Below are 120,843 nucleotides of genomic sequence, written 5' to 3' on the forward strand. Positions count from 1 at the left end.
ACACTGTGTTCGCCACTGACACATGAAAGTAACCATAACCCGATTAGCGATGATGACTCAAGTTTGTTTCTCTCTCCTCGCCTCTGTTCCCTTTCTTCTCCATCATCGTAATCAGCACCCTTTCTCCCCTCTTTTTTTCCCCCTCCTTGCGTCTTTGTCTCTTTCGTTTTGTGGCGCACATCAGTCCCTTTCATAGTCGTCTTTCGAGGAGGAGTTGGGGGGGAGACAACGTAACCTCTGCTTTACATCGACCTTTATTTAAATCGCCCCGATAAATGTACTGTATCTATCTCGTGTATCTGTTGGATCGTTCACCCTCTTCCCAGTCCACCTCTTTGAATTCAGGTCGTATGCGCCCGTAACGCACTCGCCGATGACAGGCGAGTGCAAAACATGCGGGGGGGGGCAAACTTGCCTAAATTCCACAGACAAACAGAAGATGCAGTTAAACTGCGAGGAACATCTTCTTAGTCTCGTGGTGGTGCTGCTGAGTACATGAAAACAACTGCGGTGACAGGCCCCTACTGTGATCTATTATTTAGCCCCTCACCCTGTTTGATCGCTAGTGTGATGATGATCATGCAGATTAGACTCTCGAGTTAGCGTTAGCATCGCTGTTGCTAACCCCATTTTTCTATTGTTTCGGTGATAGTTCATAGGTTTTTGCCACTCAGGCACAGATCACACTCGCCCCCCCCCCGGTCAGATAATCCTCTGTAGTCTGTAGTGTCGATATTGTCCACTGTTCAATATCACAGTGCTGGCCTTTGAGCACTAGTCTTTGTGGTCGGATCAATAATTGAGGTGTGTTTAAACAATGCAAACATGAGTCAACCGAACAGCGTGTCCCAGACAGGCATCCTCTGAACTGTGCATGTGCCACCTGGTATGTTGTGGTGACAGAGACATCTAGGTCGTCGGGTTTTGGGCAGCAGAGATTTTCAGATCCGCATTGACTCTCGTGGCTGTGGTGTGGGACTGGCTCTTTGCGGTAAGGCAGTATGAGTCAGACTGACAAGCAGCAGGGGCTGGAACTTGAGGATCAGGGGGAGTGGGGGCCGATGGTATGGGGGCTTGGGTGGAAGGGGGGGTCGCGAGAGGGTGTTGAAAGGAGGCCTTGGGGCTCTCTACCTTCCTCCCTCCCTTTCTCTGATGAAAGAGAGCCACTGACAGTGGCACCTGCCACAGGCGGGGCAATAGAGTGGAAGAGTTACGTGCCACCCTGGAAAGGCTGATGACATGCAGACACTTTTTGATACTCGATGCCTACTACTGCTCATTCCCACTCCTTACACAACCACTAAGTAGTAATAGCAGCTTAGTAGTGTCTTAGTATACAACACTCTGACCAATGTTTTTAGGTACGTTAGATAATTGTGACGCATTTTAACGTGCCACTGTGAGTATGGCGACGGGTTTGGGGATTTCACCAGGTGACAAAGTTTATTCCATTTGTCTGGATTCTGTTTTTGCAGGGCTCCAGTTACTTCCCTGAGTCCAGCCGCTCTCCATCAAAAAGAACAAAAACATTATTCCAGGTACTTCATGAGAGGAATTATCCCGGAGAGGGTTGAGGGACACAAGCATACAGGCTTAATCCCATTTGATTCCCAACTCCAACCCCGTTCCTTTTCACCTTAACCACTCGGCCGTGCAATTGTTCACTTGGGGAGGGAGAGACAGAGGGAGAACGAGAGAGGCTCCGTTGATAATTAGTCGAGAACCTCTATGATGAATAGAATTAGCATTATCTTTGTCCTCTCACAAGAAATATAGGCCTAATTATCTACATGTCCAAGGGAGGTCCTGTACACAAGGCAAGAGGAGGTAGCTAGCCAGCTCTGTATTCTGAGACCTTCTGCTTCCCCCGAACAAACGCCGCCACCGGTAAAGATGAAAAAGAGAGGTACTTGTGGACGAAACGGGGCCAAAGTCTGAAGTGCTAATTGAAGTTCTGACTGCAGATGGGTCTTGTTAATGTTCCACCAACAGGTCACGACGTAACCCCCGACACAGCCCTTTGTGCTGTTTTAGGGCGAGGGTGGGGAGTGTAAGAGGGGGCGCCCCCAGATGAAAGTGAGTACCCCTCCACCGGGTGCCCGTGCGCCAGCCTCTGCCTAACCCTCTGATTAAAATGCTAATATGCCTCCATTGTGCTTTGATGTCTGGCTAACAATGGCGCTGGGTAGTGGTAGTGGTGGTGGGGTTTGGGTTAGCGCAAGACGATGTAATTATTTATTTGTCACCGTGCGCTGATGCCCAGCTGAGCACTGTGACAGTCCGAATCAATCATGTCACATGGAGGGAGCCGCCATGGGTTTGCCAGCCAGCAGACCCTCCGCCCCATACCAAGCCTGCGCAACCTTAATTAGCTTCCCATGGCGGGCTCCCTCCATAGCACCATAGCCGGTGAGAAAGAGGGACCAGATGAAAGAGAGGCAGACTATTTTTTTATGAAGAGTTGTCATGACAAATAACGAGGTGCAAACATATACCAAATACACACATTCAACCAATGTCCTGCAATGGGCCAACAAGTAATTACACAAAATTGTTGACCACACATGGACAGGCACACACACACACACATTCTCAAATCTTGATTGAGATTTGATTTCGACAGTGACAACCTCTCATTTTTTAAGTCATATCGTGACATGTATGGAAGGAGGGGAAACACTCCATCACTGTCACTAATATAGCTTAGCGATAGCAGCACCGTATAAGAATGGACTTGTTTTGAGTCCTTCGTGTTGAGGCTTCATCAGTCTAGTGTTTGCCACAAAGCATCTACCAGCATTACCTGACATGAAGCAAGAGAGTGAGTGGTGTGCATACAGGGTATTTACTTATTTGATATCTATTTCACAGCACTGCTTCTGATATTCCTTGAGTAGTTATGCCTAGACACTGATCTCAGCTCAGTTCTGCATCTTTTCCCCCTCATGGTTAAGGGCTGGGCTGTGACTAGTGTAAGCTAATATCCTACCCTACTTCTACCTTGGGTGTATCAGCGATTGACATTAAGGCCTGCACGATTGCCAGGGGTAAGTAAACTGAACAAGTAGGGTGTGCTCTGTGGTTTGCCCGATTTGCACTGTGTTATTATACATATCAAGTCCATGTTCAGGTAAACCTAATTTCAATCACATGGCAGATGTCAATAGACCTAATGCATGCAGTAGCAGAGAAGAGAGAGAGAGCGGACAACAGAGGAACAGTGTCACAGAGTTTTTTTTGTTGCTACCACAGTCCTACGCTGTCCTTTTGTCATAATAGCACATCAATGCAACAACCCACAATCCGTCTCTCTCCTATCAACACAACAGTGGTGGCCATTTCTTATGCCTATATGTGTCACGACTTCCGCCGAAGTCGGCTCCTCTCCTTGTTCGGGCGGCGTTCGGCGGTCGACGTCACCGGCTTTCTAGCCATCGCCGCTCCATTTTTCATGTATCCATTTGTTTTGTCTTGTTCCCCGCACACCTGGTTTTCATTCCCCAATCAATCTACATGTATTTATTCCTCTGTTCCCCATCATGTCTTTGTGTAAGATTGTTTGTGTTAGGTGTGTATGGTTGAGGTGCCAGACTGGCTTAGTTTTTTCCGTGTTATTTTTCACGAAGATGTTTATTGTTAAACATAATTCTTGTGACTGTTTTGCGCGTTTTGCAATTTTTGCCTAAATAAAGTGTGCGCCTATTCACAAATCTCTGCTCTCCTGCACGTGACTTCGCTACCAGTACGCACACATCTGACAAAATTATAGTATTGTGTGTTGTTTTTGTGTGTCTTTACATTGAGTTGGTGTGACCAGGGTTTGTCCATGTTGTTGTTTACTCAACTTTCATCGAGGTGTGACTGGCGTCAACAGCGACGCAACTCTGTTTCCGAGACATGTTCTTAGCTTGAAACTGTCACCATCGTCATATACCCCCGGTAGAACGGATGTTTAAGTTTGTTGTGTGTGTGCGGCGAAGCTTGAAGATATTCTCTACAGAGGTGTGTGTGTGTAGGGGGTTATATGAAGTAGGAGAGGAGCTTTTATCAGTCTGAGTTGGAAGTCTTTGAGGGCCTCTTCAGAAGCATTGCATTTTTTTCCATTGTTCTATTTCCATCCCTCGCTTCTCTCCTGTCACATGTGAAATGACAAAAGGCCTCCTCCTCCTTTCTCTTCCCCCTTTCTCTTCCCCCTTTCTCTTCCCCCTCCTGCCATGTTCCACCGGTGGTGTGGCACATAACCCACTTAGATTTTTTTATATTTTTAAACACTTCTTCTCTGCACCAACTTTTACAGTGGCCCCCTGAAGGGTAGAGTTTATGATATCGGGGGAGGTGGGTATGGGGAAATTATGTGTTCAGACGATCAAGAATTTCTCTGTCTATTCTTTGTTTCACCGTATCTGAATTTTGGTAACAGGGACAAAGTCATCCACTTCCTGAGTTTGTCCGGCCATAGTTAAAAGTATCCCCCAAACCACACCGCCGCTCTCCTCCAAGATTATTGTTAGAACTCCTTGCATACTCACATACTCCCTGGAACATCCCAACTTGGAACTGCTACTTGTCTAGGGTTGCAAAATAATGAAAACTTTCACAAAATTCCTATAGGTTTAAAAAAAAAGAAGAAAATCCTGGTTGAAAGATTCCCAGAATCAGGAGGAAATAAGCAGGAAATATCTCTGTATAATCACACTACTCAGCTTGCCAGGGTAACGTAAGCCTTTGCCCGAGGGAAGGGAGGAGGGTGTGTGGGTGTGTGGGTGTGCGTGCATGTGCGCGTGCGTTTGTGCACTTGTGTGTGTGTGCATACGCGAATGCATGCGCGGGATCATGCATTTGTGTGTTGCTGCAGCTTCTCCATTCTCTGTGACCTAGTCGGCTCCCATTGAGATGAGCCCTCCCTGTTGATGTTGTTGTGTTAAGGTTTCACCCCCTGGTGTGCAGTAAACATAGCATCCTGCCAGAGGACGCCACATTCCCCAACACCTGACACCTTAATGATACACTGCAGCCGTCTCCAGAACCTGGACCTCCACCCGGCCCCGGCTACAGGTGATGCCAGTGTCACATCTCAGAAATCTCTGCAAACAGAGATCTTTGAGAGCTTCCCCGACTTTTGTCGTCTGCATTGAGGCTCCAGTGCTCCAAGGCAAGAGAGAATGGGTTTCAACAGCCACACATTTAACAGGGAAGTGGATCTTTTGGGCCTTTTCCTAAACATGTACTGCAGCAGAGCCACCCCATGCTCTTTTGCTTTTAGGTGGGGAATAATGGTAGTAATCAGTGATGTTTGTTTTAGAGAGTGTGAGCCACATCCATGTAAGTCATCCCTGATGGAAAGGAGAGGAAGAACAGTACTCACACCTGCACTCATTTCTGCAATGCTTCTGTACAGAAACCCACCAAACCCACACACTTCCAGACATCCTGGTTTTGCCAAGCGACTGTTCTCGGCTGTGCCCGTCTCCGCCTCTCCCTCTCTCTGTTGCTTCTTTCCCTCCCGCAGCAACCCCCCTGATGTGCTGTCCAACATAATCAAATATGACACCAGCTTGTGCAAACAACAACTCGGGCGTGTTGTCTCCAACATTTCGCTCTCTCTCGCTCTCTCGCTCTCGAGATACAGAGGTGATTCAGTGAGCTCTTTAGCTATTTGGAGTGTGTTAGTATCCTGGTAAAGCCCTAGTTAGGTAGGAGAATAAGGGTTCCTTTGTTGGGTGCAGGTGCGTGCTTGTGCCAGTCGGCCTCAGTGAAGGATGAGGGGAACAATGGCCCTCTGTTGGGAGACACCTGAGTCAGCACAGGGAGGTGAGAGGGCCCGATCATGGTGAGATTACACAATAGCACAGACTTCATTAACTAGAGCTGGGGCAGAGAGGAGGGCAACCAGAGATAGAGGGCCAGGAAATGGAGGGAGGGAGGAAGGTGGACAGATGGAAGGGCAATGGAGGTATTTTGGGGATTAAGGTGAGGGGGAGAGAGAATAGATATGGTCCTGTTTTCTTTGTGTGGTTGTATTTTACTGTGTATTTCCGTTACTGCGCTGGTACAAAAACACTGCATAGTACTCTACCTCTTCCTTTGAAAAGTTGTGCAGGAGAAATCTCTCCATGGCGTACATCCCAACTCCAAGCGGGCATTCCACAACGAGATCTAAAGAACTATTCCTAGGTAAAAGCTCTGCTAGATCTCCACTCTGTTTTTTAAATCTAATCCGTATCAACAGGTTTACCTTACTAGGTGTTGGGAGAATCCAACCACCCCATCTCTGAGTGAGAGTCTGTTCTGAGACAGTATTTACACAAGATCCATTCAGACACTCAGAACCAAAGGAAACTGCTATGTGACTCTGTGATGTTGACTGTTGAATGTCCATCCCTGTGCAGGAGAGGACATAAACAGAGCTGGGGTCCGTATGGAAAATGTAGAGCGTCAGCTCGTAAACGACAGAGTTTTAGAATAACACCAAGGCCAATGTGAGTGACAAGGTACAGATCGTGCTTTTCTCCCCAGGCAAGAAGAGAGAATCCATAGTCATATATACCTAGCATAGATGCTTAGACACAGCTAGACGCTTAAACACACAGCTAGACACACAGCTGGACGGTTAGGCACACAGCTGGACGGTTAGGCACAGCTGGACAGTTAGACACAGCTGGACGGTTACACACAGCTGGACGCTTAGACACACAGCTGGATGCTTAGACACACAGCTGGACGGTTAGACACAACGCTGGACGGTTATGCTCACAGCTGGACGGTTAGGCACACAGCTGGATGGTTAGGCACACAGCTGGACGCTTAGACACACAGTTAGATGCTTAGACACACAGCTGGACGGTTAGACACACAGCTAGATGGTTAGACACACAGCTGGACGGTTAGACACACAGCTGGACGGTTAGACACACAGCTGGACGGTTAGACACACAACTGGACGCTTAGACACACAGCTAGATGGTTAGACACACAGCTAGACGGTTAGACACATAACTGGACGGTTAAACACACAGCTGGAAGGTTAGACACACAGCTGGACTGTTAGGCACACAGCTGGACGGTTAGGCACACAGCTCGATGGTTAGGCACACAGCTGGACACTTAGACACACAGCTGGACGGTTAGACACACAGCTAGATGCTTAGACACACAGCTAGACACACAGCTGGATGCTTAGACACACAGCTGGATGCTTAGACACACAACTGGATGCTTAGACACACAACTGGACACACAGCTAGACAGTAAAATACACAGCTAGACAGTTAGACACACAGCTGGACGGTTAGACACACAGCTGGACAGTTAGACACACCGCTAGATGGTTAGACACACAGCTGGACGGTTAGACACACAGCTGGACGGTTAGACACACAGCTAGACGGTTAGACACACAGCTAGACGGTTAGACACACAGCTAGACGGTTAGACACATAGCTGGACGGTTAGACACACAACACATATACAGAAGGGCATCTGTGAGCTCTGATCTATGGCGAGCTGGATTAAATGTCCACATATGGTACCTAGATGAAATGTGTCTGTGTGGACTACAGTATTTAGGCAACACCAACAGTAGATAACTGTATTTAGAATTTACATTATACTGCACTGGAAGAATCTTAATATAACCATGCAAATCTTACAGTGACATCAATGGGAGATTTGCACGAATGTCCAGGCATGTTTCCCAAGTTAGGTTCAGCCTCATGTAGACCCTTATTCATGATAAGAGTGCCTCAATACAAGTCTGAAATGAGTGACACTGAGACTAGACCAAGACAGACGAAACGCACAGATGAATTTCACTGAGTGTTATTTGCTACAAGCAGTGGGAGACATCTTACCAGGAGGAGGTCCCACTCATTTTGAGCTTGTCTCTCTCATTACAGAGGAACGGATAGTTCTGCTGCCTTGCAGCATTGTGAGATTGGTGAAACACACAGGGATATGACAGGAACCATTACACTTACTGTAGATTACAGACGCTGATTAGCGTGGCAGGGAAGTAGAGGAGGCGAAGGCGTCCTGGGCTTTCGCGATCTTTCGTCGCCAAATTATGACAGGTGCGTTACACGAAGACAAGGACTTGGAAAAGGAGGAGTTGTGTTGACAATATGACAAAAGGAAATTGCATCAGACACTGAGGAGTCAGCGGGAACCTCCTATCTCTTTCCTGAGTCTCTTCCCTGTGTCTCTTTCTCTCTGTCGCTCGATTCTCTTGCTCTCTCCCTCCCTCTCTCTGCTCAGTTCAGAAAGGTGAAGCCCCCCTCCTTTATTCGGAGAGAAAGCTGTTCCTGTCTCAAACTCCTCACACATGAAACGCTAACTGTATGTAAATGTCGGCTTTGATTCTGTTTAATATATCCGGAGTACAAGGTATCAGAGTAAAATATCATTTTTCTCTTTACTCATAAAGTGTTGAAGCGCACGAGACAGTGGCTCCCCTGCTGCGAGGATAATGGGGAGAAATTGTTTTTGCCATGAGATGAAACGATAAAGTAGAAGTGTGCTTTTCAAAGACTCTTCCCCCCCTGTGTTCGTTTTTGGAGAGCAAATGAGAGGGAAAATTGTTGCACTCTAATTGAATGATTGCTGATTGTTGGAGGCTAACCTTTGATGATGATTATTTTTTTTTTGCATATGTAAATGAGAGCACGGGTAGAAGACAGGTATTTCTGGTTGAGTATTCAAAGTATGTTGGAAGTTAAACTACGTTAGAAGTGAAGTTTACAGAGACTAAGGAATGGATTGGAAGATCATGAGAGAAGTGTATGTGCGTGAGTGTGTCTGCAAACACCAGTGTGTGTGTGTGTGTGTGTGTGTGTGTGTGTGTGTGTGTCTGCATGTATATTCCTCTACATAGTCAAAGTCAATGTGTGTGTCTGGGAGGACAAGGAGCTGTGGGATGACAGGGTGAGAGGGGTTGTTAAAGCCGTCTGTTTAAAAGCGAGCAGCAGCCGTGTGACCTTTTCAGCTTGGCCGGGGCTTGGTTTACATACAGATCAAGGGGCTGGGCCTCCCATCTGTGGCTGTATGAGGAGAGGCTGTCATGAGCTTAGGGGTGCAGGGTGAGGAGGGTAAGGGGTGGAGGGTGAGGGGGTGTGGGGTGAGAGGGGTGGAGGATTAGGCTGAAGTCAATGAGCCCAGGCAATATATCTGCCACCACCAAAGCGAAGTGCCATCTTTGGAAAGCACACACTCAGGAAAAGCTATACAGCGGACTCTGTGTTTGTGTGTGTGTGCTCACATGTGTGGCTCCATGGGATTTTCGATGAGAAACATTGCATTCAGGAACCTCAAAATAAACTATGGATACATATTTTATATACAAACCTCACCAAACAAGGCCTTTGCCTGTTTTGTAGTGAAAAACAATGTAATCTTTCTTTGGGACGCCAGGGCTCTGTTAGTAATTCTCCCACTGTGGGGGATTCTGTTAATAGCTCTCTGACCATTTCAACACTGTCAGCTAATCACAATATCGCTCTTTATTTCTCTTTCTTTCTCCTTTTCCTCTCTCTGTTCTCACACACACACTTTCCACCACCAGCGTTGGCTTTGCTGGTGTTTGATACCACAGTGTCATTGACAGAGCCATGGACCACAGGAGTGGGAGAGGACCACACATGGTTCAGATGTTGCCTTGACACATCTTCCTCAAATGACCAAATGTGAAGAGAAGGGGTCGGTCAGTCTGCATTTTGATGAGGCCCGATCACAATAGTCTCAATTCCTATTAAGTCGAACTCACCTCATCTAGAATTGGACGCTGATCTGGGAAATTACAGTAGAATAGAGCAGTCACGACGTATCCTACAGGTACCATTTCTGTTATTGTTTGCTTTCAACAATTCCAACAACAGAGTCTGGTTAATATACAGTATGTGTCATTTAGAAAAGGTTACCACCCCATAGGAATCATATATACTATGATACCACACCAACAGATACACTATGATACCACGCACAGTATCAGATGTACTATGAAACCAACCCATAGTATAAGATGTACTATGATACCAACCCACAGTATCAAATATATTATGACACCACCCCACACTAACAGATATACTATGGTACCACCCCACACTAACAGATATACTATGATACCACCCCACACTAACAGATACTCTATTGTACCACCCCACACTAACAGATATACTATGATACCACCCCACACTAACAGATACTCTATGGTACCACCCCACACTAACAGATATACTATGGTACCACCCCACACTAACAGATATGCTATGGTACCATCCCACACTAACAGATATACTGTAGTACCACCCCACAGTATCAGATATACTATGGTACCACCCCACACTAACAGATATACTATGGTACCACCCCACACTAACAGATATACTATGGTACCACCCCACACTAACAGATATACTGTAGTACCACCCCATAGTATCAGATATACTATGGTACCACCCCACACTATCAGATATACTGTAGTACCACCCCATAGTATCAGATATACTGTAATACCACCCCACACTAACAGATATACTATGGTAACACCCCACAGTATCAGATATACTATGGCACCACCGCACAGAAACATATATACTATGATACCACCCCACACTAACAGATATGCTATGATACCACCCCACACTGTTAGATATACTATGAATCCACCCACATTATATGATACACTATGATACCACCCCAAATAAACAGATATACTATGATACCACCCTAAAGTATCAGATATACTATGATACCACCCAACAGTAACAGAAATACTTTGATACCACCCCACAATATCATGTATAGTATGATACAACCCACATTAGATGACACACTATGATACCACCCCACAGCATCAGATATATTATGATACCACCCCAAACAAACAGATATACTATGGTATCACCCCACAATACAAGATATACTATGGTACCACCCCACAGTATCAGATATACTATGGTACCACCCCACAGTTACAGATGTCCGAAAATTCCAAAAAGTCCGAAAAGTCAGATAATTCAAAAAGTCTGAAAAGTCCGAAAATTCAAAAAGTCCGAAATGTCCGAAAAGTCCGACAAGTCCGAAAAGTCAGAAAATTCCGAAAAGTCAGAAAATTCCGAAAAGTCAGAAAATTCAGAAAAGTCAGAAAAGTCAAAAAATTCTAAACTCCCCATGGTATCAGATATACTATGGTACCACCCCACAGTAACAGATATACTATGGAAACACCCCACAGTAACAGATATACTATGGTACCACCCCACAGTAACATATATACTGTGGTAACACCCCACAGTATTGAAACAGGGCTGCCACATCGACAAAGACCGTGTGACTACACTGGCAACCATGATCCAGCTGGGCTTGACAGCAGAGCACACATGAAAGGAACAGAGGGATGGATGGAGTGTGGGAGAGGAGGTAGGGAAGCGAGGGATGAGCAGAAATACAGAAGGATCATGCTGTTCACAGCAGCAGGTGCAAGAGATAGCGAGGGAGGGTGAGAGGGAATGGGGGGTGAAGAGAGGAGGGGATGCGAGTGGTTTCGTGGAAGAGAGAGAGAGAGAGAGAGAGGTAACATGTAACGCTCATTGGCTGCAACTACTACACCATCAAGTCCCAGAGAGAGAACCCCTGCATGGGTCGAAATGAAACGAACACTGTTTGATGTGGAACCACTGAGGTTTTAGTTATAAAACCTTGAACTTGTATGCAGTGATGACGTTCAATGTCACAAGGGGTGGTGGTGGTGCAGAGTATCAAATATAGAATTTCATTTTTTTTTTTAGCCTTGAAGTGTTTTTTTGTTGTACACACCATGGTTTATGTGATGTTGAATGTAAATGGAGAAGGCAGCAGATGCCACCAATGTGGATGCCACCAATGTTATCATAAGTTGCAAATTAATAACCGTTTAGTTCCCACAATGTAAAATGGCTGCCGTTTGTCAGATTTGGGTGTTAAAGGATTCTTTATCCATTTCATCTACAATTAGTTTTGCCTTCATACTGTAGTCCGCACAGTCATTTCATCAACATGAAGTCATTTTCATTAGCTTCTACTTTTCAAAAAGTGCTAATATTTTAACCTATTCCACTGGGGGAACTGGTGCCCTGATAAACATATTGAAAACATACCCAGTGACATGAAGCTAGAGAGGGAAGCAGAAATCAAATTACGGTAGATATCAGTCTGGAGGAGACAATTCTCTCTCGGAGACATGGCGTTGACAGACACCCGGAGAACAGGCAGGGAGGATAGCTAAAGATCTTTCCCTTTGATGAGACATAACAATATCCAAATCCCCAACCGCCTCTTATTTAAGTTACTGAGGACTCTAAAAAGGGAAGTTCTCAAGTCGCTCAGAAGCTTGCGCTTTAGGTGAGGGGAGGGAAGGAGAGAAGAAGAAAAAAACAAAGATAATGTTTATGCATTAGATTTTCAAAGCGCTTTTTCTGCAAGGAAATTCTGATTCAAAGGTGTACTTCTTGCAGAAAGATCTGAGGGTTTTTCTCCCTCCCTGTTATTGCTTGAGTGACAAAGTCTCTCTGTAGCTTAGCAGAGGCTTTGTATGCATATAGTTTCTGTGTGTGAGTATTATATATAGCTATATCAACCATGCGGACTGAGTGATGCATAGCTGTATACATTATGGATGATGTTTTCAATAGGCAAACTACAATATGCATGTGACACTAGAAGGAGCAGTAACACTAGTACCTGTGCTTGTTAGGTTATTAGGCAAGGAGGTTCTACTCCCGTACCTAATAAATATCAGTACTGTGATCTTACTCATCTCAATATAACCTCGCACTTCACAATCTCATCGCCAAGCCCCCACCAACGCAACATATCCCTTTCCAAGACATCACAAACTATGCCACGATCATCACAATCACAAAACTATCACCACCATCGCAATGTAGCCCTTCCATCAGAACTCTATGTCCATACCGTCACAAATGATACCTGATATCACAATGCAATGTTACCACCATAACAACTTATCACTTTCATTGCATTACCATCACAATACTATGTCATTACAGCCACCATGTAAGTCTAATATTCCAAGTCATTTCCATCCATACTCCGTGATGTGTGGCTTCTGCTAAGTAAAAGTCTTAACTTTAAGACTTCAAGAGGTTAAGCGGACTTTGAAGCGGCTTCCCGAGAACAAGCGACGCGAGTGCTATCGAGAGTACGCATAGTGCTGAGCACAGCTACAATACATACAGTATGTGTGATTAAAAATTCAAATGAGCGCTTTTTAGAATCAATGGAAGGCTTTGAGGGCCCCTAATGAGGACGATGTGTGAAGTTAAACATTCGGAGCCGCTTGAAGTGCCACCATGGAAGAAAGAAAGACAGAGAAAGGAGAGGAGGAAAAGGGAAAGATTTGCGGCTTTGATGCTGGGATTTCACCGTGGGGCAATGGCTGGTTGGCTCCACTCGGGATCCGGAGATCCTTCGGAGCCGGGATGTTAGAGTCGTTCCCCAAGATACCATTTCTAGCAATCCCTAGCCAACACTCTGGGAGCACTGAGGAAAGAAGAAGGGAACAAGGCGGAAGGAGAGGGAAAAGGGAGAAAAAAGAGGATGAGAAATACGAAAAGTAAAAGTAGTGGTTCGTGAGGAAGAGAGAAAGAACAGGGATGTGAAAAATGAAGGGATGGAAAAGGGGGAACAGAAAGGAAGACAGGAATGTGCACCATTTCCCTCTCATCCCCATACCCCTCCCATACTCACTAGAAGGACGTTGGCAGGGGTGGGCTTGATTAACTGGGACAGGGAGAGAAGTAGTGCGCACACACATGCACACACGCAGAGAGACTGGGGCTGTGCTATACTTCCATCTCTCCAAAGCAGTGGGAGTCTAGTGGCACTTTGAACTTGCCCACCATTAAAAGCCAGAGAGTTCTGAAGAGGCCTGTTGAAAAGAAACCTGTGCATTTATGATGTAAATCAATTTTGTTCCACTCCTTTATTCATCCCTTTTCCATTTTGACGGCCTTTGAAATGTCATATGCACATCCAATTTAACAGACACAGAGGCTTTCTTTTGCCCCCTTTTAAAGTATGTACTTAAAAAGATTTGGCTTCATATTTGCCCTTGTTTTTCCAATCCGATCGTCACCGTTGAAATATTTGAAACGCATGTGCATCGATATACAGTACCAGTCAAAAGTTTTTTTTCACACCTACTCATTCAAGGGTTTTTCTTTATTTTTACTATTTTCTACATTATAGAATAATAGTGAAGACATCGAAATGATTAAATAACACACATGGAATCATGGAGTAACCCAAAAGTGTTAATCAACAAATCAAAATATATTTGAGTTTTTAAATCAAATCAAATGTTATTTGTCACGTGCTGAATACAACAGGTGTAGACCTCACAGTGAAATCGTTACTTACAAGCCTTAACCAACAATGCAGTTTTAAGAAAATACCCCCCCAAAAAAGGTAAGACATAAGAATAACAAATAATTAAAGAACAGCGGTAAATAACAATAGCGGCGTTATATACAGGGTATTACGGTACAGAGTCAATGTGGAGGCTATATACAGGGTATTACGGTACAGAGTCAATGTGGAGGCTATATACAGGGTATTACGGTACAGAGTCAATGTGGAGGCCATATACAGGGTATTACGGTACAGAGTCAATGTGGAGGCTATATACAGGGTATTACGGTACAGAGTCAATGTGGAGGCTATATACAGGGTATTACGGTACAGAGTCAATGTGGAGGCTATATACAGGGTATTACTGGTACAGAGTCAATGTGGAGGCTATATACAGGGGTACTGGTGCAGAGTCAATGTGGAGGCTATATACAGGGTATTACGGTACAGAGTCAGTGTGGAGGCTATATACAGGGGGTACTGGTGCAGAGTCAATGTGGAGGCTATATACAGGGGGTACTGGTACAGAGTCAATGTGGAGGCTATATACAGGGGTACTGGTAGAGAGTCAATGTGGAGGCTATATACAGGGTATTACGGTACAAAGTCAGTGTGGAGGCTATATACAGGGGGTACTGGTGCAGAGTCAATGTGGAGGCTATATACAGGGTATTACAGTTCAGAGTCAGCGTGGAGGCTATATACAGGGGGTACTGGTACAGAGTCAATGTGGAGGCTATATACAGGGGTACTGGTACAGAGTCAATGTGGAGGCTATATACAGGGGTACTAGTACAGAATCAATGTGGAGGCTATATACAGGGGTACTGGTGCAGAGTCAATGTGGAGGCTATATACAGGGGGTACTGGTGCAGAGTCAATGTGGAGGCTATATACAGGGGGTACTGGTGCAGAGTCAATGTGGAGGCTATATACAGGGGTACTGGTGCAGAGTCAATGTGGAGGCTATATACAGGGGTACTGGTGCAGAGTCAATGTGGAGGCTATATACAGGGTGTACTGGTGCAGAGTCAATGTGCGGGGGCACCGGTGTCGAGGTAATTGAGGTAATATGTACAATATGTAGGTAGAGTTATTAAAGTGACTATGCATAGAAAATAACAGAGTGTAGCAGCAGCGTCAAAGAGGGGGGGTGGGGGGGGCAATGCAAATAGTCCGGGTAGCCATTTGATTAGCTGTTCAGGAGTCTTATGGCTTGGGAGTAGAAGCTGTTTAGAAGCCTCTTGGACCTAGACTTGACGGTCTGGTACTGCTTGCCGTGCGGTTGCAGAGAGAACAGTCTACGACAAGGGTGGCTGGAGTCTGACAATTTTTAGGGTTCTTCCTCTGACACCGCCTGGTATAGAGGTCCTGGATGGCAGGAAACTTGGCCCCAGTGATGTACTGGGCCGTACACACTACCCTCTGTAGTGCATTGCGGACGGAGGCTGAGCAGTTGCCGTACCAGGCAGTGATGCAACCTGTCAGATATGTGAGGTTATCTTTAAGGTCTTCCCTCTATATCAGTTTAAATGTTTGATGTGACCTCTTTTTATATTGCGGGTCCATATCCCCTTTAACATCCCTGGACTGTATTTGACACCAATTAAAGTACCCAATATCACAGTATAGAGTAAATGTTCAACTGAATAGTCCCATGATGTCACACGTACACTTTTGACATCTGTTTATACACCAGGCAGTATTGATGGCCTGTCTGACTGTCGGCCGAGACAAACACGTCACTCTAACCCGCCTAACGCACTCTGACCCCTGATCCCCGTTGCCGCGATGAAAGACGAGGGCCGCCGTGACGAGGGCCGCCGTCTATTTATTCTTCCTCCCCAATCTCTGGACTTATGTGGAAGAAGAGAGGGAGGAGGTGTGGAAGGGAGGGGTGGAGGGGGTTCAAAGCTTCCAGCTGGAGGCAGCAGTGGCTGAAGGAGGAGGGAGGGTGGAGGGCTGGAAGGGTAGAGAGATAGAGGGGGGTACATAGAGGGGTAGGGGAGATTGGGGGTGTGGCGGAGACAGCTGGATCGCGGCCGTGGTTCACACGCTTCTGGACCTGATACCCACTTGTCAGGGCCCCCTCCCTCCTCTCCAACCCCTCTACAATGCCTGGATAAAGCTACTGTGACAACCACAAGGGCCACCGGCTGTGAACTTGGCCCAACACACACACACATACAGTGAACAGATGCTTACATGAGTGGACATTGCTGATTTCTGGTGAGCTCATTCGCACACCATGGGGTGGTGTTGTAAGGAAACTTATAGCCTTATGTTTCATGCTGTTGACTGGGTGTAGGATACAGACGCTTACTGATGCTTACTGGGTGGACATTGAGTGGAGATTTGTGGTCTTGTGAAAAAAAGGCATCATGGCAGGAATGTGTGTGTCTGTCTACAAATATGATGCTTCAAAGTGAAACAAATGTCACAAAACTTCAAAGGATTTTTGAAAGTGATGGCATCTGGAGAATGTGGATTTCATATGCTTCACTACTTGACAACAAAGGGCTAGTGCGTCATTTTAGAGCTTCAGAGAATTAAGGATTACAAAATTGAATTTTTTGATTAATTCAGTGGAATAAAGTATTTCAACTCTGACATTAGTATTAGCAGTTAAACCATCACATACACAGTTCAGGAGATGAAAGAAAAGGCATCAAGTTAGGTTAATGGAGGTGTCTGTTTGATAATGTCATTATGAGATCTTAACGCGGACTCACTCAAAAGGCAGCCATTTTGTTTCTGGGTTCAGGCCAGATGGGGACAAAGAAACACAATAGCCAGCCACTTAGAACAAGTTCAGGGCCTAGAGCTCGTCCCAAGACTCATACATTTTCTATGGCCATCTTTGAACAGAATTAGGTCTACCAATTGTTATGTTTACCTTTATTATTGCATTTGTGCGCGCCAACAAAACCCTTGTGCACAATGCACTCCCCATCTCCTAAACTGTCAGTCATATGAGAGAGTGTGAGGATGGTCAATGCTTACTCGCTCCAATCCCTCCATTTCAATAACATCGCACTAGCCCCCTAGGGCTAGATATCATCATGTGCATATCGTGAGGTGATACTCTCCATACAGTGCTGCACTGTAAACACTTTGGGATTGAGATACTTATTACAGCTTCCCCCATACACCCCCTCAACCCTTCACTCTCTGGCCTGGCAGGACACACACATTGTGTGTAGCAGTGTGTTGTTGTGTGTTTTTTGGACTGTTGTCGTGCCCACCCTTCATGACTGAGACTTAATAAAGCCTAATCCCTGCCGCGTTGTCCTCTCTCTGTTCGCTCGCTCCCGCTGGTCGTGTGTCTTGAGTGGCGCTGTAATTTGCCGAGAGAAACATCTCAAACCGCCGTGGCTCACTAGGGGACGGCACACAATGGGGACGCAGCTCCACCGATTCACCGTCACACTCACAAGATCTCTCCCTCCCTTCTTCCTTCCGAAAGAGAGAAGAGAAGGCCTTCAGAAATAATGGGAATACAAGTATTTCTCTCTCCCTCAGACACAACAGCAGTTCGCCCAAGCATTGTTTTTTTTCTCTCTCTCTTTCAGTGAAGAAAAAAACTCAAAAATGAGGCTGTGTCTTTGCTGGCGGTTGAAGCTGCCACAGCCGCACCTGGCGACGCACGACTGCTCTTTGATCACTTGTCGAGCAAAATTCCGCCTCTGGATTAACGCGAGCTCGAGAGGAGGGGATGGAGGGACGTGGCAGGAGGGCGAGAAAGAAGGGGAAAGAAAGAGAACTTGTGTCTGAACGGGAGCCCCTATGTGTTTGAGTGTTTTTAATAACACAACGCCTACCTCCCTTTGCCTATAATTAGAATCAACATGAATCGTTGAATTTGCTTATGGCTAACCCCCAGCGACCCTCTGCACAAACGTTGCTTTTGGAGACACGTAGAAATCATATTGAGATGTTCCCTTTCACACATGCCACACAAACGGCCGTCTTGCGGTGAAGTTGACTGCTGCAAACCACAAAGCATAGTTGTGTGTGTGTGGCCGTCTCTCTGACTATCTCTGACTTGCTTTGTCTCGAACTCACACAGATATATGTACACCTATACACACAAATGGTTTAAAGGCCTGCCAAACTGGCAGTTCCTTAGGCCTATACACTAATACATTACATTACACCATGAAGATGCAATTCATATAAAAAAAAGGGGATGCATTGTACTGTTGACTAGTCTTCTTGATACACTAGTTACATTTCAGCCTGGAGGTCCAGAGTACTGCTGGTTTTATTTTCGCCTTGGTAGGTAATTGGCTGATTCATGATTGGACTCCCAGGTCTGAATCAGTCGCTGATTAGAGGAGAAGAATGAAAATCAGCTGCATTTCTGACCTTGATGTCCAAATTTGAGCAAAGTGTCACTAGCTCATTTTGTAATTAAGAAGTGGAAGATGTGAGAGGATCAGAAGTAAAGGTGAGTTTGAAGGAGAGAAAGAAAGAGAGAGAGGTAGAAATGCAGAGATCGGGGCCCTGTTCCTAGTAACCAGTGGTGGAAAAAGTACCCAATTGTCATACTTGAGTAAAAGTAAAGATACCTTAATAGAAAATATAAAGTGAAAGTCACCCAGTAAAATACTACTTGAGTGAAAGTCTAAAAGTATTTGGTTTTACATTTACTTAAGTATCAAAAGTATACAGAATTGCTCAAATATATTTCACTATCAGAGGTAAAAGAAAAAATATAAATCATTTCAAATTCCTTATATTAAGCAAACCAGGTGGGACAATTTCATTTTCATTTTTTTTTTTACAGATATCGAGGGGCACACCAACACTCAGACACAATTTACAAATAAAGCATTTGTGTTTAATGAGTTTGCCAGATCAGCGGCAGTAGGGATGACTCGGGATGTTCTCTTGATAAGTCAATCGGACCATTTTATTGTCAAAATGTAACGAGTACTTCTGGGTGTCAGGGCGTAAAATGGCGTAATGAAGTACTTTCTTTTCTTTAGGAGAGTAGGGAAGTAAAAATATATAAATAGTAATGTAAAGTACAGCTACCAAAAAAAACGACTTAAGGAGTACTTTTAATGTATTTTTACTTAAGTACTTTACACCACTGCTAGTAACGGGAGATATGGAGGTTGATACCCTGTACTGAAACAACCTAATCTTCTCCAGGTGTCAGTGAGTGTGTGTCCAGCAAAATGTAAACGTGTTCGTCTGCTCCGGACTGTGTGCGTGTGTGGCACGCGTGTGTATGTGCTTGAGTGCATGTTCATAAGAGAATGTTCTCTGCTCCGAGAGGTTGCTGGTTCCAAGCCCCGAGCTGATTAGGTGAAACATCTACCCATGTGCACTTGAGCAAGGCACTTAACCTTAATTGCTTCTGTAAATCTGCTAAATTACTCAACTCTAAAGGTAAAATGAGGAACTTTGAGGATCCCCTAGTCCATCAGTCACCTTGTCTTCTCTTGGTGAGTTGTCTCATGACAGGTGACAACTGCAGGCTACACCCCATGCTGAGGTTAGCTCAACTGGGCCACACAAAGTATCCCTTTAAGTGGTCTTCAAATTCAAAGAGACAAACTAAGCTAAACAGTTAGCTCAACGGAGTTAGCGCCTAGCGTGGGAGCGACCTTGGACCTAGCATTGGAATCTAGTTCATTTGACAGCTGCCTCTGATGCCTCCTGACTTTAGCAGTGCTAACGATGCTAACAGAGATGTTGACGATGGATGCATATGCTATGTAGGCTAGGCTAACTCTGCTGTCTGTTGAGTGGACAGTGAGGTGAGGACAAGGGGCTAACAGTTGTTCTAGTTGTTCAATCTGCCACCAGGGTGGCATAGGGAGATCAAAGGGAAACGAGGATGGGCCGGATCGGCATGGCAACTGGGGGGGATCGTCACGGCAGCTGTTCCCACAGCGATGTCACCAGAGGGGACTACCACCACCACAAGACGGCACGCAAGCAGAAAGGGGCCAAGCCTGTGCACTGAACAGCCTGTCCACAATTCCAAGCAACTTCCCTCACTCACGCAATATATTGGGCATGTTAAATATTTGAGGTGTCTACGTGCCTTCCTCCCTTTAAACCAGCACCAGGCTTCTACAGTACATTATGTCCCTCCTTCCTAACATTCTGGGAAACTGTTTCCCCTCAGAGTGAATGTGGTGAGAGAACGGGGTCCGCAAAGGTGTTCTCCTTTCTTCATTACAAGTGGTCAGAAAGTGTTGAGGTTTGTGTGTACATGTACAGTACGTGCGTGTGCATGTGTGTACGTGGACACAGTGCCTTCGGAAAGTAGATTCCATTGATCATCCTTGAGATGTTTCTACAACTTGATTGAAGTCCACCTGTGGTAAATTGATGATTTGAAAAGGCACACACCTGTCTATATAAGGTCCCACAGTTGACAGTGCATGTCAGAACAAAAACCAAGCCAAAGGTCGAAGGAATTGTCGTTAGAGCGCCGAGACAGAATTAGCACAGATCAGGGGAAGAGTACTAAAAAAATTCTGACGCATTGAAGGTCCACAAGAACACAATGCCCTTCATCATTCTTAAATGGAAAAAGTTTGGAACCACCAAGACTCTTCCTAGAGCTGGCCGCCCGGCCAAATTGAGCAATCAGAGGAGAAGGGCCTTGGTCAGGGAGGTGACCAAGAACCCGATGGTCACTCTGACAGAGCTCTAGAGTTCATCTTTGGAGATGGGAGAACCCTCCAAAAGTACAACCATCTCTGCAGCACTCCACCAATCAGGCATATATGGTAGAGTGGCCAGACACAAGCCACTCCTCAGTAAGAGGCACGACAGCCTGCTTGGAGCCAAAAGGCACCTAAAGACTCTCAGACCATGAGAAACAAGATTCTCTAGTCTGATGAAACCAAGATTAAACTATTTGGCTTGAATGCCAAGCATCACATCTGGGGGAAACCTGGCACCATCCCTACGGTGGAGCATGGTGGCGGCAGCATCATGTTGTGGGGATGTTTTTCAGCGGTAGGGACTAGGAGACTAGTTAGGATCGAGGCAAAGATGAACGGAGCAAAGTACAGAGATCCTTAATGAAAACCTGCTCCAGAGTGCTCAGGACCTCAGACTGGGGCGAAGGTTCACCTTTCAACAGGACAATGACCTTAAGCACACAGCCAAGACAATGCAGGAGTGGCTTCGGGACAAGTCTCTGAATGTCCTTGAATGGCCCAGCCAGAGCCCGGACTGGAACCCGATATAACATATAACAAGTCACCCAAATACAGGTGTGCCAAGCTTGTATCGTCATACTCAAGAAGACTCGAGGCTGTAATCGCTGCCAAAGGTACTTCAACAAAGCACTTAGTAAAGGGTCTGAATACTTATTTAAATGTGTTATTTCAGTTTTAATAAATTATCACATTATCACAACATTTTTAAACACCTGGTTTTGCTTTATCATTATGGGGTATTGTGTGCAGATTCATGAGAAAAAAAAATCAATATTAGAATAAGGCTGTAACGTAACAAAATGTGTAAATAGTCGATGGATCTGAGTACTTTCCGAAGGCACTGTATGTGCATGCGTGTGTGTGGGTGTGTGTGCATGCATGCGTGTGTTTGCTTGCACATTTGCGTGTGTGTGTGTGCGTGCATGTGTGTAACCCAGAAACCCCTTTATGACTGAGGCGGTGGTGTTTCATGGGAACCTGCGTTTGGGTAATCCCGCATTTGGCTGGAGAGGGCTTCTCCAAACAAACCCATCCACTCTAAGACACACTACTTCTCAAGTGGCTCCTGGCTCTACATACCAACCCTCACCAAGACCCAAGTCTCCCTTTCTTTCATTCTCTCCCCCTTCTCTCCTTTCTTCCCTCACGTTTCATATGAAACAGCAACCTACCATGAGGCAAATCCCCCCCATCTCTGTGTCTTTCTTTCAGGAGAAGAGGGGGAACGAGAAAGGAATGGGGTGTGGATAAGCCGAGGCAGCGGGGGATTGTCAAGCTCAAAAACTAGCTTGTCTTTTTTTGTGGGCGTTTTCTGTGGGCCCCTGAATAATAGAGGCTGGCTGGCAGAGAGGTCTGGCCCCTGGTCAAACAAGAGAGCGGGTGTTGGAGAGAGATCCTATTGGACTTTATAGTGCTGCCAGCATGGCTATGGATACCATGGGACATTCCCTGGACTGGCCTGGTGGTAATGCTTAAGGGTGATGTTTACCTTAGAAACAGATCTTGGGTCAGCTCTGTAACTGTGCTGTTTGTCTTGTTACAGCCGACCAGTACATTCTATGGCCACAGAAATTCGACAGTCTCAGCAAGCTAAATAGGCTATATTGTTGTTATTACTGTGCTGTAGCTACAGTAGAAGTCAATAGATTCTTGACATTACGTGTAGCTAGATGCAACTTAGAATTTGAATCACAATTCAGAGAAGAACACATAAATGTGAATATGTAGGAGCTTCATTTGGTCACTCTTTTGTTGCTGAGGATTTTCCTGCACCGCATGAAATGCTAATGAAATTTGTGATTTACATGAATTCACTGAACCCACACTAACACGGTGATTTTAACAGTATTCCACTTTTCATGTAGCCTACTTTTGGCCAGCTAATAGCCCAACCACTTATCAAGCATCATTCTGGACTCAAAGTTCGAAGCCTGACAATATAGCTCAAATTAAGATCCTTCATCTGTAGCTAACTTGCCTGAAATCCAGACCTGTTATCTGCTAACATTTCAGTCCTTGTACTCTGTGTCATATGCCAAACATGTATGCTAAGTTTGGAATTACAAGAAGTGGAATGTTAGCACACGCAGGCTGGTACCCAGGCTAGAAATGCACTATATGTCCCTACCATAATGTGGCTGTAACTGAGATGAATGCGTCTCTGTACGCTAGTAGTCTGTGTGAAGATGGCACACTACTGTGTCCCTCCTTCTCCGACGGTGTAACACTCTAAACTAAAGAGCCATTGCTTCTTATCCTCTTGTTCTCATTTGACATTTTAGTCATTTAGCAGACACTCTTATCCAGAGCGACTTACAGTGCATTCATCTTACGATGGCTATGTGGGACAACCGCATGTCACATATCATATTGGAAGTGCACTTTTCCTCAATAAAGTAGATATCAGCAAAGTCCGAGCTAGGAAGGCAGGGGGGGGTGCTTGGGGTGTAGGGAGGGGGTAGTTCCTCTTGCTGCTCTGTAGGCAAGCACCATGGTCTAGTAGTTGATGCAAACCCAGTGGAGTGTGCGGAGAAGCAGGGTGCCATGGGTAAACCTGGGAAGGTTGAAAACCCGGCGGGCTGTAGCATTCTTTATAAGTTGCTTGGGTTTAATTGCACAAACAGGGAGCCCAGCCAACAGTGAGTTGCTGTAGGCCAGACGGCAAATGACAAGTGCCTGGATTAGGAGCATGAATCTGCAGGAGCGAGTCACTGCTTTGATGTTTGCAGAGAATGACAGAGTGTTGTCCAGGGTGACATCAATGATCTTTGCACTTTGGGAGGGCGACACTGGAGTTGTCAACCGTGATGGAGAGGTGTATGAGCGGGTAGGCCTTCCCCGGTAGGAGCACCAGCGCTGTCTTGTCGAGGTTGAGCTTGAGGTGGTGGGCCGACATCCAAGCTGAGATAACTGCCAGGCACGCAGAGATGGGTGTTGCCACCTGGGGATCAGAAAGGGGGGGGGAGTAGTTAATTGTCTTCCACATAGCAATGATAGGAGAGACCAGAGCTGAGTGACTTGGTGTATAATGAGAAGAGGAGAAGGCCTAGAACCGAGCCCTGCGGGACGCCGGTAGTGAGAGTACGTGGTGCAGACACAGATCCTCTCCACGTCACCTGGTAGGAGCGGAGTGTGAAGTTTGTAATCCAAGAGTGTGCAGCCTGAGACTCCAAGCCCTGAAAGGAGGAGGATCTGATGGTTCACAGTGTCGAAGGCAGCCGATAGATCTTGGAGGATGAGAACAGAGGAGAGAGAGTCAGCTTTGGCAGTGAGGAGAGCCTCCGTGACACAGAGAAGAGCAGTCTCGGCTGAGTGACCCGTCTTGAAGCCTGACTGGTCAAGAAGATTTTTCTGAGTGAGATAACGAGGGAGTTGGTCAGAGACAGTGTTTTGGAGAGACAAAAAAGGGATACAGGTCTATAGTTTGACATCAGATGAGTCAAGTGTTTGTTTCCTCAGGGTATTTTGAAGTCAGAAGGAACACAACTAGTGGTCAGGGATGAGTTGATAAGGGAAGTGAGGAATGGGAGAAGGTCTCCTGAGATAGTCTGGAGAAGGGGACCGGGCCGAGGTTGTCATGCGGCCAGACGTCACTAGTCACAGGATTTCATCTGGAGAGAGAGGGGAGAAGGCATAGGGTAGTTCTGTGGCTGTGGAACCAGGGAGGAAGAGGCAGAATCAGGAAGGAAGATGGGTTTAGCAGAAGGGAGAGGTGATAGGATAGAAGAGGAGAAAGTAGTGGGAGAGAGAGAACAAAGATTGCGACAGCGCATGACTATCTGGGTAGGGGCTGAGTGGCTAGGGTTGTAGGAAAGGGAGACAGAAAAGGAAACTACATAGTGATCAGAGACCTGGAGGGGGTTGCAGTGAGATTAGTAGGCGAGCAGACTCTAGTAAAGATGAGGTCAAGCGTATTGCCTGTCTTGAGAGTTGGAGGGGACTGGGAAAGTGTGAGGTGAAAAGAGGCAAGAAGAGTTAAGATAGAGTTGGAAATAAATGAATCGAAGGCAGACGTCATGATGAGCTCTCCAAGGGCGCCTGGTGGGTGATAGATGACAACAATGTTAAGCTTGAGTGGATAAGTGACAGTGACAGCACGGAATTGAAATGAGGAGATGGACAAGGTGAGAGAAGGAGAAAAGAGAAGAAGATCAAATCTCCAGTTAGGAGAAATGAGTAGCCCGCTGCCACCATCACAACGACCAGATGCTCTTGGACTATGAGAGAAAACGTAGTCCGATGAGGAGAGCAGCTGGAGTAGCAGTGTTCTCTGTAGTGATCCATGTTTCCTTCAGGGCTAAAAAGTCCAGGGACTGAAGGGCAGCATAGGCTGATCGCTGATTGGCAGTTGAAAACGCTGCCAGACACCCAAAATTCCACATGGGTTGTGCGTGCAGGTACACTAAATTAGAAGGGTTACAGCCAAGGGGTGGGGAGCATCTGTCAAGCCTACTGGAGAGGAAACACTGAGTTGCCAAAGCTACAAAAGAGTAAATGATATCATCAGAAAATAACGAGGTAAGATACTTCAGTGAAAGAGCCGTGTGGAGCTTTGTTTTGGCAACGGTCTTAGTTTTGCCAACAGGACTGACACGACCGCCGCTTGCAGCTGCTGCTGCGGAGAAACCAGGGGAGATTGAAGTACTAACACTAATTACCTAGCAGAGGTGAATGTCACGCCGCCTTCTACTAATTGCTGATTGCCTAGGAGAGGAGAAACCACTCCCCCTCCAAAACTGTCACTGGTTATCAAAACAAGTTACAAAATGCCCTGCCCCTTAATTATGGTTGATATGTCAACAACCATCTGCAAATGACGAGCAGTCAACAGTTCACACACCAAGTAGGCTGAAGGGAAGACAGGCAACACTTAAAGCAGATGGCCCTATCGAGCAAAAAGACAGTACCAGACAACAGATAAAGACAAAAAATGATACTGGAGATACCAGGAGTCCTCTAGCTATAGAATGAAGCACACGTTCTCCATCTCCTCGTCCATGTGGAGCTCAATACATCACTGGTGATGACTTCACTAGTCAATGTGTCGGTCCCAAATGGCATCCTATTCCCTACATAGTTTTGACCAGTTCCCTGTGGCCCCTAGTTTGCCCTATAGTGATTAAATATCTAGTTTGTACAATAGTCACTCACGTCCCCTTACTTTTTCTCCTGTCTGATATGACAGTTTCCTGTCTTTAGATGGGTTTAAAAAAACACACACACACACAGAGCTGTACATCAGTGTAGAGAAACACACTGTAACACACATGGCAGTGTGTGTCAGTGCAGGAGATTCTGAAACCCATGAGATTGAAACGAATCTTTCTGGGGAATGCATGTCAATATGATGTCCAACACGACAAAAAAACAAACTACATTGTGGTCTAAAAATCTGGTAAGAGAGAAGATTATACTGTCAACATTTCTGTATGTTAAGATTAAATATCCAATACACTGGTGTTGTGTTTTTTGTTGTTGTGAAGCACTCAGGTTAATCTGTATCCGGGAAACCAGGCAGTTTTTGTCATTAAGTCATTAAGTCATTAACTGCAATCCAGCCATGTTCAGTGGTGCTGGGGCTGTGCCGCAAATGCCACACTATTCCTTATGTACTGCACTTCTTTTGACCAGAGCCCCAGGGAATCGGGTGCCATTTGAGGCACAGGAGAGTAATGTGTAATGTGTGTGTGGTTCCTCAGGTCCTAGAGGTAGAAGACTCTACAGACTGGTGGCTCTCAGCGTTGGACTGCTGTGTGTTCTACAAGTCACTCTCGACACCTCCCTGCGAGTCTAAGGACTTCTATGTGCAGTGTGGTTTTTGAATTACACATACTGTATCGCTAGGCAGCAAAATGAAGACAAATCTCTGGCACAATGAAGAAAAATGGTTAGTTAAAAGTGAAATAAACAAAGCAGAACGTTTGAACCTTGCCCTTTTGGAGGTTGCTAAATGATAAGCATGTTCTTCTTTCTAGTGGTGAGATAACCGGCAAGGCTTTAGCCCCATTGGATAGCAGCACCAGGCCTATTGCAGTCGACAGGACAGTTTGTGAGTTTTTAAAATAGGTTTTCATCACCTTTCAGTCTTGCCACATTTCACCCAACGTAGGCAGCATTTGATCGTCATCGTTTAGGTATCGTCATGAGAAATCAGGTCATCGATGACAACTTTCTTCACAGTTGTTGTTGACGAACTTTCTCAACTGATCCACAGCTTCCTATCTTCTTCTGGGCTACATTTTTGACGTTCTCAACTGTTGCTTTTCTGTCGATCACTCCTCCGATATCAATGCAGTCAACGTCAGCTATTGCTGAATAATCAGTGGCGTCAGCTTGTGCAAGTACCATTACTTTAGAAGCTTTGATACTTTGTGGTGCCCGGACTGAATTAAAATCAAATCAAATTGTATTTGTCACGTGCTCCGAGAACAACAGGTGTAGACCTTAGAGCTTACAAGCTCTTTCCCAACGATGCAGAGTTAAACAAGAAGATAAAATACAAGACAAATAAAACACACAAGAATGAAGCTGTATACAGGGAGTACCAATACCATGTCAAATGAATTGAATATCTCAACCCAGGTAGTCTGGTCTCTTATAAGGCACTGACGAGAAGTGAGGTGAGCGAAGCCTCATAACCAGGTTTGAGTGGGTGACTCTATTGATGTCATAACCCAGGGTTGAGTGGGTAACTCTAGTGATGTCATAACCCAGGGTTGAGTGTGATGTTTGGGCCGTCTGATACAGCTACAGTGTCCTGTGTGTGTTGACCCCTGGAGCTCCTTCCATCTGGTCAGACAACCTAACAGCTGCTGACCCCTACAGTACCTGTGTGTGTGTGTGTGTGTGTGTGTGTGTGTGTGTGTGTGTGTGTGTGTGCTTGCCCCGTCCCAGAACAAGGTGCTGATCTGGTGTGTCATCTGATCCCTGTAACACTGTAACAGAACTCTACTGCGGAGCTTCACCATCCACCTTCACTGATCTCAGTCCAGTTGTTCTATGGAGTTGATCCATCCTGTTTTAAAATGCAGGGGAGATACAGATCTGTTCTGGTGTCAGTCAATCCTGTAAACTTACTCATTTGGCCCTACCTATTATTCACCTTGGGCTACCTTGAGAACAGTGCCATTCAACCATTCCATAACCGCAACATGACGCCACATCACTGATACAGAACCAGAGACTTAACTTTTACAGTATGTTTCTATTACAGAGAAACAGTTTTCCCGCAACACGGCTATAGGAGCCTGCGGCCTAACTGACGATTGCTCAAATATCCCCTTTCAATCTAAAGCGAAAAAGGGGATGTCCCCTTTAAAGTCACAAAGGGTTATTTTAAGAACATTTAAGTAACGTCTCAAGCAGATCAACTGCCATTATATCATCCTGAGGTGGTGACATGAAGCACACCTAGTATTGATTGTGGTTATTGTGCTGCATTATTGTGTGAATATAACTATTTTTATATTCCAACTGGCTAAACATATTATATCTAATGAGAGACAGAATAGTTGTATGTGTTTTTGGAATCATTACATAGTACCAGCAGCAAGAGCTGAATTACTTTATTCAATGAACAATTTTCTGATTTAAAAGACCATGTTAGTTGCTCTCTTCAGTTAGAGAGCGCCCTCTATAGACTGGAAGACTGTATGTGGAAGAATGCCCAATCCCACATCAACCCATCCCCTACCCCTCAGCATGTGTAGGTAATTTACCATATTCCTTATCCAATCCTCTCAGGTCTCCACAAGTGGATGAGAGTAGGGGTAAGGGATAGAAGCTAGTGGCTGTTTTGGGATGAGCACCACATGAATGTTCAGTTACAAGGACATCCCCCTATTATATTGCACTCCCAGCTATCCCTGTGTCTTAAAGCCCTGTTTGTGTTGCAGTCCTTTCAGTCAGAAAGAGTATGACTATGAAATGCAAATGGGAACAGTGGAGGTTTTCATTAAGATACGCTACTGGAAGCAAGGTGACATCAGACAGAACGAGGGCTTTACTGCTTACTCAATTACTCCATTACTCCATTACTCCATTACGCCATTACTATACCATGAACACATGCAAACACACACATACATTCACACACAACAAACACACACACCTACTGAAGACTTTGATTTGATGAAATTAAAGGTTCCTAACAAGACTAAAGGGGACGGCGTGTTTGTGTGTGTGTGTGTCACAGGAGGCTGCTGAGGGAGGACGGCTCATAATAATGGCCCCGAACGGAGTAAATGGAAAAGCATCAAATCATGTGTTTTATGTATTTGATACCATTCCACCTATTCCACTCCATCTATTACCATGAGCCCGTCCTCCCCAATTAAGGTGCCACTGACCTCCTGTGGTGTGTGTGTGTATGCTTATGTGTGTCGTGTGTGCATGCGTGTGTGTGTGTGTATGTGCGCACCTGTGTGTGTGTGTGTGTGTGTGTGTGTGTGTGTGCGGGTGTGGGCCTGCCTGCACTCGTGTGTGTGTGTGTATGTGTATGTGTGTGTGTACGTGTGCATGTGTGTGTGTGTACGTGTGTGGGTGTTTGGGTTCATGTGTGCGTATGCATATGTGTGTCGGGTGTTTGGGTGTGTGCATGCGTGTGTGTGTGTGTGTGTGTGTGTGTATGTGCGCACCTGTGTGTGTGTGTGTGTGTGTGTGTGTGTGTGTGTGTGTGTGTGTGTGTGTGTGTGTGTGTGTGTGTGTGTGTGTGTGTGTGTGTGTGTGTGTGTGCGTTTACGTGTGTGCTTGCGTGCGAATGTGTGTGTGTGTGTGTGTGGGAGGTTCTGACCAAACCTGATGCTACCCTGTGGTCTTATAAGGCAACTTCAATAGTGTTCTTCATGTCCGTATCAATCGAGGTAGACAGTGTGTTTGCGAGCCTGCCTGACACGCTCACTGTACACTGTGACAAAGCTTTGATGTCCCCTTCCAAAAACACATACACACACACGTGCCTTCTCCCAAGCCCAGCATGCAATACAATGTTGTTTGGTTTAAAGTGGAGAACAGAGGCGATTCTCTGCTTTTGAATGATTAGCTTCCTAAGTCGGACGTAATGATATAGTTCGACTGAAGTGTGCTGTTTATTAACTGCATAAATACGATGATATTAGTGCTGGGGAGAAGGCAATCGGCGGGCTTCGCCTTTCAGCTTAGCAGCGGGAGTCTGTGGCTCTTTGATCTGAATCATTGCTAAATGTCTTTGTACGATAGTATGAGCTGCTGGAACCAGCACCGGGACCGGGGCCACATCAATTATTCACTCTCCTCTGCTTTTCCTTCCCTTTCTTTCCCTCTCCCTCCCTTCTTTCCTTCCTTATTCTCTCTTTCCCCCTCTCTCTCTCCAAAATGAAAAAGTTGCTCATCTCTTTTTTTGTGTGTTAGTTAGGCTAGTGGGCGACAACTCCTCCTCTTTCTGTGAGGCGGCTGTGTCCTTGTGGGTAGTCAGTGGTGCCCTTGGTCGTTTCTGTGTTATATCATCCACGGCCAAAGATATAAACACTCAATAATAAGGGCCCCAAGTTTTTTTCCTGGTCAGATCACATAGTCCTGGCAATAGCAGATAGTTCATGATATAGATCAGTCAGTGTCTGTGACTCCTTATAATGCACAGCGGTAAAGGACACAGTGCACTGGAAACTGCAGTGCAGGGACTTGCACAGCATGAGAAAATAATTCTACCTGACTCATGTGAAAGCCACATAAAGGATACGGTCTACTCTCAGTCCTCTGGTTGCGTCTTACATTCGGTTGCAGAAAGCCGCAGTTCATCTTCACACATTTGTAAACCCAGTTTCTTCACTGTTGTCTAATGCCTATAGTCACTGTCTGCATTCATTGGTTACCTATTCCAATCGGTATTTTTTCATCGTAATTTTAAAACAGTTACGTGATGTTATTAATATGATGTGTAAATATTGATTCAAATAGACTGAATAACAATGTTAAGTTGTACACAGAAACTATGGTTGGTTGTAATGAGTAAACTTGTATAGAGATTGTAAGGAGTGTGAGAGTTCACCTCATAGTGATTACATTGGGGGTCCCCTCCAGGTTTGCATTAGTACGAGGTCTGGCTGCTCTCGAGAGTCCATGTAATTCATATATCTACCACATAGTGGCACTGTTACCCAAATTATCACCTTATACACAGATTGCAGGTAATATAGACCACTTTTAGCATTGTAGATATTGAAGACCAGTCATACAACAGATGCACCTTCTTTACAAAGCTGCATCGACTGGCAGCTTTGGAATAATGAATCCAAACAGCCACCCAATTAATAGAAGGGGGATTTGACTAAAGTTCCTTAAAACCAACTCACTCTGAGATATTTGACATCCTTTATTTAACTAGGCAAGTCAGTTAAGAACAAATTCTTATTTTCAGTGACATATCAATTATAAATTGAACTCATTGAAATCAATGGACAATTTCTACTTTAAAATTAAATTCCAGTTGATCAAATGTAATAAATTCATCCCCAACCTTGAAGTTCTAAAGTCTCATACATTACTTCCATACAGCGAACTACAATGCCAATCTACCTTGCATTGGCATTGGTTGGTGGTTCTGTTGTTTATCTGCTATTGTGTGGCTTTGTGGAATGTGTCTTCTCTTCTCACAAGGCCGTTTTTGAACTTGAGCAGTGTGACACATGGGAATTGAAGTATCCCGCGTCTATATATAACACAGAAAGCAGGTTCACAACTGAAGTGACTGTGTGGGATCATGACAAGACAAAGACACACACACACACACACGCACATGAAAAAACAGACACACACGCGCACACACACACACACACACACATCATAAACAGAACACACCAGAGGTGGGACCAATTCACTATTATTCGAGTCACAAGAAAATCTCAAGTCACAAGGTCTCGACTCAAGTCCAAGTCACGCATTCTAAGAGCAAGTCAAGTCAAGTCAAGTCAAGTCACAAGTTTTTCCAAGTCAAGTCAAGTTAAATTTTTTTATCTATACATGCAACGACTTGTTCAACTACAAATCGAGAGCTTGGGACTATACGGTTCCGTCTGATATGTCTGTCTGAAATGAGTTAGTCACATTTCATAGATCTTTAGATGGTTCTTCATGTGTCAGTGAAGTTAGATTTTAAGTGGGGGAAAAAATGAAAAACTACAAAGATCTACATATAGCTACTTAAACTTGGCACTATAAGGTTCTATCTGCAGTCCAATCACAAGCCTGAACAATTAGAGATCGCCCAATCCGGACACGTCTTTACCATCTCCCTCAAAGTATGGTTTAGGCTAGTCTAGACAGCAATAATGGCACCCAAGCAAAAAAAAGTCAATGATGTCACGTCTTTGTTCAGTGATGACAGTAATTTGTCTGATGATCATAATACATTTCTTAATGTATTTGATGATGTGTTCTGTCTCTATTTTGGTAAAATGGTGTTGTTCTATCATTTATGTCGTCAAATAGCTACTCTTCTTAAAAACTGAACGTGTCTAATATGCACGCATACATCATGAACAGAATTCACGGACGCATACACGCACACACAGACAGACAAATAAACCCATGTACACACACACTAACAAACGCATACACATAAACTTACAAACACACTCAGACCCACTTACTCACAAACACCCAAATAAACACATGCATATGCAGAAAAACACATTGTATACCGTTTGTACACACACACACACACCAACACACACACATTTATCTGCACACCTCAAGCACACATACAAGTGTTGTCAAATGAAAGAGCAACTGAGAAATTCTTCTCCACCTCCGGTACTACTCCCCCGAGGACTGTGTAGAATCAAATGTTCCACATATAGCTCCTCTGAAAAGCACTTCAGTCAAATGATCTACGACACCCTCCAATTGTCAATGGGCCTTGGCTTGCATTAGGAGTACCCAGCTGTAAATCCAGACCTGATATGTAATACATAGACTCAAACACCATGTCAACAACATTCAGTTCACACTGACCACATTTATGCCTCCATAAACGGGACCAAAGGGATTGTGTGTGTGTGTGTATTTGCGTGCATGTGTGCATATGTGTGTATTAGTAACACATTATTTACAGTAACCAGAAATGAATTGTTCGGAATAATACTAGAAAAGGGAACAGCATGTCATGCGAACTGTGTCAGGGAAAACGATAGTGATGTTTGCGACTGTGTTAGTGCGGTCACCTGCAGCCACCTACACCATGAGACTGAGAGTGCTGCAACCATAACAGGAAGTGGAGCCAGTGGAGTGAAGAAGTGGGCGGATTTAGCAGGGTAGGGTGGAGGAGAGAGGTGTGGGTATTCAGCCTGGTCTCAGAGAATTTCGTATTATTCTCTATGTAAATCCAAGAACCTCCATTTAAAATCAAATTTTATTTGTCACATTTGCCCGAATACAACAAGTGTAGACCTTACAGTGAAATGCTCACATTTAAGCCCTAACCAACAATGCAGTTTTGAGAAAAATACGTGTTAAGTAAAAAATAGGTAAATAAATACATTGCGGAGAACAAGTATTTGATACACTGCCGATTTTGCAGGTTTTCCTACTTACAAAGCATGTAGAGGTCTTTAATTTTTATCATAGGTACACTTCAACTGTGAGAGACGGAATCTAAAACAAAAATCCAGAAAATCACATTGTATGATTTTTAAGTAATTAATTTGCATTTTATTGCAGGACATAAGTATTTTATACATCAGAAAAGCAGAACTTAATATTTGGTACAGAAACCTTTGTTTGCAATTACAGAGATCATACGTTTCCTGTAGTTCTTGACCAGGTTTGCACACACTGCAGCAGGGATTTTGGCCCACTCCTCCATACAGACCTTCTCCAGATCCTTCAGGTTTCAGGGCTGTCGCTGGGCAATACGAACTTTCAGCTCCCACCAAAGATTTTCTATTGGGTTCAGGTCTGGAGACTGGCTAGGCCACTCCAGGACCTTGAGATGCTTCTTACGGAGCCACTCCTTAGTTGCCCTGGCTGTGAGTTTTGGGTCGTTGTTATGCTGGAAGACCCAGCCACAACCCATCTTCAATGCTCTTCCTGAGGGAAGGAGGTTGTTGGCCAAGATCTCGCGATACATGGCCCCATCCATCCTCCCCTCAATACGGTGCAGTCATCCTGTCCCCTTTGCAGAAAAGCATCCCCAAATAATTATGTTTTCACCTCCATGCTTCACGGTTGGGATGATGTTCTTGGGGTTGTACTCATCCTTCTTCTTCCTCCAAACAGAGTGAGTGGAGTTTAGACCAAAAAGCTCTATTTCTGTCTCATCAGACCACATGACCTTCTCCCATTCCTCCTCTGGATCATCCAGATGGTCATTGGCAAACTTCAGGCGGGCCTGGACATGTGCTGGCTTGAGCAGGGGGACCTTGCGTGCGCTGCAGGATTTTAATCCATGACGGCGTAGTGTGTTCCTAATGGTTTTCTTTGAGACTGTGGTCCCAGCTCTCTTCAGGTCATTGACCAGGTCCTGCCGTGTAGTTCTGGGCTGATCCCTCACCTTCCTCATGATCATTGATGCCCCACGAGGTGAGATCTTGTATGGAGCCCCAGACCGAGGGTGATTGACCGTCATCTTGAACTTCTTCCATTTTCTAATAATTGTGACAACAGTTGTTACCTTCTCACCAAGCTGCTTTCCTATTGTCCTGTAGCCCATCCCAGACTTGTGCAGGTCTCCAATTTTATCCCTGATGTCCTTACACAGCTCTCTGGTCTTGGCCATTGTGGAGAGGTTGGAGTCTGTTTGATTGAGTGTGTGGACAGGTGTCTTTTATACAGGTAACAAGTTCAAACAGGTGCAGTTAATACAGGTAATGAGTGGAGAACAGGGGGGCTTCTTAAAGAAAAACTAACAGGTCTGTGAGAGCCGGAATTCTTACTGGTTGGTAGGTGATGAAATACTTATGTCATGCAATAAAATGCAAATTAATTACTTAAAAATCATACAATGTGATTTTCTGGATTTTTGTTTTAGATTCCGTCTCTCACAGTTGAAGTGTACCTATGATAAAAATTACAGACCTCGACATGCTTTGTAAGTAGGAAAACCTGCAAAATCGGCAGTGTATATATTTTTTACATTTAAGAGCAGCAGCAAAATAACAATAGTGAGGCTATATACAGGTGGTACCGGTACAGAGACAATGTGCGGGGGCATCGGTTAGTCGGGGTAATTGAGGTAATATGTAGGTAGAGTTAAAGTGACTATGCATAGACAATAAACAGAGAGTAGCAGCAGCGTAAAAGGGGGAGGGGGCCGACAATGCAAATAGTCTGGGTAGCCATTTGATTAGCTGTTCAGGAGTCTTATATGGCTTGGGGGTAGAAGCTGTTAAGAAGCCTTTTGGGCTGAGACTTGGCATTCTGGTACCGCTTGTCGTGCGGTAGCAGAGAGAACAGTCTATGACAAGGGTGGCTGGAGTCTTTGACAATTTCTTTGGGCCTTCCTCTGACACCGCCTGGTATAGAGGTCCTGGATGGCAGGAAGCTTGGCCCCAGTGATGTACTGGGCCGTACACACTACCCTGTGTAGTGCCTTGTGGTCAGAGGCCGAGCAGTTGCCATACCAGACAGTGATGCAGCCAGTCAGGATGCTCTCGATAGTGCAGCTGTAGAACTTTTTGAGGATCTGAGAATCCATGCCACATTTTTTCAGTCTCCTGAGGGGGAATAGGTTTTGTCGTTCCCTCTCCACAACTGTCTTGTTGTGCTTGGACCATGATAGTTTGTTGATGATGTGGACACCAAGGATCTTGAAGCTCTCAACCTGCTCCACTAGAGCCCTGTCGATGAGAATGGGGGCGTGCTCGGTCCTCCTTTTCCTGTAGTTCATAATCATCTCCTTTGTCATGGCATGATGACTCCTTGCTGTGCCCAGTCCACCTGGCCGTGCTGCTGCTCCATTTTCAACTGTTCTGCCTGAGGCTATGGAATCCTGACCTGTTCACCGGACGTGTTACCTGTCCCAGACCTGCTGTTTTCAACTCTCTAGAGACAGCAGGAGTGGTAGAGATACTCTTAATGATCGGCTATGAAAAGCCAACTGACATTTACTCCTGAGGTGCTGACTTGCTGCACCCTCGACAACTACTGTGATTATTATTATTTGACCATGCGGGTCATTTATGAACATTTGAACATCTTGGCCATGTTCTGTTATAATCTCCACCCGGCAAAGCCAGAAGAGGACTGGCCACCCCTCATAGCCTGGTTCCTCTCTAGGTTTCTTCCTAGGTTTTGGCCTTTCTAGGGAGTTTTTCCTAGCCACCGTGCTTCTACACCTGCATTGCTTGCTTTTTGGGGTTTTATGCTGGGTTTCTGTACAGCACTTTGAGATATCAGCTGATGAACAAAGGGCTATATAAATACATTTTATTTTATTTGTCTTGATCACATTGAGGGAGAGGTTGTTGTCCTGGCACCACACGGCCAGGTCTCTGACCTCCTCCCTATAGGCTGTCTCATCGTTGTCAGTGATCAGGTCTACCCTTATTGTGTCATCGGCAAACTTAATGATGATGTTGGAGTCGTACCCGGCCATGCAGTCATGAGTGAACAGGGAGTACAGGAGGGGACTGAGCACGCACCCCTGAGGGGCCCCCTTGTTGAGGATCAGTGTGGCGTATGTGGCGTTACCTACCCTTACCACCTTGTGGCGGCCCATCAGGAAGTCCAGGGTTTAGTATGATATGTTACGTTTCGTATGGTATGTATTAATTTGTGGATGTCCTTCAACCATTTCGTATGATATGTTACGAATTTCAATTTGTATTATAAGTTACTCATTTGCAAAACGTACAATATGTTACGAATTTGCAAAACTTATGATATGTTACGAATTCTAGTTATGTGGCTAGTTGCTCGGCTAGGGGTTAGGGTTAGGGATTAGGGTTAAGTATAGGAGTTAGGTTAAAGGGTTAGGGAAAGGGTTAGCTAAAAGGGTTAAGGTTAGGGTTAGGCTTAGGGGAAGGGTTAGCTAACACGATAAGTAGTTGCAAAGTAGCTATAAAAGTAATATGTAGTTGAAAAGTTGCTAATTAGCTGACATGCTAAAACAGTCCATGATGAGATTTGAACTCAATAACCTTTTGGTTGCTTGACGTTCGCATTATATGCCCACCCACCCTACTTTTGTTTTTTGCCTTATGTAACCTTACAAAACGTAATATATTATAATAATTTGAGAGTCCCTGCTTTATGTTTACTATGTTACGTCTAGTCTATGAGACCAGGCTGGGGTATAGGAAGCAAGGGATAGAAAAGTGGGGGTTTTAATCAGGTTTGCATTGTCAAAGTAATTGGTGGTATGGAACAGAGTGGAGATGACCGCTGGCTCATGCGCTAAACTGTCGGTTTATTAGATTTTTGGGGCCTTTCATTTTGGGCTTACCATATTCTAGTTCTGGAGGGTTCTTTCCTGGATTTGGAGTTAGCAGAAATGAGAAATGTACAAAGGGGTTTGTCATCTGACTAAAAGAGCTCAACACGACAGCGTTCTTAGATTTTTTTCTCAGTTGGTGCGAAATCTTTTTGTGAGTTGACTCTATCCTGGTGTAGTACATTGTCCTGGTTAAGGTTGTTGACACCCTTTTCGGAAGGTGGAAGCAAATTTCTGTTTGAACCTAAATAGACGTTACAACTTGAATTTGAGCTTGTCCAAACTGAGGTTTGGATATTTATTAAAGGGAGCAAGACACCTCTTTGTTGCTCTACAGACAAGCCCGTTACAACATTATAAACCTCTGTCTACAGCCTTTTTGGACTTTCTGGTTTTGGACTTTGTTTGGGAACCACCACAATGCCTGTAATTGTACTGGAGGCCAGTGATCTGACCAGCCCTCTGTCTCTGGTGCGCATGTGGGCTCTCCTGTCCGGTTGCCTTACCTTCAGCCTGGTAGCCTCCCTGGTTCCCTCAGAGCTGACCTCTGACACCCACCAGCCCTCCTTCAGGATCCTCTGCATGTTCACCTGGTGCCTCTTCTTCATCCTCACCCTCCTAATCCACGTGGTCAACATCATCCAGTTCCACAGCCTGGTCCCCATCTCCTGGAAGAACCTGACCGTGACTGTGGCGGCTCTCGCCACCCTCATGACCCTCAGCGCCACAGTCACCTTCCCCTGGGCAGTCATGTGTCATGAAGGTGCCTGGCCCCGTCCTATTGCCGCCTCCTTGGCGTCGTGTCTCACCTTCCTGGCCTATGCAATCGAGGCCTATCTCATCCGCAACCAGACCAAGGACCAGAAGGGCTACATGGCCAGCGTGCCCGGCCTGCTCAAGGTGCTCCAGCTCTGGGGAGGATGTGAGATGATCGTCCTGGTGGTGGAGCAGGTCCGTGGAGCTTTGGTAAAAGTAGGGTTGGCAGCTGTGGGTTGGCAGCTATGGGTGTCTGGGGCGGGGTATGCCCTCTGTCTCCTAATGTCCCTGGGTACAGTGATGGTGGTTCTAGGGGACTGTGCTGGGCGATGCCCCCTGCCCTTTGACCGCCTGCTGGCTGGCTTCAGTCTGACAGGGGTGCTTCTCTATGTGGTCGCCACCTTACTGTGTTTTACCAGAGTCCTGGAGCTACGGAAACGCGACCAAGACCTCACAGACAGGAAAACTGGGCCCACCCTTGTTGTCATGGAAGCGGTGATGGCCAGCATTACTCTGCTAGCTTACACAGTGGACCTGGCCTTCTCTATCAAACTGCTGCGGGATAGGAGTCATGCCTGAAGAAGACACACCTGGATAGTTGACCTCCAGAACACATAGCATGTACATTATGGATATTAACTTAGTCATAGGGTATTATAGGAGAAGGGGACACATTGCCAAAGTCCATGAAATATTAACTTCTGTTGATGTCAATTTTATATTGATTCTAATCAGGGGTACTGGAGCCCTGAAAAATGAAAAACAAATGTCATAGATATTTTCATGTACATTATCATGTGCACAGTGTTGGGAAGTAGTTTCAGGACATGTAATTCCACTAGCAATCCAACTACATTTTCAGTAGCATGGTGGTAGTTGAACTAAATTCAAGTCTTTGTCATGTTTTCAGTAGTCAGTGACCTGTTTGCCATGTAGTGGTGTAGCTATTAGTACAACTTGGTGGTTCCACCTATTCGGTGCCTTTTGAGATGGTTTAACTTGGTGGGAAAAAAACATGTTTGATTTCAACTAATTTGAACATTCTGTCATAAAGGGCACATGTTCAATTAATTAAAAAAACAAGTTTTCCTATGTGAAAAGGTTAAATAAATAAGAATGATTATAGTAAGTGCCTATTAAGTACCAAATTAAGTAACAGGGTTGACAGTAACGATTTCATCTTAAATCAGCCATGAATCCCCTTGTGACAGGTGGAATAGAAGCTTGTTGTGTGCAACAAGTAGGGGCAATTGAACGCAAGCGTCACTCAAACTATGTAAGTGTTTAAACATTTCTAGCCTATCTATGAGTAACTGGGTTGACGTGTTATGCTCGACCCACTCAGTTTTCCTCCACAAAAAAACAGAAATAGCTAAAAAAAAAAGAGTAGAACCAGCCCACCTACGTTCACAGAGGATTGAATAGGTTACTTTCTAAATGTAATCCGTTAGTTACTAGTTACCTGTCCAAAACTCTAATCAGTAACGTAACTTTTGGATTACTTTAACTCAGTAACATAATTTGATTACTTTCCGTTACTTTTGGATTACTTTCCCCTTAAGAGGCATTAGAAGAAGACAAAATGAATCCATCAAATGTAGTTTGTGTGTCATCATAGTGGTCTCAGACTTGTGGTCAGACTCAGGTGGAACGAAGTTATGCTGCATTTGCAAACAAGTGGGAAGTGCGAATTTACCACATACGACTGGGAAAAACCCCACCTTAACGACCCCCAAACTGGTCGTTACTAGTGGGAAACTCGCCCATCATCCTGAGCTGCAACTTCTTTCACATGCTGACTTCTGACGACACCTACTAAAGACATTACCTTGATAGCAGCATTTTCTGCAGTTAAATGCAACAAAACATTATTCATAAAAAGCAATCTATTGATATGATTTTGATCACTATAATTACTTTACAAGCATGATAGCTGTACTTTTAATGTATTAGTATACGCAGCTTGTTGGCCTTTGGCCAATCAGCAATTCTCAACGAGTTCAAAGTACATGAATGCATCCAACTGGTAGTTATGACTTCACAACTAGTAAATTCCTACCTCCCACTTGGTTAGAAAACAAGCATGAAACTTGCACCTTTTATCAATGCTGAATTGAATATAATTGAAAAAACAATAAAGGTGTCATAATGTATTATTTTTCTGTAAACACCCTTTCTGAATTTAAAAGTCATCCAAAAAAGTATAATCTAGTCTTCCAAAAGTATCTGTAATCCGATTGCAATGATTTTACTGGCAGCATAACCAATTACAGTTAAAAACATGTTTTAAATCAGATTACTACCCAACCCTGCTTTAACACTATTAGATGTTCAATATTTCCTTATTAAAAAAAAAATTCAGCAGGAATAGTTTCACCATATTAAAACAAGAGTTTATTTCATGTAACAGGGTTGACCTTAAAATGAGGCACAGATTTCTTAAAACGAATCACTACTAACATGAAACAAATAATCATCTTTAGAAATGACAAAATAACTAAGGCTTTACAATGATGGTGAATAAATACTTGGATATATTTTGGGGTTAAGTGGGTTACAATCTTCCTGGAAGTCACAGTGGGTGCATGGAGTGTTATTTGAAAATGCTGGATTTTGGCACTTTAGCAAATCTTTATTCAAATAAAAAAATCGGAATTATTGAATTCTCCATGTGGCCTATATTAAAGGGCACTTTATTGAAAATAAGTTTAAAAAAAATGTAATATTGGTGCACAATTTCTTCTTAAAATATCAAAAGGGATTCATTTCGTGGAACAACCTAACTACCAACTGCATTTCCTACATTAAAAAAAGATATAACAAAAAAATATAACAATTTTTATGTTCTTAGATTTGTAAAATGAAGTTGAAATAATCAATCATTTTCATATATTGAAATGGACATAATACAAATACATTTGACTGATCCTGAGACATACACATATACATAAGAAGACTTCAGTCGAAGAGTAAAGTCATATTTCACTAACAGTGAGTGGGGCTTGACGGACTTGAGAGGCAGCGAGGACTTATTAAGGGAATAAATAAAAACAAGACAAACATTACATTTATTCTGTGTCACAACTCATTACCATAACCCCACCGGGGGAGTTGGTAGGCAGACGAACGTCATCACACTGCAGATTTCAGATACTGTGCCAACTGCCATGTTTCTTTCTGGGCAGAATGCTCTTTCAACTTGTCTGCATGCAAGGGGCTTGGTGATTTAATTTAGAATACTTTGAGTTTGTAAACGTATCTTGCTTGTGGTTCTGTATTTGTGAGATGAAAGATACAGAGTTAGGAAGGGAGTGATTGAATTGATTAAAGACATTAAGTACAAGCAAGGTATGGTGCGGAGTTCTTTCTCAATTCTCTTTGCTTATTTTTGGTATTGCCTAGGATTCTATAAGAGTTCGACTAGAGTCTGTGACTAATCTAAACATAGTCTAAATGTAATTTGTATAGAGTCAAAATGTGCATTAAATGTAATGTAGTAGTAATGTAATGTAGCTGTAATGTAGATTCCTGAGATGATTTTCTGTAGTGGATACAAAACATGTCCCAAATGTATTGGGAGAGTAGCAACAGTTATAAGTTATTAACACTAGATGGCAATGCTTGATTACCATACAAGCCTTTATTCCAATCAGTGAAGTCCATTTAAATTGCACTTTTCTCAACCAAGGACAATTTCAAGCTGTGTGAAAGTCATAAAATGGGCACAGCTTTCAGGAGGTGGTGAAAAAAAATCCAAATGTGATTTAAATTACGTCATGATCTTAATTGTATTCAATACCGCATCAATGTCATGGTCATCAACAAGTTAAATAAAATTTTAAAAATCAAGATAGAATCCCATTATATTATATGAGAACAAGCAATTCCCACAAAAGTTATGTTTATTTTTCCAATGGATTCAATGACACAAATAATAATCTACTCTTTGAAATCAAGAGATGGACTGATGCATAATTTCAAGTGAATGCTGTGCATTTAGTGTGCGTGTTAGTGTATTTGATGGCTAGATAGTCAAGTACAATTATTTCTTATTTTTGGTAGTATTATGAGACAATCCACAGTGGAAAGATCTAGAGACCAAAGTTGCAAAGTGTATCTGTGTGCTCTAACTGTGCTCCATTTATAACCTAACAAAGGTCAATATCATTTTCATTTAACATTTTTCATAAACTTTTTATCTATGACATGTATTTCAAGTCCATTTTATAGTCCTAAAATAAAAAATATTGGGAAACAATCCCAAAACTTCTGTATAATCAATCCCCGAACGGGTTCGGGTTGATGATCCTTCTTATCGACTTTGATTACTCTAGCCTTGGGAGACGTTAATGGGTTTTTTCACTCAGGAACTCTGTGCTTCCAGCAGTTAGCTGTCAACAGGCTGAGCATGAAATGAGGCTCAGACAACGACGCAGTACTTGGAAGTGATAACAATACAACGTTTTGTTACTGTCCGGTAAACTGTTCATATTCATTCAGTGGATTTTGTAATCCTGCTCGCTCGAGAGATGATGAACTCGGGACACGGTAAGCTCGCGCTTGATTAGGCAAAACACACCTCTTTATCGCAGTTTCAGTTTTGACACCTTTGGCTTTGTTGTCGTGAAATGTCACGTAGCCAGCGGTTTACATAGATTGTTTTTCACAAACGACTTCGTTGTTATTTCGTAAAACAAACTATTTCAATCAGTGGTTTCACAAGAGTGAATGTTGTAATGTAAAAGCGAGAGTTGTTTTGAGATTGACGTTTGCTAGCTACTAGTAACTAGCTAAGTTAGCTTGTCATTAGGTTTAGCTGCATCCAAAACTAAACTAGGGAGTTTACTAGGGCTTTGTTTCACCCATGGCTAAACGCTAGCGAGCTGCTGTTAGCTGTCAAAGCTAGCAGTGTATGCATAGTTTATTGAACATAAGCTTACTAACCGATTAAACATTGCCCGTGTTTCCTTATAGTTAATAACATAAGCAGGAAGTTGCTTTCATATGTTTTAAATTGTTCTTTGAAGCAACTAAAAAGCCAGATAGGTGACGTTAGTCATTGCATACGTACAGTAGCTAGTTATACTGTTGTGGCCAACATTTTATCTCAAATCTAGACTATGGGCAAATTGGATTACATCTTTGGAAACATTTCTCACCTGAGCAAATGTTTGAGTGATGCCATGATGAAAACCACATAGTTACACAACTTTTGACGAAAGTATTTGTGTGGCAAGTCCAACGTGAAATTAAGTGAGTGTGTGTGTTGTGCAATTTTACACGTTTTGATGTACAAATATCTATATGACCATTGTTGAATTGTTCTCTTTAGCAGGTCATTGAACACTATGGACATGTGAGAGTCGACTCTACATGAATGCAGACGCCGAGACAATGCTGGATTGAATGGCACTGAGGATACGAGGTAAGCACTTTGCCAGTAAATTTCAACTGATCATTGATCCATTCTCTGTGACACAACTGACCTTTGAGAGAGAGAGGGGAAAGAAAATAAAACAGAAGGAGAAAGAGAAACACTGATTTATGTAACACACAGCCTTTATTCTATTGTAAACGATGGAGATTGCAGCAGCAGTCAAGGACAGGTTCTAGGCGAACCATAGTAAGACACACAGGGCGTGTGGTAATGGCTGGAGCAGAATGAGTGCAATGGTATCAAATATGTGTTTGATGCCATTCCATTCGCTCCTTTCCAGCCATTACTATGAGCCGTTCTCCCCCCACCAGCCTCCGCAGATCAGCATGTCTCTTTTCAGCCCAAACAAATACAAGGAAATAAACGCCATCACTGACATTCTCTGCTGCTGAGGCCAGGGCCAAATGCCCTCTGCTGTTTATTCTTTTTGAGCAGACCTGAGGTATTTGTCAGGTACCTTGAAATGGATTTGACCAATTGGCCAAGTGAAAAGTAAATGGCTGTCTGTGGCTGCCATTCAGCACTGTGATAAAATAAACACGTCGAATAAACAAGTCCTGTGAAATGATTCTTCAACCGTTATCCTTAAACAAATGTATCCCAAAAAAGACTCAACAGTTTGGGTTTCGCAACCTTTTGCACTTGTTGTTGGCCTAGGCTTGTTTATTTCATATTCAACAAGTATTTTTTCCCCCAGGGTGTTTCCCATTGGCCTATATATAAGGGTTTATCTGTTTGTGCTATTGACAATTATGCGATGTCCTGATAGTGTGTGCGAAACCTGCTTAATGATCCACTGTTGGTTGTACCCTTTTTACACTGCCCTCTAGCATGAGTCATTTCAAGGGGCCTCCTCATGTGTACTCAATACGATATTGTATGTGCTGGGCAAGCTACCGTTAGGCAAATTCTGAAATCAAATTCTACTAATTCCGACTCTACATCCTTTACTTCACTCTCGCAACACATCACCTAGCTTTACACTTGGCTATTAATAGAATTGCTGTGTGTTTTAGTCAAAAGCACTTTTCCCACATCCGAAAACGTCATCCACACAAGAGACATGGCCTTGAGCAGTGTGAAATCCTCTGGATTTGTGTGTCGGGTTAGAGTTAGAACGTGTGAAAGCGAGAGAATGGATAGGGTGCCATTAGCACCTGTTTTAAGACTCACTAAGCTTAGCCTAATTTGTGTAGCAGGTGCATCAGAAAGAAGTCACACCTGTCCATCAACAGCAAAACCGGAGGCATCGTGAAATAGATGTCTGTTATACAGTAGAAAGGGAAATCAAAGCAAGCCTTCAGTTCCTGTCAAGCAAAAGCTGCCGTGAAACAAATCTGTTTGATTTTCCTCTGGTAGTCATGGCGACTGTTCATTTTGACCACATTGGCACATATGGTCATGAGGTCGAAGTCTTAGAAGGTCTCATGTTAATTTTAGGCCAGATAGTGAGCCCCTACATAACAAGTTAGCAGAACGCTAACTGATTTGAGTACAGGCTGAAATGTGTGTTTTTTTTTTCCCAAGCCGAACACCCCATGCTTGTTATTTAACTTTGGCGACTGATGACGGATCTCCATCTATCCTGTTTTGCAATGTCATAGAACAGGTGTGTGTAGGCTGTTCTCTTCACAGTGTAAAGGCCTCCCTGTAGATTGCTGGTAATACCACACTGCGTTATTGTGCGCGAGAGTGTCGTTAGACTGGGAAAATGTGCTGCTTATCACAGTTTTATGCTGGGCCTACGGATTACACTGTTGACTCGGCACCTGTTCATGGCTTTGCCCCTGACTCACTACTTGGCCATCTGGCCACCTAAATATTTCCAAGATGTTGGTCTATTTTTATACTCAGGCTCATTTCTCCTCCATCAGTCATCAAATTAGCATTCATACCATTTTGTAATGGCTCTTTATAGAGCAGAGCACTGAGTTGTTGACTCAACTGTACTGTTGTGTCTTGTTGCGTCATGGTCCATATCACACATTAGCCGCTCAGAGGCTGTAACAGGTGTGGCAGAAAGCTGAGCAATTGTGGAGGAACTTTCCCTTTACGCTAAGGCACAGAGGAGAAACTCAACACATTGCCCTGCCACAGCTGATCAAGTCCAACAGGCTCTTCCTATCAACCCGAGCATGTCTATGCAAATACAGGTCAACGCTGGTGACGTTTAACTCCATGGAATGGCATTGTTGTTGGTTCTGATCTCAACAGGTTTGACTGGGATTAAGGCAGGAGGGCACAATGGTTCAATAAACAGGCATTTCTTTTGGCCTTGTTACCCATTTCCCTAGTAGTCATGAAATGCACTCTCTTATCAGATCAGACAGACATTTGTAGCGTTAGGTGCTTAGGCTAACCGAACCTTCATCTGAAGTGCAACCCAAAACAAATTATCCAAATCGATCCCCCGTATCAGTTTGTCTCTTATGAGGAAAAATACTTATCGATGTTTCTCAATGACTCATCGTTGTTGTGATTTGTTCTCTATGGAATGTGCTCATATGGAATGTGCTCTATGCAGAGCCTCATGTGAGAAATAGAGGAAGAAGTGCCAGTGCTTGAGTAATCTGTTTTGAAATATGCTTGATGCTAGTTGTCGGCCGTTTATATCACCATTATTCTCTTCTTGGCAACACCGACATTCTTTCCGGAAGGTGTTGAGAGCAATGCGGCGGAGGCAGCAGCAAAGTTAGGAGACGAGCAAACAGCCCTTGCCTTATTTGTCTAAGAAAAGTGAGGAGAGAGGAAAATGTTCTCCCATCTAGTGGAGCGCCTTCCCAGAAGAGTGGAGGCTGTTATAGCAGCAAAGGGGGATCAACTCCATATTAATGCCCATGATTTTGTTTGATGAGCAGGTATCACATACTTTTATCATGTAGTGCATGTCTAGCTACAGAAATAGAACTGATCTTGCTTGTGTTGCCTGTTTTGAGTTTTTGTTTAATAGCCTACTGATTCTGTGAGCACCAAGCCTCACGCAACCAGATAAACAATGTCAGATAAACAATTTCACAAATTTGGCTGTTTTTAATATTTGCTGTAATAAAAAGGCTTTACACTTGTTTTCCGTTAGAACAGCCTTTGTGGTGTTTACACTGTCCGAAATTGTCAGAGAAATTATATTTATTATTATAATAATAGCCTAATAACCCTCCTTTTTCTTGATCTCCTTTGTATTGTTATTATTGCTATTATGATCATTATAGTAAGTAGGCTAATGTCATTATCATTAGTATAGCAGCCTTGTATAGCCACCAACCATTGAACATTAGTTCTTTATTTCAATACTTACAGTGTATTTGGAAAGTATTCAGAGCCCTTTGCATTTCCCACGGTTTGTTACGTTACAGCCTTATTCTAAAATGGATTCATTTGTTTTTTCCCCCCTCATCAATCTACACAATAATCCATAATGACAAATTAAGAACTGTTTTTTTTTCAGACATTTAAAAAAAAAAAACACACACAATCTTTCGTCTATGTAAGGTCCCACAGTTTGTTATAATGAATTTATTCATGTGATTGTGATACACTATATGTCAGACCCTATTGGTCACGTGCATGCGATGCATTCATGTGTCATATAAAGAGAGCAAGGGTTGAGTGAATAGGGAATGTTTTTAATAAACAAATGACGGATTTCAGTAACAGTCAAAAATGTTTGTAATTATGTTGCAGCTTTAGCATCATGGACAGCGAGATTAACACAGATTTTCTGTGGTGGTCGCTGCAGCAGGGAGGAGAGAGAGAGACAATGGGTGTTAGTCACTTGCTTTCATTTTTATTTTTATTACACAACGCAGCAAGTCTGAGCCTGACCTAGCACAATCAAATCAATTGCGGTCGTACTCCCTTTAGCCTTTCTGTGTGTCTTCATTTTTAAAAATCAAACCGTGTGCTTAAAGCATCAGACAATCTCAGTGGATATAGTTGATTTGATTAAAACACGTCTATATACATCAACTGAAGACACCTGGCTGAGACTTCCAATCACAGCGGATCACATTGTCCATTCTGTTAACAGGCCCCTCCAACACCAATGAAGATCATTTCAATATGGCAGCTATTCATTTTGTCTTCATAGCTCAGTGATTCCTTGTACTCCTGAGAGCGCTCTTGTCTTTTCCCCAGGTCTCTGAAGACAGTTGTTTGTGCAGATGGGGTCAATGCCCTCTGAGTTCCCTCAGAAATAATGACCATTACAGAAACATGTCAACCTGTTAGCTATGAGCGATAACAGAGGTGGGTCAGGCATAGTCTCTGTACCGAGCAACAGGCCGTCCATCATCTCCTACCCCTAGGATACAATTACTTGTTTACCAGGAGAAACAGCGCTGATACAAGGAGGGTGGGAGGGAAATAAATATAGACAGAGTATAAATGCTACTTCCCAAGCCAATGTCTGTCGCTTTTAAAAATGGAGATGGCGAGGCAAGCCGTGATTAGTTGCTTTCGTTCCGAGACGAAAGCAGACAGAAATAGAGATGTCTCATCCCAGAAAGCCGAAGCACAGACATATGAACTGTCATTTTGGACCCGAGCTGTGTCATTCCAGATCCTTCAGTACACGAGGCCACTACCTAAGTGATTAGTCATGGATATTTCTTGGCAGCTCAGTCCATTTCAGAACACATTAGTCACTTTCACTATTGATCAAAGTACCAGAGTTCATCATTAACAGTCAGCTTAGAAATGCCTAGCCCCTTTGGTTTCTGCTATATATGGTGTTATTAGCAGTGCAGTATCACAAACTATTGATTGTTCTTCCATGTTGGTTTGTTCCTCATTTCCTAGTCTGTCTAGCTAGGTATCAGTTCTTCAGCACTGTTGTGTGCTGTAGCGTACGGTTGCCTTGGAAGTTGGCTGTTGTGGAACTGTGTCGAAGTGGCAGGAAAACCAAATTACTCCAGACAGATAGGCTTTCACTCTCTTAGGTGTGTGTCCGTGTTTGCACACTTTCACTTGTATGCGACTGTGCGTTCATGTGCTTGTGTATCTGGATGACTGAGTGTGTCGATTAGCCAAGGGGGAGACAAAGTTGGAAGGATTAGAGTCAGTGTTGGTGAACACTGCAGCAGTAGACGGCTGGACAGAAAGGCCAAGAAGATCATCAAGGACCGCAGCCTCCCGAGCCACGGCCTGTTCACTCCGCTACCATCTAGAAGGCGGAGACGGTACAGGTGCATCAAAGCTGGGACCGAGAGACTGATAGAAGCTGTTTATCTCCAGGCCATAAGACTGTTAAACAGTCAACTCTAGCCCGGCATCCGCCCAGTACCCTAACCTGAACCTTTTTCTGTCACTAGTCGGCTACTACAAGGTACTTTACCCTGTACCTTAGAGACAGCTGCCCTAATACATAATCATTGAACACTGGTCACTTTAATTGTGTTTACATACTGTTTTACCCTCTTCATATGTGTATATACTGTATTCTAGTCAAGGCTCATTATATATAACTACTGCTGTATACATATTTTCTATACAGATAATGTCCATACTCGGAGGATCCATGCTGACTTAAAAAATGTAAAAAAAATCACAGATCACGTATGCCTCTAAGTTTAATAACTTAGGAGCACAATTCAAAATATTTGCTCTAACAAGTCGTTTTCTTTGTAGTAATGGTGCAAGCATGACAGTCATGAATCTGCTCTGTGTATTCGCCATGGTACTCGGGCTGGGGTACAGTTAAGTAATCATTGTAACAATTATCATCTGGTGTTTTTTTGGGCACACTGATGCTCCTAAATTAAAATTCCAATTTGCACAGCAAAATATTTTTACGTGCAAATGTGAGTAAAATTGTTGCACTTTAGAGCCCTGATACTGTGTATACACAATTTGGTAAAAGACCAAGTCCATGTTGTGGCAAGAACAGCTCAAATAAGCAAAAAGAAACAACAGTCCTTCATTACTTTCAAACATGAAGGTCAGTCAATGCGGACAATTTCAAGAACTTTGAAAGTTTCTTCAAGTGCAGTCGCAAAAACCATCAAGCGCTATGATGAAACTGTCTCTCATGAGGACCGCCACAGGAAAGGAAGACCCAGAGTTAGCTCTGCTGCAGAGGATAAGTTCATTAGAGTTAACTGCACCTCAGATTGCAACCCAAATAAATCCTACACAGAGTTAAAGTAACAAACATCTTAACATCAACTGTTCAGAGGAGACTGCGTGAATCAGACCTTCATGCTTGAATTGCTGCAAAGAAACACCTACTGAAGGACAACAATAAGAAGAGACTTGCTTGAGCCAAGAAGCACACGCAATGGACACTAGACCAGTGGACATCTGTCCTTTGGTCTGATGAGTCCAAATTTGAGATTTTTGGTTTCAACTGCTGTGTTTGTGAGACGCAGAGTAGGTGAATGGATGATATCTGCATGTGTGGTTCCCACCGTGAAGCATGGAGGTGTGATGGTGTGGGGGTGCTTTGCTGGTGACACGGTCTGGGATTGATTTAGAATTCAAGGCACACTTAACCAGCATGGCTACCACAGCATTCTGCAGCAATACACCATCCCATCTGGTTTGGGCTTAGTGGGACTATCATTTGTTTTTGAACAGGACAAGTACCCAAAACACACATCCAGGCTTTGTAAGGGCTATTTGACCAAGGAGAGTGATGGAGTGCTGCATCAAATGACCTTGCCTCCACAATCACCCAACTTCAACCCAGTTGAGATGGTTTGGGTTGAGTTAGACCGCAGAGTGAAGGAAGAGTAGCCAACAAGTGCTCAGCATATGTGGGAACTCTTTCAAGACTGTTGGAAAGTTATACCTCATGAAGCTGGTTGAGAGAATGCCAAGAGTGTGCAAAGCTGTCATCAAGGCAAGGGGTGGCTACTTTGAGGAATCTAAAATATATTTTGATTTGTTTAACACTTGTTTGGTTACTACATGATTCCATATGTGTTATTTAATAGTTTTGATGTCTTCACTATTATTCTACAATGTAGAAAATACAAAAACCCTTGAATTGAGAGAGTTTGGGTGTGTCCACATTTTTGACTGGTACGGTATATATATTTATATTTCGGACTCTGGTCCGGAAGCTAATTTCCTGCAATTCTATCCATTTTGCAATGGGCTTTTGAACTGTGCAATTAAATACTGTAATGATATTTATATGACTGTTAATTGCATTTTAGTTACACTGTTTATACGCACTGAGTTTGTATTTATATACTGGATTCTTGACATAGCTCACTCTAATATATCTACAACTGTACATATCATTCTTAGCACATCTTGTATGTTTGCGTACAGTTGAAGTCAAAGTTTACATACACCTTAGCCAATTACATTTAAACTTAGTTGTTCACTATTCCTGACATTTAATCCTAGTAAAAATTCCCTGTCTTAGGTCAGTTATTATCACCACTTTATTTTAAGAATGTGAAATGTCAGAATAATAGTGGAGAATTATTTATTTCAGCTTTAATTTCTTTCATCACATTCCCAGTGGGTCAGAAGTTTATACACACCCAATTAGTATTTAGTAGCATTGCCTTTAACTTATTTAACTTGGGTCAAATGTTTTGGATAGCCTTCTGCAAGCTTCCCACAATAAGCTGGGTGAATTTTGGCCCCTTCCTCCTGACAGAGCTGGTGTAACTGAGTCAGGTTTGTAGGCCTCCTTGCTCGCACACGCTTTTTCAGTTCTGCCCACACATTTTCTATAGGATTGAGGTCAGGGCTTTGTGATGGCCACTCCAATACCTTGACTTTGTTGCCCTTAAGCCATTTTGCCAGAACTTTGGAAGTGTGCTTGGGGTCATTGGTCGCAAATGGGTCTTCCAAATGGACAATCTTTAACTTCCTGACTGATGTCTTGAGATGTTGCTTCATATATATTCACGTATTTTTCCTGCCTCATGATGCCATTTTATTTTGTGAAGTGCACCAGCCCCTCCTGCAGCAAAGCACCCCCACAACATGATGCTGCCACCTCCGTGCTTCACGGTTGGGATGGTGTTCTTCATCTTGCAAGCATCCCCTTTTTCCTCTGAACATAATGATGGTCATTATGACCAAACGGTTCTATTTTTGTTTCATCAGACCAGAGGACATTTCTCCATAAAGTACAATCTTTGTCCCCATGTGCAGTTGCAAACTGCTGCACCCGCTATAGCATCTGCTAAACTGTTTACATGACCAATCAACTTTGGTTTGATTTGAGATGGATACCCACAAATCTTAGACAGGAGGACTACTGCTGGAGCTGCTCATTTAACTCCCCTAAACATAACAAGGCTTCTTATCACAGCCAGAAAGCTAGAAAACTCCTAGGTTTGCTTGAAGTAGACTAGTTGATAATGATCAACTTGAGTAGTTTTTTTCTATGTAATACCTGGTGTGACATCTGGTGTCTGCATCCACAGCCAATTAGACACCTCATCAGAATCGAGTTGTTTTGGAATCAGTTTCAGTTAGTATCTGAATAACAGACGTATCAATATGTGTTTTATAACACCCGGAGTGAGTCATCCAAGAGTTGTAAAATACATTGTTTTAGCGTGCCAAAACTAGTAAATCCAGTCAGTTTTATAAGAATGTCTGATGAAGTTCATATTGTTCCACTTGGTTTTTATATAGTTGGATATGAAACATGTCCAACTTAATTTATTACCTTTGTCAACAGTGTCAGAAAAACGTTGTACCCCATAAACTGTTGTACAGTACCACTTTTCAGTGCGTAGTTTCCACCCTGGTACAGCAATTAAAACTAGAGGCCGACCGATTGTGATTTTTCGACGCCGATACCGGTTATTGGAGGACCAAAAAAAACGATACAGATTAATCGGCAGATTTAAAAAAATATATATATACAGTGCCATGCGAAAGTATTCGGCCCCCTTGAACTTTGCGACCTTTTGCCACATTTCAGGCTTCAAACATAAAGATATAAAACTGTATTTTTTTGAAGAATCAACAACAAGTGGGACACAATCATGAAGTGGAACGACATTTATTGGATATTTCAAACTTTTTTAACAAATCAAAAACTGAAAAATAAAACTGAAAAATTGGGCGTGCAAAATTATTCAGCCCCCTTAAGTTAATACTTTGTAGCGCCACCTTTTGCTGCGATTTACAGCTGTAAGTCGCTTGGGGTATGTCTCTCTCAGTTTTGCACATCGAGAGACCGAATTTTTTTCCCATTCCTCCTTGCAAAACAGCTCGAGCTCAGTGAGGTTGGATGGAGAGCATTTGTGAACAGCAGTTTTCAGTTCTTTCCACAGATTCTCGATTGGATTCAGGTCTGGACTTTGACTTGGCCATTCTAACACCTGGATATGTTTATTTTTGAACCATTCAATTGTAGATTTTGCTTTATGTTTTGGATCATTGTCTTGTTGGAAGACAAATCTCCGTCCCAGTCTCAGGTCTTTTGCAGCCTCCATCAGGTTTTCTTCCAGAATGGTCCTGTATTTGGCTCCATCCATCTTCCCATCAATTTTAACCATCTTCCCTGTCCCTGCTGAAGAAAAGCAGGCCCAAACCATGATGCTGCCACCACCATGTTTGACAGTGGGGATGGTTGTTCAGGGTGATGAGCTGTGTTGCTTTTACGCCAAACGTAACGTTTTGCATTGTTGCCAAAAAGTTCAATTTTGGTTTCATCTGACCAGAGCACCTTCTTCCACATGTTTGGTGTCTCCCAGGTGGCTTGTGGCAAACTTTAAACAACACTTTTTATGGATATCTTTAAGAAATGGCTTTCTTCTTGCCACTCTTCCATAAAGGCCAGATTTGTGCAATATACGACTGATTGTTGTCCTATGGACAGAGTCTCCCACCTCAGCTGTAGATCTCTACAGTTCATCCAGAGTGATCATGGGCCTCTTGGCTGCATCTCTGATCAGTCTTCTCCTTGTATGAGCTGAAAGTTTAGAGGGACGGCCAGGTCTTGGTAGATTTGCAGTGGTCTGATACTCCTTCCATTTCAATAATATCGCTTGCACAGTGTTCCTTGGGATGTTTAAAGCTTGGGAAATCTTTTTGTATCCAAATCCGGCTTTAAACTTCTTCACAACAGTATCTCGGACCTGCCTGGTGTGTTCCTTGTTCTTCATGATGCTCTCTGCGCTTTTAACGGACCTCTGAGACTATCACAGTGCAGGTGCATTTATACGGAGACTTGATTACACACAGGTGGATTGTATTTATCATCATTAGTCATTTAGGTCAACATTGGATCATTCAGAGATCCTCACTGAACTTCTGGAGAGACTTTGCTGCACTGAAAGTAAAGGGGCTGAATAATTTTGCACGCCCAACTTTTCAGTTTTTGATTTGTTAAAAAAGTTTGAAATATCCAATAAATGTCGTTCCACTTCATGATTGTGTCCCACTTGTTGTTGATTCTTCACAAAAAAATACAGTTTTATATCTTTATGTTTGAAGCCTGAAATGTGGCAAAAGGTCGCAAAGTTCAAGGGGGCCGAATACTTTCACAAGGCACTGTATATATTGCAACCTTCCGGTTACTAGTCCAACGCTCTAACCATTAGGCTACCCTGCCGCCCAATATATATATATATATATATATGTGGCGGCAGGGTAGCCTAATGGTTAGAGCGTTGGACTAGTAACCGGAAGGTTGCAAGTTCAAACCCCCGAGCTGACAAGGTACAAATCTGTTGTTCTGCCCCTGAACAGGCAGTTAACCCACTGTTCCTAGGCCGTCATTGAAAATAAGAATTTGTTCTTAACTAACTTGCCTAGTTTAATAAAGGTTTAAAAAAATGAGAACATATGAAAGCTGGTGGTTCCTTTTAACATGAGTCTTCAATATTCCCAGGTAAGAAGTTTTAGGTTGTAGTTATTATAGGAATTATAGGACTATTTCCCGCTATACCATTTGTATTTCATTAACCTTTGACTATTGGATGTTCTTATAGGCACTTTAGTATTGCCAGTGTAACAGTATAGCTTCCGTCCCTCTCCTCGCTCCTCCCTGGGCTCGAACCAGCAACACTAAGACAACAGCCACCATCGAAGCAGCGTTACCCATGCAGAGCAAGGGGAACAACCACTCCAAGGCTCAGAGCGAGTGACGTTTGAAACATTATTTGCGCGCGCTAACTAGCTAGCCATTTCACTTCGGTTACACCAGCCTCATCTCGGGAGTTGATAGGCTTGAAGTCATAAACAGTGCAATGCTTGAAGCACAACGAAGAGCTGCTGGCAAAACGCACGAAAGTGCTGTTTGAATGAATGTTTACGCGCCTGCCTCTGCCTACAACCTCTCAGTCAGATACTTGTATGCTTGTATGCTCAGTCAGATTATATGCAACGCAGGACATGCTAGATAATATCTAGTAATATCATCAACCATGTGTAGTTAACTAGTGATTATGATTGATTGTTTTAATAAGATACGTTTTATGCTAGCTAACAACTTACCTTGGCTTACTGCATTCGCGTAACATGCAGTCAGTATCCTTGTGGAGTGCAACGAGAGAGAGGCAGGTCGTTTTTGCGTTGGACTACTTAACTGTAAGTTTGCAAGATTGCATCCCCCGAGCTGACAAGGTGAAAATCTGTCATTCTTCCCCTGAACAAGGCAGTTAACCCACCGTTCCTAGGCCATCATTAAAAATAAGAGTGTTCTTAACTGATTTGCCTAGTTAAATAAAGGTATAAAAATGTTGTTTTCTATTTATTTTTTAAATATGCAAATCGGCGCCCAGAAATACCGATTTGTTATGAAAACTTGAAATCGGCCCTAATTAATCGGCCATTCCGATTATTCGGTCGACCTCTAATTAAAGCTGCTCCAAGTTTCTAAGTGGAAACGAAGCTCCCATATCACAATAATTAGCCTAGACTATGTAGACCATGCCCCCTCAAACGAGAACTGCAATTGTTATGTCTGGAATTATAGCTTTAGTTCAAAGGAGCTCACCTGTGAGTAGCCTTTGTGTTTAATAACAACAGCGTGAACTCTTGAACCCTTGGTTCAACTTGGTAGTCAGTTGCAGACCCAAATGGCTCTGGTTGTCGGCTCAGCCATAGGGAGAAGAAATTAACATTGTAGCCTACCTGTAGCCGTAATGGTTGACTGTGCCAACAGCCAAGGTTGTCTAGCTGCGTCGCCCATGTAACCAGAGCAGTGGAACAAGATCCCTGTGTGTCGGCAGCGTAGCAGTTCTGTCGCTGTCAAGGCCGTGTAGCTCATTCAAAGAAAATGAGGGCCTGTTTAGGAAGTTGAGTGGTGGTTAAGTGAGGAGTGCATTATTTAACATGGATGACATGAGGGGTCAATGAACCAATATAGCTCACATTGATTCAGCCTAAAGTGTGCATGTTAAATCCTTTCCCCTCCACTGGAGCCATGGAATTCTGTAAGTGACTTTGACAATCAGGGTTCCCATTCTTTCTCTTTAATCAAATACATTTTTAATTGTCACATGCGCCGAATACAGCAGATATTCGGTAGGTAGACCTTACTGTGAAATGCTTACTTAGGAGCCCTTAACGCTATTTCTTTAACTGAATTGTTGGTTAAGAAAATATTTACTAAATAAACTCAAGTAAAAAATGAAATTAAAAGTAACACAATAAAATAACGAGGCTATATACAGGGTGTAGTTTGTTAACAAGAAATTGATGCAGTGGTTAAAAAACAAGTTTTAATCACTCCAAACTAAGTGTATGTAAACTTCTGACTTCAACTGTAGGTATTACAGACTCGTTCAGGGAGAGGTTGAAAATGTCAGTGAAGACACTTGCCAGTTGGTCCGCGCATGCTCTGAGTACACGTCCTGGTAATTCGTCTTGCCCCGGGGCCTTGTGAATGTTGAACTGTTTCAAGGTCTTGCTCACATTGGCTATGGAGAGCGTGATCACACTGTCATCCAGAACAGCTGGTGCTCTCATGCATGCTTCAGAATTGCTTGCCTCGAAGCGAGCATAAAAGGCATTTAGGCCGTCTGGTAGGCTTTGTTACTTACCTATTGAAACCAATACCCTTGGCTTGCTATAGAAATGTAGTGCCCTATAAAATCGTTTTTTATGCCCTATAAAATGCCCTATAAAATCCTCATTCTGTTTTGTTTTTCCAGGTTTAAGTTTTTTACTTTCAAAATAGAAAAACTATTTTATTTTATGGTTTTGGTAAAACAAACAATAACAAACAAAACAGTACTTAAACCACATTAGACCAGTTTTGAGTTCTGGGAAAAAAATCTATGAAAGTGATATCATTCTGCTAGGTAGGCATAGGCTTCTTCGTAGTTAGCATTTCTTTGAGAATTTTTTGGGGAAAGCCTTTCCATCTACCAGCAGACGGTTTTAGTTCTTTTACTAAAAAGAAAAATTGACACCAAAGAAAACATTACAGATTAAAAAAAAAACAGGTTATCATTAGCATTATCGCTAACGGCTACACAAAGTGTAGACTAGACACCCACAACACACACTAACGGGCATTCCTGTGCCGTTGCAGGAAAATACGAATACGAAGCTTATGCATTTTGTTCAAGTCCTGTGATTAACTTAGGCAAATTCAATGAATTGTCTATAAGTTCAATACATTTAAGGCTCTGTTCAATCAGATCCACTTCAGGCAACGTCTGCATAGCGGATGTTTTGGCAGTGTCGAGGTGGAACTGCATCAGAGCTGTCAAATCTACAAGCGGCTCCTGTCATTAGAGGACATTTGTCTTTGGCTGCACGTAGTTGCATTATGTGAAATCCCATGCAGCCTTATTTACACGTTAGAACACTGGAATGTGAGATGTAATCTACACCTCCATTAGGCTGATAGAAATCCTCATTTTTTTCGTTACGCTATTTTTTTCAATTAGAGTGTAATTATTTCTATATAGGCTACATTTTCGCGATTGGGTGATCACTGTTTTGACAGCTACCATACAGTTCCGACACCGCCAAAACATCTGCTATGTGGGTTGGTGTCTGCTATCGCCATGTAATGCTTGCCTACTAAGTTCAATAAAAAATATTAAATTGTTGAATTCCCTTTTAATGTCTGGATTCTGTGAATCAGTCTGCGTTTTCCACAATGTGGATTTTTATAGGGCCCTAGAAATGGTCTGATGAATTCACCTGCAATCTATATCTTTACCTTGAGACTCAGACTTCAGATCTATGTTGTGTTCGTACATGTCCAACATTACTAGATGCACTGTGGACTTGGGATGTCAGCGATATGGATGTTTTGGAAGATACATGTGGAGGGACAAGCCAAGAGCATGTTTTTGGGGTTGTTAACCTCGAGTGACAGCTTGTTTTATATTAGCATATGGTCAGGGTCGTCACGAAGGACCAGTGAACCGTGCCGGAGGCCGCTGGCGAGCGAGAAGGGACATGGAGGACCACCCTCCAGCTCTCTCTCTCTGTCGCTCTGCCTCTGTGTCTCTCTCTCTCTCTGTGTCTCTGTCTCGCTGATGGGCACGTCATGAGCACTCTCTCTTTGCCTCTCATAAGTTCTCACATCTAGCGTCCTGCACTAAGTGTCCCTTGTCTTAGTGGGCACTGGGCATGGCGTCACATACTGTACCCATGCCAGCCAGCCCCTTTCTCACTGAAAAGGACAACTGAACCACAAAAATACCAGAAATGTTGTTTGGAATGTATTGGGCATCTATTGAACCTTTTTAATCTGTGTAATAATGTAGCCATTTGGAAAGAAATAGGCTACTGTTATGTAATTAGCAGCTCAAACATGCGATAGGTTACCGTTAGGCCTGCAGCATGTTTGTTAATGCTGTTGGGCTTTTGTATAGACCAGTGGGTAGTGTGCACAGTAGTGAATGTACGGTACAGTATCAGGCCTGGGGGAGAAGTATCAGGCCCTCACCCGGACCTTTCCTGTTTAAAGAGAGCAAGAGAGAACTTCTCTAAACATCAGGTCCGTTTACGTAATTTTTTCTACAGACTTCTAACTATTCTGGGTAACTGAGCACGCTCCCCATTCAAGCCCTGGCCCAGAGCATTGCCCCTGGCAGCAGTGACGCAGCTTTTCCCTGGAAGATGCCTCAGGAACACAGTTGGCTCCTTGTTTACAAGTGTCTCTTTGAATTGGTAGTTAGTGAGGCTTGAAGAAACGTCCTGCACGACTGCTATACCCCCACCCCCACACCACCACCACTACTACATCCTCATTCCAAAAATACTGTTTAAAGCCTGTGCACATTCACTCTTGAAGTGGTATTTTCAGATGAGGGAGTTCTGACTGCATTGACAGGCTGCCCTGTGGTGATCCTGTCTCATTGACTGGGGTATTTTTACCCAGCCTGTTAGCACTGGCCGGTGCAACAGAAAACATGCACACTGGTTTTAAACTGGCTTGTGTGTCAACACGCTTTCTCTCTCTCTCACACACACACACTCTCTCTTTCTCGCTTTCACTCTCCCAAACATTTTTATTCATGCACACTAGTACACACTTATTGGTAAATACAACATATGCGGACAGTCAGGCCTCCAGCTCTCTGATCCTCTCATCTAGTGTTTTCTGTGGAGAGACAGACACACACACACACACACACACACAGCCAGGCCTAAAGCAGGCAGCCAATGGCAGGTGTTTTAGCATCTGTGTGGGAGTGTGTGTGGGAACTGTCAGGTGGTCTCCAAGTTTTCTAAAAGTGTCAAACAACAATGTCCTTAGCATGTGGGTGGTAGAGCAGCTTGTCTTCTGTCCCCTGTATTTACTGGCCGACGCTGTCATCAGTTTTTTTTTTTTTAGCTAGCTGTGCTCAAGCATTAGTCAATGAAGCTTTCACTTTTAGAGAAGTGCAATCCAGAGAAATGGAGTTGGAACACCTCTCTGAGTGTCTTCTTCCCTTGCCAATTAACACTGGCACACAGGTTGTACTCTCACAATCAAACACTTCGTATAAGGCAATGAATGTCAAATCAAATTGTATTTGTCACATGCCCCGAATACAACTTACAGTGAAATGCTTACTTACAAGCCCTTAACCAACAATGCAGTTTTAAGAAAATCCCTAGAAAAGTAAGAGATAATAATAACATAATTAAAGAGCAGCAGTAAATGACAATAGCGGGGCTATAAACAGGGGGTACCGGTACAATGTGTCAATGTGCGGGGGGCCGGCATCGGTGTCAAGGTTAATTATGTTAATGTAGGTAGAGTTATTAAAGTGACTATGCTTTTACAATTTCTTTGGGCCTTCCTTTGACGCCTGGTATAGAGGTCCTGGATGGCAGGAAGCTTGGCCCCAGTGATGTACTGGGCTGTACACACTACCCTCTGTAGTGCCTTGTGGTTGGAGGCCGAGCAGTTGCCATACCAGGCAGTGATGCAACCCGTCAAGGTGCTCTCGATGGTGCAGCTGTAAAACCTTTTGAGGACCCATGCCTAATCTTTTCAGTCTCCTGAGGGGGAATAGGTTTTGTCGTGCCCTCTTCACGACTTGGTGTGCTTGGACCATGTTAGTTTGTTGGTGATGAGGACACCAAGGAACTTGAAGCTCTCGACATTCTCCACTACAGCCTCGTCGATTAGAATGGGGGCATGCTCGGTCCTCCTTTTCCTGTAGTCCACAATCATCTCCTTTGTCTTGATTCCATTGAGGGAGAAGTTGTTGTCCTTGCACCACAGGTCAGGTCTCTGACCTCCTCCCTATAGGCTGTCTCATCGTTGTCGGTGATCAGACCTACCCCTGTTGTGTCATCAACTAACTTAATGATGGTGTTGGAGTCGTGCCTGGCCGTGCAGTCATGAGTGAACAGGGAGTACAGGAGAGCACGCAACCCTGAGGGGCCCCGGTGTTGAGGATCAGTTGGGCAGATGTGTTGTTGCCTACCCTTACCACCTGGGGGCTGCCCGACAGGAAGTCTATGATCCATTTGCAGAGGGAGGTGTTTAGTCCCAGAGTCTTTAGCTTAGTGATGAGCTTTGAGGGCACTATGGTGTTGAACGCTGAGCTGGAGTCAATGAATAGCATTCTCACAGAGGTGTTCCTTTTGTCCAGGTGGGAAATGGCAGTGTGGAGTGCAATAGCGATTGCATCATCAGTGGATTTTTATTGATTTATTTTTTATTTCACCTTTATTTAAACAGGTAGGCTAGTTGAGAACAAGTTCTCATTTGCATCTGCGACCTGGCCAAGATAAAGTATAGCAATTCGATACATACAACAACAGTTACACATGGAATAAACAGAACATAGTCAATAATACAGTAGAACAAAAGAAAACGAAAAGTCCATATACAGTGAGTGCTAATGAGGTAAGTTAAGGAAATAAATAGGCCATGGTGGCGAAGTAATTACAATATAGCAATTAAACACGGGAATGGTAGATCGGCAGAAGATGAATGTGCAAGTAGAGATACTGTGGTGCGAAGGAGCAAGATAAATAAATAAATACATTATGGGGATGAGGGCTGTTTTAGATGTTTTACAGATGGGCTATGTACAGGTGCAGTGATCTGTGAGCTGCTCTGACAGCTGGTGCTTAAAGCTAGTGAGGGAGATGTGAGTCTCCAGCTTCAGAGATTTTTGCAGTTCGTTCCAGTCATTGGCAGCAGAGAACTGTAAGGAAAGATGACCAAAGGAGGAATTGGTTTTGGGGGTGACCAGTGAGATATACCTGCTGGAGCTCATGCTATGAGTGGGTGCTGCTACGGTGACCAGTGAGCTGAGATAAGGCGGGGCTTTACCTATTAGAGACTTGAAGATAACCTGTAGTCAGGGGGTTTGACAACGAGTATGAAGCGAGGGCCAACCAACGAGAGCGTACAGGTCGCAATGGTGGGTAGTGTATGGGGCTTTGGTGACAAAACAGATGGCACTGTGATAGACTACATCCAGTTTGTTGAGTAGAGTGTTGGAGGCTATTTTATAGATGACATCACCGAAGTCCAGGATCAGTAGGATGGTCAGTTTTACGAGGGTATGTTTGGCAGCATAAGTGAAGGATGCTTTGTTGCGATATAGGAAGCCGATTCTAGATATCATTTTGGATTGGTTGGTTGGTGCGATATGCAAATTGAGTGGGTCTAGGGTTTCTGGGATAATGGTGTTGATGTGAGCCATGACCAGGCTTTCAAAGCATTTCATGGCTACATTTAGGCAGGTTATCTTAGTTCTTTTGGGCACAGGGACTATGGTGGTCTGCTTGAAACATGTTGGTATTACAGACTCGGACAGGGAGACGTTGAAAATGTTACTTTTAGCACTAAAGAAGTAGCCTATCAGGAGTAGGGTGAAGGGGAGTGTAAGTTGATCCTATATCTGTGCCAACTGCCAACTTCTAACCAGAGCATAGAACGTTTCTATACTCCCCTTACTATATTAAAAGACACAATTGATAGCCATGATCTCATTTCACTGCCCGGCATTTCTCTCTATCCTTGCCCCGCTAGTTTGACCACAGGAAGTCTGTTGGGTGAGGGAGGCTTGCTCGACTAAGATTGTCCTGACTCCAGACAGTGGTCAGGTGTAAGCACACTCACAGGCCTTTCTATCTTCCTTTACCTCACCTGTCTAGTCCCCCTCTTCTTTCTCTCCTCTCTCTCCCTTCAACACCCTCCTTCACTATGCGTTCTTTCTCTCTTCGTTTCCCTACCTCCAATCCCGTCCTCCCTCTCTCTCTCCCAGGTCCTGACCTTGTACTTCAAGAAGACACACGCAATGCTATCATCTCAGTCAGTGTTAGCTAAGCTCCAGCATACTGTGCTGCTTACACCTATTCAGCCGACCGCCCCTCTCTCCCATAATCCCCTCTTTCTTATCCCCTGCCTGTGCTCTGTGTCAATGGCATTAGCACAAAGGCATTTTCATACCCAGCAGACTCGCACCCACCATTTCAATATAATTGGAAAAATTATTACGCCGTATGCTTTTATTCTACATTCTATCTCCACCCTGGTTGTAGAGGCCCGTCTTGCAGTTTATTGCGAATTTTCTGTGTATTACATCATGTAAGAGCACAAAAGCATCACTGAGAGAGGGCAACAAACATGTTTTTACTTCCCATTTCCTCCTTTCAACACCTTTCGGTAGTGTTATCTTAAATACCCTGGTAAATTGCCTTTTCAAAGGCGGCAGCAACAGGAATTGTTCACGACACACGGGGAGAGGATGCTTTCACCAATAACCAGAGGCTTTGGCTTTGTGTTGGGTTGTGTGGGTTGTCATTGCTTTGGGGGTTTCAGTAAGTGACTCAGCAGGTAGTTGCTGTTTTAGCAAAGAGAGGTTGAATAAGTAAAGAGGGATAGTAGTGTGGGGGGATTATTGCTAAACCCTGCCTAGGAAACATGGGCTGGGATTACACAATCTCTCCAACAGGCCCTGGAAGGAATGAAAGTTAACATATGTAGGCTTTATCGTTTTATGTTTGTCTCAAGCAAGTTTGGTTGGTGAGCTACGGTATCCGTCGGTCCCTTTGGGATTGGTAATGAAAGGTAGGTTTTACTCAAAGAACACTGAAACGCTTTGCTTTGGCCAATAGTGTTTTCCTCTGAGTTGCATATAGATTTAAATTCATTTTAATACATTTCTCAACATATCCTTGAGCCCTAGGATCTTGAGGACAACCACCAAGTTCCTGTTAAGCCTCTGCAAAACAATGGCGGCGCTGCACATTCTGACTTCATCTTGACTCATCCCCCCGACCCCCTTCAGACTTTTTCTCTCACCACTTTTTCCTAATGTCCCCTGAATGCTAGCTGCCAGAATTATCATGTTTATTCTGGATTGCCATTTGGAAAAACAGCGTTTGACATTTGAGAAGGCCTCAGAGGGGGCTGGTGACGTGAGGCTATTGTGCCATCCCTCCCTCTAGCAGCCTGTTATTTCTGTCACATGGCAGACATAAGATGACTTGCACAAATACCCCTCTCCTGAGGGTAAGACAAGCTACCATGGAAACAACATTATTTCAGAAGTTTATGGCTGTCAGACCCAAGGCAACATGCCATTAACGCTCAGAAAGGATGAGACTAACTCCTTGTCCATTGCCAGGGCGAATGTTCTATATTTACCCAAAGAGCAGTATCAATAGCCCTGGGCTGTTTTTTAACCCAGGATAATACTACTATCAACATGCAGTGTGAGCCTATAATGCTGTCCCTAGTGGTTGAACCACAGGAAAGAACATCAAAATACTGGTGGTATTCCCTGCTCAGTCCCTCCTATGCCATCAAACCAAGTGAACCTTTTTTTCCACTAGATACCAGCTCAGAATGGTTTGATGTGGTTCAGTTTCAAGTGTGAACTGAGAGCAGGGCTGTTGAAAGAATGTCTGGTATTGGATATCCTTACTGACATGAAATCATGTCTTTTTTTCTTTCTTTTTTTTGCATGGTGAATTTTTAGCACCAGCTCCCACACGTTGACAGTCTTGTCTTATTGTCTAGCCCTATTTCTTTCTGACTGCAGCTAGCATGACCAGTGAAGACCTCAAACTCAGCAGGGCCCATTTATCTTGCTGCTGGGCGAGCTAGCCACTAAATTGATGTGAAAGCTAAGCAGATGCTAACACGCTAATTGGATTAAGGTTAACAAATGAGATATCGGGAGCGTGATGATTTTCCTAAAGTTAAAGCATATACATATTTTTTCTCTCTCCTCTGAATCCTAGTGTTGTCGTGTTAGAAAACAACAACGTGTCACCTTAACAACAAGGTAATTCATTCCAGGAAAGGTTTGTTGGTAGTGGGAGTTGTAAGGAAGTTGTTAGTTGGCATGACGACTAGATATCTGATTTTTTAAAATTTTAATTAGCTTGATGCTTAAACTGCTGGTTGCACATTTCTGCATTAAGGAATATAGGATTATCCGTTGTTCTTGCTCCTTCGACACAGCCTTTCCTGTTGTGCATTATTTTAAGAAAGCATACGAAAGTTGATATTGTACAGGTTATCACCTATGCTGGCGAGAGGATGAATAGTATTGATACTATTGACATTACATTACCTTGTATAATTCTGATGGGTTGAAGAGAAGGGTCATTTTGTTGTGTCAAGGCCAGAGAGAGACTGGATAGAGGTCAGAGGTCACTGATCCTGGAAAGCTTACCAAGGAGGAAATTAGCTGCAGCAGGAGAGGTCGGTGCACCAGGCAGCTCATTGCCAAGCCTGTTCTGTGAAGTCGGACTAAATCCTCTTGTTTTCTCTCCCTATTGCTGTTTTTCTTAACATGGGGCAAGTTTACATTGTTAGGAAATGTTTTTTTAGTATTGTTATCTTGAAAATGAATTGTCTTTACCTTGGCCTATTTATGTTTTCCTAGTTTGTGCGTGTGTCTGTGCATGTGGTCCATTCTTAGTAGTGAGTGCGCCCCTGTTAGCAATTCGCTGAGCTTACAGCCTCTTCAGAGAATTATAGTAGGTTGTATAGTTTGTCACTTGTTTGCATTACATTTAATAAGACCTATATGGCCCCAACTTGTTATAACAATGAACACCATCCTAAGGATATTTGGATTAGAGGTCGACCGATTATGATTTTTCAACACCGAGACGATTAATCGTCCGATTTTAAAAATAAATAAATAAACATTAAATCAAATAAACATTTAAACAAAAAAAAATATCTATTTGTAATAATGACAATTACAAGAATACTGAATGAACACTTATTTTAACTTAATATAATACATCAATATAATCAATTTAGCCTCAAATAAATAATGCAAAAACAAAGTGTTGGAGAAGAAAGTGAAAGTGCAATATGTGCCATGTAAGAAAGCTAACGTTTAAGTTCCTTGCTCAGAACATATGAAAGCTGGTGGTTCCTTTTAACATGAGTCTTCAATATTCCCAGGTAAGAAGTTTTAGGTTGAAGTTATTATAGGAATTATAGGACAATTTCTCTCTATATGATTTCTATTTCATATACCTTTGACTATTGGATGTTCTTATAGTCACTTTAGTATTGCCAGTGTAACAGTATAGCTCCCGTCCCTCTCCTCGCTCCTACCTGGGCTCGAACCTGGAACACAACGACAACAGCCACCCTCGAAGCAGCGTTACCCATGCAGAGCAAGGGGAACAACCACTCCAAGTCTCAGAGCGAGTGACGTTTGAAACGCTATTAGCGTGCACCTCGCTAACTAGCTAGCCATTTCACATCGGTTACACAAGCCTAATCTCGGGAGTTGATAGCCTTGAAGTAATAAACGGCGCTATGCTTGAAGCATTGCGAAGAGCTGCTGGCAAAACGCACGAAAGTGCTGTTTGAATAAATGCTTACAAGCCTGTTAGAGCAGTCTGACTGAGCGATGGAGGCACTATCAAATCATAGACTTAATTATAACATAATAACACACAGAAATACGAGCCTTAGGTCATTAATATGGTAGAATCCGGAAACTATCATCTCGAAAACAAAACATTTATTCTTTCAGTGAAATACGGAACTGTTCCGTATTTTATCAAACGGGTGGCATCCATGAATCTAAATATTCCTGTGACATTTTGCACAACCTTCAATGTTATGTCATAATTACGTAAAATTCTGGCAAATTAGTTCGCAATGATCCAGGCGGCCCAAACTGTTGCATATACCATGACTCTGCGTGCAATGAACGCAAGAGAAGTGACACAATTTCACCTGGTTAATATTGCCTGCTAACCTGGATTTCTTTTAGCTAAATATGCAGGTTTAAAAATATACACTTCTGTGTATTGATTTTAAGAAAGGCATTGATGTTCGTGGTTAGGTACACATTGGAGCAACGACAGTCCTTTTTCGCGAATGCGCAACGCATCGATTATATGCAACGCAGGACACGCTAGATAAACTAGTATCATCAACCATGTGTAGTTAACTAGTAATTATGATTGATTGTTTTTTATAAGATAAGTTTAATTCTAGCTAGCAACTTACCTTGGCTTCTTACTGCATTCTCGTAACAGGCGAGCTCCTCGTGAGGGAGGTGGTCAGAGCGTTGGACTAGTTAACCATAAGGTTGCAAGATTGATTCCCTGAGTTGACAAGGTAAAAATCTGTCGTTTTGCCCCCGAACAAGGCAGTTAACCCACCGTTCCTAGGCCGTCATTAAAAATATGAATGTGTTCTTAACTGACTTGCCTAGTTAAATAAAGGCGTCCAAAAATACCGATTTCCGATTGTTTTAACTTGAAATCGGCCCTAATTAATCGGCGATCTCTAATTTGGATAGAATTTCAAGTGTCCTTTGATTCTGAGAACTCAACTGACATGACTCGGCATCACCCCACTATGGTCATGCTATCCCATGAAGTCAATCACATTGATGTTATCATTACTCACCCATACACCTTCCTCACTCATTGTAGCAGTATGATAACTCTGTATTAGGGTCTGTCATTACTAGTGTGTGTGTGTTTATCTGGTGAGACTATGAACACCTATGCCATTCATCCCACTCATCACCTTTCCAGATGTCTCTTTAGGCCTGTATGACAAATATGATGAGTCTCCTGTCATTCCCACTAGTGTTGTCACGATACCAGACTTATGCCTTCGATACCAGGTTTAGTATCACAATACACGATACCAGACTTTTGCCTTCGATACCAGGTTTAGTATCACAATACACGATACCAGACTTATGCCTTCGATACCAGGTTTAGTATCACAATACACGATACCAGACTTATGCCTTCGATACCAGGTTTAGTATCACAATACACGATACCAGACTTATACCTTCGATACCAGGTTTAGTATCACAATACACGATACCAGACTTATGCCTTCGATACCAGGTTTAGTATCACAATACACGATACCAGACTTATGCCTTCGATACCAGGTTTAGTATCACAATACACGATACCAGACTTATGCCTTCGATACCAGGTTTAGTATCACAATACACGATACCAGACTTATGCCTTCGATACCAGGTTTAGTATCACAATACACGATACCAGACTTATGCCTTCGATACCAGGTTTAGTATCACAATACACGATACCAAAACGATACTTGATAACCAAAACGATACCACAGCAAAAGAAAACTGGGAAAAATCTATATTCTCAGGTTTTTCGGGCCTTTAAATCACACTCTTTACTAGAAATACAACATTATTGGAAGTTCAATATCTACAAAAAATGCTTAAACCACATCAGGGGATCACCTGTCTTGGAAAAATTATAGAAATGTAGATTATTTAGTGTAGTCACCCTTTAATTCAAGTGTGCATGCGCTCAGCACTGCTGTTTGGTTAGCTGTCTTTCTGTAGCGCACATTTTAGGGAGTTTGTAAAACAAATGGCTATTGGATTGATGCAAATATGTATGATTCCTCTAGGTAGGCATAGGCTTCTTAGTTTTTTGGAAAGCCTTTCCATCTTTTATTTATTTATGTTATTTATCCTTTTATTTAACTAGGCAAGTCCGTTAAGAATTCTTATTTACAATGACGGCCTACACCGGCGGCCTACACCTACGCTGGTGCCAATTGTGCGCCGCCCCTATGGGACTCCCAATCACGTCCAGTTGTGATACAGCCTGGATTCGAACCAGGGTGTCTATAGTGACGCCTCTAGCACTGAGATGCAGTGCTTTAGACTGCTGTGCTACTCGGGAGCCCGAAGGCGGGTATTCATTAGCATCGTTAACGGCTAGACAAAGTGGTAGATGTATGCGCACTGTACACACCAGACGGGCCGTATCCTTTTCAGGAAGTTACAGGGTATACGAATCACTGATGCCTTCTGTTCATGTCTTATCATTGGGCAAATGTAATACATTTAGAATAATTTGCAAACATTTCATTGATTTCCAAACGTGAGCCACTTTTGATAGAAGAACCGAAAGTAACACAATTCTAGTACCAAACCATTTTTCATGTTATAGTTTTCAGTGTACCGTACAAACACTACTGCACTGCGTGACTCAGCTGGTGGGAGTGAACCTGCGTGAACAGCTGTCTGAGCTCAGAGCCCAGTATCTATTGAGGTCATGTCACTGCAGTAATTAGCTTCTCCCATTGCCTTGCATCTGATGACTCCATTTCAGTCCTACAGGCCTCCACTGGAACATCAGGGGAGGAGGGATTACTTCAGCGCTTGTATACACATTCACATTAGCACGTGTACAGTACACACACTTGTCACATGTAACCACACAACTATAGGAGGGACTACTTCAGTTCACACACACACCAACACACTACACACACACAGCCACTTGTTGTTTTATGTTGTCTAGTCATGATGATTTATGTCAGTAATATGGAACAAAGTAGTGCAGTTCTGTATTCAGTGAGAGAGAAATGGGGACAATTGAGGAAGAGACTGAGGACAAGTAACCTGTACAAGTGTGTGTGGTGTGAAATGGAAATGTTTTTTGTTTGTTGTATATGCCACTCCCCCTGAGACACCCCTGTGATTTCAAGAGAACAAGAGCTAGTGGTGGAGAAGGAGAAAGGAAAGTGGATTAAGGGCAGGTATTTAATCCGGCTTAAGTCTGATTTCTATGTCCCAAGTGGCACCCTATTCTTTATTTTTTTTAAATATATATATTTTAACCTTTTTTATTTAACTAGGCAAGTCAGTTAAGAACAAATTCTTATTTTCAATGACGGCCGTCACTGCCTTGTTCAGTGGCAGAACGACAGATTTTTACCCTGTCAGCTCGGGGATTCGATCTAGCAACCTTTTGGTTACTGGCCCAACTCTCTAACCAGTAGGCTACCTGCCGCCCCATATATAGTGCACTAGTGTTGACCAGAGCCATGTGGGCACTATATAGGGATTAGGGTGCCTTTGGGATGCAACCCATGTGTTATAATTAAGCAATAAAGCCGAGGTGTGGTATATGACCAATATACCACGGCTTAGGGCTGTTCTTAAGCACGACGCAACGCAGAATACCACGATATAGCCATTAGCCGTGGTATATTGGCCATATATCACAAAACTCAGAGGTGCCGTATTGCTATTATAAACTGGTTACCAACATAATTGCAACAGCAAAAAGTACTTTTTTTTGTCATACCCGTGGTATACTTTCAGATATACTATGTCTTTTAGCCAATAAGCATTCATGGCTCGAACCATGCGGTTTATAATGAGAGCTATTACTTTGGTTTACAGCACACGGCTGTTGAATGGCCTCATTGTGCTGCTGCCTGCTGCTGACCCCGAGACCAGGCAGGGACAGGGGTGGTAAATTACTTGGCTTGGCTGGCTCACCCCTAACATGTGACTGTTGTCCAGTCTGAGTCCGCACTGCTATGTCTAGGTGAACCGGCTGGGGACTGACATCACTTCATTGTCCCCATGTCGAAGAAAGTATTTTTGGCATCTCTTATTATTAGCAATTGTTTATGAATTGGTTATTATTGATCACGCTGACAAAAGTCAGTGGTCCACTTTAGATTGCAAATATTTTTGGGGTGGTTTGATTTTGACCAACGTTGTAACATCTACATTTTACATGTTGGTCATTTCGCAGACACTCATATCCAGAGCCACTTACAGTAGTGAGTGCATACATTTTTTCTTTCAACTTTTTCCTACATTTCCCCCGTGGGAATCGAACCCAGCACCCTGGCGCTTGTGCCATGCTCTACCAACTGAGCTACATCTCCATGAAATAAAATGCAGTAGCCTCCATGGACAGACACGCCACTGATTTACCACTGTGCACTGACATAATGCAGCTGTTTCCTGATAAATGCAATGGCTTGGAAAAACTGTTTAAAAAAAAGATGACCCCTTTTGAAATGTCACAGCAGTAGGTGCCACACATTGTCATTACCTAGGCTAGGGGACAACTTGGGGTCAGTACGGAGTCGAGGAATAGAAGTAGTCGGACAGTCCTCCATTCTTTTCCATCATTAAACCACATTCTCCTGCAGAGGCACAGAGAGCAGCTTTTAGCAGCCGAGACCAATCCATAGCAATCTGGCAGTCTGTTGAAATCATGCATTATTTATTGAGGGAAGGAAGCTGATCTCAGATCAGCAGCTCTATGTCTGTAACTGTCAGCTGGGGAACAACAGGGTAGAAATGATACTGACCTAAGAGCAGCACTTTGACCACAACTTGTGTGTAGCCGTCAGGTATGTGCATGTTTGCCTGTGTCTGTACTTGTATGTGTATTGTTAACTTGTGGGCATACAGTTGAAGTCAGAAGTTTGCATACACTTAGGTTGGAGTCATTAAAACTCGTTTTTCAACCACTCCACAAATTTCTTGTTAACAAACTGTAGTTTTGGCAAGTCGGTTAGGACATCTACTTTTTGCATGACACAAGTCTTTTTTCCAGTAATTGTTTACAGACAGATTATTTCACTTATATTTCATTGTATCACATTTCCAGTGGGTCAGAAGTTTACATACACAAAGTTGACTGTGCCTTTAAACAGCTTGGAAAATTCCAGAAAATTGTGTAATGGCTTTAGGAGCTTCTGATAATTGACATAATTTGAGTCAATGGGGTGTATACCTGTGGATGTATTTCAAGGCCTACCTTCAAAAATCTAAATAAATCAGCCAAAACCTCAGAAAATAAATTGTAGACCTCCACAAGTCTGGTTCATCCTTGGGAGCAATTTCCAAATGCCTGAAGGTACCACGTTAATCTGTACAAACAATAGTACGCAGGTATAAACACCATGGGACCACACAGCTGTCATACCGCTCAGGAACGAGACGTGTTCTGTCTCCTAGAGATGAAAGTACTTTGTTGCGAAAAGTGCAAATCAATCCCAGAACAACAGCAAAGGACCTTGTGAAGATGCTGGAGGAAACGGGTACAAAAGTATCTATATCCACAGTAAAACGAGTCATATATCAACATGCTCGGCAATGAAGAAGCCACTGCTCAAAACTACAGTTTGCAACTGCACATGGGGACAAAGTTCATACTTGTTGGAGAAATGTCCTCTGGTCTGATGAAACAAAAATAGAACTGTTTGGCCATAATGACCATCGTTATGTTTGGAGGAAAAAGGGGGAGGCTTGCAAGCCGAAGAACATCATCCCAACCATGAAGCACGGGGGTGACAGCTTCATGTCGTGGCGGGACTTTGCTGCAGGAGGGACTGGTACACTTCACACAATAGATGGCATCATGAGGAGGGAACAATATGTGGATATATTGAAGCAACATCTCAAGACATCAGTCAGGAAGTTAAAGCTTGGTCGCAAATGGGTCTTCCAAATGGACAATGACCCAAGCATCCTTCCAAATTTGTGGCAAAATGGCCTAAGGACAACAAAGTCAAGGTATTGGAGTGGCCGTCACAAAGCCCTGACCTCAATCCTATAGAAATTGTGTGTGCAGAACTGAAAAACCGTGTGCGAGCAAGGAGGCCTTACAAACCTGACTCAGTTACACCAGCTCTGTCAGGAGGAATGGGCCAAAATTCACCCAACTTATTGTGGGAAGCTTGTGGAAGACTACCCAAAACGTTTGACCCAAGTTAAAGAATGTAAAGGCAATGCTACCAAATACTAATTGAGTGTATGTAAACTTCTGACCCACTGGGAATCTGATGAAAGAAATAAAACCTGAAATAAATCATTCTCTCTACTCTCTTCTGACATTTCAAATTCTTAAAATAAAGTGGTGATCCTAACTGGTCTCAGACAGGGCATTTTTACTAGGAGAAATGTCAGGAGTTGTGAAGCTGAGTTTAAATGCATTTGGCTATGGTGTATGTCAACTTCTGACTTCAACTGTATATGTGCATGGTAGTGCTGCACAATATGGGAAAATAATCCAAATGCAATGTTTTTGTTATCCAAATATTGAGATTTGTGATTTTAGTGAACTGTTGGAATCATAGAAATAAAAATAGTTTTCTGGTTCTATGGTTGGTGTTTGGCATGACAACTAATGAAAATAAAACAAGTATGGTAAAAGTTGTGACAGGGTAGTAACCAAAGTGTTTATCAGTTTCTCAGGGGACCCTCACTACATTTGAATGTTTAAATTAATGGCGTAATAAAATAAAATATTGTCAATATTGCAATTTTTTAAAGAATTAGATGAATTATGCAGCCGTAGTGCACGGTATGCATGCAAAGGTTAAACTGTGCTTGTGTGTGCACACTGGAGGGTCAAGGTGTAGGTGTCCATTTCAACTGCGGAAGACTTGCTGTCTCAAATCATTGCTCTATGTTTGGAGGTGTCTAAATATGGCGCTTGCTCTGCACTCAACACTCATCATATCACTTCTCTATTTCTGAAATGTTCATTTTTAAATGTAAATCCAAATTTGCATTGATCCTAATGTCATGGCTTTCCACCATCGTTGAAAAATGTTAATCAAGCGTTACACGAGAACAGATCCTTTATGTAGCCTAGGCTACTGTCAGACAACCCCTTTTGTAGTCAATTACAGACGTAATGTAATAACCGTCACACGGGTTGGAAGTGGTAATGGCTTTCACTGTCATGTTGTAAAGGTCATGTCTCAATCGTGTCACTGTCTTAAATGGGTGAGGGGGTTAGGGTTGGTTGCAGTTCTAGACTATCTCTTATACAGAATAAGTTAAACTGTGTTTTTGTCCTAGGCTCTGAGATAGGCCTATATCTTTAGCCTAATACCCTTCTTCCCATACTTTAGGCCTACTACATCATCATTGTGCGACGTGTGGTTGAGCTGCCCCTGCTCATCGACCCACTGGCTTCGTTGGAGTAGGACCATTTGCCCCGAGGCCTACAATATATGCTGACATGACGTCCGTTTTGCTTTCTCCCTCCTAAATAGTTAAGGCAATGAATAGAGGGTAGGCTGATCTTAGATCTGTGTTTACATGTGACTTCTACTTTATTTATTTTTTTCACCTTTATTTAACCAGGTAGGCTAGTTGAGAACAAGTTCTCATTTGCAATGCAACCTGGCCAAGATAAGGCATAGCAATTCGACACATACAACAACACAGAGTTACACATGGAATAAACAAAACATGCAGTCAATAATACAGTAGGAAAAAAAGAAAAAAAAGTATATTTACAGTGAGTGCAAATGAGGTAAGATAAGGGAGTTGAGGCAATATTTTTTTATTTATCTTTATTTAACTAGGCAAGTCAGTTAAGAACAAATTCTTATTTTCAATGACGGCCGAGGAACAGTGGGTTAACTGAAGCTATACTGTTACACTGGCAATACTAAAGTGCCTATAAGAACATCCAATAGTCAAAAGTTAATGAAATACAAATGGTATAGAGGGCAATAGTCCTATAATTCCTATAATAACTACAACCTAAAACTTCTTACCTGGGAATATTGAAGACTCATGTTAAAAGGAACCACCAGCTTTCATATGTTCTCTTTTTTTAACCTTTTATTTTACTAGGCAAGTCAGTTAAGAACAAATTCTTATTTTCAATGACAGCCTAGGAACAGTGCCTGTTCAGGGGCAGAACGACAGATTTGTACCTTGTCAGCTCGGGGGTTTGAACTTGCAACCTTCCGGTTACTAGTCCAACGCTCTAACCACTAGGCTACCCTGCCACCCCTGATAGGCCATGGTGACGAAGTAATTACAATATAGCAATTAAACACTGGAATGTTAGATGTGCAGAAGATGAATGTGCAAGTAGAGATACTGTGGTGCAAAGGAGCAAGATAAATAAATAAATACAGTATGGGGAGGAGGTAGATAGATGGGCTGTTTTACAGATAGGCTATGTACAGGTGCAGTGATCTGTGAGCTGCTCTGACAGAAGGTGCTTAAAGCTAGTGAGGGAGATAAGAGTCTCCAGCTTCAGTGATGGTGACCAGTGAGCTGAGATAAGGCGGGGCTTTACCTAGCAGAGACTTGTAGATAACCTGTAGCCAGTGGGTTTGGCGACGAGTATGAAGCGAGGGCCAACCAACGAGAGCGTACAGGTGGTGGGTAGTGTATGGGGCTTTGGTGACAAAACGGATGGCACTTTGATAGACTGCATCCAATTTGTTGAGTAGAGTGTTGGAGGCTATTTTATAGATGACATCGCCGAAGTCGAGGATCGGTAGGATGGTCAGTTTTTACGAGGGTAGCATGAGTGAAGGATGCTTTGTTGCGATATAGGAAGCCGATTCTAGATTTAATTTTGGATTGGAGATGCTGAATGTGAGTCTGGAAGGAGACTTTACAGTCTAACCAGACACCTAGGTATTTGTAGTTGTCCACGTATTCTAAGTCAGAGCCGTCCAGAGAAGTGATGCTGGGCAGGTGCGGGCAGTGATCGATTGAATAGCATGCATTTAGTTTTACTTGCATTTAAGAGCAGTTGAAGGAGAGTTGTATGGCATTGAAGCTCGTCTGGAGGTTAGTTAACACAGTTTCCAAAGAGGGGCCAGAAGTATACAGAATGGTGTCGTCTGCGTATAGGTGGATCAGAGAATCACCAGCAGCAAGAGTGACATCATTGATGTTCCGTTGGTCACTTCCAGTCTCTCTAGTGAAACCAGAGATATCACCTGACAACTAGGGCAAATAAGTGCAAGTGTCTCTAAATGATACCTTGTTAATTAATATCTCAATCTGTTTACTTTTTACCATAGACAAAACCCAGTCTAGTCTTAATAATTGGGATGAGCAGTCTCTCTGACTTCTCTTCCACGCAGTCTTAGCCCAGTGCAAACATCACCATTCGCCTTGTTGCATCACTCGGAGACCATTGCCCAGGGTCTATTGCTATAATAATGGTTAAATGATCATTGAACCACAAAGGTATACAGTTAAATGATAAAGCCTAGGAAGCTTGAGATAAGGACGGACTATATTTGTTAAAGGATGGCATAAACAACAGTTATGTTTGTATGCCAAAGGTATGGTTCTCATTCCAGTATGGCTATCCTACCTGTAGGCAAAAGTATCCTGTGTTTGGTCCATTCTACACAGTTGAGTACCCAGTATGCCTACCCCATCCATTGTTTTTATCACTTGCTTGCCATTATTTCCTGAACAAAGTCTCTTGTTTATGGTCAATGACACAAGCAGTCATAAGACAAGCCTGTATTGTGCGTTGTCATGTGTGGGCTGGATGATGACCTCACTGTTTGCTCTCTATCGCCATCCAGACCAAGGGTCATATGATGAAACCAACAAGACATCAGTCCCAAATGTCATTCTGTCCCACACTGTTCAATCCATTCCTAGAATTACAGCTAGGGAATTGGGCCTAGATGGGACAATCTCATTATGTGGATATTTTGGTCCCTCATAGCTTGTTGTGAAGGTGTTTGTTCCCATTCTGTGGCAATCACAGAGAGTACAATCCATCCCACTTTGTTTCTATTTCCGTCCCCACGTCAACAAGCTTCAAACAAGCTCCACTTTCTCCTTTTATAAAGGATTTATCTTCAAATAATTAGTCTGGCATTTTATGTATTGCTCTGAGGGGTGTGTGAGTGCATGTGAGAGAAAGACACAGAAAAGGAGGGAGAATGTCAGACACACAGTTTGAATGCTTGAATATGATGTGTGTACGTATGTGTGTGCGTGCGTGCGCTCCTGCGTGTGTGCTAGTTGGGTGTTTGTCTGTATCTCACCTGGTGGTGTCACAGTGGGGTTATAATCACTAGGTGTGGGTGGGGTGATCGGCCTGCTGGGAAGGCTGACGCAGAACAAGCACTGAGACTCAGCATGGCATTCTGTCAGCCTCTACCCACTCAACCCTTTCTCTCCTTCTCACTCTGTCTGGGAATGGGAAACAGTGGTTCATATTCAGATAACCATGCAGTCATCTATTCATCCATATAACCGTGCATTCATGTGTACTTGGTAACTTCCAGGAAAGCCTGCATTGATTTTGACGAATCTACCATTCCCCATCTTTGTTTATTAGGCTACCTTCTAACCTCAAATGTTATTAGTCACATGTGCCAAATGCAAATAGTCTGGGTAGCCATTTGATTAGATGTTCAGGAGTCTTATGGCTTGGGGGTAGAAGCTGTTTAGAAGCCTCTTGGACCTAGACTTGACAGTCTGGTACCGCTTACCGTGCAGTAGCAGAGAGAACAGTCTATGACAAGGGTGGCTGGAGTCTGACAATTTTTAGTGCCTTCCTCTGACACCGCCTGGTATAGAGATCCTGGATGGCAGGAAGCTTTGCCCCAGTGATGTACTGAGCCATACACACTACCCTCCGGTGCCTTGCAGTCGGAGGCCAAGCAGTTGCCATACCAGGCAGTGATGTAACCAGTCAAGATGCTCTCAACCTGCTCCACTACAGCCACGTTGATGAGAATGGGGGCGTGCTCAGTCCTCTTCCTGTAGTCTACAATCATCTCCTTTTTGTCTTGCTCATGTTGAGGGAGAGGTTGCTATCCTGGCACCACTCGGCTGTCTCATTGTTGTCAGTGATCAGCCCTACCACTGTTGTCATCGGCAAACTTAATGACGGTGTTGGAGTCGTGCCTGGCCATGCAGTCATGAGTGAACAGGGAGTATAGTAGGGGACTGAGCACGCACCCAATGGGCCCCTGTGTTCAGCGTGGCGGATGTGTTGTTACCTACCCTTACCACCTGGGGGCTGCCCGTCAGGAAGTCCAGTATCCAGTTGTAGAGGGAGGTGTTTAGTCCCAGGGTCCTTAGCTTAGTGATGAGCATCGAGGGCAATATGTTATTGAACGCTGAGCTGTAGTCAATGAATAGCATTCTCACATAGGTGTTCCTTTTGTCGAGGTGGGAAAGGGCAGTGTAGAGTGCAATAGAGATGGCATCATCTGTGGATCTGTTAGAGTGCTATACACATTGGAATGGGTCTAGGGCACAGGCAGTATGGTGGTCTGCTTGAAACATGTTGGTATTACAGACACAGACAGGGAGAGGTTGAAAATGTCAGTGAAGACACTTGCCAGTTGGTCAGCGCATACTCGGAGTACACGTCCTGGTAATCCGTCTGGCCTGCGGCTCACCTGTTTAAAGGGCTTACTCACATTGGCTGCGGAGAGCGTGATCACACAGTCATCTGGAACAGCTGTTTCTCTCATGGATGTTTCAGTGTTATTTGCCTCAAAGCGAGCATAGAAGTAGTTTAGCTCGTCTGGAAGGCTCGTGTCACTGGGCAGCTCTCGGCTGTGCTTCCCTTTTGTAGTCTGTAATGGTTTGCAAATCCGACGAGCGTCAGAGCCGGTGTAGTACGGTTCGATCTTAGTCCTGTATTGAAGCTTTGCCTGTTTGTTGGTTCGTCTGAGTGCATAGCGAGATTTCTTCTAAGCTTCCGGGTTAGAGTCCCGCTCCTTGAAAACAGCAGCTCTAGCCTTTAGCTCAGTGCGGCTGTTGCCTTAATCCATGGCTTCTGGTTGGGGTATGTACGTACGGTCACTGTGGGTCATCGATGCACTTATTGATGAAGCCAGTGACTGATGTGGTGTACTCCTCAATGCTGTCTGAGGAATCCCGGAACATATTCCAGTCTCTGCTGGCAAAACAATCCTGTAGCTTAGAATCTGCTTCATCTGAACACTTTTTTATTGATCGAGTCACTAGTGCTTCCTGCTTTAGTTTTGCTTGTAAGCAGGAATCAGGAGGATAGAATTATGGTGAAATTTGCCAAATGGGGGGTGAGGGAGAGCTTTGTATGCGTCTCTGTATGGAGTAAAGGTGGTGTTTTTTTCCATCTGGTTGCACATTTAACATGCTGATAGAAATTAGGTCAAACATATTTAAGTTTTCCTGCATTAAAGTCCCCGACCACTAGGAGCGCCGCCTCTGGCTGAGCGTTTTCCTGTTTGCTTATGGCGGAATAGTTAATTGAGTGCAGTCTTAGTGCCGGCCTCAGTCTGTGGTGGTGTCTAGACAGCTACAAAAAATACAGATGAAAATTCTCTAGGTAGATAGTGTGGTCTACAGCTTATCATGAGATACTATACCTCAGGTGAGCAAAACCTTGAGACTTGAGACTTCCTATATCGTGCACCAGCTGTTATTTACACAAATATTCGCAGTTCTGATGTCCAGAAGTTATTTTCGGTTAGAAGAGACGGTAGCAGCAACATTAGGTACTAAATAAATGACAAAATAAGTTACAAACAACGCAAAGAAACGAATGAAAAAACAATTGGATAGGAACACGCAAAACGTCCGCCGCCTTCTCCGGCCCCATCTTAGGACCATCAACCTTCCTTGCTGCTTTAGCTTCTTGCTTTCTTGTGATATCGTAGACTGTCTCTCTTACGATCGATTCAGTGCTATTTACAGGGATTGCCTTTGATTGCTCCCATTAATCATTACTATAGTAGCCGTGATTTCAGTGTCAGCCACTCACAAACTAGGAATTAGTATCGGCCTCCAGGGTGGTATTTTAGGTTTCTTTCACCAGCCCTGCAAGCCAGCTGGTCCCTCAGTGTGGTGGCCATGCTTGTCAGAAGACTGTGGGTTTCCTGTAAGAGCTGTGTTGGACTCCATCCCCTATCAAAGGAAAGGGCTCAGCCAGGGGAAGTCTTTAAGGGCTTAATTACATTTCCCCTCATTGATTTGGCCCTGCTTTCAAGAAGGATATTATAGGGGCATCTCATAGGATATGGCTACTGTAACTCTGCTTGATTAACTTTTGTTAATTGCTAAGTAATACGCCTTCTAGCCCTGCTATTAGAGTAGGTTCCTCCCCCAAACCTCGATTTAACAGTCTAATGCCCGTTGTTGAAACCGTTCTTTGTTCTGGCTGAGTTGAGGTTGTTTGATAATGACACATGGGGACGTCATGTACTATATAGCCTACATGCCTGACATTGCCCTCCTGTTTATGTAGGTTCATGTGTGTATTTGCATAGGGCTATGTGTGGTCAATATTAATACCCATTTAACACCATATACTCTGTAGTATGAGTTTGTTTGGTAATGATACAGTATGGGGACATGTGTGTAACCTTTGCCCTCTCCCTGTCTATCTCCCTAGACTGTGACCCAGCAGGAGCACTGCGATGGCCAGCTGCCACAGTAGCCATGCAGACAACGCCAAAGCTCCTCCTCCCTCAGCCTCACGGCCGCCACCTGTGCCCAAGCTCCACGTCCAGGGCTCACTGTCCCGGAAGTCCATCACCATCCACTTCTCGCCCCTGGGCGAGGAAGAGGAGCTCTATGGGGCAGTTGCGTCCTCTCCTCATCCCCCTGCTGCACCCAAGGAGGACCCAGGCATTGTGAAGGCCCTGGAGGCCAGCGAGGATCTGATCCTTGAAGGAGCCGGGTTGAACTCTGAGGCTCAGGCTGCAGTTCTGCCTATGTCATCCTCAACTGCTCCTCAAAGCTCCATTACCTCCACATTACCCTCTGAACCGAATAGCTCCTCTCCTTCCCCTGACTCCAACTGTAAATCCACTTCCTCTCCCTCCAAGTCTAGCGGCAAACTTTTCTTCAGCCTGGTCAAGTCTCTATCCTCTGACATCGTCGAGCCTTCTGAGATTGTCTCCATCCCCCCCGCTGCCCCCACTTCCGTGCGCCACCGCCACCCGATGAAAACCCTGGTCAAGTCACTCTCCTCTGACACCTCCCAGGAATCCTCCTCCTCCTCCTCGCCCTACCGCCTCTCGGACTCCCGCCTCCACCTGCAACTCTTCAAGCAGTTCACCCAATCCCGTGCCCCGGTGGGTGTTGTTGCCGGGGGTGACTCCAAGACTGCACCCTCCTCGACGCTCACCTCCCCAGACAGCCGCAACTTCTTTAAGGCGTCTGTGGAGGCGAGCATCGAGGACACTAAGCGCCGTTTCTCAGAGGCCATCTACGAGCCTCTCCAGATGTTAAATAAGATCATGGAGGACAAGAGCGGAGGCATTGGCAGCAGTGCCTTCCGGTCCAAAGCGCTCTCGTCCAGTGCTTCGGAGCTCACCTGCCTGGCCTCCCTCAACAACGGCCAACCGGAGAGCAACAACAACTACAGCATCAAGGAGGAGGAAACCGGGGATGACTGGGAGTCTGAGGGAACCGGAAACGGAGCCAGCTTGCCAAATCCCACCGCTGACACCAGTCACACCAGAAGTCCGAAGATGTCCTCCTCCGTTTCCGCCTCTCTCGGCCTGGACAAGTGCTCCATGTCGGCCCTGGCCAAGCTGGAGGATGAGGACTTCTGTGTCCTGTCTAGTGAGGACTTTGAGGATACCGACGGGGATTATGTTGACAGAACGAACAATACATGCAGCCAAGTGAGACTCCCCCCTAGTGGCAGTCCGGAACTATGCAGTGACGACAAGTCAGAGGGAGAAGATCCACCACCCAGCATTCCACACTACACCCTGATCATCATCACAGCGCTGGTCTACGGGTACTTTGTGTTGCCCCTGCCCACCTACGTTGGGGGTATGCTGCTCGGAGTGGGACTAGGGTTCATGCTAGCTATCGCTGTGGTGTGGTTGGCCGGACCCAAGCCTTCTGGCAATCGCTCCAGACATCCCAGACACCAGGGGAGGCTGTGGAACATGGCCCAGATGGGCATCAAAGAGCCAAACATCTTCAAGGTGAGGAACTCCATGGTCTTCTAACCTATTGGTTTTCTAACCCCTCCTCAGGGACCCCCAGATGTTTCACAATTGAGTTGTACCCTGGAACTACCACTCTGGATTCACTAAGCAAGGGCTTAATGATTAGTCGCGAAGTGAGATCAGTAGTGCTAGCTCTGGAATAGAGCAAATTCATTGGGCAGTCTGGGGATCCCAGAGGAGAGGTTTGAAATCACTGTAAAAACCAATTAACTGAAGATATGCCGAAATCCATGGTCACACGAATAGGCAGTGTTGCTGAACACAGCCCCAGAAATGAAAGATTCATAACACCATGTTATTATTACCTAGCTAATGGCCGGATTTCTATTTGTTAACAATGAGAGACCTGCTGTGGTAAGTTATCACATTGAACTTTCCCAATACTTGTGTTCTATCAGAGCAAATCTGTTTTCGACCGAACATTAGAGAGATCGATTTCTCAAGGTTGACCTGTAATTCACTAGCCTTGATCTCATTAGTGTTCATTGTAAATTTAAGAAGAAGCTGGATGACTGTCTTGTAGCCTGGTCTTAATAGCTGCAAATTATTATTTTAGCTCCTGCTGTTGTCAATGTAATACTGTTTTCATAAAAGCACCTTTAAAATACTTTCACATGAAACTTCTAATGTTCCCAGATTTTTCAGAAATCCTAGTTGGAGGATTTCCTCCCTGCTTATTCTCTCCTAATTCCAGGAATCCTCCAACTGATGACTTCTTAAAGAACCTGGGAATTTGGGAATTGTGCAAACCTTGTAGAGAATGAATTGTAAGAGCACCGTGAAGTAGGCCTAGATCAGGTCTCTTTATAGACTGACTGATCACCTACATGTAACTGACAAATTAAAGGCAACACCAACAAAAGTGTCTTAACAGGGCGTTGGGCCAACGTGAGTTGCCAGAACAGCTTCAATGCACCTTGGCATAGATCCTAAAAGTGTCTGGAACTCTATTGGAGGGATGCGACACTATTCTGACATGGGAAATTCCATAATTTTGTGTTATTTTGTTGATGGTGGTTGAAAATGTCTCAGGTGCTGCTCCAGAATCTCCCATAAGTGTTCAATTGGTTTGAGATCTGGTGACTGAGACGCACACAGACACCCTACCCTTTGAGACCCCACGTTCAAAGTCACTGAGATCTCTTCTAGACATTGTAGCCAAAATAATGGCACAAGGGCACTAAGCATGATGGGATGATAATTTCTTAATTAACTCAGGAACCTTACCTGTGTGGCACCACCTGCTTTCAATATACTTTGTATCCCTCATTTACACAAGTGTCCTTTATTTTGGCAGTTACCTGTACAATGTTTCAGCACCCACCTTGACTGGCTTAAAGGACTTTAGCAATGAGCCGATTTATCTACTCCCCCAGAGTCAGATGAACTAGTGGATACCATTTCTGTGTCTCGGTGTCCAGTATGAAAAGTTCCAGGTAGTTTTGCAAACCAATGCTAACTAACGTTAGCGCAATGACTGGAAGTCTATGGGTATCTGCTAGCATCCTCTCACAGCCTCTTCTATTATCCTCCTCTAGACTACTGACTAGTCTCTAGACAAATGCAGATGCCTGTTGTGACAGACCACATAAAGTGCCATTCAGAGAAGAAATACGCCTATTTGAGCATCAAATGAGATCGTCTCGTTCACCACTTTGATGTCAGAGGGAACAAAAGAGTGAGGCTCAGAGGCAAATCTACCTCATCCTCCATTGTTAGCGCTAATAGACAATAAATTACCTGAGGGAAGTTGTTTTAGCGCTAGCCAGCTGCCTCATTCAGCAGCATTAGCACTCAAATGGATCAGACAGACCATACCCACTGTGGCTATATATCATACTCAAAGCCTGTTAGCCTACTTCTCTTCACTGCTAATGCCCTCTATAGCTTGCCAGACAGTAATAGACTCTGTGGTAGAGTGGTCACCCCACGTCCCGTGGCCCTCTTCCAAATGATGTCACCTCTGGACTGGCTGTGAAGGCCAGTCGGTCAGTCGCATAATATAATGGAGAGGGTTCACTGTCTTGTTTGACCCCCACATATTGGAAAGCTGATGATAACATCACCGGCAGACAGCACACAAGCACATTAACTGGCAGGCTTTACTGTCCTGGGCTTGGCCTTGTCAGTCAAAGGGACAGTGAATGGTGGTGTTTGGGACACAAAAGGGATAGGCTTTGTTCATGACTATAATATGAGAATTTGGTGACAATGGTGTCTTCTCTCTTTCTGTGTTTCGCTCTCTTTCTCTCATTCTCTCACATTCCCTCTCTGTCTCCTCTCTTTTTTTCTGTCTTTCTCGCTCTCGCTCTGTCTCTCTCTCTCGCTCTCCCTCCTCCCTCTCTTCATGTCTAGCTGTAGGAGCAATAGAACCAGCACATCTAGGCCTATATCAAGTTTCTGCTGGAGACTTGTGTGTCTGTGATGGCAAAGCTCTAGGGGCCGTCTTGATCTCTGCGAAGAGGAAGGGACGAGATGCGACTGGAAGGTTGCATCCTAAATGGCACCCTATTCCCAATATAGTGCACTACTTCAGACTCCGCTGACGAGGAGAAGAGGCAGCGAGTTACTAGATGACTGCTGTCGCGATTTTACTATCCTCTTCAATCTACTGCCGTTGGATGAGGATTGTGTTAGTGGTTCAAGGCCAAACCGGCGGTGAAATATTTCACATGGTGGAATAAAATAACGTGAACAATATGCACTGGTTGTAAAAGCGATGATAGCCACTAGGAGCACTATACCTAACGGTGCAGACCATCATGTTTGAGGTGAAGTTGTGGATAGTTGTGTGTTTGAGTCTGTGATGGCATCACCGTTGTTTGAAGGTTAAACATTTTAGAAGTTACTGTTCCCGTCTGTGGCATAGGGCATGTCCAGGGATTTAGACTGACTTCATTTCCACCCCTTAGATTTGATTACGCCTAGTAGTTTAATGAAGCTGTTGGTAGCAGTGACATTAGAACATACACACACACACACACACACACAGTGTGCAGTCTAAGCCAGCAGGAGTGATTTCTGAGGGGAAAGATAAAAGATCTAGATAAATCAATACAGTTCATTTTCTACCATAAAGTTTTATAATTGACCTCCACACCAAATATGTTTGGAAGCTATTTTTCAAAAACAAATGATGACCTTTTTACCCACCAAACTACATCATTTTGGTCTAATTACACACATGGTGCGCCCTAGCTCACAAAGGGACTGGCTTTTCATTTGAATGCTTATTGCATGTTCATAAATTGAAATGACAACGCGAACAAACCCAGGAAAGGAGCCGAAAGGCTATCTGCTAAGCCAAAGAGACTCAGGCTCAGGTCCATTGACAAGACATGCACCATATTTCTCAGCAGCCTACTTTGAGCATTACCAAAGCCATCTTATCTGTTCCAGACCATTTCTACACACACACCGGAGTTGTGATCTCAATTTTGACACAGTGATTGTGATTTAGTTTCTATACGTAGACGGAATCGGATGTTCATGCATTTAACATTAATTTGCTTTGTCAGGTGCCTAAAATCATTGTCGTGTCTTTCCGGAAGGGTTCAGCACTACTGGAGGTTCATATAGTGCATTCGGAAAGTCTTCAGACCCCTTGACCTTTTTCTCATTTTGTTGCTTCACAGCCTTATTCTAAAATGGATGCAATTATTTGTTTGTCTCATCAGTCTACACACAATACCCCATATTGACAAAGTGAAAACAGGTTTTTATACATTTTGTAAATGTATTAAAAAAAATATATATATATATATATTTACATAAGAATTCAGACCCTTTGCTATGAGACTCGAAATTGAGATCAGCTGCATCCTGTTTCGATTGATGATCCTTGAGATGTTTCTACAACTTGATTGGAGTCCACCTGTGGTAAATTCAATTGATTGGACATGATTTGGAAAGGCACACACCTGTCTATATATGGTACCACAGTTGATAGTGCATGTCAGAGCAAAAACCAAGCCATGAGGTCGAAGGAAGATTGTGTCGATGCACAGATCTGGGGAAGGGTACCAAAACATTGCCTGACTAATTTCTCTATCTCACCCTGCAGGGCTGGATGAACGAGATAGTGAACTACGACCCAGAGACATACCATGCCACTCTGACCCACTCTGTGTATGTGAGACTGGAGGGCTCAATCCTGCGCCTGTCCAAACCCAACCACAACATCGCCCGGCGGGCCACACATAACGAATCCAAGCCCGACGTCAGCTACATCAGCCAGAAGATCTACGACCTCACTGACAGCAAGGTGGGTGCATTTCCGCCTAGGTACAGATCTTGGATCAGCTTCCCCTACCCCAATCCTAACCTTAACCATTTTAAAGTGGAAAATGCAGATTGACCCACGATCAGCTACGGGCGGGGGTGAAGAGGGGTTGTGGGTGTATGTGTCACCATCTGCTATATATTACATATAGTATATGTGGTGTGTGTACTTGGCCTTCGAGTCAATTTCCGTTTAAGTTCCCATTAGGCCACACACACACCTAACTCAATCAATCCTTGTATTCCCTCTCTAGATCTTTTTGGTGCCCCAGAATCTGGCCAGGAAGCGCGTGTGGAACAAGAAGTACCCTATCTGCATCGAGCTGGCCAAGCAGGACGACTTCATGTCCAAGGCAGAGGGCGACCGCAGCGAAACCACACACGAGAGAACCACGACCACAGGAGAGGCCACCGCGGGGATGGAGGAGGCCAAAAGGTCCTGTGGTCCAGAGCTGACCCTGTACCTGTTTGGTCGGACAGGGAGGGAGAAGGAGGAGTGGCACCGGAGGATCCTGCTGGCCTCCAAGCCCCCCAAGACGGGGATGAAGAGAGCCACCAGTCTGCAAGGGATTAAGACCGGTCAGTGGATTGATCTAGGTGACACGCACACACACACTCACGGACCAACTTACACGCACATTCTTCCATACTAGTTATTTACAGGAAGTTGTTACTTGTTGAGTCTCTTAATTCAACAATCATGTCTGGCGCTAGCATGCTTGCACATATATAGTGTGACAATGTGAATGCACCTGAGGAAAGTGCAAGACTACATTTGTATTTCATAATGCACATTCAATATTTTGATCTAGCTGCTTCTTTCTAATATCTTGTTCACCTTTGACCCCCCCACCGTCAGCCTTGAACTCTCACAGCCGCAGCAGCAGCCGCAGCAGTCTGGACGAGGTGCTAGCGTCTCAGCCAAGGACCAAGGACTCAACAGCAGGCATAACAGCCAAGACCAAGTCCCTACTGGACTACAGTGTATACATGGCCACCCTGGTGCCCCCCGAGACTGGCACTGCCACTGCCACCCCCGTCGCTGCCACTAGTCCCGTAGTCCAGAGTCCACAGAGTAGCCCTGGGTTGGGCAAGAAGGTACACCATCAACACTCCCTTATTTCTTTCTCTTTTTGTGTCTTTAAAAAAAAAGAAAATACTTTACTGTACTATACTCTATTATTAAATTAATCATTTGTTTTTATTATACATCATTTCAGTAAATTAATCAAATTACAGTGCTAAGTTAAAGTTTATCATGCTTCCTTTTTTTTCTCCTCTTGTGTCCCCGCCTCCCTACTAGTTGCTGAGCAGCAGCAGCTTTGGCCCTGTCTTGGTGCTGGGGGAGGAGGAGCCTGTTGCCTGGGTGAACTCTCTGATTGGCCGAGTGGCATGGGACTTCCTGGGCGAGCCCTACTGGGCCGACGTGGTCTCGAAGAAGATCCAGATGAAACTCAGCAAGATCCGGGTGAGTGGCCTTTGACCTCTTGCCTCTCACCTATGGCCCTGTTGTGACAAAGGGCTTGTGTGCTTAAGAGCATTCTTACACTGTTGTATCTGTACTGTATTCTGTTACCACTGAGCTCCAGAAGGGATGAAGAAGAGGGAGAGTGCAAGGTTTATTTGGCTCGGAAGAAGAGTAGAGAGCGAGAATGGGCCATGCATGACTAATAATGGAAAAAAAAAAAAAGAATTGACCAGGGGACTTAATGCCTCACAGTGGATCCTTCCGACTCTGCAGGGACACACACCACACACACACCACACACACACACGCTCTAAATGTCAGCCACTTCCGCTGTGCAGCCCCGCCACAGGACTCAGAGACTCCTCACTGGGCTCAGAGAGAGACCCTCATTCCTCTCTCTCTTCATCCCTGTTTTGTATCCTGGTCCTTCGATTAACCCCATTGTTTCATCTTTGGGGTTGTTACTAGCCCCACGATAGCCCTTCGTCTGGTCATATTCCCAATGTCATGTGGTGATGTTGGCTGTTAGTCTTGTTGTCTCAGCTAGCCGGCGTGAGGGAGTCGATAGGGGCCTTTGTGGCAGAAGAGAATGACTAGTAGAATGTGGGAAGATGTCGAAGGAGCGAGTGAGTGGCCTGTTACCATCAACCTCTAACTTGCACTTACTATACCCCTGCAGCTGCAGACTGTGTGTGTGTAAAGAGATCTGCTTGACTGTTTCTTTCTCCTCCAGCTCCCCTACTTCATGAACGAACTGACCCTGACAGAGCTGGACATGGGCGTGGCCACTCCCAGAATCCTTGGCGCCTCCAAACCCTCAGTGGACCATCAAGGCAAGAACCCTGGATGTGTGCTACTGTACTGTCCATCAACCAAATCCTGACCAATGAAGAAAATTGCAATACATTGTGTTTATACACACACTCAAACACACATACTCTACCACTAACACACTCGCTCAGCCAGGCTCCCACTGTGCAATGTGGTTTGAATTCCACTTCACACCGCCCCTGCGTTGCAATTGATCCCCTCCGCTGCGTGGTGACATTGTGGCAGATGCAGGGCTGTCATTTATAGCCGTGCTGTGCAATCTGTTTATTAGAATCACTGTTTCCCTTTACGAGAAGGCATGAACTGTAGATTCAGGCCAGCATGGTTCTCTATAAACATACGGGCAGTTTTGTGGGTGTTTGTATGTCGTGTCTTGGAATTATTGCAATCAAAAGGTGAGACCTTTCAAATTTCTTCAAAACACATCAACTTTATTATTTCATTCCAGCAGTAGTGGAGCTTGTCAACGAGTTGTAGTTGATTCATTGAGAGCCCAAACAGCAGGACTATGCCACAGCATTTTATAGTAACGTCCATCCTCCTGGATGTTCAGGACAAATCACAGATGAGAGAATTTATTCAAAGGCACATTTTGCTCTCATGCAACAGACGTCAAGATTTACTGCTCGCTTGTACAAAAATACTAACGCAACCTAGAATACAAAATATTTTATTTTTAAAGAAACTGGAGATTAGACACTAATCATGAAATGGAATGTTGTCGTCTAATCACCAATCCATTGTAAATCCACTGTCAGTGTTAAAGAAGCCTGCTTTCAGCCCACACACACAGAGTGTTCTAGAAATCCCCTATTCTGTTGCATAAAACAACCATTTTCTGCAATAACAGTATTATAACAATCTTGTCGTTTCTCTTCTGACAGGCGCAGTGTTGATTTACATCCTCTGATTTATTCACACACGTCGCTACTGTTTAACACATGTACATTTTCCCTCTTTGCTCTGTCCTGGTACGGACGTGTCGGTGTGTTTTTGTGATGACTCCCCACCGCTCCCTTATCCAGCCCCTTACTCTGATTAATACGATTGTAATATTAGGGCTCTGTGTTGAGTTCATCGGCTCTGTCATAACCCCTGGACCAGGGGACAGCAAGACCACTGAGAGACACAGTGTAATGCTAGCTAACAGTGCTAACAACGACTAAGCGACCACAATGACAGTAGGTTATTCATTGAACGAGACGCCAGACTGGTCCGTGTCGGTGATGACTTTATGCTTCCATTCTATATTGTAAGACTAAGAATTTTAACATTTACATTCATCAACAGGAGGAGCATTTCCAATCCCAGTAGGGGCAATACCTCAACTCAATGAATATATCTATTAAGAAGAATTTGATCATTATGTTCCACAGGAGTCTACCCAATCCTGATAGGCGTTTACTCACTCAATATCACCCATTGACAACATTATCGACGAGTACCGTGCTATGTTAATCAAGCTCTTGTTTAGAATATTATGCTACTGTGATGGAATGTGTTTTGTGGGAAAATGCCTTGCTAAGTACAATGTAATCAAGTCCTGAGCTGTTGAGTGGGTCACATGGTTATCTGTTAGACTGAGTAAATAAAGGCTGAGGTACACTAGAGGGGCCATAGACTTGGCTGTTAGTTGCACAACCAGCTTCTCAGTACAAACACACTGCAGTTTGTAGAGTACAGTTGAGCAGAAGTTTGGACGGTACATAATATGAATCAGCTCATAATATGAATATGCCTCAACTTTAGTAGAGTGACTGTCGGTTGGTTGCTTTCTAGCAGAAGTTAAGTGTCTCTCGTAACATCTAACCGTCAAGCACCTTACCTTCCGTATTTGCACAGTAGGTAATCATTATTGGGTGCATACACAGCACATGGGTAATACACCCTTAATGAAGTTATGCCCCACAGTGTAGATTGTCTTGCATCTTATTAGTGTGTGAATATTAGGAGAGATGGTTTCATGTGACATGTAGATCAGGTACTTTACATTCTAGCAATGGCCAAAGATGACTGGCCCACTGAATGCCCCACTCTATTGGGGCATGGCCCTCCTATGGCCTCCATCCTATGGCCTCGAATTTTAATTGATGTCGCCCTCTCTTTTAAATTGCATATTCAATAACTTACAAAACAAATTGAGGCTGAAATGGGGAATTTTATTTTAGGAATAAGACCTGTTTTTCTTTTGAAGCCAGAAGGAGGCTAGTATCAGCTACATTTTTGCCTTTACTAGACTATGGGGATATTTTATATATGAATGCTTCCACTCAGTGTTTGAGATCAATTGACACCCTTTACCATGGCACTTTGAGATTTATTTTAAACTGCAAAACCCTTATGCACCACTGCACTTTGTATACCAGGGTTGGCTGGCCTTCTCTAGTCACTCGTAGGCTCAATCACTGGAATACTTGTAGTTATGCCAGCAGCATACCACCCTGCATACCACTGCTGGCTTGCTTCTGAAGCTAAGCAGGGTTGGTCCTGGTCAGTTCCTGGATGGGAGACCAGATGCTGCTGGAAGTGATGTTGGAGGGTCAGTAGGAGGCACTCTTTCCTCTGGGCTAAAAAAAATATCCAATGCCCCAGGGCAGTGATGCCCCAATGCCCCAGGACACTGCCCTGTGTAGGGTGCCGTCTTTCGGATGGGACGTTAAACTGGTGTCCTGACTCTCGGAGGTCATTAAAGATCCCATGGCACTTATTGTAAGAGTAGGGGTCTTAACCCCGGTGTCCTGGCTAAATTCCCAATCTGGCCCTCAAACCATCACGGTCACCAAATAATCCCCAGTTTACAATTGGCTCATTCATCCCCCTCCTCTCCCCTGTAACTATTCCCTCGTTGCTGCAAATGAGAATGTGTTCTCAGTCAACTTACCTGGTAAAATAATGGATAAATTAAAAAAAATTACAAAGCCATTTTGGGTTTACTACCTTTTTATTTTGGTCATTTTTATTTTTCAGAAATGTGGTGGGTACTCTCTTCGTTCGCTGGACTTTATCCTGCTAACTGTTCCAAATGTCCGAACTGGATTTGGTAAAAGGGCGTTTATGTACTCTGCGCCATCGTCTTGGAACACCTTACAAAATACTTTTAAACTGGAAGAACTTGTCCCGATTGGTGTTTTTAAATCACTGATGAAGGATTTTGAGACCGATTCCCTGACCTGTCAATGTTTTTAATTTGCTGTTTTTGATTTTGTTATACTCTTGTGAATTCTATGGTTTTTACTAGATTACTTGTAGGTTTTCATGTTTGTCTGTAATTTTTGTAATGACTTGGTGCTGCCTATCTTGGCCAGGACGCTCTTGAAAAAGAGATTTTAAATCTCAATGAGCCCTTCCTGGTTAAATATAGGTGAAATGAATAAATTAGCTAGGGCCCAGTCTTGAATCTGCTTCCCCCATGGGGCTGAGTTACAGACAAGAAGAGTTGAACACTAGTGAAAGAATGTGCGTTTCTATGTCTGGCAGTTGGATTGTCGCTTCTCTACACTACCCATCTTTCTTTCATTCTACCAGTTTCTCTGTTCCCTCTCTCTGTTCCTCTCATACCATTTCTTCCTCTTTTTGCCAAACACTCTCTGTCTCTCGGTATCTACCTGCTGTTCCTCTGTGAGTCACTGCCTCCAGTGTTTTGTCATTTCTATTACCCGGCGCTCTGATGAGACTTAATGGGAGAGGAAATGGATTCCACCACAGGCTGAGGGCAACAGATTCTGTTGGATCGGAGTTGGAGGAATGCACTTCCACTACACTCAGGGGGACTTGGGTTATGTTCATTAGTCACCAAACAGTAAAGTATTGAGTGAAATGGGGAGGGGCTACTTACTCTTTTCCAATAAGAATGAACACAACCCAGGCTTCCACAGACAACCATTTTTTTGTGGGTTAATTGTGTTTTTGTGTGAGTTGTTATGGGTTTAAAGAGTAATCAGCTTTCTGGGAAAATACTGTGTTATTGCCTGATGTTTTGCAGTGTAAGATGTTGTCAATGATATAGTGGTTCGATCCAACTAGGTTACAGAGTCCCACTATCTCGCAACCTAATGTTACTTGGTAATGATCATATGCTGCAACCGTTTCGAAATAGGTCCCCAAGTAAGTAGGGATTAGGTCAATATTGAACTCTCACGAACAGTAGAATTTGCTGACGAATCTAGCTGGAAAACATCATTCATTTTACATCAACAAATAACCTTCAATTCATTACATTTTCATCTCTGAAACATGTTTATTTTATTTTGGCAACCCCACTGCAGTGCCAATCCCCCACCCTGACCACTGAATACCACTGTTCTAGACTGAGGCGAACACACAGCTGAACTGGCAATGTGCAGGTTAACAGACACATATTTGCTAGAGTTCACCAACGTTTCAATCATTTGCATTGGAACAAGCGTATGCAACTATGTTTCTTAAGGAAAAGATTCCTCTAGCTTACATTCGAAAGAAACGTTTATATAATCCAGGACTGTTAGAGATGCCCAGTCTGTCCTCCAGGCAGCTCAAGGTCTCTGCCTTCTGCCCTTACTGGAAACTGCTGGGCAACCACGATCAATAAAACTCACTGGCAGTGGAATAGACTGTGGACCTAAGGACCCACATCTTTCTCTCGGTCTGTCTGTCTGGTCCTGCTCTGCTCGTCTGTCTCGTCACCATTCCAGCTCACCCCAATTAGGCCAGAGTTGGTCGTTCAATACATCTCTCGCAGCTAGCGATTTGGTGCTCCTCCCCCCACGCTACCAGCCCTGCCCTCCCTTAACCCCTAACGCTGTCGGGCGCAGCCTTATTATCACCAGGGCCACACAGGGTTTGGCAAGGGCCACAAGTCCCCTGGCTTTCTCTCTCTCACACACCATGGGGATGTGGTCTGAGTGGACAGGGCTGGGGTGCGTTTGTGTACGTTTTGCATTGTCTTGTGGTCACTTAGCACAGCTAGCGTTCAGGCTTGGCGAGGACGGTGTGGAGAAAGAAGCGCAGCTTCTCCAATTCTCTGGGAGTGTGCACCCTGTAGGTGAATGGTGTCACTAGTTGGTTTTCATGCATAGTTCCTCGTTTTCTCAACCTGCTGTGTTTCTGTGAAATCAACAGGAACAGTGAGGCTACAGGTCAACTCAAATGTTACTGTTTATGATTTCAAATCAAATCAAATTTTATTTGTCACATACACATGGTTAGCAGATGTTAATGCGAGTGTAGCGAAATGCTTGTGCTTCTAGTTCCGACAATGCAGTAATAATCAACAAGTAATCTAACTAACAATTCCAAAACTACTGTCTTATACACAGTGTAAGGGGATAAAGAATATGTACATAAGGATATATGAATGAGTGATGGTACAGAGCAGCATAGGCAAGATACAGTAGCTGATATCGAGTACAGTATATACATATGAGATGAGTATGTAAACAAAGTGGCATAGTTCAAGTGGCTAGTGATACATGTATTACATAAGGATGCAGTCGATGATATAGAGTACAGTATATACGTATGCATATGAGATGAATAATGTAGGGTATGTAAACATTATATAAGGTAGCATTGTTTAAAGTGGCTAGTGATATATTTACATCATTTCCCATCAATTCCCATTATTAAAGTGGCTGGAATTGAGTCAGTGTCAGTGTGTTGGCAGCAGCCACTCAATGTTAGTGGTGGCTGTTTAACAGTCTGATGGCCTTGAGATAGAAGCTGTTTTTCACTCTCTCGGTCCCAGCTTTGATGCACCTGTACTGACCTCGCCTTCTGGATGATAGCGGGGTGAACAGGCAGTGGCTCGGGTGGTTGATGTCCTTGATGATCTTTATGGCCTTCCTGTAACATCGGGTGGTGTAGGTGTCCTGGAGGGCAGGTAGTTTGCCCCCGGTGATGCGTTGTGCAGACCTCACTACCCTCTGGAGAGCCTTACGGTTGTGGGCGGAGCAGTTGCCGTACCAGGCGGTGATACAGCCCGCCAGGATGCTCTCGATTGTGCATCTGTAGAAGTTTGTGAGTGCTTCCTGAGTTTCCTTCAGCCTCCTGAGGTTGAAGAGGCGCTGCTGCGCCTTCTTCACGATGCTGTCTGTGTGAGTGGACCAATTCAGTTTGTCTGTGATGTGTATGCCGAGGAACTTAAAACTTGCTACCCTCTCCACTACTGTTCCATCAATGATTTTCCTCTCTTAAGCTTAAAGTCCTAGGTAAATTACCTTGGATGAAAGCCCACTAAAAAGACTGGCCAACAATAATTGAAAATGTATATAATACTCTATGCTAATTACATTTGTACCAAAACTTTCTCTGTCTAGCTATCAAGTCTCTTCTAGCTGTAAGTAAACCTAACATCTTTCATTTCAAAGCAGTGTGGTGCCGTACAGGAGACATACAGTTGTCTTTATCTACAGTGTTCTAAAACACGCCATGATAAAGACCCTGTGATATAGAGTATGTGTGTTATTCAATTACAGACTCATACAGAGCTTCACTGTTCATTTAAGGATCTCTTTACTTTGCTCCCTTCGTCTTTCCCTCGATCCTAGTCTCCCAGTCCCTGCCGCTGAAAAACATCTCCACAGCATGAATCTGCCACCACCATGCTTCACTATAGGGATGGTATTGGCCAGGTGATGAGCGGTGCCTGGTTTCCTCCCGACTTGAGGCTTGGCATCAGGCCAAGGAGTTCAATCTTGGTTTCATCAGACTAGAGAATCTTGTTTCTCATGATCTGAGAGGCCTTTATAGGTGCCTTTTGGCGGACTCCAAGCAGGCTGTCATGTAAGCCACAGTAAAAAGGCACGTCTGGCCACTCTACCATAAAGGCCTGATTTGGTGGAGTGCTGCAGAGATGGTTGTCCTTCTGGAAGGTTCTCCAATCTCCACAGAGGAACTCTGGAGCTCTGTCAGTGACCATCAGGTTCTTGTTCACCTCCCTGTTCTTCTCCTCCGATTGCTCAGTTTGGCCGGGCGGCCAGCTCTAGGAAGTATTGGTGGTTCAAATCTTTGTCCATTTAAGAACGATGGAGGCCACTGTGTTCTTGGGGACCTTCAATGCTGCAGAAATTTTTTGGTACCCTTCCCCTGATCTGTGCCTCGACACAATCCTGTGTCGGAGCTCTACGGACAATTCCTTCGACCTCATGGCTTGGTTTTTGAATTTGAATTGAAATTACCACAGGTGGACTCCAATCAAGTTGTAGAAATATCTCAAGGATGATTAATGGAAACAGGATGCGCCTGAGCTCAATCTCTCATAGCAACAGGTCTGAATTCTTATCTAAATAAGGTATTTCTGTTTTCACTTTGTCTTTATGGGTTATTGAGTGTAGATTGATGAGGAAAGAAATGAATTTAATACATTTTAGAGTAAGGCTTTAACTTAACAGAATGTGGAAAAAGTAAAGGGGTCTGAATACTTTCCGAATGCACCGTATGAGTCTGTGTGTCATCTATAGATCGACTGTCTGATTAAGCCGGTTAGAATTCACATCATTCCTGCTGTGGGAGAGATACAACTGGTGTGTTAGTGTGAAGTCTTACTGTGTTGCTAAGAGAGAGTGTATGGTTTCTCACTAACGCACATACACGCCTGCATCATCTATCAACCCAGGAGTGCCCCCTAGTGGTGTAAAGTGGCTCTCTCCCAAAGTACAGTTCCATGATGTGCGTGTGTGTGTTACCGTGTATGTGCTAGTGTGTGTCTGTATTCCCGTGCTGCTGTGTAATAGTGTGTGTGATGGTCCCCCTGTTCGGAGAACCCAGGTCTGCCCCATGTGAGGGAGGCTTTGGGCCGGGGCCTTGATAGGGTATTTCTCTAACCCAGATGAACAGAGCTGGGGCTTTCAGAAGAGACGCATGTTTATGCAGCGAGCAGCACCCCGCTGACATCAAACGAGCCCTGTGAGGGGTATCGCACGGTGTCCAACTGTTTCCCCTCTGTTCAAAGGGTCCTGTGATCTCTCTCTTTTTGTATCCCTCACTTCGGTTCTCTTCCACTGTCTGGCAATAGTGTCCTGGAGCATTCGCCACAGATTGAGCACCTTTAGCCAGATCTACTCAACTTTAGGCTCTGCAGATCTGGAAAGTTCATAACTTACTGTAGTTTCCAATGACTTTACCTGAAGCAATGCTATTTGTCTTCATGCTACGGTCAATGGTGGTAGGTTACTGTTCAATGCTGGGTCAAGTAGTTTGGTTTGTCAACGTGATCATCTAATATGTGTTCCTCCACTCATTGGCATTCTTCCAAACAGAGATGTGTAATTTCGACTACACACACAGGGACACACGCACGCAGACTTGTCATCGCCTGCCCTACACACACACCAACCTCTGTCTGTCTGTCTCCCCCAGGTCTGTGGTTTGACTTGGAGATTTCGTACAGCGGCTCCTTCCTGATGACCCTGGAGACTAAGATGAACCTGATCAGACTGGGGAAGGACGGAGATGGTGTGCGCATCAGAGACATCAGCAAGGATGGGTAAGGGGAAGGAACGGTCCTCACTAAACACAACACTGACTGGTGTGTGACCTACTCTAATAATGATTATAAACGTTCATTCTAGGTTTACAGTGTAGGGGTAACAGTATTTTAACTATGAAACATTGAATTAACATAATTACTCTCAAAGGTGGTTGCACAGGGTGGAATAACCTTCATTTCCCACAGTAAACATTTGTGTAGCCATATGGGAAGTATGAGACATTCTCTTCACTATCCAGTGGGATATTAACCTTATTAATAGCTGCTTTGTTGACAAATTTGCACTGACGTTCTTGAAACAACTGTTAAAGGTTTACACCGTTTTCCGCCTCTGAACACATAATGAGAGAATTAGCTTTCAGGATCAGGGGTTTAGTGGCCTCTCTTAACTGGTCTTCTGTACACTCTCCCTTTTTCTCTGTCCTTCCTTCCTTCCTTCCGTTCCTGGACGCACCCTTACATGGATATTTCCTTCACCTGGTGAGTGCTGAGTTTCTCTGGGGCCTTCTCTTTTCCATTTTCTTTTCATTTCAATCTGTTTTTGTGGTCATTTCATTACAGATGGCTTCCATCCCATCTAACTGACATTGTGAATGGGTTCGTTTTGTCAGTGTTCAGACTCATGTGAACGCTAAAACAAAGGGGATCTCAAGAGGACGCATCAATCCATACTCAGTGTTTTCCATTAGCGCCGGCTGATGCTGTCGGCTAATCAGACAGTTAGACTCATTTGTAGCTTGCTACATTTTCCATTTCATATTAACTAGGTTACTTTTCATTTTAAAAGTTTCAATTCGCTAGTCCGTTGAGCCCTGTCCCGCTCGAATGAACGATATGATTATTTTACAGATCTATTGATAGGATAGGCTCCTGTCAGAAAGCGAGCGATGACAGGAAACACAGCAGATAGGAAGACTCGAAGCGAGAGGTTTCACTCTCTCCAAAATCTTTCCAAAATAAACCCAATGCGTTTCTATGGGATTATTTTAGACCTAAGCTTGTCGCCTGTCTTCCCTTGTTTGGGACGACTCCCCCCATTGGTAGGGAGCATCTTGTCATTATATACAGATCTCTGGTTGCAGTTAAATTCCTTTACACGGAGTAGGTAGAGAGAGTAATGCTTGTGAAATCCACGACTTAGCCTATTTTAATTTCTGACACAGATTTCTTTTCTTTTGGGTGTTTCCACATAGCCAGCCACGCGGAGTCGTGGAATGTTGTAGACCATTTACTGTGCATGGATTAATAACTAGTTTATCATAGGTGTCGAACTGACTGAATATAGTCCTTCTCCTATATACCTTTGCCATTCATAAATCGCACAACGTGGTTATATGTACATGGTATCACATGGGGACAAGTAAACCAAAGGGTTTCCTTTCCTAGGATGTCTTGCCAGACAGTGACGCTGAAGTGAGTGACTCTCGTCTGTCAGTTGTAGCCTACCGAATCGCATCAGTGAGAGAGTCGTTCACTTGTCTCCCTAATTTTCATAGGCTGCTGATAGAAACAGAAACAATAGGTAGTGGAGAGCCTCATTCTGGTCCAAATATGATAATTAGGGTCCTCACAAAATGCAGGCATTAAAATGGAATTCAACAATATTTAAAAAACTAAATGTGTTGAACTGTAATTACTTACTTTTTATGCAGGTTTAAAAATATACACTTCTGTGTATTGATTTTAAGAAAGACATTGATGTTTATGGTTAGGTACAGTCGTGCAACGATTGTGCTTTTTTCGCAAATGCGCTTTTGTTAAATCATCCCCCATTTGGCGAAGTTGGCTGTCTTTGTTAGGAAAAAATAGTCTTCACAGAGTTCGCAATGAGTCAGGTTAGCAGGCAATATTAACTAAATATGCAGGTTTAAAAAATATATACTTGTGTTTTGATTTTAAGAAAGGCATTGATGTTTATGGTTAGGGACACGTTGGAGCAACGATAGTCCTTTTTTGCGAATACGCACCACATCGATTATATGCAACGCAGGGCACGCTAGATAAACTAGTAATATCATCAACCATGTGTAGTTAACTAGTGATTATGATTGATTGTTTTTTTATAAGATAAGTTTAATGCTAGTATCAACTTACCTTGGCTTCTTACTGCATTCGCGTAACAGGCAGTCTCCTTGTGGAGTGCAATGTAATCAGGTGGTTAGAGAGTTGGACTAGTTAACTAAGATTGAATCCCAGAGCTGACAAGGTAAAAATCTGTCTTTCTGCCCCTGAACAAGGCAGTTAACCCACCGTTCCTAGGCCGTCATTGAAAATAAGAATGTGTTCTTAACTGACTTGCCTAGATAAATAAAGGTGTAAAAAATGTCCAAATCGGTGTCCAAAAATTTCCGATTGTTGTTCCGATTGTTATGAAAACTTGAAATCGGCCATTCCGATTAATCGGTCGACCTCTAACATGAACAGAATCCATCAATGCAACTTTATGAAGAGGCAATGAAAATGCCTGTCTGTATGCGTGTGGTGCGCGGGTCTACCACTTTGTGTAAGTCATTAACAATTATGCTAAAGAAAAGTCTTCTGGTAGATGGCTTTCCCAACAACCTGCACAGTTAAATGTTAACTACAAACTACCCTATGTTTACCTGGAAAAATGATATCATGAGTGGGCATTTGTTTTGCAAACTCTAACATCACACTACTTGCTTGCTGTGTACATGAAACTACATACAATTTTATTTTATTTTTTTCAGACCTGAAGTGGTCTCTTGATGTGGTTTAAGCGTTATTGTGGACTTAGAATGGAATCCTCTTAAAAACAAAACCTTCTAATACATTTTTCTAGATAATGTGGGCTATTTCATATTTCTGTTTTCATTAACAACATAATTTGAAGAACAAACATCATTGTGGGAATTCATATCTTGCAGTTAAACTGTAAGTAAGACTTTAATCTCAAAGGTTTAATGTTCTCTTACTCTTAGTCCTGATCATGTAACCCTAGACTGAGACACTGTCCAAAACAACTAACAATACACTGAACTCATGCATTTTCAGTAACTTAAATTGTCATGTCTTTCAACACAATACCACAACAAATGTTTCAAATCTGTGAGAAACTCAATAAAGTATTCAATAATTCAATGTGCTCGGGGGGGGGACTACAAAGGGTCGAAATAACACTGAAAAACACTTGTATTTCCTCATGTGAACAGGCTTTGTAGTTCATCTCCCTCTGATGAATCCATACTGAATCGTGTGTGTGTGTGTGCCAGGTACAGACCACGGACGTACTGCCTGGCGGACAGTGATGAGGAATCATCCAGTGCAGGGTCCTCCGACGAAGAGGATAGTTCAGAGGTCACCAATGATGTCCCTGGAGCAGAGGGGTGAGACTAATTACAGTGTATTTACTTTTGCCCTGATTATTTACCTTGTTTACCTTTTTAAAGTACCTTTCTGTACTACTTGTATGTAATCCAGACTAACTTAATTCAGACTTTCACATAAATCAAAGTAGATTTGCGTGACAAAGTAACACCCCTAAATCTCTCCTCTCCATTAGATACATGGGGGGCCGCCAGCCCAGTAAGATCATGCGCTTCGTGGACAAGATCGCCAAGTCCAAGTACTTCCAGAAGGCCACCGAGACGGAGTTCATCAAGAAGAAGATGGAGGAGGTGTCCAACACGCCCCTGCTGCTCACCGTGGAAGTACAGGCGCTCCGAGGAACGCTGGCCGTTAACATCCCACCCCCGCCCACTGACAGGATATGGTATGTTCTTAACAGCTTCATATAGTTATACATCATACCTCCGCCCACCAACAGGATATGCTACACCCCCAACACATTCATACCACCTCAATACATAATGAATACACTTTAATATAGTATTATAGGGGTGCCAATCAAACACTTGTTGGCATACTGTTGTGCATTAGTTAATGCTGTTCTTCAATGCATTTGAGCCCTCTGCTGGTGACTGATCACATCCCTGGAAAACTGACATTTAATGTACTTTATTATTCTGAGTAACCTTTACCATTAACTTCTTGATGCACCCATCCCGTTACCGGGATAATTTTCGTCAACATCCGCTGAATTGCAGAGCGCCAAATTCAAATTAAATTATTAAAAATATTACATTTTTATGAAATCACAAGTGCAATATAGCAAAACACAGCTTATCTTGTTGTTAATCCACCTGGCGTGTCAGATTTCAAAAAAGCTTTTCGGCGAAAGCATACCAAGCGTTTATGTAAGGACATCTTTCTCAGCAGACAAAACGTTACAAACAGCTAGCAGCCAAATAGATTTGTCACGAAGTCAGAAAAGCAATAAAATAAATTGCTTACCTTTGATGATCTTTGGATGTTGGCACTCACGAGACTCCCAGTTACACAATAAATGTTCCTTTTGTTCAATAAAGATTATTTTTATATCCAAAATACCTCCATTTGGTTGGCGCGTTATGTTCAGAAATCCACAGGCTTGAGCGGTCACGACCGGGCAGACGAAAATTCCAAATAGTATCCGTAAAGTTCGTAGAAACATGTCAAAAGTTTTTTTAAATCAATCCTCAGGTTGTTTTTACAATATAATATCGATAATATTTCAAGCAGGACTGTAGCTTCTTCAATAGGAGAGAGAGAGAAAATGTCTGCTCCAAGCTGTTGCACATGCAAAACTCTGCTGGCACCCAGCCATACAATGACGCAATGTGATCTTTCTTGCTCATTTTTCAAAATAAAAGTCAAACTATGTCTAAAGACTTCACACCATGGGGAAGCCATAGGAAAAGGAATCTGGTTGATATACCTTTAAATGGAGCAAAGGCAGGCAATGGAACAGAGAGCTTTCAGGAAAAACAGCACACCCGGGTTGGATTTTCCTCAGGTTTCCGCCTGCAATATCAGTTCTGTTATACTCAGACAATATTTTGACAGTTTTGGAAACTTTAGTGTTTTCTATCGTAATCTGACAATTATATGCATATTCTAGATTCTGGGCCTGAGAAATAGGCAGTTTCATTTGGGTACGTTTTTCACCCAAACGTCAAAATACTGCCCCCTACACTCGAGGTTAACTTGCCCACACAGTACAATGACCAATGACTCAATGAGTGCTGCATGATCTGTTATAGTTGAAATGTACACCCTGGTGTTTCTCTAGTGTGTTTGTTGACTCTGTTTGAATTGCAGGTATGGCTTCAGGAGTCCACCCCACCTGGAGTTAAAGGCTCGGCCCAAACTGGGAGAGCGAGAGGTCACACTGGCCCACGTCACCGACTGGATCGAGAAGAAACTGGACCAGGAGTTTCAGGTATGTGTATGTCTGCATGCCTGTGTCTGCATGCCTGTGTCTGCATGCCTGTGTCTGCATGCCTGTGTCTGCATGCCTGTGTCTGCATGCCTGTGTCTGCATGCCTGTGTCTGCATGCCTGTGTCTGCATGCCTGTGTCTGCATGCCTGTGTCTGCATGCCTGTGTCTGCATACTTTGTCCAAACTGTATGTCCGCATACTACATCCAAATGGTATCACCTCTGAATCTCTCCCATCTTCTCTCCGACGTAGAAAATCTTTGTCATGCCAAACATGGACGACTTGTGGCTGACCATCATGCACTCTGCCATGGACCCCCGCTCTTTTGGAACGCCCTCCACCTCCACAGCCGATACGACCCAGGGGGAAACAGAGCCCTCCGTAACAGAGGAGGGCGCCACTAACGGCATATGAAGGATTGTTTACAGTATTTGCCTGAAACGTGTGAATTAGAATGGGAGCCAAGGGGCCTTGTAGTAGTATAAGGCTTGTCGGTGTATAAGGACATACAAAAAGACATCCGTTACCACAGACATTCCAATAGCTCCATACCCAAGGGTCTTTTTTTTGTCACTGGCAGAACAGGATGACCTCATCAGATGAACTTTGACCCTTTAACAAGCTCACTGACGGAACAAGACAGAGGTCAGTCAACCAACCAGGAAGGACAAACACTAAAAATAAAAACTGTCACTGCTGTTTTTTTTTTGTTGTTGTTTTTTAAATCTGTGTAGGATGAACAGACTTAGAAAATTACATTTTTTTAAATAATGTCACATGTAACAGTGATACAACCTTTGACAGGGGCAGGTTAGAGGCTAGTGGTATAGGTGGAACGGAGTGGAGAGTTTCTGTGGGTTATAAGGTTACTCAGTGTCCTATGAACACATGGTTATTTTGCATTCACCGTTCACCTTACGTCCTAGATAGGAAACAACTTTTGTTTGGGGACCCGAATCAAGAGAATAGCGTGAAAAGAAATAGTTGAATGAGACATGTAACCGCTAGATTCTACTTTTGTTATTGTACAGGTGTGTCTGCATTTGAGTGAGCATTTGTGTGTGTGAAGCCTGACACTAAAAGCAGGAGTGGATACTTTTGACAATGTCACATGTATTATTTGCCATATGATTTGAGGCATCAATGCTACCCTATGCTTTGTGTCCTAATGTTCATGGTCTGTGTCCAGGTGAACACTAACAGTTTGTACACTTGCTGTGACCCCACATATCTTACTGCTCGGGGTAGAAGTTCCCCTTTACTCCAGGTCTAGAATCAGATTACTCCACCCCAAATTATAACTGTTTTGGGGATGAGAATATGTCTGACCCTACTGTATATCAGTGGCAAGGGGGAAAGTTCTACCTATTCCCCTCTTTAACTGTACACCACACCTCTTTATATGCAAATGATCACTGTGTCCATATCTATATGGAAGCAGCTATATGAAGCCCCTCCCCTCGTTTGTCTCTGGAAGCCAATGCTATAGGGTTAGCCGTCATTACCTAGGCAACACGTGTCTTTAATTCACTAATGCCTATGCAAATTCCTTGCTAACTATGGACATGAGGTGAGCAATGAGAAAGTAGTGTTTATATAATCTTGTGAAGATATATCTCATAGAAATGTATTTCTGAAGAGGTGTACATAAGGGGCCTAACACTTCTGTTGAATGTATGTATGGCTATATTGACAGATTGTTGGACTGTTTTATTGTTTGTTGTATGGAGACTATTCCTAACCAATCACATGGATTATTTTGATTGGGGTACGCCAAGTATTGCACAACTTAAACAGAAGTTTTGATTAATTTTTTCCTTGTAAACACTAATGCAATTGTATCTACAGACATGTATTGCATCTTTGCAGTGCTATTGTGTTATACTCTCTCTAGCATGTACAATACCCATGGCACGTTGAGACCATTCCTGTGGTGCTCGGCACCACATAGGTTTTCATTTACTCTTTCAAATGATGTAGGAAGTGTTGTGTTTTTTTTTAAATGTTTTTTTGTTTGTTGTGTATTTTCAAATGGCCATCATCAACAGTTGCCAATGCTTGGAAATGAGCCACCTTGCCAGATGTGCTCCATGACACTTGGTAGAGTTAAACTAAATGATGTAGTGTACCCTTTGCCAAAACTATCATTAATACTGGGAAAATAAACTGTTAACTCCAAAAATCATTTAAATCTCAAAAATCATCACTATTGAAGTCTGAATCATTTTCTATACTGTACCGTTATGTTTTCTTAATTTTGCAGTTAAGTTTTAAATGCACAGTATTGGATTTGTTTACATGAATTCCTATTTGTTTTCATTCCTTTTATTTGTCAGGACACTAAAGCACTGTTGTAGAATGTCATTGATGAAGGAATATCTCGTTTTCACTTTCCTTTAACAGTACTTCTAATTCGTTTCTTCATTTTCATTTTATTGATTATTTGGTTGGTAATATTATTATTATTGGAACCCTTGATAAAGATGAGCCAAAAAGACTATCAAATAAATTATACAAATACTGCACTATATTGCATGCATTTCTTTGTTTGTTGAAATTGTGATTTATTGTATATTAACACAATTGCTCAGAGAAAGAGATTTAGTTTAAAAAGTATTAAATCGATTATCAAAACAGTAGGCGTCAAAGTAATTGGCACCCCTGTTTTCAGTACCCCAGCACCGTACCTTTGTGAGGATAATGACACTGAGCCTTTAAAGAACATTTTTAAAAGATTGGAGAACACAGTGGGAGGGATCTGGGGAGCGTGCTAAAAGTATTGAAAACAGGGGTGGCAATAATTTTGACCCCTCATTTAAAAAATGAGCAATTGTATTCTCTGAGCAATTGTATTAGTATAAAATAATTACATTTTCAAATGTTTTGGCGTATACAATATAGCTCAGTATTTGTGTTATTTATTTTATACAGTCTCTTTGCTCATATTTATCAAGGGTGCCAATAATTATGGACCTGAATGTAGGCATAGTACCAGTTGGAATTAGAACATTTTGTAAAGCTTTGTCTGCTTTTCTGAAAGACAATGTACAATGACAGAATGATATGAATATCACATCAGATTTATAGGATAAGAGTTGATGATTCTGCAAATGGATGGATTATTTAGATTTTTAAGGACAAATTTGTTGAGCCTCCTCCATGTCTCCTGCTTGGCTGGAACTTGTCTCTTAGTTGGGAGAGACAAAGTTTCCCTAAAGAAGTTCTCTAAAATGATGCCTTTTTATTTTTACAAAATAATGTTATTTGTTGATTTAGCAGGCTTTGTTATTTTCTGTTATCGATTTTGTACGACTATGAATTGCAATGGTATTGTGGTACAAATTATTAAAAAATATCAGCTGGCTTTGTAATTATTCGCTCTTGATTGAAATAGTTTTATTTTATTTTTTATGAACCTATTTTTTTGTCATATACTGAAGTTATTATAACTGCCACACTCACATACCCATGCATCAATATTTAAAATGTTCAAATTCATTCATTTCTGAAAACCCATGTACTGCAAAGCTTGAATTGTCCACAAATTTCAAACATGAATATTCATGAGGGGCGGCTCTATTCAATTACTAGGCTCTAACTCCTTATCCCTTCACGGAAGTGTATCGTTTCCTAGCAACGCCTGACCGGCTGACAAACAGTGGTGAGTGCCTGTTTTAAGTTTGCAAATTCAGTTTCGTACTACTAACTACAGGATTATTTGTTGTTGCTGAAGAGGTGATAAAGCAACCGTAAGGTTTAGTAACTTATGCATTCGAGAATATTTCAAACATTCTGGTATTTTAAGCTGTTAGCTGTCAAAAAGCAACCGTAAGGTTTAGTAAATTATGCATTCAATAATATTTCAAACATTCTGGTATTTTAAGCTGTTAGCTGTCAAATGACAAATATGCTATTCAATTAGCGTTAATAGCATATAACCGATAAGCACGCCAACTTCAAGACAAGTGCATAGCAGCATGCAATGAGAAACATTATGCGTGTAGTAGGCATAGCCATCATATCTATCTTATTTCATTTTGAAGCAAAGGTATGAGGGCCTAATAGATTATTATGTCGTCAACTTCATAACGTTAGTGAATCAAATGATTTGTGTCTGCTCTGTCATGTCTTCCCAGGTGATGACAGGAGGCTTTGTCAGCCAACTTTTACATTTTCATTTCAATACATTATTTTCATTCTCTGACCTTTCTTTTGCCTTAATAACTCAAGAAGCAGGTAAGGCTTTCAATGAAAGGGTGTTAAAAGAGCAGGTGACATTATTTAGCAGACACTCTTATCCAGAGCAATTATGGTTAAGTGCCTTGCTCAAGGGCACATCAACTGATTTTTCACCTGGTCGGCTGGGGGATTCAAACCAGCGACCTTTCGGTTACTGGCACCAAAGCTCTTAATCGGTTGACTACCTGCCTATATGACTGCAATCAAATCCAATGTTGTTGTGACTTGGGTGTCACAAAGATAACCTTCTTGTAGTGCTGACAGAGTCAACCATCTTGGTCTCCACCGCATCCAATGGAGGGTGGGGGAAGTGAGGGAGGAGGGGAAGAGGAGAGGAGGGGAACCCCGCCACAGGAGGAGGAGATGAACAGCCAGGTGGTGCTGAAGAGGCAGCAGAGGACTCTGGCGTTACTGTGCTACCTGTGCAGGAGGTTTGTGAAAGAGACTACTCTACAGCACAGAATACGTATTTTCTCACCTTTCTCAAGTTAGGATTTGTGAGTCTCATGATATTGTATCATCGGCATTTTATTTGTAATCATTCAAAATCATGAAATTATTTCCAAAAGACGATTTAGACATGATTTAGCCGATCAATGCACAGAATTAAAAATAAGACTTTATTATTAGTATTATATTGTGTCTCTATGGTTCAAAAAGTGACTTCCTGAGTGTCCTCCTGTCTGTCCTCCATGCAGGGTGGATCAGCAGAGCAGGCTGAGGCGGGGACTGATCACCCAGTGTCACAGTCAGGAGACAGTGGTACAGGTGCAGCCTTCAACCCCACCAGCAACTCAGGTCAGCTGGGTTTCAATAAGAGGGAGGGATAGAACAATGGTGGAAATTTTAACTGATTTCTTTCATCTTTGAAATTGCGTTGAGCACTGTGACTTGTCAAGCACGGTATCTGTTGAGATTTGATCACAAAACATATTTTTGGGGGTTCCAGATAACGAAACGATGCCCTTTCCACCTCACCCCTCATTGCACCTCTCAGTCCCCCTCTGACAGTGATGGGGACGAGTTACGCAGGGCGGCGGAAGAGGACGATGGTGCAGATGAGCTAATCGTGCTGGACCCCTGAACATGTAAGCAGTTTCCCCGCTTAACATCACTGATAACATTGTTTTAATTACCTTAAGGTTTAAACCCTGTTATGCTTATCAGATGAACGTCTTAGTATGGCTTCCCCTATCTGCCTGCAGCCGCTGATGAGAAGGTTCCAGACTGCACTGAAGAACCACCTCCATAAGCAACTGGGGAGACTCAACGTGGAGTTGCGGGAGAAGGTGCAGTAGGTCTCTTCTTCTGAAGCAAAGACTCTAAATCCTTTCCAATGGTTTACAATCAAATCAACATGGACATCCACTTTACAGCATGCAGTACGATTCATACCATTTATGGGTCCCCGTTTTGAATTCACTCTTTTCCCAGGAGAGGGCGCCATTGACTTGTTTTGGCTCAATTTTATTTATTTTATTTTACCTTTATTTAACCAGGTAGGCAAGTTGAGAACAAGTTCTCATTTACAATTGCGACCTGGCCAAGATAAAGCAAAGCAGTTCGACAGATACAACGACACAGAGTTACACATGGAGTAAAACAAACATACAGTCAATAATACAGTATAAACAAGTCTATATACAATGTGAGCAAATGAGGTGAGAAGGGAGGTAAAGGCAAAAAAGGCCATGGTGGCAAAGTAAATACAATATAGCAAGTAAAACACTGGAATGGTAGTTTTGCAATGGAAGAATGTGCAAAGTAGAAATAAAAATAATGGGGTGCAAAGGAGCAAAATAAATAAATAAATAAAAATGAAATACAGTTGGGAAAGAGGTAGTTGTTTGGGCTAAATTATAGGTGGGCTATGTACAGGTGCAGTAATCTGTGAGCTGCTCTGACAGTTGGTGCTTAAAGCTAGTGAGGGAGATAAGTGTTTCCAGTTTCAGAGATTTTTGTAGTTCGTTCCAGTCATTGGCAGCAGAGAACTGGAAGGAGAGGCGGCCAAAGAAAGAATTGGTTTTGGGGGTGACTAGAGAGATATACCTGCTGGAGCGTGTGCTACAGGTGGGAGATGCTATGGTGACCAGCGAGCTGAGATAAGGGGGACTTTACCTAGCAGGGTCTTGTAGATGACATGGAGCCAGTGGGTTTGGCACGAGATGAAGCGAGGGCCAGCCAACGAGAGCGTACAGGTCGCAATGGTGGGTAGTATATGGGGCTTTGGTGATAAAACGGATTGCACTGTGATAGACTGCATCCAATTTGTTGAGTAGGGTATTGGAGGCTATTTTGTAAATGACATCGCCAAAGTCGAGGACTGGTAGGATGGTCAGTTTTACAAGGGTATGTTTGGCAGCATGAGTGAAGGATGCTTTGTTGCGAAATAGGAAGCCAATTCTAGATTTAACTTTGGATTGGAGATGTTTGATATGGGTCTGGAAGGAGAGTTTACAGTCTAACCAGACACCTAAGTATTTGTAGTTGTCCACGTATTCTAAGTCAGAGCCGTCCAGAGTAGTGATGTTGGACAGGCTGGTAGGTGCAGGTAGCGATCGGTTGAAGAGCATGCATTTAGTTTTACTTGTATTTAAGAGCAATTGGAGGCCACGGAAGGAGAGTTGTATGGCATTGAAGCTTGCCTGGAGGGTTGTTAACACAGTGTCCAAAGAAGGGCCGGAAGTATACAGAATGGTGTCGTCTGCGTAGAGGTGGATCAGGGATTCACCAGCAGCAAGAGCGACCTCATTGATGTATACAGAGAAGAGAGTCGGTCCAAGAATTGAACCCTGTGGCACCCCCATAGAGACTGCCAGAGGTCCGGACAGCAGACCCTCCGATTTGACACACTGAACTCTATCAGAGAAGTAGTTGGTGAACCAGGCGAGGCAATTATTTGAGAAACCAAGGCTGTCGAGTCTGCCGATGAGGATGTGGTGATTGACAGAGTCGAAAGCCTTGGCCAGATCAATGAATACGGCTGCACAGTAATGTTTCTTATCGATGGCGGTTAAGATATCGTTTAGGACCTTGAGCGTGGCTGAGGTGCACCCATGACCAGCTCTGAAACCAGATTGCATAGCAGAGAAGGTATGGTGAGATTCGAAATGGTGGTAATCTGTTTGTTGACTTGGCTTTCGAAGACCTTAGAAAGGCACAGTAGGATAGATATAGGTCTGTAGCAGTTTGGGTCAAGAGTGTCCCCCCTTTGAAGAGGGGGATGACCGCAGCTGCTTTCCAATCTTTGGGAATCTCAGACGACACGAAAGAGAGGTTGAACAGGCTAGTAATAGGGGTGGCAACAATTTCGGCAGATAATTTTAGAAAGAAAGGGTCCAGATTGTCTAGCCCGGCTGATTTGTAGGGGTCCAGATTTTGCAGCTCTTTCAGAACATCAGCTGAATGGATTTGGGAGAAGGAGAAATGGGGAAGGCTTGGGCGAGTTGCTGTTGGGGGTGCAGTGCTGTTGTCCGGGGTAGGAGTAGCCAGGTGGAAAGCATGGCCAGCCGTAGAAAAATGCTTATTGAAATTCTCAATTATGGTGGATTTATCATTGGTGACAGTGTTTCCTATCTTCAGTGCAGTGGGCAGCTGGGAGGAGGTGTTCTTATTCTCCATGGACTTTACAGTGTCCCAGAACTTTTTTGAGTTAGTGTTGCAGGAAGCAAATTTCTGCTTGAAAAAGCTAGCCTTGGCTTTTCTAACTGCCTGTGTATAATGGTTTCTAGCTTCCCTGAACAGCTGCATATCACGGGGGCTGTTCGATGCTAATGCAGAACGCCATAGGATGTTTTTGTGTTGGTTAAGGGCAGTCAGGTCTGGGGAGAACCAAGGGCTATATCTGTTCCTGGTTCTAAATTTCTTGAATGGGGCATGTTTATTTAAGATGGTTAGGAAGGCATTTTTAAAAATATCCAGGCATCCTCTACTGACGGGATGAGATCAATATCCTTCCAGGATACCCCGGCCAGGTCGATTAGAAAGGCCTGCTCGCAGAAGTGTTTCAGGGAGCATTTTACAGTGATGAGTGGAGGTCGTTTGACCGCTGACCCATTACGGATGCAGGCAATGAGGCAGTGATCGCTGAGATCTTGGTTGAAGACAGCAGAGGTGTATTTAGAGGGAAGTTGGTTAGGATGATATCTATGAGGGTGCCCGTGTTTAAGGCTTTGGGGAGGTACCTGGTAGGTTCATTGATAATTTGTGTGAGATTGAGGGCATCAAGTTTAGATTGTAGGATGGCTGGGGTGTTAAGCATGTTCCAGTTTAGGTCACCTAGCAGCACGAACTCTGAAGATAGATGGGGGCAATCAGTTCACATATGGTGTCCAGAGCACAGCTGGGGGCAGAGGGTGGTCTATAGCAGGTGGCAACGGTGAGAGACTTGTTTTTTAATCTCGAAACATGACCCTGTGCTTTCATTTCAAAATACAAAATAAACTAATCTGCAACTAGAAATGATCTATAAGCAACAACAATTGATTTACGATTAATCACTATTGTTATAACATTAAGAAATATCCATAGTGCATTTGCCATAATGCATTTGCCATATGTAATTCTGACCCCAAGCTATCCTCTCTTTCCCTCCCCTCCTCCACCCATCTCCCTAGATGGCTATTTAGACCGCAGGCGGCCACCCAGCGCCAACAGGCCCAGGATCAGCTAGAGGGGGTCCGAAGCCAGTACCGCACCAGCCAGGCCGGCAAGCAGAGGTCACACGGTGAGACCCATAGAGATATAACCACCGATCAAGCAACATTATGCACTCATTTTGCTGTGATAGTATAGGTCAAATTAAGATCCTATATCTGTACTATGGCTTGGGCCAGGAGTTTTTCTTGACCTAATCAAGGAAAAAATCAGTACCCTAACCTAGTTATAATAGTCCATAACGGTCACCTAAAGGTTTTCCTGGTCAGGTGACATAGTCAGGAAAAACTCCTGTCCCTAACTACGTCTATCACCTCCTTCCTCAGTGTCCCAGTTGCAGAGTGAGGTAGAGAACCTGGCACTGCGTCTGTTCTACATGCAGGTGGTTAACGCCGACCTGCACTCCGACATCACGGCCATGAAGAACACCTCGCGCAAGCCCCACTCCGAGAAGACCCAGGCAGAAACACACCTGATTCAAGATCAGCCAAATGGCATGCTCGTTCTAATGTTAACCTTTCTGAGCCAAACAGCAAAACTGGTCCTGGACCAGAATAGAATTTAAAATCATTCTTATTACTATGGCTGAATCTTCTCTCTCTCTCTCTCTCTACGCCCCTCTCAATTCAATTTCAATTCAATTTAAAGGCTTTTTTGGCATGGGAAACGTGTTAACATTGCCAAAGCAAGTGAAAAAATCAATGAACAAAAGTTGAATAAACAACAACAATTTTCAGTAAACATTACACTCACAGAAGTTCCAAAAGAATAAAGACATGTCAAATGTCGTTATGTCTATATACTGTACAGTGTTGTAAAGTACGAAAGGGAAAATAAATAAACATAAATATGGGTTGTATTTACAATGGTGCTAGTTCTATACTGGTTGCCCTTTTCTTATGGCAACAAGTCACAAATCTTGCTGTTGTGATGGCACACTGTGATATTTCACCCAGTAGATATGGGAGTTTTGTGTATCTGTGTAATCTGAGGGAAATATGTGTCTCTAATATGGGTCATATATTTGGCAGGAGGTCAGGAAGTGCAACTCAGTTTCCACCTCATTTTGTGGGCGGTGTGCACATAGCCTGTCTTCATTTGAGAGCCAGGTCTGCCTACGACAGCCCCTCTCAATAGCATGGCTATGTTCACTGAGTCTGTACATAGTCAAAGCTTTCCTTAAGTTTGGGTCAGTCACAGTGGTCAGGTATTCTGCCACTGTGTACTCTCTGTTTAGGGCCATGGAGCATTCTAGTTTGCTCTGTTTTTTTGTAAATTATTTGACACATTGGAAAGAATTATCTTTCTTTTCTCATGATTTGGTTGGGTCTAATTGTGTTGCTGTCCTGGAGCTCTGTAGGGTCTGTTTGTGAACAGAGCCCCAGGACCAGCTTGCTTAGGGGACTCTTCTCCAGGTTCATCTCTCTGAAGGTGATGGCTTTGTAATGGAAGGTTTGAGAATCGCTTCCTTTTAGGTGGTTGTAGAATTGAACTGCTCTTTTCTGGATTTGATAATTAGAGGGTATCGGCCTAATTCTCCTCTGCATATGCATTTTTTGGTGTTTGACGTTGAACACATTTGGTGTTTGTCCCATTTTGTGAGTTCTTGGTTGGTGAGTGAAGGGCTATGGGTTCTATAACTGATTCTCCCTCTCTCTACCCCCCTCTCTCTACCCGGATCACCAAGCATGTCACCGTCATCGAGCGCAAGCAGGCCACCATCAACGTTTACAACAAGAAGATTGAGCAGCTCGTCGCCAGCACTGGGGTGAGAGTTAACTTACAACCAAGCACTGACCAGTAACCAGCTGAATATTTTGGGGTTATTGTCTAATAATAAAGGACTATAGGTACTGAATCTAAAATATTTTTATGGTAGCACCATCCTCTACAATAAGACTGAAGCTAGAATGGATTTGAAACGTTTCAGCTTTGAAAAATGCACATTTTCCGGACTTTCTATGTTGTCTTGATCACGTCCCTACGTACGTCAACAGCACGAGGACCTGGGCCTGTTGGAGATCCAGGCCAGTACTCTGACCAAGCAGCTGGAGGGGGTGGGAGGAGAGATCAAGGAGCAGCAGCAGCTCTGGCTGCTAGTGAGACTGAGCCAGGAGAAACAGGCCCGGATCGCCGCCCTGCTCACACTGCAGGCCCAATTCACCATCCTACAGCAGAGGAAAGTCTGCACCGAGAGTACGTAAACACCCGTGGACCCGCACACACACTGACCCAGGAGAAACGGGCTCAGAGCACCACCCTGCTCACACTACGGACGCAACTCTCCATCCGCAACAAGAGTAAAACACACGCACAGTGGATATAGAGAGAAATATGATTTATTTAAGTGTCATACACCTACCAGTACCCAGCCCACAGGTGGTTCTTTGTGACCCTGACCAAACAAACACACTCCCGTCCCCAATACACACACCCTAACCCATGGTCTCCCCCAACACACACACACCCTAAGCCATGGTCTCCCCACCTCTCCGCTGTCTCCCGTCTTCTGGTGTTCATCAGTCCCCCAGTCAAATACGTACAATACACATACTGTATGCTTAATATGTGTGTCTATGTTGCGTGTGTGTGTCCCCACCCTAACAGCAAAGCGGAGGAGTGTGAGGGGGCCTCAGAGAGCTGCAGCACGGCCAGGCCAGTCTGAGCAGCAGTCTGCGGGACAAACAGCTGCAGCTGGGAGAGCTCCACAGAGCCAGAACTGTCCTCACCTCAGACTTCCACTGTCTGCAGGACACCAAGGAGAGGGTACGCGATGTAGACACATTCACATTCACTCTCAACATTATTCCTGCCCAGCTTATTGTTATCCATAGTTGAGAAGTGGTTTTCACTGTGCATAGCTGTTTGAATATCTCTTTTCATCTCATGCCATGTCTTCTTTTAATCTCTTATCCATCCTTCTTTTCCTTTCTCGGGTCTGGTTCTCTCGCTCTGTCTCTCTTTCTCTCTCACACCTAATCTCTCTCTATCCTCCCTTTCTCCCTCTCTCTCTCTCTCTGTCTCTCTCTCCTCCCTCCCCCGCTCTTCCGTCGCCTTCATCTCTCCTCTTTCCATTCCTCTAGAACCTGGCCCATCTGGTCTCCCTCCAGGGCCGGGCCAAGCAGCTCCAAGCGGTGCATGAGGGTCGCTACAGCGCCCTGTCCACCGGCGAAGCCTTGGAGCCTGCGTTGCAGGAGGAGCGTCTGCACGCTGTGGCCACCATCCTGCACCGTGTCCAGCAGGAGTTCCCCCAACACCAAGGGGCGCTACGACGCCTCTCCCTAGCCCTGGCCGCGTGCTTGCTGACACCGCTTGGTCAGGAGACCCACTGACTATTACATGACTGAAAACTCCCATCATAGGATCACCCACGGAGTAGATTGGAGATAGAGATCCATTATAGTTGTAGGATTTTACTGCTCTATGGTGTTTTATGTTACTCTGACTGTTAGGATTTGGGAGCTGGACTTGGGGTGGAAGCTCTCCTCCTGGTCTTGATTGGGCAATTTAGGTTTTCAGAATATTTCAATTTATTTTGTTTCAGTTCATTTTCAGTTGCTAAAATGAAGAGTTGATTTAATATATACACGGATACATCCTGCCAGCGTGTGAAAATAATATTGTCCATGGATAAACTGAAGATACACCTACAGTATATAAACATTAAAGCCAACATTTGATATTCTTTCTTTACTTAATATCCGCAAACTAGCTAAATCTTAAATATGGAATCACTAAAGCCAGCCTGTGAATGATCATATGTCAAATCAAAGTTTATTTGTCACGTGTGCGGAATACAACAGCTGTTTGCTTTACAGTGACCTGCTTACTTGCAGGCTCTAACCAACAGTGCAAAAAATGTATTAGGTGAACAATAGGTAAGTAAAGAAATAAAACAACAGTGAAAAATAACAGTAGCGAGGCTATATACAGTAGCAAGGCTATAGCAGTAGTGAGGCTACATACATGCACCGGTTAGTTGGGATGATTTGAGGTAGTATGTACATGTAGATATGGTTAAAGTGACTGCATATATGATAAACAGAGAGTAGCAGCAGTGTAAACGAGGGGGGGGGGGAGGCACACAATGCAAATAGTCAGGGTAGCCATTTGATTACCTGTTCAGGAATCTTATGGCTTGGGGGTAAAAACTGTTGAGAAGCCTTTTTGTCCTAGACTTGGCACTCCGGTACCGCTTGCCATGCATTAGTAAAGAGAACAGTCTATGACTGGGGTCTTTGACAATTTTCTGGGCCTTCCTCTGACACTGCCTGGTGTAGAGGTCCTGGATGGCAGGCAGCTTAGCCCCAGTGATGTACTGGGCCGTATGCACTACCCTCTGTACTGCCTTGCGGTCAGAGGCCGAGCAATTGCCCTACCAGGCAGTGATTCAACCAGCTCCCGATGTTGCAGCTGTAGAACCTTTTGAGGATCTCAGGATCCATGCCAAATCTTTTTGGTTTCCTGAGGGGGAATAGGCTTTGTCGTGCCCTCTTCACGAATGTCTTGGTGTGTTTGGACCATTCTAGTTGGTTGGTGATGTGGACACCAAGGAACTTGACGCCCAACCTGCTCCACTACAGCCCCGTCGATGAGAATGGGGGCGTGCTCAGTCCTCCTTTTCCTGTAGTCCACAATCATCTCCTTAGTCTTGGTTATGTTGAGGGATAGGTTGTTATTCTGGCACCACCCGGCCAGGTCTCTGACCTCCTCCCTTTAGGCTATCTTGTCATTGTCGGTGATCAGGCCTACCACTGTTGTGTTGTCTGCAAACTTAATGATGGTGTTGGAGTCGTGCCTGGCCATGCAGTCGTGGGTGAACAAGGAGTACAGGAGAGGACTGAGCATGCACCCCTGGGGGGCTCCAGTGTTGAGGATCAGCGTGGCAGATGTGTTGCTACCTACCCTCACCACCTGGGGGCGGCCCCTCAGGAAGTCCAGCATCTAGTTGCAGAGGGAAGTGTTTAGTCCCAGGATCCTTAAAAACGTTTTAGGGATCAAATCCCGTCAAATGGCAGAGCGCCAAATTCAAATAAATGGCAGAGCGCCAAATTAAAATAAAATTATTAGAAATATTTAACTTTCATACAATCACAAGTGCAATACACCAAATTAAAGCTTTACTTCTTGTTAATCCAGCCACCATGTCAGATTTCAAAAAGGCTTTATGGCGAAAGCAAACCATGCTATTATCTGAGGACAGCACCCCATCATAAAAACACATGACAATCATATTTCAACCCGCCAGGCACGACACAAAAATCAGAAATAACGATATAATTCATGCCTTACCTTTGAAGAGCTTCTTCTGTTGGCACTCCAATATGTCCCATAAACATCACAAAGGATCCTTTTGTTCAATGAATTCCGTCATTATATCTCCAAAATATCCATTTATTTGGCGTGTTTGATCCCGAAAAACACTGGTTCCAACTCGCCCGACATGACTACACATTATCGAATAAGTTACCTGTAAACTTTGTCCAAACATTTCAAACAACTTTCCTAATCTAACTTTAGGTATTGTTTCATGTAAATAATCAATTAAATTTAAGACGGGGTAAATTGCGTTCAATAGCGGATAAAAACGAAGCGGAGCGAGCTTTCAGGTCGTGCGCCCCAACCACAACAGTACACTTGGCTATCCACCCAGATAGGAAATGGCTACTTCATTACTCAAAGGAAAAACATCAACCAATTTCTAAAGACTGTTGACATCTAGTGGAAGCGATAGGAACTGGAAGCATATTTCTATTAAAACGGGCTTGCCATAGAAAACAAATAGAAAACAGATTGACCTAAAAAAAAACTCCCTGGATGGATTGGGCTCGGGGTTTCACCTGCCAAATCAGTTCTGTTATACTCACAGACATTATTCAAACCGTTTTAGAATCTTCAGAGTGTTTCCTATCCAAATCTACTAATACTAGCTTCTGGGCCTGAGTAGCAGGCAGTTTACTTTGGGCACGCTTTTCATCCGGACGTGAAAATACTATGGTGTTGAACGCTGAGCTGTAGTCAATGAATAGCATTCTCACATAGGTGTTCCTTTTGTCCAGGTGGGAAAGGGCAGTGTGAGGTGCAATAGAGAGTGCATAATCTGTGGATCCGTTTGGGCGGTATGCAAATTGGAGTGGTTTTGGGTCTGTAGTAATTTAGGCAGGTTGCCTTCGTGTTCCTGGGCACAGGGACGATGGTGGTCTGCTTGAAACATGTTGGTATTACAGACTTAATCAGGGACATGTTGAAAATGTCAGTGAAGACACCTGCCAGTTGGTCAGCACATGCCCGGAGCACACATTCTGGTAATCCGTCTGGCCCCGCAGCCTTGTGAATGTTGACCTGTTTAAAGGTTTTACTGATGTCGGCTGCAGAGAGAGTGATCACACAGTCGTCCGGAACAGCTGATGCTCTCATGCATGCCTCAGTGTTGCTTGCCTCGAAGCGAGCATAGAAGTGATTTAGCTTGTCTGGTAGGCTCGTGTCACTGGGAAGCTCGCGGCTGTGCTTCCCTTTGTAGTCTGTAATAGTTTACAAGCCCTGCCACATAAGATGAGCATTGGAGCCGGTGTAGTACGATTCAATCTTAGCCCTGTATTGACGCTTTGCCTGTTTGATGGTTCGTCGGAGGGAGTAGCAGGATTTCTTATAAGCTTCCGGGTTAGAGTTCCGCACCTTGGATGCGGCAGCTCTACCCTTTAGCTCGGTGTGAATGTTGCCTATAATCCATTGCTTGTGGTTGGGGTACATACGTACAGTCACTGTGGGGACGACGTCCTCGATGCACTTATTGATAAAGCCAGTGACTGATGTGATGTACTCCTCAATGCCATCGGAAGAATCCTGGAACATGTTCCAGTCTGTGATAGCAAAACAGTCCTGTAGTTTAGCATCTGCTTCATCTCACCACTTTTTTATAGATCGAGTCACTGGTGCTTCCTGCTTTAATTTTTGCTTGTAAGCAGGAATCAGGAGGATAGAATTGTGGTCAGATTTACCAAATGGAGGGCGAGGGAGAGCTTTGTACGTGTCTCTGTGTGTGGAGTAAAGGTGATCTAGAATTTTTGATCTCTATGGTTGCACATTTAACAGAAATTAGGTAGAACTGATTTAAGTTTCCCAGCATTAAAGTCTCCGGCCACAAGGAGCGCCGCCTCTGGGTGAGCGGTTTCCTGTTTGCTTATTTCCTTATACAGCTGACTGAGTGCGGTCTTAGTGCCAGCATCTGTCTGTGGTGGTAAATAAACAGCCACGAAATGTATAGCTGAGAACTCTCTCTAGGCAGGTAGTGTGGTCTGCAATTTATCACAAGATACTCTACTTCAGGCGAGCAAAATCTAGAGACTTCCTTAGATAATAACAAACAGAGAAACAACATAATTCAATGCCTTTAAGCGTCACTTAACATAAATTAAAGGATATGTCCATCAAAGTCAAATATCAGATAATATTGGATAATTGTCTGGTTCCACCATCCAATAAGCAGTTGCTGACATCATAGTCAGGAAGTTTTTCCCAAATGGTCCCCTCTCTCCAGGGGTTTCTTTGTGAATCAACACCGGGCCCCTTTGGAATTTATTCTCTATTCAACTCTGGATATCTAATCCATTTATATAACTAGATTATCACCCTAATCTCATGCGTTCCTGAAGTGCCTTTTGTCACAGTTTGGGGCTCCAGCAAGGGAAAGGAGCTCCCAAACTGTTTATTTAAAAAAAAAAAAAAATTACCTTTTATTTAGCTAGGCAGGTCAGTTAAGAACAAAATCTTATTTACTGTGACGGCCTAGGAACAGTGGGTTAACTGCCTTGTTCAGGGGCAGAACGACAGATTTCTACCTTGTCAGCTCGGTGATTCGATCTAGAAACCTTTCGGTTACTGGCCCAAAGTTCTAACCACTAGGCTACCTGCCGCTCAAAAACTGTCCCTAAATCAGTGATGATCCGGAACCAGGCCAGTCACAAATTACATTCCCCCTCTTTTCAACAACTTTTGCTGTTATATATGTTTCACTGATGGATCAAGAAGTAGTTTGTGTACTTACTGTCAGAGAAACCTTTGTTATAGGAATCTTTATTGTCAGTGATGGCTGTTGTTTAGAGGCTTGGCCTCAATCTCTCACATAGCTTTGCCAGTGGCTTTGTTTGCCTGTTACTTGACCGGTTAGGTGCTATTATAATACACACAATGAATTGAATTGGAAGGGTGAGAAGGCCAGGTTACACATTAGTGAGGCCACAGCCCTTCAGTTGGCACAGATCAATATCAGCCGGTGGACCACCCACTAACCTGTTATGTTTCGTCCTAGGATGTGTCTCTATAGTCTATGAAGGCTTCCTTTCCTCGCATCCTCTCGCTCATCTGCTCTGATCTAAGGGTGCATGATAGGTGAAAGCATATAGTTGATGCCTACTAGGAAGTTGCTTTCAAATCAGTGAATTACAATTTTACAGCGCAGGAACAGGAAATGTATCATTTTTCCATACTTTGGGTTTGATTGAATCCAGGTATAATTCTTTATAACTTGTTATAAGTATGTTTAACACTTTATTATGTAAGAAGGCTTGTAATGTGTTTGTGTATGACCTGTATTCCAAGGCCTATAGCTGCACTTGCCATCTGGTCTACCAGGTATTGTCAACATAAGTGTACATTAAGGTGTACATTAAGTCAGTCCAATTCTGATCTTTTTTTCCTCTAAGTGGTCTTTTGACCAATCCCATCGGATCTTTTCACATCCAATCTTTTTCAGAGTTGATCTGATTGGTCAAAAGACCAATTAGGGAAGAAAAAAAATCTGAATTTGGCTGCCTGTGTAAACGCAGCCTTGGTGTCTGTGTCGACGGATGAAGGGACACATACCGAAGTGACAATATATATTTTAAAATAAGTAGTTAGTATGTTCTGCACTTTTCCACTGTGACACCAAATTAATTTATACCAGTCTAGTCAGTCTCATATATGGGCATCTGTCAGTGTTGATTGAGAAATCAGTCACAGTGGGGTGGATTCATATTGTTTCTCATACCTTAAACTTGTTGTTTTAAAAAAACAACATCCTAGTTCCATTGGTATTGCACACACAGTGTCTAGGCTACATTACATAAAGACCTTTTATAAGACAGGCTATGATTCACAGAAGCTCCAAGTAAATAGTCTACATGCAGTAGGCCATAGGGAAGTAACTCAATGGAATGAATATGGTTTTGAAGGTGCAACTACTGATGTGTCATCTCAATGACCATTTGATTTTCCAGTAAAGTTATGACGCCATTGCAATTGTAATATATTTAAATAGCAACCAGGATTCCACATTATTCAAATGCATTTTCCATGTGACATCTCATGATCCAAAAATTGACACAACATATATACAAAATTATGTGGACACCCCTTCAAATTAGTGGATTTGGTTATTTCAGCCACACCCGATGCTGAGAGGCGTATAAAATCGAGCACGCAGCCATGCCATCTCCATAGACAATCATTGGCCGTAGAATGGCCTTATTGAAGAGCTCAGTGACTTTCAACGTGGCACCGTCATAGGATGCCACTTTTACAACAAATAAGTTCGTCAAATTTCTGCCCTGGTCAACTGTAAGTGCTGTAATTGTGAAGTGGAAGTGGAAACGTCTAGGAGCAACAATGGCTCAGCCGCGAAGTGGTAGGCCACACAGACTCACAGAACGGGACCGCAGAGTGCTGAAGTGCGTAGTGTGTAAAAATCGTCTGTCCTCGGTTGCAACACTCACCACCGAGTTCCAAACTACCTCTGGAAGCAACATCAGAAAGCTTCATGAAATGGGTTTCCTTGGCCGAGCAGCCATTTTTCATGGTTCGGGCTCGGCCCCTTAGCTCCAGTGAAGGGGAATGTTAACGCTACAGCATACATGACATTCTAAATGATTCTGTGCTTCCAACTTTGTGGCAATAGTTTGGGGAAGGCCCTTTCCTGTTTCAGCATGACAATGCCCACGTGCACAAAGCCAGGTCCATACAGAATTATTTATACAGAGTTATTTTTTGATTGGTTGGTTAGTAACTTTGTACGATTAGTCGGTTTAGTTGTCCTCCTCGCCCATGCGCTGTCATTGACGGGAGGAGCGCTGCTCGCCCGAGTTGGGTAGATCATGGTGATTATACATAGGCTACACCTGCAACTCCAAAGAAATGGTAAATGGTTTTGTACATGTTATAAGAAGTCATTTTACGCTTTAAGTAGGCCTGTGTGTATTTGATTTTAAATATTTGCGTGTGAATTGTACTCAATTCCTGAAATCCCTCATGGTTATTCAGTAATATCTCTGTATTCCTGTTTCTCAGTATTTCCTCCATGCATTTGCCAGTTTTGTAGCCTACTTGAATACATGCTATCGTGTACAGACCAAAGTCAAATAAGATGTAGCCTACCCTTTGTATCTAGGGTGTTGTTATTATAGACACACTTTGGCATAGTATTAGTTTACTAGGCAACATGTGGTAATAACAGTCACATATGGTAACAACACAATACCAAACATATTGCTTGTGGTGCATTTCCAGTGAATATCCCCTCTCTTGA

General features: G+C 43.5%; 3 protein-coding genes and 1 long non-coding RNA gene across 9 annotated transcripts; all 4 read left to right on the forward strand.

The window, feature by feature from the left end:
- The first annotated feature begins 37,920 nt into the window (after positions 1–37,920).
- On the forward strand, positions 37,921–38,835 carry LOC112245569 (myeloid-associated differentiation marker homolog). Its single transcript, XM_024413679.1, has one exon. The coding sequence runs from the start codon at positions 37,921–37,923 to the stop codon at positions 38,833–38,835; it is 915 nt and encodes a 304-aa protein (XP_024269447.1).
- Positions 38,836–42,608: 3,773 nt separating this feature from the next.
- LOC112264991 (testis-expressed protein 2-like) lies at positions 42,609–104,758 on the forward strand. 6 transcript variants are annotated; one of them, XM_024441968.2, is made up of 13 exons: positions 42,609–42,804; positions 43,589–43,681; positions 79,487–81,038; positions 85,126–85,326; positions 85,598–85,940; positions 86,203–86,441; positions 86,647–86,811; positions 87,545–87,644; positions 95,977–96,103; positions 99,346–99,453; positions 99,630–99,839; positions 101,267–101,387; positions 101,640–104,758. In XM_024441968.2, exons 3-13 carry the CDS (start codon positions 79,512–79,514, stop codon positions 101,799–101,801), a joined length of 3,303 nt encoding a protein of 1,100 aa, XP_024297736.1. In that variant the 5' UTR covers positions 42,609–42,804; positions 43,589–43,681; positions 79,487–79,511; the 3' UTR covers positions 101,802–104,758. The 6 variants fall into 6 exon arrangements, with proteins under 6 accessions (XP_024297736.1, XP_024297718.1, XP_024297745.1 ...); XM_024441950.2 differs by having other exon boundaries at positions 42,610–42,804; positions 99,340–99,453; XM_024441977.2 differs by having other exon boundaries at positions 42,610–42,804; positions 85,598–85,922; positions 99,340–99,453.
- A 189-nt stretch (positions 104,759–104,947) lies between these two features.
- LOC112222908 lies at positions 104,948–110,977 on the forward strand. Its single transcript, XR_006079919.1, has 8 exons — positions 104,948–105,048; positions 105,524–105,623; positions 105,882–106,057; positions 106,325–106,424; positions 106,576–106,714; positions 106,832–106,915; positions 110,243–110,352; positions 110,609–110,977. It is a non-coding gene; the product is annotated as an uncharacterized LOC112222908 (long non-coding RNA).
- Positions 110,978–111,706: 729 nt separating this feature from the next.
- LOC112222898 (coiled-coil domain-containing protein 40-like) lies at positions 111,707–113,962 on the forward strand. Its single transcript, XM_024385765.2, has 4 exons — positions 111,707–112,050; positions 112,280–112,478; positions 112,890–113,048; positions 113,366–113,962. Exons 1-4 carry the CDS (start codon positions 111,910–111,912, stop codon positions 113,422–113,424), a joined length of 558 nt encoding a protein of 185 aa, XP_024241533.1. The 5' UTR covers positions 111,707–111,909; the 3' UTR covers positions 113,425–113,962.
- Positions 113,963–120,843: the final 6,881 nt, after the last annotated feature.

Source organism: Oncorhynchus tshawytscha, linkage group LG02 (genome assembly GCF_018296145.1).
Source record: "Oncorhynchus tshawytscha isolate Ot180627B linkage group LG02, Otsh_v2.0, whole genome shotgun sequence".
NCBI classification, from domain to species: Eukaryota; Metazoa; Chordata; class Actinopteri; order Salmoniformes; family Salmonidae; genus Oncorhynchus; species Oncorhynchus tshawytscha.

What these genes read in the sequence shown, in the direction of transcription:
- LOC112264991 (XM_024441950.2), top strand. Translation starts at nt 79,512, where the DNA reads ATGGCCAGCTGCCACAGTAGCCATGCAGACAACGCCAAAGCTCCTCCT. An exon ending in GATGTCCCTGGAGCAGAGGG is followed by an intron (nt 99,454 to 99,629) that starts GTGAGACTAATT and finishes CCTCTCCATTAG; the next exon opens with ATACATGGGGGGCCGCCAGC. An exon ending in CCGCCCACTGACAGGATATG is followed by an intron (nt 99,840 to 101,266) that starts GTATGTTCTTAA and finishes TTTGAATTGCAG; the next exon opens with GTATGGCTTCAGGAGTCCAC.
- LOC112222898 (XM_024385765.2), top strand. Translation starts at nt 111,910, where the DNA reads ATGGGTTCTATAACTGATTCTCCCTCTCTCTACCCCCCTCTCTCTACC. An exon ending in AGCTCGTCGCCAGCACTGGG is followed by an intron (nt 112,051 to 112,279) that starts GTGAGAGTTAAC and finishes GTACGTCAACAG; the next exon opens with CACGAGGACCTGGGCCTGTT. An exon ending in TGCAGGACACCAAGGAGAGG is followed by an intron (nt 113,049 to 113,365) that starts GTACGCGATGTA and finishes CCATTCCTCTAG; the next exon opens with AACCTGGCCCATCTGGTCTC.
- LOC112245569 (XM_024413679.1), top strand. Translation starts at nt 37,921, where the DNA reads ATGCCTGTAATTGTACTGGAGGCCAGTGATCTGACCAGCCCTCTGTCT.